Source organism: Talpa occidentalis, unplaced genomic scaffold (genome assembly GCF_014898055.3).
Source record: "Talpa occidentalis isolate TD23 unplaced genomic scaffold, MPIMG_talOcc4v2.1 talOcc4.13, whole genome shotgun sequence".
In the NCBI taxonomy this organism is placed as follows: Eukaryota; Metazoa; Chordata; class Mammalia; order Eulipotyphla; family Talpidae; genus Talpa; species Talpa occidentalis.
The window spans coordinates 88,751,848-88,896,026 of NW_023601322.1; the positions used below are offsets into that span (position 1 = coordinate 88,751,848).

At 38.6% G+C, this 144,179-nt stretch overlaps 1 protein-coding gene and 1 pseudogene across 1 annotated transcript; one reads left to right on the forward strand and one right to left on the reverse strand.

Annotated features, from left to right (window-relative positions):
• Positions 1-20,017: 20,017 nt before the first annotated feature.
• Positions 20,018-75,283, reverse strand: YTHDC2 (YTH N6-methyladenosine RNA binding protein C2). The gene is made up of 29 exons (XM_037509499.2): positions 74,961-75,283; positions 73,584-73,674; positions 67,223-67,419; positions 65,723-65,922; positions 61,251-61,417; positions 60,246-60,348; positions 58,930-59,086; positions 57,928-58,035; positions 56,415-56,563; positions 54,974-55,109; positions 54,635-54,761; positions 54,457-54,522; positions 49,998-50,176; positions 49,692-49,788; positions 49,522-49,609; positions 49,354-49,434; positions 46,358-46,440; positions 42,473-42,578; positions 41,049-41,168; positions 40,494-40,766; positions 38,951-39,077; positions 37,732-37,937; positions 37,203-37,398; positions 35,687-35,796; positions 33,929-34,221; positions 29,852-30,029; positions 23,978-24,181; positions 23,022-23,204; positions 20,018-21,813 (listed from the first exon to the last, which is right to left on the reverse strand). Exons 1-29 carry the CDS (start codon positions 75,145-75,147, stop codon positions 21,733-21,735), a joined length of 4,293 nt encoding a protein of 1,430 aa, XP_037365396.1. The 5' UTR covers positions 75,148-75,283; the 3' UTR covers positions 20,018-21,732.
• Positions 66,135-66,245, forward strand: LOC119243891 (U2 spliceosomal RNA; annotated as a pseudogene).
• Positions 75,284-144,179: the final 68,896 nt, after the last annotated feature.

Here is a 144,179-nt window from a genome sequence, read left to right on the forward strand (position 1 = left end):
GCAGACAAACTGTAGCTATCAGGTAACTTTCAAGGCAAAACACTAAGTTCCCAGAATATAAGTTCCTAACAGCCGATGTCTCACAAGACCCAAAAGGTGGTGACAACCCAAATGCCCATCAACACAGGAGTGGAATACTATTCAGTCTTAAAAAGGAAGGAAATCGTGACACATGCAAATCATTGAGATGAGACAGTTAACAAGTTTGTCTTTCCCCCATTTCTTGCAATCCCCCCTTATCTAGCATGAATACGATTAATAGCTTGTCTTTCCCCATTTGTTGCAGCTTCTCCCTCCCCTTAAGAAGAAAAACAAGCTGGCGCCCACCGGTTTCCAGACACTATCCCCCACCCCTTAATGAAAACCAGCTGGTACCCATCCATCTCCGTGTTGAGCTGGCGCCCACTTGTCTGTGTGTGCACCCCTAGCCATCGCCCCCTTGTATAAACACCCCTGCACTCTGCCAAAGAGCAGGACCGTGGTCTTTCGGGCATGAGTTTTCCACTCTCCTCATTTGTCAACAAATAAAACTGCTTTCCTTTTCCTCAAACCCGGTTTCCTTTTATTGGCTGAGGGGAACTGAGGCCGGCATTCGGTAACAGAGATATCTCGAAGATATGTTAAATGAAATAAAAGTGAGACAGGAAGGACCCAGGGGCTGGAACAAGACAGGAAGTTAAAGACCAAAATTTTGCAAGAATTCTGCTGGTGCTGTTAGGGGCAGAGGATGTCCTGAGCTAATCCCATGCAGGCTTTGTGGACCCCACCCCCACTCCAGGCCAAAGCCATCAGGACATTGGGAAAGACAAATCCTGTCACCACCCAAGGGAAGGTTGCTGGGACCTGAGGGTGGCGTTAAGCAGCCAGGTTGGGTATAAAAACCAGACACGTGGCCTCTAGCTCGCCTCCTGGCTTCACGGCTCCTGGCTCGCGGCCAGCTCTCAGAGCGCCATTTGGGATTCCAGATCGGCAGATAGGGTAGGATGCATTTAAAACTTTGTCTCCCACTTTTCTCCCTGAGCTGTACACTTCCTCATTTCCCCTTCCCTTGTAAATAAACCTTTTATTAACCTTTCGTGTGCGCCAGCAGTAGAGCATTGGTAAGTCCTTTGAAGCGCGCGGGTGAGGACCCACAGTTAGGCACCCCGTTTTGTATCTGGCCTGCCCTATCACAGTTCCATGGGCCGGGAAACAAGAGGCTAAAAACCTCTGAGTCTAGTCACGGACACCTGCTGCCATAAATTTTGCTGGCTTACTGTTTACCTTGCTGGGCTGTCTTTCTGTTGTAGAGCAACCCCGATACAAAACGGTCAGGACATCATTTCCCCCTAATATTTCCATAGTTTATCAAGTAGGATCTCCTGGAAAAAAGGAGTTGCTGACCTAAAAGAAAAAAGCCACATACCTTGAGACCAGACTGGTTCAAACTGGAGCTGAGGACAACCAGCCTCCATGAGATGCTCATGTGGCCACATCACGGGACCTGTGCCACCCCCAGCTGCAGCTCATCAGTGCCCCTAAGTAGCTGCAACAAATGGACATCAGCCACATCCACTCTCCTGGCTTTCTCTGCCAATAAAGTTCAATTCCTTGTTCTTAATCCCCACCCTAAAGCCTACACAGACCCATAGGCCCTACACATTTTGGTGTTTCTTTCATGCCCAGAGGGTCTCCCGGGAGTCCTTTTTTCTTGCTCTTTTGATAATCAGGTAACGCTGACTCCTTGCCTGTCCTCGCCCTCTCTGTGGAGGTCTCGTTCCAATTTTGACCAGAGGGTCTCAAGAGTTTTTCCTGGCTTAGGAAGACCCCCTGGTCCATCCCTTGGATATCCAGCAGTAAGCAGTGGAGAACAGCTGGTTCCCTCCCAGCTTACCCACCTGTGTTGCCGTAGGGTGGGGTTGGAGTGAGGTGCCTGGGCCTGCTCCTTTGTCCAGACACAAAAGGACTATCACTAAAGAACAAATACTGTGTGGCTCCACTAACATGAGGAAACTCCACAGAAGAGTAAAATTCATAGAGACAGAATCAGGGTTTGCCAGGGACTGGAGTGAGGACAGGGAAACATGGGGGTTAAATGTTTAATAGGTAGGAGTTTTGCTTTGGGACGATGAGAAAGTTCTGGGCATGGATAGTAGTGATAACTGTAGAGCACAGCAGGCTAGCACCCGTGAACGATGTGGTTAAAATGGAGATTTTTGTGATACATATTTTACCACAACCTGTGTACCACGGCCCCATGTTCTCATTCTGATTAGGAAAGTTCCTTAGCCGTTCTCCAGCTCTGGCTCAGGGACTGCTAAGGATTTGCACGCACCCTTTGGCCCAAAGGAAGCCCCTTTATCCAGCGTGGGTTCACGATTTCAGGTCCCACATGGGGCAGCAGCTCAGATGGGTCCTGGTGTGGTCTGATGAAGGGAAAGGATCCAGTACCTCACCTGGGTTGCTTAAAATTCCTCCAACAGGGGCCTATGTTCCCCACAGGCCACAGCTTCCACTATGGGGGTGCCTCACTGCAAACTTCCCGCCCTGGATAAACAGCCCCGAGGGGCGAGGTATCACCCAGCCTGGCCTTGGGGAAGGAGAACTAGTTGGGGTTCCTGAGCCGCAGGGAGGGCTCAGAGGGAGCAGCCCCAGGCCCGATCGCTGACTGAGCACAGGGAGGCCCGCGAGCATGCAGTACACAAAGTTGGGGGATTCCTCAAGTACCCCTAGCGCCCTGCCCCTCGTCCTCATCCCTACAGGAGGCGGGGCCCCTTTCATCTGCCCCAGCCTTGGAAGCGATGGAGGGAAAGAATAGAAAAACTGGAAAGGAGACACCACAAGTTCAGGAACCTGTGGCATCAGCCATTAGCCCAGTTATAGAAACCAAGACCTTTAGGGGTCAACGCCCAGATCACGAGGCACAAGACCCAGGCAGGTATCAGGCTGCTGTAGGGGGTGTCAGGAGCACAGGCCTGAAGGGGAAGATATGGAGATTAAGGAATAAACCATCCACCCACAAAGCTGAGCCCCTCCCCACCAAAGAAGATGCTAAAACCGAATGCTGCCCCCACAAAGGGGCCACAGTCCTTCTGCCCACCCTTGACTATGCAGGTGCTTCTTTTCCCTCTTGCTTCTTTGCTTCTTTTCTGTCCCTCCTCAGGGCAGCAGCCTCCTGCCTGCCCGAGACCTGTGCCACGCCGCGGCTTCTCACTGACGTCCCTCAGCCGCAGCCCAGGCAGCTCTCAAGGCCGCCCGCCTGGGACCACGCAGGCCTCTCTCAGCGAACCTGTCCCTTTCGGGGCAGCTCTTCCTGCCCGCTTGTGGCTATGCCAGTGTCTTTCACTCTTCTGTACCTTTCCTAATAACCTGCTCTTTAAATATAACTAATTCCTCTGTCTTGTGGAGAAACTCGCCTGGGGAACTCGCCGCGTGCGGCCAAAGTGGGAGCTCTGCTGACACCTGTAGGGTAAGTGAAAAAGCATCAGGCTTTGCTGCCCTCTCGCCATTAGGATGGATGATGGATCCCTGAGGTCCTGAATGCATGCCTGATGGCGGACACCTGGAGTAGGGTGTGGGCACACGTAAGTGGGTACACCTGTGCTTATAGGGGCGGCTCACGGGGACACCAGCAGAGCCACGAGGAGCAGAGGAGAGACCACCAGAGAACGCCGGAGAGCCCAGGTAGCGTGAAGTCTTGCTGCCAGCCCCCCTAGCACCCCTACCTGCTGTGTACCCAGTAAAATCCCAATAAAAGCCTGAAAAACCCTGAGGGCTCCAGGACTCTGCTCCTTCACCCCATCTGCTCAGATCATAGAAAACCTGCTCCATGTCCTGTCCTGCCACTACACACCTTCCCCGGTGAACCCAAGGACCCCACACTCCAAACCCACAGACTCCAAAAAAAAAAAAAAAAAAAAAAAACCATCAGAAGCATCAAATTACCTCGCTTTCCAGAACTTACAGGAGCTACATGGCAAGTCAGGCCCGAGCGCCCTCCTGGTGGCCTCTGGAAGGGCCTTGCTCGCCAGAGGCTGGGAAGTGTGTGCACCTGTGGCCCGTGCACCCTCGCGTGGCGGGTCTCTTGTGAGTTCTCGGTCACAAGCTTTTTTGCAGCAAAACTCCTCAGCCACAAAGCAGTCTTGCCATAAAACCCAGAATAAGTGCTGGACAGTTGGGTCTTCACAGACACGGTGCTCCCATTTGTATCATCCGAAAACCTCAGGACTCACATTAAGGCGCGCTGAGTGGATGGGCGTGGTGGTCTCGAAATACTGGGTGATAACGAACACCCGCAGCAACTTGATAGAAAATACAACAGGAAAATTTCCTGGAATTGGTGAAACGCACGCGTGTAAAGCCAGACGGCTCGATTATTAGAGGTGGTGATGTATGCGCTTTATAAATCCTCCCGTCTTCCCTCCCTCCCAGCAAAACCAAAAGTTTACCAAGTCATGGTAAATCTTTTTTTTTTTTTTTAAAGATTTATTTATTTATACAAGCACTGGGTACAGTCAGAAGCGCGGGAGGGTGACAGAATTCACTGGAGCCAGAGTGGGGAGCAGAACAGGCAGACCAACAAAATACACTGCTGAGGGGAGCAGCGGGCGGCAGGAGAGGTCTGCGCGCCATGTGGGACCCTCGCAGGCAGCCGGGGTTCGAACCAGCGCTGCAGAGGCTGCGGGCAGCTTCGCAACCCAGCGCTCAACCACCGCGCCACCGGGGAGGCCCAAGTCATGGTAAATCTTAAAGACAGCTAGTAATTCACAGCTATTTTCAAGAGTGTTAATGATCGAATCATTAATTGTTTTAGCCATCACCATCTAATGCTGTTTTTACTGAATTTATCACCGACATTTGAATGTGGGCAAAAGAAACAAGCTTCTAGTCTCCAAAAAGAAATGGTTACATGATTGGTCGTGAGCACAAGTTTCCGGAAAATGGTGAAAAATTCTTGCTATCTGATATTGGAGAACTTGATGTAGATAGAATTTGGGGTTTTGGCATAGAATCTCAGATGGTTTGGTGAGATACACAGCTGGGTATGTGACGGTGCGTATAAAGGTGGTTCCATGTAATGGGAAGAAAGAGCAGCATTCTGCATTTATTCATTTTACATCCAGGGAAGACTTTGGATACAATAGGGAAAACTGAGCATCTATCTATCTATACGGATATAGATAGATACATATACACATGCACATACAGATACACACATACACACATATATAGTAAAGGACTAATGAAAATTTTGTCATTAATTTCTCGCATTTCATTGGGTCCTTTTAAATAATAGGCCCTCTTTTCATGGCTGTTTCCCTTTTCATGGCATAAATGCCTTATGGCCAATTAGTTATGCATGGGGGAGATGTTTGCATGGAAATTGCTTGCAAGGAAAGAGTTGATGACGACCCTGCAGAACACAGTCCAGACAACCTACTGTCCTGATCTTCAGCCTGGCTCCTCTGTCAACATCTCCTCTTAAAGGAGGACTCAGGGATGTGCTTCTCCACCTGTCATGAAATCTCATTGCAAACATGCATATCTGGCTATTCTTTCTTAAGGGTTTTAAAAGCCGCTTATAAACTTCAAAAAGTTACTGAATATAAACTTCTTAGCTGAATCACTGTAATAAATGGACTTTTTGGCAGGGGAGGTCAGTCCGAGTGCCCTTGCAGAGTCTGTACATTCCAAATGCATCTACATTGTTTCAGCACTCAAAATGACAAGGTGTCAGACCTGAGACCTTTGATGGGAGAGTCAAGAGGCCAAAACAATATAATCTGAATTGGAATAAGAAATCACTGGGGATTGGTTCAGTTCAGTCTTGAATTAAACCATTCATTAAAGTTCTGAATTTCCTCTAAGCATTTGGCAGCAATTTCACCCACAAATGACTTACGGGATCACTTAATTTCCCATTGGAACTTTGGGGATATAACGATGCTAAGAGTAAAATGAAATACTCTATGTCCAAGCACCTAGCTCAGTGCCTGGTTCAATGTCAGGGCTAGGATCAATTTGAAAAACAGTAATAACTTCTTTCATTAAACCAGTTATGAAGCATTTTTCTATACTTTACGGTAGAGTTGAATGGACTGTTAATTTGTCTGTTGGTTGCAGCTTCTGCTTCGAGGTGCCCAGACAGTGTGTGTGTGAGTCTCAAAGAGATACAAATTTTGGGTGTGGGAGGGAAGGCACACACAGGGCTTCTGCACGGACCTGCTCTCTCCCTAACTCCAGAAGGTAAGGCTTCCCAATGGGACATGGTGATTTATGGCTGATGACTCCACTGTCTGAACCACATCTTCTTGATCCCCTCTGTCAGTGGACACTCAGGTTGCTTCCATGTCCTAGCTATTGTAAATGGCACTACAATAAATGTTGTAGAACATAAAATTTTTTAAGTTGATGTTTTCATATTCTTCCAAACTGGTGTCCTCTTATTATCCACACTCTTATTACAGAAGCTTCTAAAACTACCTTAGAGGATGTACAGGCAGAGAAGAGAGAAACTAATGAAATCACCACTGATGCAGGATCTGTAGACATATCAGGACATAGATATTGTGACATATTCAGATCTTTTTTCTTGATCACCAAGAGAACACTCATTTTCTAAGGGTAAGTCATCTTTCTTTATCTCACAAGTGCATTTGAGTGACTTGTGGTAGTTGGCTGAGTTAAAACACCCAAGAGGAGGAATGGTTGAGGAATGGTGTGTGTCAGTGGAGGTTTCCAAATGGTGAGCTTGGAGCAGTGTAGACATGGCAGTTCAGTCCTCTGGAGATGTTGAGAAGGCATTGTGGACTTTAGGGCTGTCATAGACATCTGATCACACTTAGGAGTTTAACACAGAAAGTAAGGAAAGTTACTAAAAACAATGTATTTTCATAATTCTTTCTCATTCCTTTTTTCATTTTCCAAGGAAATTATTGAGGCCAGAGGCTTCCAGGATTGTTACTCTTCTCATCAGTCTATGATCATCACGCCATGATCCTTTCTGATAGACACATCCACCCATATTGTCTGAAACAAAGAGATTCCCCAATCCCTGGACATTAAGTTAGGGCAGCAACAACAACAAAACAACAGGAATAGAAACAATTTAAAAATTAGTGGAAAAAATCTCGAGGGGGTTATTTAAAAAGCATTTGTAAAAAGGACCTCCCCGATGGAGCAGTGGTTGAGCGCTGGGTTGCAAAGCTGCCCGCAGCCTCTGCAGCGCCGGTTCAATCCCCGGCGTACATTGTCAGTCTTCCTGTTCTGCCCTCTGCTCTGGCTCTGGTGAATTCTCTCACCCTCCCGCACTTCTGATTGTACCCAGTGCTTGTATAAATGAATAAATAAAATCTTAAAAAAAAAAGCATTTGTAAATGGAAAACTCCTCAGCTATAAAAAAGATGAAAACTTGCCCTTTGCAAGAACATGGAGGGAACTGGAGGGAATAATGCTAAACAAAATCAATTAAAAGAACAAATACCAAATTATTTCACTCAGAAGAAACAAAACAAAGGAACAGATAAAACTAAACCAGTATAACTGTAGTAAAAATGTTACCATAGAGGATGGGTGGAGGGAGGGGGCTTAAGGGAAGAGGTGGCCCAGTGGACTCGGGTGAAGATTGTTGGATACTTTAGTGGTGGGCGTGGTGGGTAACACACATCTGAAGGGGTGTGAGCCCTGTGCCCCTACATCACATAGAGTGTTGTAAACCAATGATACTTCAATAAAAAATAATAAAATTTAAAAATATTGAAAGCTTTGTGTAGATTCTGAACTCTTACTGCATACCTACAACTGTATCTAATATTTGGTAACTTAGAATGATGGACTATCCACAAAGTTTTTCTCCCTATAGGAGAGTGATTATAGAATATGACATCCTACAGCAACAGCTTTTCAAAGACAGTATGTGTATCACTTGTCCTTAAAAGGTTGCAGATGTACTCTATGAATTTTATATTTATGCGCTCATCACTAATAATTCAAGAGTAGGTATTATATCACCATTCTAAAAAAGCTGGGTAACTCCCACAGCATTGGTGATTGGTGTTTAAATGAAGATCAGAAAGTTTGTTTTACCATCACAAAGGGGTGGGGGTAATTAATCTAAAAAGTCAGTAAATCAGTCAAGGTCAAATCACCCTTCAAGACTTCTTTTCATTCTAGTAACAAGTCCCTTAGAGAAATACGTTTTTAGTTGCTGTTTGTTTCTCCTTGCATGATATATTAAATTCTTTTAGCACCAATAATTAATTTATTAATTATCCCCAAGTAAGAATCTGTTAAAAAATATCCACAATATGTGCACTGTAGGTTCACAGCTGTGGCTCCAACAGAGCTTATGAACTTGCTTCCAATGAATGAGGAGACTTCCATCTGCTCAGAGGCCATTATTTGAACCAAAAATAATATTTCTAATTATTTCCATCCATCAGATGTCCAGCAGAATGCCATGCTATGGCTATTTTTAAGAATATAGAGTAATGCACCAGCCATATGGGTGGGCAGCTACTTGGGAGGGGCAAAATTCTGTGCAGGAAGCATTTTTTTTAGTATTATCATATTTCCTTACTGATGAGTCTCATTACTACATAACATATATTGTTTGTTATATTGAAATGCTCTCTCTGTGTCAGCTCTGAACCAAGTGTTTCCCATGACATAGTTTATTGTTCACACAACCTTACACAGTGCGTATTATCTGCATTTTACACAGGCAAAACGTGAACACATTAAGAACTTGCCCCAAGTCACACAGATATATAGCAGAGTCATAAATGAATATCTTTTCTCTCTGCTAGGGAATCACTCTAGGAAGTAACAGTACGGAACAAATGGTGACCTGTGTACATTAGAAGGAGGAAAAGCAGCAGAAAAAGAAAGTAGAAGTGAATGTAGAAAGATAAATCATCCAATGGTAAAGATTTTCAGCATGATCTTCATCACCAGGCAACTGTTGGTCATTTCAGGATACAGGAAACAGAAAGTACCAGAAGTATGGAAATGTTGGGAGAAGCTTCAAATTTGCATCACCAATTCCTTTTCTTATTAGTGCAAAAAAAAAAAAAGTGTTTAGGGGAGCAAAGACTTGATAGAATGTGAACTAATGACTTGAGGATTTTTCCCTTTTTCTCTTTCACATTCAAACAAGAAATTAGATACTTCAAGATACAATAGCATGGAGTACTATCACATTCTCACAATTATTTTATTTCTTGATCATTTTTTTTGTCAAGACTACTTGTTTTCAAATATCTTTGACACAACCTCTATTTTCCTCTCAAGATTTTTTATTTATTTTTCTTTTCCACAGCAACTGAGGCTTCATATAAATTCTTTTCCAACAAAACAAATTAGTCTTTTGTTAGGGCACTCTCTTAGGATGCTGACCATCTGAAAGTTATGCTAGTGGGGAGCAGTTCCTAAATAATAAAGAATGTGGAAGCACAGAGCTCTTTTCAATGTCATCTCCTTGACTGTATTTTGGAATGGAAATGTGCTCCAGTCAAGGTCCTCCCTGTTTCTCCTGGACCTACCCACAGGATTAACCTTATGGCATTAAGTTCAAGGTGACTAATTTACATTTTGAAATCTATTCCTTTCTCATATCACAGGATACAGGAGTCAGCTCTGAGTGTCCCTGTTCAATTTGGTTCAAGTGCTACTGCATCTTAAAGATACTGTTTGTGATGTGGAATTCAGTTGTTTCCTAGTTCCGTTATAGAGTCCCCCATCTATGCCTTGCTCTTTTTGTTCATTTCTGTAGGTTTCAGGAGGAGGAATAAGGCAAACCTACTTCCATTCTATCATCTCTCCAGAAACTTCTCTAACTTGAATATTTAAACACCTGACAGTGAATATTCATAAAAATATTGATTAAATATTGCACTGTTAAATATCAAAAAGAAAATACCAAAAATACAAACATCTAAAACCTATCCTGGTGTTCACTGATGACAGTACTTACCTAAACTTTGTTCAAAATGTGAACCTTTGACAAAGGCTTGAGAAACATATCATTGACTCCCTCACCACCCATTGGTTTAATAGGAGTTTTGGTCTTCCCTGTAAGAACACAGTGATAGGGCCTCCCCGGTGGCGCAGGGGGTTGAGCGCAGCGCTGTGAAGCTGTCCGTGGCCTCTGCAGCACAGATTTGATTCCCAGCCGGCCAGGGAGATACCCACATGGCACGGCAGACCTCTCCTATCTTGCCCGCTGCTCCCCTCAGCAGTGTATTTCAGTCAGTCTGCTTGTTCTGTTTCCTGCTCTATCTCTGGTGAATCCTCTCACCCTCCTGCACCTCTGGCCTGTACCCCTGTTCTTGTATAAAAATAAATCAATCTTAGAAAAAAAGAATGGAAAGAAAATATTAGGTATATACATAAAAAAAGAACACAGTGATAATGGGGGGGGGGGGAGACATGTTATACAGGCAAGTATCAACTAGTTGCCCTGGTGAATAGGTGGTAAGAAGATACATAGTAAGCCTCTAGTAAGAGAGAACGTAAGACTAGCAGCATCAGCTCTTCAGAGTATGAATTTTAAATAGACATTATTTATCAACTAAAGCTAGACAACAGTAAGAACCAGCTCTAAGACCACTTGGCTTGGAGCAAAAGACTTTCCCACAGCTCTTGTCACAATGTACTGCTCACTCTTATAGCTGCCCCATAAATGTACCTTTCCCCACAAACATTCCTCTCCCTGAACTTTTACATCTCTGCCTGCCAACTTTACCTATCCTTCAATGTCCAAATAATTTTTCTTCCACAGACCTTTTATCATTTTCTCCAGTTAAAATCAACCTGTTCCAGGCCTCCCTGGTGGCACAGCAGGTTGAGCACAGCACTGTGAAGCTGTCCGCAGCCTGGCAGCACAGTTCTGATTCCTGACTAGCCAGGGAGAGTCCCACATGGCGGAGCAGACCTCTCCTGTCTCGCCGGCTGCTCCCCACAGCAGTGTGTTTCGTCAGTCTGCCTGTTCTGCTCCCTGCTCTGGCTCTGGTGAATCCTCTCCCCGCCCTGTGCCTCAGGCCTGTACCCTAGCTCTTGTATAAAAATAAATAAAAATCTTAAAAAAAAAAAAAATAAAACCAACCTTTCCCTACTTTTCATCTTTACTTTATAAATCTACTCTGTATCTTCATTATTCAGCACCTGCTATATGCCAGGCACTATTCTAAGGATTATGGATACAGTGCTGAGAAAGGCATAATTCTTGCTCTATGAACTCTTATTCATATGGATGATGCAAAGTAAGTAACAATAATTTCAAGTGCAACCGATGCTATGAAGAAAAATTAAGTTAGGAAAAAAGGTAAATAGTGACATGAAAGGGGTCAGGGAGTACTGAGAAACTGACATTGAGTGCAAACCCAAATTAGGAAGGGATGGTTTAAGTTGAGGGGGATAGGTTTCCTAGGAGAGAAGGCAGGTGCAAATGCCCTAAGGTAGAAATTAATTGCTTGGCATAGTTAAGGAAAGCTAGTTTTGTGTGGTTTAGAATCCTGTGTGTTTAGAGTGGAGGAAGATGATTATTAAAAAGCCAAGCAGTCAGATCAAATCAAGTCTTGTTGGCCACAAAAAGGACTTTAGAAACAAGATTTGCATGTCAAACTGCACTGGACACCTCATCATCCCTGCTGATGAACTGCCACTCTCCCCCATGTGTCTCTGTTCAACTTCCATCATACCACCACAATACCTGCGTGTTCCCAGGGTGCAAAGCACATGAGCCACGGCAGGTCCAGCATTATCCCCTCTCATCCAGTGCATAGTGAGTACATGGCCATGTGATCTAAGCAAGGCCAAAAGTTTTAGCAATTGTGTTTCTGCCTTGTGTCAGGAGCTATTTGCACTCCACTTACCACTGGTGATAAGAGCCCTCATGATTAACTGGTGCTTAATCCAAATCCAAGATCCTATCCAAACATCTGCACCAAATACCCATGTTGTTTCCCACGACATGCAGGAGTGTTCCTATGATAAATACCTGAAAAGCAAGTGAAGCAGAATGGTGCAGGGGCAGAGGAGCAGCCACAGTGCAATCTCAATTGCAGTCTCTCTCTCAGGACAGGAAGTCTTAAATCTGAGCGGATCCTTCAGAGTTCTCTCAAGTTGGGTCATCCTGGGATTGAGTCATGCCAGGCAGTTCTCTTCAGTTGAGGCAATACCCACAAGGGGCTGATATCTGAGTACTTTCTGCTGAAAGCAAACCCAGCATGGTGGGAATAATTTCTTCCTTCTTAAAGGAATATCTGGGTAAAATAGTGTTTATCATAAAACCATGGCTAGAAGCAAACATGGATTTTTATGACAGCACCTAAAAACATACATGGATATATATACACAATAAAAGTGGCAATGTTTAACTATTGTGTAAATACCTAAAGGCTTTCAGCTAGAAGACACTTGAATCAACCTAGAGGGTTCTTATGAGGATCAAATACAAACAGAGACTGAAGTGCCTAATGTCATGTCTATCATTTACAAAAGGTTTTAAAACTAAATCTAATAAAACTTGATCATTAATGTCCCGGTTTGAAAATCTACACATAATTCAATTGTTTCTGGCTGAATGGGTCAGGATTTTGATTGAAAACAAATGTAAAGTATGGAGAGATTTTAATGAAGGCTGTTTACAGAGGAGGCAGGGTGAAGAACCATGGAGAATGAAGCATCCCATGACTAGTGATACCAGGAAGCTACCACCATTCATAGGCCTGATGGAGCAAAAAAAAAAAAAAAAAAAGCAAGACATCAGCTAGAGAACAAGTCCTGGCTGTTTTCTAGGAAAGGACTGTAAATACATTGTAAATTTTCTGGTGACCCCTGGTCTGGCAGGCAAGAGAGCAAAGCAACCTTCATAGACTCCATCCTGTAAGTAAGAATCTGTAGCTGGATGCTAAAATCAGCTTCATCAAATAAAAAAAGATTTAAAAAAAACGAGTACCCGGATTCTTGCCTCTCAGCAGTGCAGTCATTAGCAAAGAAAAAAAAATAATTAAATCCTGTATTGCCTTCCTCTAGCATCAGCCTATCTTTAAGTCAGAACAACTTAGAACTGGAAGCACCTCCTGTCAGAATAATTACATTCTTGATGTCAGTGACTCACTATTCCTGCCTATATAAACTAAATCAAACTAGTGTTTACTGGAAGAGGTCTCACAGAATAAATCTGTTGGACTGCTTCCCAGGTTCAAATCCTCACTTTATGTAATAAAATCTCCATCTAAATTGAAATTTATTTTCAGTTAATAGGACAGGAGCCTTCAGCAGAGGATCAAGGACATGGCCAACCTGTCCAGAGATGGACAGTTAGAGATGTTGGGAAATCAATTCTTGAGTTTGCTCTCCCCTTATCTTCCCATCTCTATCCAGCTGGCTCCTCCCATTGGCTAACCCCAACAGGAAGTCAGAGGATGTAAAGGCCAGCATCCTAGAGAGTGGATTTGTGTGAATAAACTGCCCATCATAGTGACCTTCACAATTGCTTACAAAATATATGACACAAAACTGAGTTTTACATATAGCTGTGTGCTTATCAGTGCAAAGAGAAAGGCTGTTTTCTTTTTTAAGATTTATTTATTTATTTAATCATTTATCTATTTATCTATCTATCTATCTATTTATTTATTTACTTATACAAGAACAGGGGTATAAGCCAGATACATGGGAGGGTGAGAGGAGTCACCAGAGACAGAGTGGGGAACAGAACAGGCAGACTGACGAAATACACTGCTGAGGGGAGCAGTGGGTGTGACAGAAGTCTGCCCCGCCATGTGGGACCCTCGCCAGCCGGCTGGGATCAAACCAGTGCTGCAGAGGCTGTAGACAGCTTCACAGTGCAGTGTTCAACTGCCTGCACCACCAGGGGCTGTTTTCTTAAAGGGCACTTTGTTGCCTCAATATTGGTAGCTTTGGTGGAAAGAGATGTCAAGAATGAGCACTTTGAGTCCTATCTAGGCTAGGGTGGTTGAGGATATCACCAAAATCATAAAGGACTGAGGCACAAAGAGAACAAAGAAGTGGATAGAAAAAAGAAATTGCACATCTTTTAAAAGATGATCTAAGTATGTAAAAATGTGAAGACTTTGGGGGGAGAAATTTGGAAGGATTATCCTCCTAATTGATTGCCACACCTTGGCTCCTCTTCACTCCTTGGTTTAGAGGTCTATAACTAAAAGGGGCACTGTGAATTTTGGCTTCATGGAGACAGAGGCAGTGCTCGTGAGAACCTGTACAGTTAATTTCCCAGTATATGCCCCATTTGATATGGGTCACCTCTTCTAGGTGCAAAGAAGCCAAACACCAATAATTACAGCAAATCCTTTATGCATCGCCAGTAGTCTATATATGTACATCTATAGGGTCACCATGGACTCTAGAAAGAACACAATGCACATAATTCTAAGACATTTCTACAGGCAACCAATGGCAATGGTAGGAGAGGTTTAGTCACAGGGAAGGACTTTCTGGCCAAGTTCCCTCCTTAACTAAACCTCCTCAGCATTAGCATGATCCCTACAGTTTCAGGGAGAAGGACTAAATTTTAAATTGTGATTGTAGCTAAAATATAGAACTGTACCAGAGTCAAAGAATCTTAAGTCCACAAGTAGAGCCACCCCAGCCAGAAGCAAATCCTTAGAATATGCTATGATTGGAAGAGAGACCCAGCAACAGGTTCCTTGTCCGTAGGGCATTCTTTTGACTTTTCAAAAGACCTGGTTCCAATCAAAGCTTTCTTTCTCTTAACCTTTTGGACATCAGATTCTCCACCTGTGAAACAAGGAGATGAACTAACTTATTTCTAAAATGCTGTCCAAACCTAAAGTCATCTTGAGACTTGCCATTTAAACCACTGAAACCACTCTGCTTTTACATTCACACCAATAAAGCTAGTGTTGTTTCACATTCGTACACCACCACCATCTAGTGGTCGAAGGTTAGTAGGACTAAAAACAATACAAATCTCACAAGTTGAAAATCATTATGTACAACTTTGCACTTAGTATTTAATTTTTTTGTAGACTGTGGGCCTCCTGTAGAATCTAAGAAAATGTGCTCTCCTATTCCCCAAGTAAAAAAGGAATGTACACCAAATCTCTGCATACAATTTCAGGAAATATACGGCCCACTTCCACCCTCCCCACTCATGCCTAAGCCAGTTTTTGAGCCTCCTATGTACCCATCATTTCAACCACTGGGAAAATAAGAAATGATCCTATAATATTCAGAAACTGATGCGTGTAAAAGATCTGGTCTTTTTTTTTTTCCTAGTTGTCTAACCATATCCAAAACCACTTTCTATCTGGAGGGATACTTCACTGTATTAGAGGTACAGGGAAGCAGGGTATAACCCTTCCATGGCAGAAGAGAGCAGGTCCTGCTTCCCCATCTTTGGCAGGACGGGCCTCTGCTGGCCAGTCGTTTTGTCCCAATTTGGATCCCTGAGTGTGTAGCAAAGGTACAGAAGAGGCTGTGAAATCAGTAAAGAAGGAAGAATCTGCCATTGGCAGTATCCAGTGGCAGCAAAGTCAAGGTGAGATTTCTGTCTAATGTTTCCTAGGTTCTAACTCCTACTAACATGAACTTCCCTATATTCATTTCTGGCTTTTTAAATCTATCTGTTTCCTGAACTACCTGACATCCTTCAATGAATCCTTTTACTACAGAAGTCACAATGTGTTACTTTAAAATTTCAGAAACCATACCTTTCCTAAGTACTATAAAAGTATTGACAGTATATGGCAGCAGAATAGCTCAATCTCCTTGGTGCCTTCTATCACTTGAAGAGCCTCACACTTGACTGTCTGTACAGCCGTTTACAAAGTCATTTTGTGTTCTGTTATTTTCTCCTGCATTTCACACCAGAATGTGTTTAACACAACTTTCAATCCTTTTTGAAACTAATCAGAGTAATTTCTGTATTTATGTAGTCAGAGGGTTTCTGAAGTTTAGCCAAGATAAATTAATAAAGTATGTATGATTAGGGCCTCCCCTGGTAGTGCAGCGGTTGAGTGCTGGGCTGCGAAGCTGCCCGCAGCCTCTGCAGTGCCAGTTCGATCCCCGGCCGCCGGTGAGAGTCCCACATGGTGTGACAGACCTCTCCTGTCGCTCCCGCTGCTCCCCTCAGCAGTGTATTTCGTCAGTCTGCCTGTTCTGTTCCCCACTCTGTCTCTGGTGAATTTTCTCACCCTCTGGCGCTTCTAACTGTACCCAGTGCTTGTATAAATAAATAAATCTTAAAAAAAAAAAAAAAACAAAATTAAAAAAAAAGGGAAAAAAAAGAAAATACATATGATTAGAAAAAATATATTCTAATTGTAGAATTAAAAAAAAAATCACTACAGTGAAAATCAGCAATGTTGATTTTTTTCTATAACCCAAATAGGTCCAGGTTTTAAAAAGATCTTTCCTTTGACTTAAAAGAAAAAATTACCTGGGAATAGCTAAGATAGTATACATACACAAATCATGCTGTTTAAGAAATTAGTTGATATATTTGTAGCTAAGTACAATTTAATGAAGTGAAATTATTTAAATGTATGCCATGCTATTCACAATATAAAAAAGTAAATGAAATGATGAAAGTTATTATGATAAAGGAAATTTATCAAATATTATATAGCCATTACGAGTGAATCAAGTCTGCAATGGGGAAAAAATTTTAAAATTTTAAATGAAAAATAGAAAATGTAATATTGAATGAGACCAAGGCAGTCAAAATAGTAAAACTTTGTTTTAGTTATCTTTTATTGCTCCTTAAAATAAGTAGTTTAACAGGTATTTATTAAATGACTGCTACGCACTGAGTAAAACACTCAATATGTAAAATTGATATTCCCTACCCCACAACATTTTGTGTATCCTTGTTAATAAAAAATCAGTTATCCATGGATGTTACGTATACTTCTGGATTTCTATAGTATGTCCCACTGACCTATTAATCTATCTTTAGTCCATACCAAGCAGCTGTTTTGTGTATAATAGCTTTATAACTCTTCAAGTCAGGTAGTATGAACCCTATAAATTGTTCTTCAGTGTTGTTTTGGCTAATCTATACTCTTTGCATTACACATTTATTCTGAAATCAGTGTGTCAGTACCTACAAATGCTGTCTTTACCCCTGGTTATACTTTGCTCTAAATTCTACTTTACCTGATATTAACAAAGACATTGCAGCTTTTTTTTTTTGAAAAAAAACAAAAAAACAAAAAAACAAAAAACAAACTAACATAGTATAAAACTACTTTCATTTTTTAAACTCTTAACCTATTTGTGTCTTCAAATTTAAAATAGATTTCTTGTAGGTACTATGTGTAAGTCTTGGGTTTTTATAGTTTGACAAGCTTTCCCTTTTAATTAAGATTTTTAGACATTTAATATGATTACCATTAGGGTTGAGTCTATCATCTCACTGTTTTCTATTTATTTGTTGTTGTTATCTTTATTTCTGCTAATTTCCATTTGCTCATTATCTCTTTTCATCTTTTCTGCCTTCTTTTGGATATTTACAAGTCTGGCTGGTGAGAACAAGTACTATTTCTGGCCTTTGCAACAAGGTACCAACCTTTTTTAATACTTTCAGATGATTCTTTTCCTGACCTCAGGTAGTTTCTGCACATACATGTACTAACCAGTACTCTGCAGAATTCTCCAGTAGGACTGTCACAGATCTGTGGGGTCCTCTCCCTTCTCTGTTACTCTGCTCTCTGAATTCAGGCTGCTTTATATTTCCCACTTTCAACTCTGTCTCAACTCAGGAACGCTATCAAATTCTGCTTCAGTACCTTCTCCCTGTGCCACAAATTTTCTCAAGGCAGTTTTTAATATAAAACTATAAAACTTTTAGGAAGAAACAAGAGAAACACTTCCATTCATTAGGCAACTAGGCAAAGAGTTCTTAGACATGACTCCAGAATCACAATTCAAAATATTTAAAAAAATGATAAATTGTAATTCCTCAAAATTAAAAACTGTAAAATATTGTTGAGAAAGATCATTTACCATTAGATACAAATTAAAATCATAATCAGATATGACTGCACATATAGAAGGGTGAAAATCAAAAATACTAATGATAGTAGGTGCTGCCAAGCATGTAAAGCAACCAGAACTTAGACATTGCTGGTAAGAATGCAAATGGTATATATACTCTGAAAAATGATTTGGCAGTTTCTTATAAAGTGGAACATACACTTTCCATTATGATCCTGCAATCACAGACCTAGATATTTACTCAAGCAAAGGAAATACATTTCCACACTAAAGTTTAGCTGTCCTATTTAATAATCACAAAAAAAATGGAAGCAGCCAAAATATCCGTCAAGTGGTTAATAAACTTGGCACATTCTATACAATGGAATACTACTAATCAATATAAGAAAATGAATTTAGATGGACACAACCTGAATCAATCTCAAAGGAAATATGCTGAAAGAAGCCAGTCCTCTGAAGTTACATATTGTGATTCTAATACTGTGACTTCATCAAAGGAGAAAACTAGAATGGCTGGCAGGGAATAAGAGTAGAAGAGGATATACCTACTAAGGTATAGGAGGAAGGTTTTGGGGTGATTAACTGAATCCTGATTGTGGCAAAAATTAAAGGTTTTTTTTTTTAAATTAACGCAATTCTATGTCAAATTTTAAAGAAAATTTTACCGTAAGCCTAACACTAAAATGGTAACAATAAGTTGGCCAAATATTCTGAGGAAAGCATTCTAGGCAGAGGGAACAGCTACAGAAAGTCTGAGGCTGCAACGTGCCTGGTATATTCAAGGAACAGTGAGAGAGTTCATGTTGCTAAAGTAGAACAAGTAGAGAAGTCAGAGATGTAACAGGGAACCAGATCATTTAAAACAATTAAATTATTACAAAGACTGACTTCTGAGTAAAATGCACTGCTGAGTTTTGAACAGAGTAACAGAAAGGACTAACTGTTTTAAAAGGATCACTAAACTCTGTGTTGAAAATAGGTTAGAGGTGGGGGAGAGAAGAGGAAAGATAGAAGAGGGATGTCATCTTAGGAAACCATTTCAGTAATACAGGTAAGAATGACGGTGGTACTAAATATGGTGACAGAAGTGGAAACAAATGTTTGGATTCTAGATAAATTTTGAAGGTAGACCCAAAAAAATTTTCTGATGGATTAGACTGAGAGAAATAATGGAGCCAAACTCCCAAGTTTTCTAGCCTGAGCAGCCAAAAGAATGAAAGTTGCAAAAATTGAAAAGAGGACAGCATTAGCAGAATAGGTTGTGGGAAAAGAACAGCTCAATTTTGAACATGCCAAGGTTGAAAGTTTAGTAAGCAGTCAAGTACAGACTTCAAGTTTGGCTGGAAAGACTAAGTATATGCAATATACTCAGCAATAGTTTGGGTAAGAGAGGAATCATGAAGCATTCTGGAGCACAGTGAGATTCTGTGCTCTGGAAGCTCACTCACAGGAAGGTGTGATCACTGTGAATAATCCATTCAGCTGTACTATTTTTGCCCTGGAGTTGATTCAGTAGTGAATTCATTTGAACTAACCCTCAATTTTCTCTGTTTCAGGATATAAGATTTTAAACGGTGAGGGATGAGTCTCAGAGGACAACTTCTTAAATGAATTTGTCTTTCCTTGAAGTACTCATTTGAGATTATTCTTTTCTCATTATCTACCTCTGCTGTAATTGGTAGAGCAAGGCTGTGTTGCTTCATGGATACAATGGCATGTTACCATAGCATAATGTCCTGAGAACAGAAGGCAGATGAGTGCATATTTTATTAATACTCAAAAGATTTTATGTAAGACTCATGTCTTGAGGTTTTTTTTCCATCTCTCTATCACAATAAGGCCAACTCTTTCAAGGGGGAAGATATATATTGTATAATGTGTGTCACCTTCTATGCTAATTTATTATATATTTCAAGGTGTTTGAAAACTGATTATTATCTCCATGGATATTTTCTGATCATTGTTTCTTTAGTCTTACTATATACTATCAGAAATAACAAGATGTAAATAATGTAATAGAATTTCATTTAATAAGTATATTTAAAGTTCAACTTTTCCAGAAACAGCATTTTAATTACATTCAAAGTGTGTTCATTTTAAATATCACCAAATTCATCATTTATATACAGCGTTGGCTATTAGAAAACAAATGGAAACTAAAACAAGATTTTTTTTTAAGTCCTTACTTCCAAATTTAGTACACTGTAACTGTTAAATATTTATCTAAATGAAATGTATACATTATCAGAAAAACAAGTTGTATTAATAGGAAAGTAACTCTGATACACATATAGTGGAACATAATTCACATTGGTGTAAATTACAGGTATATTTCAAAGTATAAAACAAAATAAAAAACCCAATAACTACAAATAAAGGCAAAAATTGTAACTAATATTCTGAACTAATGTACCTGTAATACTTCCCCAGAAAAAGTAGAAGCGTTCTCAAGATTTTATAATGACCCAAGATTTTTCATTCTTATCTTCAATACATTGTCCACTGTATGAAAACAGACAACTTAGACTTTCTTTTTGTCTTTCAAATAGATTCAGTGACCAAAAGGTATCATAAGTGCTATTAAATCTGTTCTATTTAGAGCTCAGTAACCAAGGTATTTCTTTGATTTTCCCCTGAACCTCTAGTTTTCTACAAGTCTCTAATTTATACAACGGTGAAAAAAAGAGATCAAATAATTCTGAGATGGCAAAGAATTATTAGAGTTGGCACTAACACAGGATTACAAAAAGTTATCCCTCATTTATTAAATCATAAATACACAAAAAGAAAAATCTTATCTGAAAACATGAATAAAAAGTGCTCGAAAAATCGAAAACATTAAAAATGTGGTGCTTGTGGGCTTCAGTTTTGAAGACATAACTACTAAGCTACTACTTCTGTTGAGTTGTTTTTTAAACTTGCATAACTTGTTTAAATATTTAAATTGTTTAATCAAGTTTCCCTAGCCAAAACAGGTCATAATTATTGTGCTCATGTAAGAGCCATGTGAAGACTGTAATAAGGGGAATAAAAGGATATGATAACCATCAAGTTAAAACTGGAAGAACTAGGAATAAAACTAAGCACTTACCCGATTGATCAAAGACAGGGAGGAACTCTGCCTTTCTTCAGATTTTTCTGCATTTCATAATCACATAATGAACTGTCTTAATCAGCACACACTATGTTTAAAAGGGACATTTCTGGAATTTATCTGCTTGTTTTGCTTGCCTGTTTGTTGATGATAAATCTTAATCATGCTCAGATGTACGGACATATTCAGGTCTTTCTGAAGTGTGAACAATTTACTTTGCATGTAAATAAAATCACCAATAAGAGTATTTAGTGTTTCACACAAATGAACTGCTTAACTTCAAATTAAGCATGTTTAAAATAACTGCTGCTTTGTCAAAAAATGAAATTATTTTATTCAATTATAAACATACAGTAACAAATATTACACAATCATTCCCTATGATTACTATAAAAATTTAAATTATTGTTTTCTCTTCATATGAAGATAATGGTTCTAAAACAACAGTCTAAAACAGAATAGCAAATCTATAAACACAACCCCTTCTCAGTCTGTGGAAGTCAGTGCACTCAGAAGTTATAAATAGGTATGATGTTCTTCCATAAGAAGGGTTCTAGAAAGATTAAAATGAAAAAAGGAAGAAAAGATAATCTGAAAAACAACCTAAGAATCACAAATGCAGGTGTTAGTCATTCAAGTGAGGTACCGGGGAATCAATCAGTTGTGCTTTTTTCTCCCAATGGAAGACGTTCCCATAACTGGAGCAACTGTTCACCAACCTGAGGTTCTAGCTCCTAGATAAATCAAAAATCACAATCAACACAAATAACTGGATTGAATTTTTATCACCAAAACCTAAACCAACAAAAATACGTAAAAATCATCTTAAATTTCATTTCTTTATCACAGTATACTAAAATAATATGGTATGCATCGTTCTAATTCTTGTGTTAAGGTTTATGGAACTGACTTCCAGAAATCAAGAATGTAGTTAGGCTGTAAATTCTGCAATTATTTGTGATAAAATGGTGAGAAATTTCCAAGGACTTCTGGAATTTCTATCTGGAAAGAATGAACTTTGCCTTTGTTTTTATTTAAATTTAGATATGACAACATTAGCATTTGTACAACATAATGATTTGATATTTAAGAAAAGCACTCTCAAATTTTAACGGTTTATTGGAAAATCTAACATATTCAATTTATGGTATTTTTTTCAAGAAACTATCTTAGGTGACTGACCATATGTTCTTATCTTAAAGACTAGATTTATTTAAAAATAATCAGAGAATAAAACTTAAATTATTCTTATATAATTAAAAAGAATGCCATTTAGTTTCCTTATGACATTGTATCTCTGATGTGCATGAAAACAGAACCCTGACACTTTTCATATGGTAATGTAAAGTGAGTCAAACTGGTTTAAATAAATTATTAGTCATGTTACTTCAGGCAAGTCTAATTTCTTTTTACTTTCCTACAAATATTGGACTAGTAACTCATTTTATGCATAAGAATTATTTCAGATAAGCAGCTAGCACAGTACTCAATCTATGTGTTAATTCCATCACCTTAGCGAGTTTAAAATGCACATGAACAGCATCACAAGGGCAAAGTAAAACATAATAGAAATAAGACAAGTCACAAAAAATGGTACTATTTATGCTACGTAATTAAAGTCATAAAGAAATTAGATACTGTTATTATCTGTAGACTTTAATCAGATTACTTCAGAAACCATCTTTAGTTACGAGACAACACAGCTTATGAAAGATTTTACACACATACAAATATACATTTACAAGATATTAAAAGGTACAGTGAGCTCTAGCATACCCATTTGGCAGGCAGGTTTCAACTAGGACTTTTACAAAACTTAACCACTATTTCCCATGTGCATATGCAATAAATACTTTTTATTTTTATATTTGTCCCTCAAACAAATCACTGATAACAGCAACACTGAGAAAAAAGAAAAGAACTATAATATGTTATTGTATACCTGCCCATCTCTGCTAATCTGGACTTTCTTGTTGTCATTCCAGGGATTGAGTAGATGGTGTGCAAATTGAAAGGGAAGACTTTCTTTTCGTATCCACTCCACCTTAAATACTCCTCCTAATCCAGCTGAACCCCAATCCTGGCTCTTCTCCCTTCCTATCTCAGAAGACATCCTAGAAAATCCCTGTGGGTACAAAGAGGGAAAACGGTAAGCATAAGGATGATACTCAGATATGTGAATTCAATCTATTTGAGAAAGCAGGGAGGTTTTTTGTTTGTTTGTTCTAGGTAAAAGTGAAATATAAAAATAATAAATATACAACAAAACCAAAAATAAGATATTTATTCAATTTTTTATGAAAAATTCTTAACAAATTTTAGAGGAAAACCAATACTAGCCTTCCAACATAATTTCAAATATGAAGACATTTCCCAAATACTGTATGAACAATTTCAAATTCACATTTATTGCATGAAAAACGGACACACCTAACCTCTATGTTTTTACTTCTAAAAATTAAAATTGTACCAAATAATAAATTCATGATTTTGTAAATTCAGATAATATATCAAGTCAAGATGGGTTAAGAAATATAAGAAAAGCACTGTTTCGTGATGTCAGCACTAACTTCTCTATTTAAATAAACATTTTACCAAAAAATCAATCTTCTCATTACTTTTGTAATCCACCTGAGAGAGAGTAAATCTAAAGTTGCCTTCAGAAGGAGAAACTTTTATTTGGAGAGGATCTGGTAAGATAAGGCAGAACCAAAGACAACCCTATTCATTGTTCCTTGAGGAGGTGCAAATTATTCCTCATTCTCAGTCAAGCAAAACATATTTTTCCCATTCCATGCAACAAAAAGCCAGGTTTGATTTTCTTTTTTTTTTTTTTTACTCTATATGATCTAAGCTGCCAACAGAACAATCTCATTTTACTATTTCAGGATGGCTCACCTGGAAATGTCCAGATCCTTGAACAGAAAATACCAAGTAAACCATGCTGCTTTCCCAAAAGGCTCGATTTAGTTTCCGCTCATTACTAGGGGTTGTAGACCAGATACCCTTCTGCTGAGAAATTTCAAGGTTTCTCAAATTGCTACTCTTCATTATGAAGTATCGAATAGGCATGTTTGGTCTTGGTGAAGGAGATTTTGAGCCCTATAAAAGAATGCATAAATTCTTGAAAGGCAATCTGACCTTCCACAATCAATAGGCCCCATTAAATAACATCTTCATAAACATAAGCCAAAATATTTTATAAATATTCAACAAATGCAAATAATTCTCTATCATGCCTGAAAACCTATACAAGGTTCAATCAAAATGAGGTCAAAGTCAAATCCAAGTACTCATTTTCATAGCATTCAATCCCCACTTAAGAAAGGATTCTAGATTACTAACTCTGATTTATACTCCAAATGTACTTTCAGAAAATAGTTTAATAAACTTTCAAAATTTGAAAACAAACAAAAAAATTATTCTAGCTTACTGCCTGGGCACAGTTTCCAGGCAACAGTGCAAGGAAGGGAACGCAAAAAGACTTGAGTGTTGGGCCTCCCCGGTGGCGCAGTGGTTGAGTGCTGGGTTGCGAAGCTGCCTGCAGCCTCTGCAGCACCGGTTTGATCCCCAGCCACCAGAGGAGGGTCCCACATGGTGCGCAGACCTCTCCTGCCGCCCATTGCTCCCCTCAGCAGTGTACTTCTGTCCTTCTGCCTGCTCTGCTCCCCGCTCTGGCTCTGGTGAATTCTCTCACCCTCCCGCGCTTCTGACTATATCCAGTGCTTGTATAAATAAATAAATAAATAAATAAATTAATTAATTAATTAATTAAAAAAAAAAAAAAAAAAAGACTTGAGTGTCCTCACTAAACTGCATAGCTAAAGCATAGAATTTAGAGACCAAATTTGCTTGGCAGGGTACTTGACAGAAGAGATTTGCACAGAAAGAAGGTCTTGGGAACTACAGAGGGGTTTCCATAGGTATTTGGCTAAGAACTGACCTACACATGAGTTAAGGAAAAAGTAACCTGAAGTCAGGGAAGACCCAAAAGACAGCAATAGGCCAAACAGTTCCCAGAGCTCACACATAGCTGAGAATTTTTACTTTATCCCTAGTCAAAACATAGGCATTAGCTCACTGAAATATCAGCATTGGAACTAAATTAGTATGAGAATAAAAATTGTTGTGGACCTGCCCTAACAATTCTTGAAAGGCAAATCCTGAAAACAGTAAACTGACTGAAACTACCTTAATTGTGTACCAAAAATATGTCTAACACTACTTAAAGATATAAAACAAAAATCTAGCATTCAAACCAAACTACACAGAATATGAACAAACATCACCCACAAGCAGGGGGAAAAATTAATCCAATAGAAAAAGACTAGAACCTGACAAATGATAAAACTGGGAGACAAGAATATTAAAGGAATTATAATAAATATGCTTACTATGTTCAAGACGGTAGAAGAAACATGAACATGATAAGAGGAGAAATGGAACATACTTGTATTTATTTATTTATTTACTTATTTATTTATTAAAGATTTACTTATTTATGCATACAAGAGCAGGGGTACAGGCCAGAGATGCGGGGAGTGAGAGGATTCACTAGACCGAGTGGGGAGCAGAACAGGCAGACTGACTGAAATACACTGCTGAGGGGAGCAGCGGGACAGTCAGGAGAGGTTTGCTGCACCATGTGGGTAGCTCCCTGGCCAACCAGGGATTGCGCACTCCTGCTGCAGAGGCTGTGGATAGCTGCATAGTGTGGTGCTTAACCCCTTGCGCCACCAGGGTGGCCCCTTATTTTTTTAAAAGCACAACCTTTGCTTTTTTTTTTTTAAAGATTCTTTTTAAAAGACTCAAAAGGAAGCTCTAAAAAAAGGTACATATTTGAAATGAAAACACAATAGAAAGAATGAACAGCAGATTAGATATTACAACTAAAAATGTCAATGTAAAAAATAAAGACATAGCAACTGAAACTATGTGAAGTGAAACACAGAAACAAAAAATGAGACAAAGGAAGAGAGCAGCAGTGACCTGTAGAATGGTATCAGGTTGTCTGACATTTGTGTATCCAGACCCCCAGAAATGAAGAGGGAGATGGGCAATATTAAAGAAATAATGGTCCTACATTTCCCACAATTAATGAAAAACTATAAACAAACAGATTGGAGAAAAATTTGGAAGGAAAAATATATAAAGAGAAAAACATGTAAAAAGAATTTAAAATCAAATTTCTGAAAATGAGTGATAGAAACAAAGATAAGAATGATAGTAAATTTCTCATCAGAAACTATGTAAACCAGAAGATAATGTAGTGAGATCTTAACAAGCATAAAAGAAAACCACTGTCAACTTCTACTACATACACATTAAAATAACTTCCAAAAATAAAAGCAAAAAGAACTTTTCAGACAAAAATCTTAAAAGAATTCATTTCCAGAAGATCTATACTAGAAGGGAAGAGTATATGATACAATGTAGAAATTCATACATATGAAAAAAACACAGGAAATGATATTGAGTGAATGTAAGACATTTTTTCAGACTTAACCACTGTTCCAAGGTTTTCAAACTATAGCTGAATTAGAACGATACTGACTCAAAGTACACTAGTATAATGCAATACGTAATGGATAGCAGACATTTAAAGAAAAAAATGACACCAAATCTACACATCTTTTGCAAAAAACTGAAGTGTTAGATACTTATCAATTAATTTTATGAGGTCAACATTACCCTAATGCCAAAAACATACTAAGAAAATACAAGGGAAGAGAACTATAGAATATTATCCCATGTGAACAAAGAGCCTTCATTTAATAAACAGTTTAACTGAACAAAACCAAATCCAGCAATATTGAAAAGGAATAATACATCATAATTAAGTAAGGTATACATATTAGAAAATCAAGCAATGAAATCTACCATATTAACATTTCATTAGATGTTAAGAATATCTTAATATGATCATGTCAATACATCTTAAGAAAAACACTAAATACAGTTCAATGCTTATTCATAATAAACAGCAAACTTGATCCAAAAGAGAATGTCCCACGGTTACATCATGCTAAATGGTGAAACCCTTAAAGCTTTCTTTCCTTCTAAGGTCAAGGCAAAGGTGTCTTCTCTCAGTACCTTCACTAAACTGGAGGTTAACATTTAACTGCAGATAAGGCAAGAAAAAAAACAAAAGACCGTGCACAGACTGCAAAGAAAAATAAAATGACTTCATTAATTAACAGGCTGCATGATTATCCTAAATATAGAAAATCTGAGAAATCTACACAAAAAGCTACTAGAATTAATGTAAAGTATGGTCAAGCAATATAGGACAAATATGCAAAATTCAAATGTTTTTCTATGTGCTAAGATGAGTAAGTAAAAACTGAAATCTTAAAAATACAAAATATTCAGGAATAAACTTACAAAAAACGTGAAATACCTGAACTCTGAAATTTATAAAACACTCTTCTGAGATATGAAAAAATAGCTAAATAACTGCAAGTATATACTACTATGCTTATGGTTTGGAAGATTAAAAATTGTTGTCAATTTTCCTCAGATTAATCTACAGTGCAATTCCACTCAAAAAGAATTCCGTAGAAATTGGCAAGCTGATTCTAAAGTTATATGAAAGCACACAAGACCTAGGATAGTCAAAACAATTTTGAAAAAGAACAAAGTTAGAGAACAAACATTAACTGATTTCAAGACTTGTTATAAAGCTACTACAATATCAAGTTATTTTAGCATTGACAAAAAAGACAAATGTACAAATCAACGAAACAGAACAGAGCCCGATAAATAAAACACATTTTATTAATTACATTTTGACAAAGGTGCCAAAGTAATTCAATGAAAAAAGGATGATCTTTCAACAAATGGTACTGGAAGAATTACATAGACAAAAAATAATCCTTCACCCACCCATACTCGAAACAAAAATTAACTCAAAATAGAATATATATCAAAATGTAAGATTTTCAACTTAAAAATTTTAGAAGAAATTAGGAGGAAATCTCTGTAATATTAGGTTAGGCAAAGATCTCATGACATAAACTTACAACAAAATAAAAACAACCAATAAACAAGAACAAAATGTTCAAAAAAAATTTGAACAAATACTTCACAGAAGATGATGCCAACAGCCAGAGAAGATGGCTAATAAGCACATGACAAGATGATCAACACTGTTAGTCACTGAGGAAAGGCAAATTATGATTATATAGGATATCGGGCCTCCCCGGTGGCGCAGCGGTTGAGCGCTGGGTTGCGAAGCTGCCCGCGGCCTCTGCGGCGCCGGTTCGATCCCCGGCTGCTCCCCGGCCACCGGAGGAGGGTCCCACATGGCACGCAGACCTCTCCTGCCGCCCGCTGCTCCCCTCAGCAGTGTACTTCGGTCCTTCTGCCTGCTCTGCTCCCTGCTCTGGCTCTGGTGAATTCTCTCACCCTCCCGCGCTTCTGACTGTACCCAGTGCTCGTATAAATAAAAACAAAACAAACAAACCAGCAAACAAATAAATAAATAAAGCATGCATCTATTAAAAAAAAAAAGATTATACAGGATATCGCTATATACTCACTAGAATGGTTGAAATTAAAAAGACTAATAATGTTAAGTATTGTCAGAATATGGAGCAAATGGAACTCTCAAGATTACCGCAAAGAATGAAAAATAGTAAAGTCACTTTAAAAAACAGTGGAAAAGTTTCTTGTAAAGTTCTACATATACTTACTACACAATCCAACAATCAATTACTTGGTATTTAACCAAGAATAGAAAACATTTATACATCAAAGACTTGTTCTTGAATGTTATAGCAACTTTCTTCATAATAGCCAAAATAGGGACTATACCAGAACACCGCTCAGCATTAAAGAATAAATGAGTAATACATTCAATAACATAGATGCATTTCAAAAATGAAATATGCCCGTCAAAAAAGCTATACATGTGATTCCCTTTAAAGGAAATGATAGAAAATGCAAAACTCTGGGGACAGAGAGCAGTTCAATGATTACCAGGACCCAGAGGTGATGGAAAATGTAATGTTCTGTACATGAATATGGTACAGTTACCCAATTGTACACAACTGTCAAATTTCATCAAATTATACAATTTTACTAAGTGTAAATTATACCTTACTAAAGGTATTTAACATAAAACAAAATATAACAAAACCAAAAAAACTAACACCACAAAAACATTCCCTGTCCTCTTACTGAACGTGTTTCGGCAGGCACTTTCATCAAAACACAACACATTACGAAATACTAGCCATATACTTAGTTAGGTACCAAGAATGCAGGAAAGTAAAAATAAACATATTCTGAAATTCTGAAATTATTCATAATACACATTTTTAAGAAGAGACATACTTCTTAATTCCTTAACACTTCCTATCTTCCTAACCCTTTCTTGTCTTGAGTTTTTAATATTACCACTGATTTGGAGAAATGAATTAATGATTGAAAAAAAATTGAAATCATAAACCAAAATAATTTCAAATCTTGTTATATGTTTTAACAAAAAAAGATTTTAAAATATAGAGAGCAAATAATGAATTGCCCAGCTATATGCTATCAGTTTTAAAATACCCCAGCACGGTTAGAAACTAGAAATATTTGGCAAGTAGGAAAAACTGGGGGAAAAATTTTACTCAAAGTATTTGAAGTTTTCCTGCTTCAGTGTATTTCCAGGACAGAGGTCAGAACTAGTAACAGAAAAATATGACTGTTCTACAATTTTGTTTCAACATGTAACAGAAGGGGTACTACACTGTTCCTTGCAACACTGACTCTGAGGTACTCTACCTTTCCTGAGGAAGGAGGAGAAGGACTAGCACAAGGACTTGGGTAACTACTACTGTCTGTAGATTTCACAGAAGATTGATCTGACCGATCATCAGTGCTTCGTTTAGGATGCAGTATTCCTCTATCTTTGAACTTCTGAGGTGGATGTAGTGCTGGAGATGGGGATTTCATCAATACTCTTGGGTGAGAAAAAGGAAGCAAAGGTCAGTTATACAAAAGTTTGTAACACAAAATGGTATTTCAAACACATTCCAATGATATTATGATTTATGAAATAGTTTTTAAATAGGGATTCTATTATATTTAGGCATTCAGAAACAATATTAGGATTAGAAAAACAACAGTTAAAAATATTTAAAATAATCTACAGAAATCTTTAACTTAACATTAACAAATACCAAGGAGTTACTTCCCTTACAAAAGTATTAACCTCTTTTATGATGGTATATAGGAGAGCTCTTTAACAATTATATTTCATATTGATATTTAATGTCTTTTTATGTCATAAAACTTACTTAAATACATCTATTCTAATGACCCTTACAAGAATATCACCTACTCCACTTTTCTTTCACTTTCATATATCTGACAACCAAGTATACTAAAAATTACAGTATGGTAAACTACAAGTGGACTAGTACTCAAGAGTAGGTTTCCCGACAGTATTAAAATTATCGCTAATTACATATGTGATACTGGGCAACTCTCTTATCTGAGCTATAATTTCTTTATCTACTAAAGGGATTATATAGGTAACAAGGTTCTTCTATTTTAAAATTCTATGACTAAATGTAATGAAGATAACAGTCAGATACCTTTATATTTTTTAAAGAAGTCTTTGTGGAGCAAACTCAAATTTAAAAAAACAATAATAAAACACTAAGTACTTTTTGAAATAGTACAATATAAAGACCACCTATAAAATATTTTTGTCAAAAAACTGGATCTAATCAAGCCCTGAAAGCTAACTGCCAAGCTACATAAAACACATAGGGTATAGCAATAAATCATGCCATCAGGAAACAAAGCGACAAATCCAGCACTGTGGGACACCTCACAGTACCACTGACCTAGGATTCTCCAGAAAGTCATCAGAGGAACTGCTCTAGATCACAAGAGACTCAACAAACATGACAACCTAATACAACGCATGAATCCTCGCCAGGTGCTTATTCAAATAAATCTTTAGTTTGAGAATTAGAGAATTGATCATTTTCCTGGGACTCTGAATGATTTTGATGATATAGGAAAAAAAAAACCTATTTTTAAGACATGCATATTTAAATATATAAGGATAAAATGACATGATATATGGGACTTAGTTTGAAATTCAGAAACAAAAAAAAAAGGATGCAAAAATGAAAAAGTGGGTAGAGGAAACAAGTAGGTGAAAATTTTGATAACTATATGGAACTCATTATGGTATATCATTTACACTGCTATGTTTAACAGTAGTTATACAAATTGGAAACAAAAGCAGTAATGTTAATAACATATTTACAGCAAAATTAGTAATGTACAAAGCTTCCAGAGTCTTACAATTATAATTAACTGTGCCTTCAAGACAAGTTAAAATAGCTACTACTTCTCTTTAACATCTTAGATCTAGGGTTCTTTCACAAATGAAATAAACCAGCAAAAACCTAATGATACGATCAAAAAAGATAATAAATGTACATCTGAATCATTAATGACAACTTTCAACTTTCATTCTGAAGTTTCCTCCAAGATTTCTTTCAAATAGAAATAAAATGTTCCCCAACCATTCCATTCAATTTTTCACTTAATAGGAACAAAGAGTTATGATAGAAAGGTAACAACGTTATCTCACTTTGTTATAGAAAAGGTATGTTTGCCCTCTGCCATCAGGTAGTATTATTTAGAAAAATGACAAGAATAAAACATTTTCAGTTTAGGGTAGGACATTAGCAATTTCCATTTCTGTAATAGTTTCTACAGTTAAGTAATAATGTTTTATTAAAAGAAATTATTATTTAATCTCTATCTTGCCACCCTGGAGTGAAAACTCTAACTACAAAACCTTTTTCTCAAAGAAGTAATCCTACAAAGATTATAACTTGTCCCTTCAAAAATAAATCTTCCTAAGAGTCCTCACTCTACTTGTCTTCAAGCCACATGAATCTAAGGTCTTAGTTATCAATATATCCAACAGTGTGAATGTGGATAAAATTCTATACCCCACTGTTCAACAGGTAACAGACTGAAGAGGGCAAGGCTGCAACTTGTAAGGAAACTTACAAGGGGAACAGAACAGGTGGATCTACTGAAATACACTGCTGAGGGGAGCAGTGGGTGAGACAGGACAGGTCTGCTGCACCATGTGGGTATCTCCCTGGCAGGGGATTGAACTTGTGCAGCAGTGGCTGTGGATAGCTTCAGAGTGCTGTGCTTAACCCCTTGCGCCACCAGGGAGGCCCTGACTGGTAGTTTTAAAGAGTCTAAAAGCCCAAAGACATCCGGTTAATTATAATTGGTGGGTTAGTTTACCAGGGTGTATTCAACAACTGAAATTTATTTCCTCACAATTCAGGGCCAGAAGTCCAAGATCAAGGTGCTAACAGTGATGGTTTATTGTACCAGTAAACTTTTAGAACAAATTTTTCCAAAAAAGAGCATTCTAAGAAGAAAATACGCTTTTTACTATTCTTTCATTCAGCAGAGTCTACATTAGGGAGAAAGTTCAGGCACACAAACTATGAGAACATTTTCTTAGCAACTGGCTGAATTATTGCCAAAATGCATTAATCAAGGACTTTGGAAACCATTAATACATTATTCTGCTTTAACTGAAGACTTTACTTTGTTTAAATAAGAAAAATCTGATCAAAAGAATTACTAAAAACAACTTCATCTGATCCTTAAAAAAGTAGTAAGCATCACATTTTTCATGTATCTATTTTCAGTTTTTTAACTATGAAATTATATTCTATGTCTCTATAGTCTTATAGAGACTTTTCTACCAATAGTACCATAACAAGCAACACAGGCAAAAATGTTTTTTATGTTATAAATTCCAATGGGTAAAGAAAAATTGCTTGAGAGAGAGAACCTTAAATTTAATTCTAATAAATGTTTCACAATCAAAAATACGTCTCCAAGTCAATGATTCACTATAACCACCAGAAAGTAAGAGCTCCCATTATTAATAATCACATAATAAGCAAAAATATAACTAATTGCTAAATACTAGAAAGAATTTAAAAAATGGCTAATTATAACAAAAACTTCATCACGACTGTTAGTTAATTTATATGCCTCCCCTCAATATAATGTAAATTCTCTGAAAAGACAGTGTCTTTTTTGTTTATTGTTACAGTCCTCATACCAAGAGCAACAAGCATTCATACTAATATCTAGGTAAGAGAGGCTAACCATTTAAACATACATAGCCAACAATTCTTTTGACATAGGGCATCTAGGAAAATGTCCCTTGGCATATATTAACTAAAATACATAACAAAAAAATACCACTATCCTTTTAACAGACACTAAATTTGTAAATTCTGGAAAGTAACCATTGAAATTTTCCTGATAAAACATTTCGTTATTAAATAACTCAGAGTTACCAGTTTAAATTCCTCCATATTAACTTAATACTTTCAATAATTATATCTTAAGAGTAAAAAACTCATCCCATTGTAGCATAACCTCTTCATGTACCTTAGAATATAAAAAACTAATTTTTAAATATTACAAAAGAATATGATATGATATGAAACTCATTTTTGGGCCTCCCTGGTGGCACAAAGGATTAAGCACAACACTGTGAAGCTGTCCACAGACTCTGCAGCACAAGTTCAATCCCCCAGCTGGCTAGGGAGCTACCCACATGGTGTAGCAGACCTCTCCTGTCTCACCCGCTGTTCCCCTCAGCAGTGTATTTCAGTCAGTCTGCCTGTTCTGCTCCCCACTCTGTCTCTGGTGAATCCTCTCACCCCCTGCACCCCTGACCCGTACCCCAGTTTTTGTATGCATAAACAAATAAATCTTAAAAAAAAAACAACTAATTTTAATGGAGAAAATGTTTCCCATTTTAACAAAATATTATAAACCTACCTTTCTGCAGTAGCAGACTCCTCAGAAAATTCGATATCTGCTGAAGTTTTCCTACTATTATTTGACCTCCAAGATGATGCCAAAGGAAGTTCTTCTGAAGACATAGGCCTTGGTCTTTGACCAATCCCAGAGGGTTGTTGTAAACCTGCAGACTGTTCTTCAGTGCTTAAAACAGCTATAATTGCTCTTATGGTAGCTTCATCAACTTGAGACCAAGGTTTGGATGGAGCTCTCATTCGGCGTAAAAATAAGCTGTGCCACTTTTGTCTAAGCTGCAGCAATAAACTGGCTGCCTATAAAAAAAATATGTTGCCCAGTTCAAATAGATAAAAGCAAAATGGGTATCACATTTGCAAGACAACTTATTTACAAAGAAACTATTTTACACTTCATATTATTTACTAATAATTCCATTATTGTATGAAATAAAATTTCTTATTTACCACATTTGAGACACTAGAGACACAAAATCAAAAGAAACAGAACAATGAGAAAGATAGTAAACAATGGGTGGTAGAATGTGATCAATTCTGGAAAAGTAACAGCAAAGTAAATGAAGAAAAATGCACCGATTCCATTCATACCTAAGTGTCTACTGAACATCCATACAATGTTGTCCAGAGAACAGCTGGATTCAGAGATCCAAAACTATGTCTAAGCTAGAGATAAAATGAACTTGGGAATAATCAATCATCAATCAGGAGCAGCGGGTGAGACAAGAGGTTTGCTATGCCATGTGGGTCACCTCCCTGGCCGGGGATCGAACTTGTGCTGCATTGGCTGCGGAGAGCTTCACAGTGCTGAGACTCAACCCCTCCCACCACCAGGGAGGCCCCTGGGTTACTATATCTAAAAGTGAGGTCCCTGGAGGTTATGCAAGGACAGTAAAAAAAGCAGAATAACAGAGTGTGGAGAACATCTAAGATTTAAGGCACCAACACATACATAAGAGCCAGTCAAAGAACCTAAGACCTCTCCAGGACAAAGAAGAACAACAAAAGATTAATGTCACAGTACTAGTGACAATGAAGTTGGGGCAAGGACGAGGGTGAAAAATACGGAAGGGTAGAATTACCAAAAAAGGATACATAGGATAGAGCCCAATACTAAAGAGAAGTCAAATTTATCAAGGACAGCAGGCTGACTTTAATAGCATGGAGGACAATGCTGACCTTGACAAGGACAATTTCAAGGAAGTGAAAGGCTGAGTGGGAATGGAAGTGAGGATGCAGTGGACTGAAGAGAGGAATGGCGCAAGAGCAAACCAGCAGCTAGTGTCAACCACTGACAACATGGCTGCCACCCACCCAAATACATCCATATAGAATAACCTTAAAAGTAAAGAGAATTAAGGAACAGCTTTATAAAAAAATTTCTTTATTTGAAAACAAAAATTCATCTCTCACAATTCATAAATATGTAAAAAGAGAAAAGTGAATGAATTCCTACCTATTAGAAACAGTTATACAAGATAAAGTGAGGGCTTGTGTATACAATATTCAGTATTTTCATATACACAGAAACACACAAATTATATCATGCTTAAACACTAAGCCACCCCTGGATTTTTTAAATCTGGTACTGGAATAAATCCCAATACAGAAGAGAATGTATGAGGACCCCATGAAAACCAAAAACTAAGCTGTATTTTCTAATAGTAAAGGTTCAACATTAAAGACAAAATTTTCATAATGGTGTACATATCAATTCAAATAACAGAATGAAAGACATGTATTATAATACTAAAAAGCAACTTACCTCTGGTTCTAGTTTGAAATTGAACCACTCATCAAGTTTCAAAGCTGCCAAATTAGCAGTAGTTCTATCTTCCATTTCACTGTCACTACTGTCATTAGGAATACCATCGGCTGCTCAAACGCAAATTGAAAACAAAAACTTATCACTTTTAACTTCTTACATCGTAGCAAAACATTAAATCAATATAGAAAATCTACTTTTACACAAATCCCCCTAATACAATTTGTTGAGCGTTCTCCAAACCCAACAGATCACAAACTAAATCTCAATACTTAGGAGGTAAAAAGATACTGTAAACACTACAATCTCTAAAACAAAATGCAATAAAAAAGACAAAAACTTAAAATCAAAGCAATCTTCAATAGTAACTGGATAAAGAATATTAAGAACTCAAAAGAAAGGAATGAGAATATAAAAGATTAAGCTATGCTCAATACTCATGTAATTCCACAAGTTTTAATTTAAATAAAAGAGAAACGGGCTTCCCTGGTGGTACAAGGGGTTAAGAACCACACTATGAAGCAATACGCAGCCTCTGTAGCACGAGTTCAATCCCTGGCCTGCCAGGGAGCAACCCACATGGCACAGCAGACCTCTCCTGTCTCGCCTGCTGCTCCCCTCAGCAGTGTATTTCAGTCAGTCTGCCTGTTCTGTTCCCCACTCTGTCTCTGGTGAATCTTCTCACCCCCCGCATCTCTGGCCTGTGCCCCAGCTCTTGTATGCATAAATAAATCTTTAAAAAATAAAGAAATAAAAGAGAAACTACCCTAAATACATCTTGAAAAAAGTATAAAACCCAATGATTTCATTAATATGAAATACTAAGTTATTTTTTTTGTATTTTATACAATGAAAATAGCACAACACATACAGCACAATGGATAAAAGAAAAATATGGAAACACAGAAAAATACATAGTATTAAAAAGCAGTCACATAAGAATAATGGGTATACACGTGACTATACAATATTTCTTTTTTTTTAAAACATTTATTTATTCATTTTATTTGTTTACACAGCATTGGGTACAGTCAGAAGCGTGAGAGAATTCACCAGAGCCAGAGCGGGGTGCAGAACAGGCAGAAGGACCGAAGTACACTGCTGAGGGGAGCAGCGGGCGCAGCAGGAGAGGTCTGTGCGCCATGTGGGACTCTCACCGGCGGCCGGGGATCAAACTGGCGCTGCAGGGGCTGTGGGCAGCTTTGCAGCCCAGCGCTCAACCGCTGCACCACCTGGGAGGCCCTACAATATTTCTTTACTTACATTCACCTATCATTTAAATCCAAGTGGAAAAGAAAAGCAAACTTCCTATTAGCTAGATTAACTAAAAAGACACAATCACCATGCATGATTGACTTAGAAATCAATTTTAAGAACAGTGGTACGCTGTAGTGTTTCCTCAATCTTTACGTACCAAAAGGGCACTACTACATGAATTTTAATGATTTCACACTTTGGTTTAGTGCAAAAAAGAAAAAAAATCTCATCTCGGATTATTTCCTTTTAATCCATTTACCTCTGAATGATGAAGGTTCTTGAAGAGCATTACTTGCCAACCTCGCTGGTCCACAGAACACCAATACAGTGACAGGTGTCACTGCTGAACAACATCTAATATTAGCTATTCTATGTGCTCTGGTCATTTCATCATAAATAAGCCAATCTGTGGGAAGCGCCTGAATTGCTGCAGCTTGACCATTGGCTGGAGGAATCTATTAGGAAAATAAATCAAGAAATTGTTAACTGTATTTATCACTAAATTTACTAACACTTTTAAAATGTATAAAGTCCTTCAATGAAATAGATGTATATTAGAATCAAGCAAAAAAGAATGCAAGTTATTGTTCACATAGTTTGTATGAAAGTCCTCGTGAATTAACGCATTATTCCTTCCAACTCTACAATTCTATTAAAATTTTGCTTCAGTGTTGAGTTACACACCCATAACTAATTTCTTAAAGCATGTGGGTATTTGGAGCATTTTTCATTGATCTTGGATCTAAATTAGTTTCACCTCAAGACCTATGAGCATTAAAAATGTTTACCTTTTTATATTGAGGCTGACTGAGAACTGATGTGGGATGAAACCGCACTTTTTTCTCCTTTGGCCCTGTCAATACTACATTTTCTCTGTCCACATGGACTAAATTAGGATACATGCCTGCCACCAATGCAGCTTTAACGACAGCCCAGTTCTCGGAATTTGTGTTAACATCTCGAATATCACCACCACCTCGTGCTCTAACAAAACCTAGAAAACAGGGAAAAAAACCACACCAACTTTTCCTATTGTACAAAATACACTTATAAATTTGTGGTTTTTACAAAGTATTGCATAACCTATTTTAGTGATATTCGAATTTTACAATAAAATTCCCTCTGGAAATTTAAGGTCCAACAAAGCTCTGATTTACTCAGGCTAATGTTAGCAGTAGAGTCACTGGGGACACAGGGACTTATGAAAATTACATTGTCTTCATAAGGTTCTTCATAAGCTGCTACCAAGACATGCACAACAGCTGAAAACTAAATCACTGTTTTGACTTCTATAAATGACATTTTGATTATGACAGACACTAATATTGGGAGTGAAGTCAAATAAATAAAGACTATTTTTGCTGTAATTCTACAGGACCTTCATATTCCCCACATCTGAGACAACCTTATATATACTTTGGTTCATTTCTTACATTACTTTTGAACTTCGGGTAATTTATGAATCCAGGCTTTGTAACTTTTCTTGTGACTATTTCAATGTAGTACATACACTGCTCAGAAAAGAAATTCAAAGAAGCAATTCTAAAAGGAAATAGCAATACTGGCATAGTCTTAAAAAAAGAAAATTAAATGCCTTCAAGCAGTTGTTTGATATTCCAAAAATATGAAGACCAGAATTCATGTCAATTTACTTAACATTCTTTTATTGTTAGTTTAATAGAACTAAATAACTGTATATTAATACATGAAAAATTGAACTACAATATCTAAACTGACCTTTGCCAACAATTATAAGTTGCTCACTGCCAATAGTTTAAAGAGATATTAATATATTTCTAGATTAAAGTTTCTGCAGAAACTGTCGTATTTTCTTTTAATCAACAGTCGATGTCACATATTAATCTACAAAGCAGTTTATAAATAGAAGCTATACAACAATGTGATATCACAAAAATTAGATGACATCAGTTAACACTAGAAAACAATGAGGTATGGGGGCAGGGCACTCTCAGTTGTTTAAATAGGTTCTTTGGAGGAAAGCTTTACCTGATGCTCTTAGTTGACCAAGCAACTGAGTTCTCATGCCTATGATTATTTCCATGGTAGCTTGTGAAAGGAAATTCTTTTCACAAAAGGCTCGCTCCCAACCATCACTTCGTGCTTTCTGCCATGCCTATAAAAATATAATTAAATACAAGATACACTGACCAATCATTTCTTAGTGAGGCAGTAACTGAAAAGGCATTACATTAACCATTCAAGGTCACTTCTTCTCTATAATTTTATAATCAAATAAAACTTAACATTAGTTGATTTATACTCAAATGCTATAAAAGTCACAGAGTTTATAAAAGCCCAGTGAGAACTAAATATCAAGTAACCTAAATGACCAGCTATCTAAAAATATTTAGCTTTTCAAAAGTGTTTATTTTTCTACAAAGTGTGAGAGGTTTTCAACTAAGCCATCACACACACCACCGTTTATATCAAAGAAGCCTGCCACTCCAGTTCTCTAAAAATAACATCTATGTCAGCTTCCTAATGTGTATTAAAAAGGAAAGTGAAATTTTTGGAGGTCATCTACATGCAATACAAGAAAGCTCCTCTTTGAAAATGAGTGTTTTGCTAAGCAAAACTTAACTTCTATGTTATTGAAGGAGCTAGGAAAAAAACAAAGGCTAGGAATTCTATTCCATGTCTACCTCTAATTATCAATTTATCAATCAACTGATCTACTATCATATACAGTATTTACCAGATCCATTTAATAGTAATCCATTATTCAATAAGCTCACAAAAGAGCTTGTGATTATTTTTAAATATATATACTGAAAAAAAATCCCTTATGCCTGGAAAAAGAGTACTCTCTCAATAACAAAATGAAATTTTTTTAAAATGTATACAGCCTGCATTTAAGAGAATTAAATGATAAATAAACATGTCTACTTTTCAAGATATACAATATTCTTTCCCACACATCTGAATGTCTAAATTGTGTACCATTTTCTTTCCTCAAGAATTCTATTTTTCCTTTCTTATTTTTAACTTTCCTCAATCTCTCATTACTATTATCTAAATAGGTTTTAGGTGATTTTTTAATTTGTTTTATAAAATTAAGTTATTAGCATAGTGCCTCAAGCATACAAGAAAAGATGCACACTTAGAAAAGAAAATCAATAACCATGTTAAATTTAATTTTCTTCCATGTTTGTTCTACATATTTTGAATAATACATAATGTCTCTTAACAAAGACAAGTTTCTTACCCAAAATCTGACTGAAAGGAATGAGGTAATAAATAAATATGAGTACAAATAAAGATATATAGCATATATAAAAAATACATACATACACATACACACACATACATACAAGTATATTCCCACAAGGATAAAACAGAAAATTTTTTTTAAAAAGTAGAGAAAAGCTGATAAAATTTTAGCACATTAGCAGAAGGAAGACATTTTTCTGGGTCATTAATAAAATGCAACGTTATAACGAAACAAAATTAATCATATCTACTTTTTTGTGACTTTGGTCTCAGAAATGCTTAACAAGCAACATTTTCAGGAATAAAATAACAATAGTACCTGGAACGCTCTCAGAAGAGCCATATGGTCACTGAAAGTTCCTGCAGTGAAACGTTTCCTACAAAGCATAGCTGCACGTTTTTGAGAGGCCTGGGTAGGTAAGACAAAAGGATCGCGATAGGCTAGGGTGCAGGCGATCGTAAGAATGGGGTCCAGACACTTTAAAACAACAGCACACAGGACCATTTTGCCAAGATGTGGCTCTACTGGCAAATCAGCCAAATGATATCCGAGTTCAGTGAGATCTTCCCATGTATCCATTGCATCTATTGTCTAAACAGGACACAAAACAGAATTTGACATGACCAAAAACAATGTTTAATCAAACCACATACTTAAAAATCTGTAAGAAATAAGAATCTAAATTTTCTTTTGCTACATCCTATAAAAATGTTTTGCTTCAAATATACAAAAAGGAACTATAATTAACCATGAACATATCACTCAAAATAAATGACCATTTTATTTAAATACAAAATTAGTTATAATTATTCTCACTTGGTTTAAAATTTCAACTAGAATAGTCATATTAAACAAAACTATAAAGATACAAACCTTAAGCATTTGTACAGCATTTCTTACAATTAAAGTTGGTGGAGGTTCAGGAGCTTTCATAAGGAAATCAGCAATAGGACAATTAACTGGGGCTAACAGCTTGGTATGTAAACAAAGTTCCTGTAAATAAGAACAGCAAATGTTTTACAACTAATTTTTATTTATACGTTGTCCCCTGTGTCAGAATCTTAAGAAGCACCCTCCCATCAACTCTTAGTTAAGTTACCACTGCTCCCACTGCAATGACTCCTTATACTATATGTAACAATTAGAACCACAGTTAAAGACAACTTTCCCACCTTAGTTTCATATTTCACAATCTTTTATACATTCGAGATATAGTAAAGTGAACGGCATTATGCAGCGAGGTGGGAAAAAGAAAGGACAAAAGGATAGATGTCAGTCCTTGTGGCATTTTCATTGTGTATGAAAAGCAGACCAGTTATATAATTAACTGCTTAATTCAACTGTGCTAAGTGCTAAGAAGGAAACAGGGAGCTAAAGAAATGGAACAAAAGATTTACATTCGGAAAAGAGCAAGGAAAGAAAGCAGAAGTCAAAAGGCAATTTCTCTAAGGAAATGACTCATAAACTAAGAAGTAAAGACTGAGTAGAAATTAGTTATAATGAAAATAAAGGGAAAGATTCCTGGGAGAGAAGATATGTGAAGGTCCTAAAATAGAAAGAAGATGTGCTTGAGAACCTGAAACTACTGATATGAGCAGAGAGCAGAGGAAAACCAAGAATTAAAAAAATTAAAATGGGAGACACACACAGGAGAGACGATTAGGTTTCTGTTGAGAATTTTGCATTTCATCCTAAGAACAGAACATGGCACATAGATGTTGGTAGGTGGGAAGTGATCTAGGTGCATGAATGACAAAACCATCATCAAGTATTTCTTCAAAGGGCTGAAGTCAACATCTTGCTCAGTATGCCAAAGAATCAAATTAATATAGTTTCTTCCCACAAACTATACAGTATCTAGCTGTTCCATAAAGTTAGGAAAACAATTTAAAAAGGCCAGGAAACCAAGCTCCAAAAGATCAGGTTATTATCTTGTGTTCAAGCTCCAAAAGATTAGGTTATTATCTTGTGTTCTTAGTTAATTTATTCTCTAATTTTCACTGAGAACATAAAAAATGAACATTGTGTGACTGACACACTCCTAGAATATTACATGACAACAACAATATATTTATAAACTGTACTATAATTTAAATGTACCCATGTAATTCTTTAAAATTTTGGAGGTTAATGAATTAAATTTTCCTGAATAGAAAAAATATTGCTTATATACATAGCCACATACATACTTATGTGAAAATAAACTTATTTTTATAAATCCATTTAGTATATGCTGAAATGGTCCTCCTTCTTCTTCACCTGCAAAAATAGCCTCTTAGAGTTAAATAAATTTCTACCTGTAATGGCATTCTCAAGAGTTCTGGAGTCTGAAATTCCAACATATTCTGGAATCGGAGTCTACTAAATAGCCGGAAACAAATTCCAGGTCTGCATCGTCCAGCCCTTAGAAGTAAAATATATTATTAGGCTAAAATAAGGAATAAAAACTGTAATAAGAAAACCACAAAAGCAATGTGACTTAGGAAACAGAACAATGAGCTAGGATCTAGTCATTTATATTTGAATCCTTAAACTGATACTTATCCCTGATGAGTAAGTCCTTTCATAAGGCGCGTAATTTACAAATGGCACAGATCTGATATATGTTTTAAGACAGTGACAAATTTTCTTTTTTAATAGAGGCATGCTATTTATTTATTTATTTATTTATTTGCTTGTTTGTTTTCTTTATACATGCACTGGGTACAGTCAGAAGCGCAGGAGGGTGAGAGAATTCACCAGAGCCAGAGCAGGGAGCAGAGCAGGCAGAAAGACCGAAGTACACTGCTGAGGGGAGCAGCGGGCGGCAGGAGAGATCTGCGCGCCATGTGGGACCCTCCTCTGGTGGCCTGGGAGCAGCTGGGAATCGAACCGGCGCCGCAGAGGTCGCGGGCAGCTTCGCAACCCAGCACTCAACCGCTGCACCACCGGGGAGGCCCGACAAATTTTTTTTTTTAAATGACATAAGTATTGGGCCTCCCCGGTGGCGCAGCGGTTAAGTGCTGGGTTGCGAAGCTGCCCACGGCCTCTGCGGCACTGGTTCGATCCCCGGCTGCTCCCCGGCCACCAGAGGAAGGTCCCACATGGCGCGCAGACCTCTCCTGCCACCTGCTGCTCCCCGCAGCAGTGTATTTCGGTCCTTCTGCCTGCTCTGCTCCCCGCTCTGGCTCTGGTGAATTCTCTCGCCCTCCCGTGCTTCTGACTGTACCCAGTGCATGTATAAACAAAACAAACAAACAAACAAATAAATAAATAAAACATACCTCTATTTAAAAAAAAAAAGTATGAACCTGAGTAAAAAAAGAATGAACAAATACACAAGGAACAATGAAAAAAATGGATATATGATGATGTAAATTTAATCAAGTTTACTAACTTGATAGCAAACAGTATGTTGCGGTCCATATTTTAGAGTTGTGCAAATTATGCCCTACATTAACTACCGATGAGGGAGTGCCGTTTACTTCATCAGTGTAGAGACTTACGTATAATTTTATGGCTAGTAGAAAAATATCTTGAGGAAAAGCAGTTTCTTAATTTCACATAAAATCAACAGATTTGCTAATGCTAAGTGACAGAGATACAGAAATATACTCTCCTCACAAAGCTCACAGTCAGGAAGCAAACATTAACTGCAATACAACGTAATATATGTTACAAAATCTAACATTGTTAAATATTATCAAATACTTCCCTCCCTAAACACCCTTTAGCTTTCCCACTTCAGCCTTCCCTGAGAGTTCTATCTTTTCCCAGTCCTTCATTGTTGATGTTCCGCTCAAATTAATCTTCAGCGTTTGCTCTCCATTTCTTTCTTTATTTTTTTGCGTAGAAGAACTGGGGTGTAGGTGGTGAGAGGACTCACTAGAGACACAGTGGGGAGCAGAACAGGCGGATTTAATGAAATACAATGCTAAAAGGAGCAGAAAGCGAGATAGGAAAGGTCTACTGTGCCATATGTAAGTTAGTTCCCTGGCCGGGGATCGAACTCAGATCAGAGTGGTGATAGCACTGAGACTTAACCCCTAGCCACCAGAGAGGCCCCTCTCCATACTTTCAATTACCCTACATATTTCAATTTCTAATCATCTAGATCTCTCTTATCTAGACCCTATTTCATAAGTCTCATAGCTTCACTTATATTTTTTATAGTCAATTCCAACTCCATACAAACAAAACTTAATTCTCCTCCCAACGTAACCACTCTTTCCATTTTTTCTATCTAACAATGATACCATCATACATAAAATTTTCTATGACAGATATCTAGATGACAACCTCGTCTACACTCTATTTCTTAACCTACACCCCATGGACATACACAATCACCAATAGCTCCTTAATATCTCAAAGTAATTATCTAACTTCTTTTTTTTTCTACCACCACTAAAACAATCAGGGTTCTCTCATTTTCCATAATGGTAAATAGATAGAAGAATTCATGAAATCCTGATACCATCATTTTTGTCTCTACCAATTCATTCATTAAAAAACAGAATATAATAATCAAGACCCCACCTGGTTTATTGAAAAGAGAAAAAACAAAGTAGTCTTTAAGGACATATCCATGACCACTACTACTTTCTGTTTGTTCCTCAATACTCTCCTTTAAATTAAACTCTACCCACAATAACTTTTTTGCTTCTAGGCCTTTGTGTAGCATTATCTACTTGCAGAACAGACCACACAATATAGTATTAAAATCACTAATTTATTGGACTCCATTTCCTCAGCTCATTGACTGTAATTTATTACCCAATGACTGTAATTTATTGATTATAACATATCAAACAATTGCACAGTGAAGGCTGTCAAAAATATGTTGAAAAAGATAACTGAACATTCTACAATTTCTGATCTTTATCCCTGATAATATACTATAATCATTGTGTATTATATTGTATATAATAGTGTGTGTGTGTATATATATTATTGTATATATAACATTGTAAATGTATCAGGCCAAACTTTCTCATAAGAAGTTAACTGACACACTAAGAACTAGGCTTTTAAGAGCATTCCATGAAGTTAAAGAGTAAAGGTACAATGCATTCAGTTTTCAGCATATGATGCTGTTTTTTAAAGTCAGCATCAATATTTTCCTATTAGTTAAAATGTATTCGTCAGATAATTCTGGAAAATGACATTTTAATCTTGCCATTTTAAAAAATGAAAAATTAATGCAAGCATGTATTAAAAAAGTAAAAAAAAAGGTATAAAATGAAAACTAAGTCTACTTCTTCCAAGATCCCCACCAGTCCTCCTCCACAGAATTAACAACCATTTTTTCTTAATGCTCTTCTCAGACCTGACCATGCCTATGTGTCTAAATACAAGTTCAAACATATACATCTCTTCTAGCACTGGAGTGTAGATATGAGTTCTATGCTTTTTTCAAATTATTAATATATTCTGAAAACTCATTCCCCATAAAACATACATCTGCACCTTTAACTGCACCTAGACTATCATGAGGCTGTAAGAAAACCACTTTGCTACCAATGAGTACTACAGTGTCCCCAGACTTTACACTATTAGAAATGATGCTACAAAGATATTTTTAAATACACAAAACTTTGCACACATGTAAAAGTACATTCACAATAAATGATGAGACTCCACCATCAAAGGGCAGATAAATATTTTAACAGTGTCAAACTGCCCTCCAAAGAAGTCATGCCAATTTACACTCCCATCAGCACACTATGAAAATCTATCAGCCCATGCTTTTGGCAATTGTTTTGTGTACTATTAAACATTTTCACTGATGGCAGTCTGATAAGTAAAAAATAGCACTTCATTAATTTACATTTCTTTTGATACATGAGATGCTGTATGTGAGGCTAATGAAATGGTCTTTAACTTATTTTAATGGTGTTCTTATATAATAAGGAAATTAGTCTTATTCTAGAATGCAGATATTTAGAACTTCTGCTTTACTTTTTAAATTTCTTACATCTTTTGAGTGTACCTTATACTAGGTAAAAATTTTGAATTTTAACGTAACCAAAATTCATCACAACAAAGTATTAAAGTGGTTTGCAAAAGTAACATAAAAATTAAAACACTAAAATGTTAACATTTCACAGAAAGTAAAATTTATGTTAAATATTTAATATATATATATTAAGATTTCTTCATTTTACAGGCAACTGAATAAATGTACATTAAATATACATTACCTGCCTTTCCGCTGTATGGCACTAGCTTTGGAAATCCATACCATTTTTAACATTGTAACAAAATTCAATGCATCAAAGGATTTCTGTAAAATTGGAATCATCTTCATGTTAAAATTGAGATGTACTTAACAAGAAATAGCAAGAAACATTATGATCTATTTAACATACCATGTTTAATTCAAAGCCCCCCTCGATTACATAATCAGAACAGGATACTGATTTTTAATAATCCAAATACTGGGCCTCCCTGGTGGCGCAGCAGGTTGAGCGCAGTACTGTGAAGCTGTCCGCAACCTCTGCAGCATGAGTTTGATTCCTGGCCAGCCGGGGAGATTCCCACATGGCGCAGCTGACCTCTCTTGTCGCGCCCACTGCTCCCCTCAGCAGTGCTTTTGGTCTGTCTGCCTGTTCTGCTCCCCACTCTGTCTCTGTCTCTGGTGAATCCTCTCACCCTCCCGCACCTCTGGCCTGTACCCCAGCTATTGTATAAATAAAAATAAATCTTAAAAAACAAATAAATAAAAATCCAAATATTTGATTATAAATACCCTTAGGAAATGAATAGAAACTAAAGCAAAAAGTTGTAAAACTTTCACATTCTGTGTGTTGCTGTTTCTCTCTGCTACGGTTGGATAGTAGCTATCAATTCTCATCAAGACTGTAAAGAACTGATCTATTCTCTTGAGGTTATTTTTTACCAAATTTATTTCATTGTAGAGAATAGGAGAGATCAGGGAAAGACAATTTCTGAGATACTTTCCATGGAGCTGAACCGAATGAGTAAGAATAACAATGATTGTTCAGTTAATCCATTGTACAGTGAAAAATTTCTAACTCATTTCTTTTTACCTTCTGCAGACCTGCTAATGCAGTTAGCCTATCCACAGCATTACAAAAGAGAAAATAAAAAGGAATATACTACCCTCATACTTCCCCTTTTATAAAATAATTATATAGAGTATATACAACTGGGTTGGTTGGTTTGTTTTTTTAAAAGATTTATTTATTTATTTATACAAACACTGGGTACAGTCAGAAGCGCGGGAGGGTGAGAGAATTCACCAGAGCCAGAGTGGAAAGCAGAGCAGGCAGATGGGCGAAATACACTGCTGAGGGGAGCAGCGGGCTGCAGGAGAGGTCTGCGCGCCATGTCGGACCCTCGCAGGTGGCCGGGGATTGAACCAGCGCTGCAGAGGCTGCGGGGAGCTTCACAGCCCAGCGCTCAACTGCTGCGCCACCAAGGGAGGCCCCTACAACTGGGTTTTTATACAGCATTTAGGAAAGATGATTACTTTTGAATAAAATGTTACATTTGTAAATTTTTTATGTAAAGTAACTTTTGACACAATGGTTAGGTTGTAAACCATGGTTTACTTAGTAACACCTGAAATAAATTATATCTAAAATATTCAAAATCCACTTCATTGGTTTTAGATCATTATAGAACAGTAAACCTAAGTTTTCACTGACTCGCCATTCATACTTTAGTGATAATATTTACTATTACCCTTAAAAAAAAAATCCCTCCTGTACAGTATCCAGCTATAATGACATGTTCAAATTTTATAACAAATTTCATTTTCTATAAGATATACCTAAAAATTATATAGTAAAATTAACAGAACAAAATTTCTCACATTAAACATTATTATTTATTTAGATCATGAGGGCAGAGTTCTGATGAGTGGAATTAGTATACCTACAAAATAGATTCCTGAGACACCATCCCCTACGCCCCTACCTTTCACCATGTGAGATACAGCAAAAGGTAGCATATGTGAACCAGGAAGTTGGTTCTTACCAGACACCAAGTATGTCAATGCATTGGCCTCAGATTTCCCAAACTCCACAACAGGGAGAAATAAATTCCTAGAGTTTACAAGTCAAAACTAAAAATTCTCAAAAAATTTAAATAATCATTTATATCCACTAAGACATATTTTGCTTTCCACAACATGCGTTGTTTTTCTTACCCTAATATATCTACCTCTATCACTTTCAATTCCTTCATAAAAGGATCTAACAAAGTTAAGGGTACTGGGCAATCTAATACTAAGAGGGAAAAAACTCTGTAGTTGACAAACTGTTTCTGTAAAGAGCCAAAGAAGAAATATTTTAGCCTCTCAGAGGTCTCCATTACCACTACTCAAATCACCCCCTGCAGTGCAAAAGTAGTCATAGTTAATAGGAAAGAGTGGGCATGGCAGCATTCCAATGAAAATTACTCTTTTTTTTTAAGATTTATATTAAAAAAAAATACAGGGAATAGGCCAGATGTGCGGGAGGGTGAGAGGATTCACCAGAGACAAAGCAGGGAACAGAACAGGCAGACTGACGAAAAACACTGCTGAGGGGAGCAGCAGGCACGACAGGAGAGGTCTGCTGCACCATGTGGGACCCTCCCCAGCCAGCCAGGACCACAACAGCGCTGCAGAGGCTGCGGACAGCTTCACAGCGCTGCATTCAACCACCCGCACCACCAGGGGAGACCCTCCAATGAAATTTACTCTTACAAAAGTGGTGATAGGCCTAATTTGGCTGCTGGAGATCACATATTGACCCCTGATGTTATGTTTGTTTAATTTCTATCAGCATCATCAGTTAGAACTAAGTATCTTTTAAATATCATTACATGTAAAGCACTGGAGATATAACAATGAACAATAGAAGAACAGAATCCCCATAAGGAGGAAAACATACAAAATAATGTAATCAAATTCCCACACTGACACAATTTTCACTGTAACTGGACAAACCCTTTACTTTCTTCCTAGTATTGAGTAAAAGCTAAACTTCTTGTATAATTTGTAAAAAATAACAAGATAAATCCTATGTAATAAGTTGTTTAACGTAGAATATTCACTTCAGTGAAATCAATATGTTAGAATCATCTACAACCAGAAAATTTCTCATTTAAGTGAATTCTACTTATAAAAGCATTTATTAAAATGAAACTTAACTGTGCATTAAGTAAACTACATCTTATTCATACATACCTCTTTCACCTTGCCAGAATCAATAACAAAGACCACATCATTGACTGTGATGCTGGTTTCAGCAATATTGGTGGAAAGAATCTGCAGTAGGATATTAAGTTATAGTTAATATGAACACAGAAACAATGACTAGTAGAAATGGTAAAGAGAAAACTTTATAAACCTTACTATTTTTCGAACACCTGCAGGTGGGTTTTTTAAAACCTTCTTTTGATCAGATGTTTGCATATTTGAATGAAGCATAAAGACTTGGTATCTGTTGACAATTGAAAGAGAAAATACATTATGGTACCAATCTGCTATTTAAAGCAACAAAAATAAAATTCTGTCTTTTTTACCTATGTGTATTGTCAGCAAAACGCTTATCATCAAATAGTATTCGATCTCTCAGTCCAACAATTTCATCATACCCAGGTAGGAAAATTAATATTGCACCTTAGAGAAAAACAATATTAAATCTCACTGTAAAGTCAGAATCAATCAACAGAACAAGCTACAATAAACCACATGATGTAGTTCACACATGAAATAGTATTTATAATTATTACCAATGTAATTATATAAAACTTGATACACAAAGTATTTATTTTTAAATCAAAGTATGCATTTTTGTTCTACAGTTCTTTTAGAAAGTATTTACTTACCAGCATCACAACTATGGCAGATATTGTACAGAAGGTGCATGATCAAATCCAAGTCCACTTTTTCATCATCAAAACTATGATGATAAGCTTTCAGGAGCTCTCTGTCTTCAGCACTGAGGTCACTTCCACTTGTTTGAACCAAAGAACTTTCATCTAGATTTCCGAATTCCAATGAAGCACTTAAAAAAGAAAAAAAGACCAAGGACACTGTCATTAAAAAGAATAACCCTTAAAAGGCCAATTATTTCCACTAAGTTCTTCTTTGAATTTTCAGTACACCCTAAGAATGGTAACTGATATTTAAAGTTATAGCTAAAATTTATGTTTTAGTTTCATGTACATTATTCAGAGTGAAATTTGGCAATAAGTGCTCCGAAAAAATCCATTCTGGAGACATTTCTCCAAAGAAAATATATAAATAGCCAATAAGCATATGAAAAGATGTTCAACATCACTAGACATCAGAGCAAAGAAAATCAAGACCTCACTAAAATATAACTTCACATCCACTAGGAGAACTATAATCAAAAAGACAGTTAACACTAGGTATTAGAGTATGTGTGGAGAAACTGGAATGCTGTTCATACACACTTCTGTGGAAAACGCAAAATGGAAAACCATGCACCAGTTCTTCAAAATGTTAGACATTGTGTTACCAAATGCCCCAGCAGTTTAACTTACAATTAACTTACAAAAAAAATAAAAACATATGGCCCCACTGTCTACAAATGTTCATATTTCAATTTCACTCAAATGATAATCAGTTGATGGATGGATAAACAAATTGCACTCTATCCACAGAATGAAGTATTCCTAAATTATAAGAAAGGTGCTATCCCCCTATGTTTATAGCAGCACTATTTACAATAGCTAAGCTTTGGAAACAGCCCAAATGCCCAAAAATAGATGACTGGATCAAGAAGATGTGGTACATATATACCATGGAATATTACTCAGCATTCAAAAAAGATAAACACATGCAATTTGCAGCAACATGGATGGCGCTGGAAGGGATCATGCTCAGCGAAATAAGCCAAAAAGAAAAAGAAAAATACCGGATGGTCTCACTCATAGCAGGAATCTAGAAAACTTAAATAAGGGATCAGGAAAATGAATAACTATAAGAAAGTGAAAATCAGGGCCTCCCCTGGTGGCACAGCAGTTGAGCGCTGGGTTGCAAAGCTGCCTGCAGCCTCTGCAGCGCTGGTTCGATCCCCGGCTGCTCCCCGGCCACTGAGGAGGGTCCCACATGGCGCGCAGACCTCTCCTGCCACCCGCTGCTCCCCTCAGCAGTGTACTTTGGTCCTTCTGCCTGCTCTGCTCCCCGCTCTGGCTCTGGTGAATCCTCTCACCCTCCCGCGCTTCTGACTGTACCCAGTGCTTGTATAAATAAAAATAAATCTTAAAAAAAAAAAAAAAAAGTGAAAATCAAAATCAACAAAAAACTATGAACCAGAGACACTTTTTGGGGGGTGGGGGCCGGGAGGGGAGGGATTGGGGTCAGAATGGGGCATGTGCAGTTGTATGGGGGAATATAAAAATAAAATTTATTATTTAAAAAAAAAAAAAAGAAAAAAGAAAGGTGCTATCACATGGATAAACCTTGTAACTATCATCCTAAGTAAAAGAAGTCAATCACAAGACTACATATGATTCTATTTATATGACCTATGCAGAACAGACCAAGCCACAGAAAATGGAAGTATCAATCAATATATTAGTGGCTGCTAGGGTCGGTAGAGCAGGGGAAATGAGGAGTGACTACCAATGGCACAGGTTTCTTGTGGGGTTATGATGTTTTCTAAAAATTGACTGTGGCATGTAACTATGAACATGCAAAATCCCATTGAATAGCCCTCATTAAAAAATATTCTATAGCTACCAGCTTATTAAGATCAATGTTAATTTCGTCATTTTATACAAAAAGCAGGCTGACTTATTTTCCAAAGGCCAAAATCAGGATACATTACTGAAATAAATACCATTCTGTATGTAAAAAATATAAACTACTGTCATTACAAGTAATTATCAGTAAGATTTCTAGGAAGCTAATTCAGCCAATTTTGAAGAGCATATAAGGAAAATAACATAAAACTATTTTCAATAAAGAAAATATTAAACTTATGCAACTTTACAATAGCACTATTTTAAATTTCAAGATCTATTTTAAAGCATCCAAAGTTTTTTCTTCTTTTTACTTGTTAATAAGTGAAATGTTCTCTTTTTAAAGCTATAAGCCTTAGATGTCAATTACCAGTAAGTCAACAAACCTAATAAACTTGATTTTAAATATTCGAAATTTCTGATTGATGTCATGATCTGCAGAATCAACAGCAAGCTCAATTAGCCAGGATAATTCAAGTATTATTCAGGTAATGGCTTTACCTGAATATAATGTCTAGTGTGTTATACCTAATATCTTAAGAAAGGCTAAGCAGGGCCTCCCCTGGTGGCGCAGTGGTTGAGCACTGGGCTCCGAGGCTGCCCGCAGCCTCTGCAGCGCTGGTTCGTTCCCCGGCCACCAGCGAGGGTCCCGCAGGGAAAAAAAAAAAAGAAAGGCTAGGCATTAGTACTAAAAGGAATGTAGATTTGGGGCACTATTTTTCAAAAAAACAAGAAAACCCATCATGCCAGAATTAGCATTATAATCTGCCGAGAACTTTGAGACTATATTTACTGAAAATAAAATGACATAATTTACAGCATACGTCAAACATTTATTTTATCTAATGTCTGAGACTACATCTATAAAATTTATTATCAATACACAAGTCGGATAAAACATTTTCTATGTTCTTGAATAATGGCGGTTTTATCTTGACTTCAGACTCCACTTTTTTGAGACTCGAAACAGAATCAATATGCTATAAAAAACATTTCCCTTAAATTTCTAATAAATCTTTTTAAATTTTTTACTTTAAATATTTAATCTAAAATCTACATAATTCTAGTATCTAATCAAAATCCATATAAAACCTTTAAACATCTAATTGATTAGTTTCATAGAACAGTATTGTCCTGATGTTTTTCCAAACCAAAGTAAAACAAGTATATGGTGTTAACATATTGTTTCATAAAATTTTAACAAAACCCTTTTTCATTCCTAATCACACTGCCTAAGATCTTTTCCTCTGTTCTTCTAGCTACTTCTTTTGAGATCTACTGCCACATTTCTAAGTAACATGCATCGTTTTCATTTACTGATTTAATAATTTAAGTCATTGTCTGTGAATCACCAAGAAATATGAGGTCATCACCAACTATTCCGCTATATCGCTATATACTTTCTACCCAAACCAATCCATACAATTTTTACTACATATTCATTCAGTCTTTACTGTAACAATATAAACATTATTTACTACTGAAGCAAACTGAACTATGATTCCACTTCCTATCGTCTACAAATTTTTGGTTTCCTCAAGTAATTATTGTCTAATTTTTACTTACTTCGTTTTCTGTGTACCAAATCTCCAACAAAGTAACAAAGGCTTTCTATCCTGTCAGAAACATCAGGTAAGCTTTGAACCCCCCGTCAGATTCCCTACTGGGACTCTCCATCTTCAATTTCTGTGAAATAAGCCTGCCAGGGCAGCTGTCTTGGGAACTCTCCTCTGCACCAGCATACTGGCATTTCCGCACCTATCCCCTGACTCAGATTTATTAGGTTTTTCTCTCTTTGACTTCTTCATTTTTATGACAGTATTCTTTAACAGCTGCCTGACAAAGGATACTTAGAAAATACATTTTCTTATCTTTTTTCTGCAATTTGCCATCTCATCTTTTTTTCCTCCACTTTCTTTAACTACTCTCTCAATTTCACCTTGCAGCCCTTTGGCATTTTTTTCTATAACATGTTTAATTTTAAAGAACTATATCTTGTTTATTCTTTTAGCAAATATTCACTGAACATCTACTATACCTAGGGACTGTCATTGTGAAAAGGTGACAAGGAGCAAGAAGTTTACTGAATGCCACTGGAGAGAAAAGACATGCAATAAAGAAATGAAAACAGTAATTAAGTCAATTATACAGTTTATCAGAAGGTAAACTGTTGGTTCTACAGATGAAAAGTAAAAGTAGAGTAGGTTAAGGAAAATTAACAGTACAGTGAGGCAGCTGACTATAATGGGGTCAATTTCAGTATCCAAGTGAACATGAAATTTAAAGGAAGATTTGTGTTCTCTCCCTTTTTTACTAGATATGATCTTTGTTTCATAAATGAAATTATCTTTTATTATTTTTTTTCTGATCACTGAGATAATAACTAGCCTACATTTGTCACATTTGATGGTTAACATGGCTAGGCTTTTTAAAAAGGAATTAAGTTTTGGGCCTCCCCTGGTGGCGCAACGGTTAAGCGCTGGGTTGCAAGGCTGCCTGCAGCCTCTGCAGAGCTGGTTCAATCCCTGGCCACTGGCGAGGGTCCCACCAAAAAAAAAAAAAAAATGAGTTTTACCTGTAAGATTCTAGAAGATCCACAATTTCAGTCTGCCCAAAGTGTTTAGCCCAATCTAATGCCATCCTGCCAAAATTCAAAGATATTAAGATAAAAAAAAGTTTACTATGCACTCAAAATTAGATATCAAAAAAAGATACACACAACTATACAAAGAAAAGATGCAATTTAACATTACCAGCCATTTGATGCTTTACTATGGACATTGGCTCCCATGCTAATTAATTGCTCTACTTGACTTGAAAAACCCCGTCCTGCAGCAACCATCAGAGCTGTGGCACTGGTTTCACTATGCCTATAATCAACTAAAAGAAGGAAAAGATAACAGACAAATTTGCAAAGTATTTAAAATCAGTTTATATGTTTAATTTAAAACAGAAGAATTCAACTTCAAGAGAATTACTACACAAAAGAACAAATTATTGGTTGTAACAAAAAATATAGAACATATACTTTGAATTTACTACATTTCTTCTATAAATAACTGTAAAGTAATTAAAAACTTAATTGTACTTACCACTAACATTTTCAGTTAAAATAAGATGAAAGACCTGAGCAAAGGCATCAACGTCTTTATGCAGCCATATGTCAGAAAGACAAGCATCCATTTCCTTTACTAACCATGGTTCAAGGCAATTCACATCTTTTTCTGTCTTTAACAACAAAAGAAGCAAATACTATAAATTACCTGAGAGCTTAACTTTCCCTTGCAAAGAACAAGTGTAATATAGCATGTAATATAGCAACTGTTTAGACATAAAGGTTTCTCATCTCATCATCAACACTATCACAATACTATCTGCATCTGTTGTTCTTGGATTTATCTTTTATTTAAAAATGAGTTTGTCTGAAAAAAACAAAAAATGATCCATTGTTCTTCTGATAGGAAGTTGCTAAAATGTACATGTGGCTTCTCTCCCAAGCACACATCAGATGGAGTATTACTTGGATCTTTTCAACAGTGATGCTGGGCCCCAGCCCAGAGCAAGTACTGTAGAAACTCCAGTGATAGAGGCGTGAATGCAGAGAACTTTAAAACAATTTTGTAGGTGAAAGTGCCTCCAGGCTTAAGTGCTAATAATTTACATGGTGAAATGCTCTTCATAGAACCATATGGGTGTTTCCCATGTTAATTAATAATTTTTAATGTTCATAAAAATATTTTTGAAAAGCACATGCCTTTTACTTGGAAGCATTAGAACTTTAAAAGCTAGTCATATTCTTGCATTACTAGAATAATGCAAGCATATGTACCTTGTCATGCTGAAAAAAATTAAATTCTTCTAAAAAATGCATACTCTTCACCATAACTTGCATCACAGTAATCACCAATGCATGTTTAATAATTTAAAACAGAAAGACAGTAAGAACCAGAAGACTAGAAAAGCAGGTACTTCCAGTTTTCAATGGAACTGAATAGAGCACAGGTATCACCTGGAGATGTGAGTTAAGGGGAAAAAAAAAAAGTGAATGATCAGCGGAATGGGTTTCTATGAAATATTTCATTTGTATAAGATTTTGCGACGTAACAGAACAAAAAGGAGAAGAGAAGAAATTCCTCAATAGTAGGTAATGATTTTAGAAAGTCACATAGCTAGCTGGTTGCGGAAACAACTAGTATTGTCTATTTGCTATAGGACAAGAGTCTTTTCCTTAACTTTCTCCTAACTCAGCTATCTTACATTGTTTAGTTGATAGGTTCTAAATTTTTGAAATGATAAAATATCAAGCATATGCATAATATCCATAACTATTTTCTTTAAAAAGTTTAGAAAAATATTGACTATAAACTGAATGAAACAATGTAAGATGTTGCATTATTTTCAAAAAGCATGTAAAACGTTGTGTGAAAAATGTACTCTAAAGAATTACACTTCAAAAATTATAATCTCATAAAATACCCTTTAAAAGAGACAATTTTCATTCAAATTACCAGTGTAAAATCAGGAATGTCTTACCAACTGACTGAAGACAGCATCACCACCGTCATCCAATAAATCATACTCTTCAGTCACATTCGGAACAGTTCTCTGCCTTTGGGATTCAGGCTTGAAAGCATTTTCTTGAGCTGTGTACCATTCAGTAAGTGTGCTCTGTTGTTTCTCTTCTAAATTATTACCGAAAAAAAGACTAGGTAGATAAAATTCTTTGCTTTTTGAAATATATCCCCTTGTTTAAAAAATTAAATGACTCTGAAAATACTTAAAGGTTGGCCTTACTTTGAAAGGTAAGCTACTTTTAAAATTAGGAACATTCAATAAAATGTAGTATGATGAACCATAAGTACCCACAAAACTGCTTTTAAAAATTCATCTCTTAGTCCTCCCCGGTGGCGCAGTGGTTGAGCGCTGGGTTGCGAAGCCGCCCGCAGCCTCTGTAGCGCCGGTACGATCCCCAGCTGCTCCCCGGCCACCGGAGGAGGGTCCCGCATGGCGCGCAGACCTCTCCTGCCGCCCGCTGCTCCCCTCAGCAGTGTACTTTGGTCCTTCTGCCTGCTCTGCTCCCCACTCTGGCTCTGGTGAATTCTCTCGCCCTCCCACGCTTCTGCCTGTGCCCAGTGCTTGTATAAATCAATCAATCAATCAATCAATCTTGCATAAATAAATAAATAATCTTAAAAAAATATTCATCTCCTAGTTTACCCCTTAGTAAGTCCATAATTTAAAAATTAGTACTTGAGCAATAAAATATTACTTAAATTAACAACTAATATTCATACAGTGCTTTGTAGAAAACCACTTATTAAATGCTATCACCGCACTAGTTGTTTCAAATAAAAATTATATACAAAAAGTTATAAACAACATTCATCTCCAAAACTTTTAGTTTTATAATTTACATAGCATGATTCAATGCTGCACTATGACAGATATGGCTAAATATTTTTTTCAAGGGGAGACTCCAAAGAATTAAAGTATTTATGTAAACAAAAAAATCAAGTTTGAAGCCAAATCTTTTGTCACAAATAATGCAGTTTTAGAAGCAAAAGGACTGTAGCCCTAATTCAAAAGCTGAGATAGTCATAAAAGATAATGCTAACTTCAAAATACAGATGCAATTTATAACAATGTTAATATTTGAAAATCTTGACCCTTGTATTAAAAGGAGTCTGCTATTACTCACGTGCTACTCTTCATTCCCTCTCATGCACTCTACTTCCACCCTGTAAAATATGCTGTGGGTAGAAAATAACCTACCCTCCTGTACCATCTTAAAACTGTGGCTGAATTTCTGAATATAGATACACTCTACCTTCTCAGTGGCCTCCACTTTCAATTCCTCTCTCTAGATAACAACTTTTGGACATAAACCAGGATGTAGAAGGTATACTGGGGACAGTATTCTAATACAGTATTACACAATTATACACAAAAGAAATGCATTCAAGTGTTTCTGGAACTGTCATAAAACCGGAATACTATAAAAAGTATCAATAGTAATTTTCTTGTATATGTTTGATAAAGAGATTACCTCGCTGTTTTTCCTTTTTGTATTTTAACATTTCTTTGTTTGTATATCCAGTAGTTCTTAAAATGTCTTCCAGAAACATTTCTTTCACTTCAAATGGTCTTCCCTGTACTAAAGAACACAATTTTATTATTAAATAGTAAATTTATATCTTAGTGGGGAAAGAGAAGAAATATAACCAATGCGAGTATCCAAAAATAAAGAAATGGAAAAATAAATAATGGTGCATTCATACTATGAAATATTAAAGCTGTTTCTTAAAGAATGATACCTAGAGCCACTGAAGTGGAGGACTATTCATTATGTACTAGCACATGAATAAAGCAAGTTAAAATATTACATATAAGACATTTGCTCATTTTTTTAAGCCCATTTCTACTGAACCCTACACACACACACACACACACACACACATACTTGCATAGGTGTGGGAAAGCAAGAACAAGATGAGAAAGGACATATATCAGATTTTAACATCCAGTAATCTCAGGAAAGTAAGACATGAAATTTAAGGAAAGAGGGCAACTGTGAACTTTTCTCCTATTTATGTAATATTTCATCAAGGTGAACAGATACAACTTTATCAAATTTTGATGAGGAATTCATCAATTTTTTAAAGATAGGTAACACAATCTATTTTGATTAAAGGAAATGGGCAAATGATTAGTGTCAGTACATTTAGAAGTAAATGGGCAGTTAACATGGGAGCAAAAGAACTACTCTTTCAAGGAATCTAGAAATAAAGGGGAAGCTACAGGACAAAATTTCGAAGGGAGTGCAGATTAAAATAAAACATTTTCTTTTAAGACTAGAGAACTGGTCTCATTACGTAATACCAAAGGAGGAGAAGGAAAGTACAAAAATATAGATACCTACACATACTTCAGAGGAAACAAAACGAAAGCCCTCTAGAATCTGCCCCAGTTGCTAGTATAGCAAATATAACCATGCCAAAAAAGTATGCTTTCATAAAAATCCTGGAAGACATTTGGTAATTTAACTTACTATATATCACTGGACAACTTCCAAAGTATCTTATAAAAAGATTTACATCCAAGGCAGCACTAGAAAGAATTAGTTTCAAAGTTGGGTGCTTCTGCAACAAGTCTCTTAACTTTGTAAGTAAAAAGTCACTGAATCGATCCCTTTCGTGTACCTCATCCTGCAGTAAACAAAAATAAAACCACAGAGTAATTAAAACATGACTAATTCTTCAAAACATGACCAATTCTTTAAAATTATGTGGCTGCTAGCTATTACACTAACTTAAACAGTGGACAAAGCCAATCAGTATTTATAGAAATTTTAAATTATGAGCAATTCAGAAATAATAAGACATTAAGAACTGCAACAAGCAACAAAGCAATGTCTCCTCCACCCTTTCTCCTGCAAGATCAGAAATCCACAAACTATAACAAAGTTCTGAATAATAAAGTCAAGTTTAACACATTTCTAACAGATACAAAATCAATATAAATATGCTTCTGTTAGTATCAGGACTCAGGTATAACTTTGACTTGAATTCACAAGCTATATTTCCCAAAGCTGCTTACACCAAACATAAAAACTTTAATATTTTCTGAAACAGACTGGATAAGGGCTTAAAATTCTTTAATGAGGCAGTCATTCATCTACTCATTTCGTTAGCAACCAGGTTATTTAGCAGCGTAACTATGAAGTTAAACGACTATAAAATGGAAAATAAATATTAGTTAAAAGAGCTAACAGATGACTAAGTGAAGAAGAAAAAAAAAACTTTTATCATTTTCATCAAATATCAAAACCACTTTTCTTTTTAGTCAGAGCAACTTTATTTTTACCTTTGATCTTAGATTAACATGAACTATGTTAGAGAAGCTCTTTATAAACTTCAACAAAACTCCCTATTTATTAACACCGAAGTTTTCATAGCATGCACATTCAGATTTGTGCATATAATAGTCACAAAGGTCCACTGCCTATAAAACCATGCTAGTACTAGCTAGATACATTAGCAAAAAGATAAAGAAAAATTTCAGTAGAAGGTTTTCTCTAAATTCAGGTGAGAATTAAGATAGTAGAAATTATAAAGACATTTTTCTTGAGAATGTTATAACCACAAATAAAAGGCACTTTTTGAAAAATTACTTTGTTTTTTCTCATTCTGATAAGAATACCTTTATTTAATACAAAACATTTATTTCCAATAATTGCAGACAATGAAAAATAATTTATTATAGCTTGTTTAAAAAAACTGCTTCTTACACCCTATTCTAAAAACGTATTTACATATTTCAATTTTAAGCAATCCTGAGTTATGGTGAATTTAGCAAAATTCTTACCACAATAACATGTGTCACAGTTGACAATGTACTATCTCCTGCCATCAATGTACGAAGCAATACCCCATTAGTACAAAATGTCAGAAGTGTCTTTGGAGAAACCCTTTGTAAAAAATATAAAAATAAAAGGTTCCCAATTACAAATCTTTATGTAATTGAAATAAAATCACATTAAACACTAGTCTCAGAAGTACTTTATTAAATGTTACTAAAATAATAATCTACTGGTATGTATGCTTTATAAAGTTATATGAAATAAAACCTTAAACACTGTTTGTTTGATAAAAAACATATCATAAACGAGAGTTTAACACTACATTCAAAATCCTGAAAGCAAAGAAATAACACTAGAAGTACTACCAGTACTACCAATAATAAATTTATTCACTAACATTTATCAAGTACTTACTATAAATTTCATCATCAAACTTGTGCTCTAGATGTTTTTATTAGTCCCATTTTACAGAGGAGGAAAATGAGGCTCAATGAGGTAAAATAACTGCACTTAATCATGAAACTATGAAATGAGATTTGTTATTTATGGCTAGAACTCCTTTTTTTTCTTTTTTGTTAATTTATACAATAGCTGGGGTACAGGACAGAGGCGCGGTAGGGTGAGAGGATTCACCAGAGACAGAGCGGGGAGGAGAACAGACAGAAAGATCAAAAGCTCTGCTGAGGGGAGCAGCGGGCTCGACAGGAGAGTTCTGCTGTGCCATGTGGGAATCTCCCTGGCTGGCCGGGAATCAAACCCGTGCTGCAGAGGCTGTGGACAGCTTCACAGTGCTGCAATCAACCTGTTGTGCCACCGGGGAGGCCCTGGAACTCCTATTTACTCAAAATCTCAGTAACTTCATAATGATCTCAATTTCCTACCATAAACTTACTTGAAACAAAATGGTCATCTAACTTTTTAATTAATACATTCTCTATATTTAGTAGAATATAAATATTTAGTTTGTTCTAAGAATGACAGAAGATCAGCTATAGAAGAAATATCTTTACCTGCTTTCTAAACGGATCTGATATCCAATGGTTTGACCAATTCTTTCTCTTCTTTCCGCAGCAACTCTTTCAGCCACAGCAATAGCTGCTAATCGTCTTGGTTGAGTACAAAATATACGGCAAGGAATACCATTCTTAAAACAATCATCTAAAAGGAACTGAGGAATCTGAAGGGAAAATTTTAAAATATTATAAAATGACATGACCGCATAACCAAAAAATATAAACAAAGCAAATGAAAAACCATTAGAACTAAAGAAGTTCTGTAACATGTCTAGGAAGAATCATAAAATCAACAAACTTCACCTAACTGCTAATAGTCAGCTACAAAACATAATTTTGAACAGTCTTCATGACAAAAACTAAAACTAAAATATCAAAAAATATAAAGAAATAGCTGAGGCTTACATTAAAAAATTTAAAATGCTACAAAAAAAAACTATGAATACATAAAAATGATATTTTTAGATGAGAATAATCAATACTGTGAAAATTTTAATTCTCCCCAAATCATTCTATAAAGTTAATGAAACAACAATCAAAATTCCATTGAGACTTTTTACATAGTGAATAAAGAAAACAACAAAAAAAATTAATACCAGGATCACAGACACTTTTTTATAATTAAACCTGTCATTAAGATCTAAAATAAAAAGTAAACATGTTTCCCATCCCTATCAATAGTCCTCTTCAAAAAAGTAACTATTGTTAAGTTTCTTATGAACTTTTTCAGGGAAAAAAAATGTTTACGCAATTCAGAATATTTCTGCATAGAAAGAGGTTTTTAATTCAGACAAAAGGATTACTATTCTTAATGCTCATAATGTGCAGATTTCACTTAAAAAGTATCCCATCTACAGTAAATAACCCATTTCAATAGCTGCATATCCCATCTTTTGAACGTGCTGTGATTTAACAAAGATGATGAAGCATTAGAAAATTTCCAGTTTTATAGGTTTGGTATTGATGTTCTTATGAACACTGCTATAGTGACTACCTTCACCTACTTTTACAAAGATAAATAAGGGTCAAAGTCAATACAAATTTAATTTGGATAGAAAACTTATCAAATTACCCTCAAAAACAACCTATACACCTATCAACAGAAGATGTTGTTTTCCCCCATAAGTACCACCATAAATTTTTAATTCATAGTCAAAAATGTAATAGTTGAAAACATAACTTATTTAACTATGAGCTAGAGGATCTTTTCATGCATATCTTAGCCTCTGATTTTTTTTCTTACTTGACTACTGACAGTAGCACAAATGCACATAAACTGCTAAGAAATACGGAAAAAGAGAAGACAACGAGAAGAACTATTGTACTACATATTATAAAATTACAAAAACAGGATCCTGGTGGAGGAACAGATCATTAAAGATACAGAGCAAAAACTTCATAAACAGACCTCGATACTACTCAGTGCTATAGAAACTTAGTATTTGATTAAAAGTGGTACCTTTTATAGGGGGGAAAGATAATTAAAGTTACATTGGGACTATATATTATAAAGAAGAATAAAGATTTCTGGGCCTCCCCAGTGGCACAGAGGGTTGAGTGCAGCGCTGTGGCTGTGAAGCTGTGTGCACCCTCTGCAGCGCAGGTTCGATTCCTAGTCGGCCAGGGAGATTCCCACATGGTGCAGCAGACCTCTCCTGTCTCACCCACTGCTCCCCTCAGCAGCGTATTTCGGTCATCTGCCTGTTCTGCTCTCCACTCTGTCTCTGGTGAATCCTCTTACCTTCCCGCGCCTCTGGCCTGTATCCCAGCTCTTGTATAAAAATAAATAAATCTTAAAAAAAAAAAAAAAGAATAAAGACTTCTACCTGATATAACAATAAAATGAATTCCAGATGAATTTTTCAAACTATAAATATAATAGTATTAGAATACAGAATTTACTGGAAAACATTTTTTTAATCTTGGGGCAGGAATTGACTTTTTTGCATATCTCAAAATCTTAGATTTGATTAAATAAAATGTAAAAACTACTAAGCAAGATCCCATAAGCAAAATTAAAAAGCAAACAAAGAATGGGATAGATTACTTTTAAGATTATCTAGCAAGAGGCAAGTATTATTCATAATAAATAAAAAACTATTAAATTTAAATCTAAGATGATTATGAGAAAAGAAAAGTCAGAGAGGCCGCCTTGATAGTGCAAAGGGTTAAGTCTCAGCACTATCAAGTTATTGGCAGCCACTGCAGCAGGAGTTTGATCCCTGGCCAGGGAGCTGACCAACATGGCACAACAGACCTCTCCTGTCTAGTCTGCTGCTCCCCGCAGCACTGTATTTCAGTAAATTTGCCTGTTCTGCTCCCCAGTCTGTCTCTGGTGTATCCTCTCAGCGCCCCACTCCCTGGCTCTGGCCTACACCCCAGTTCTTGTATGCATAAATCAATCTTAAAAAAAGGTCAGATATAAATAAGAAATTTATAAAACATAATAGGTAATAAGCAAAAGAACAGATAAGTCACTCTTTTAGGACTCAAGGAAATGCAAAAGATAGTTATGCTTATCAGACTGATAAAGGTGGAAATAAATATATATTTTCCTTGTTGCCCATAGAAACTTTCAAAACTATTTATATACAGTTACTCTTTTTTTCAGTTAATAGACAATAACTAGTTAACCCAGCCACTAAAATTCTAACTGCCACAGTCTTGATCCAGCAATTCCACAAATTATCAAAGAAATACTAGCATATAATATGAAAAATTAAGTACAATACAAGAACAAGTTTCCCGTTCTGGCCACTTCCTCACTGTAAACATGAGGAGATGAAGGTTTAAGTTTCAGTTTTTATTCTTCATCTGTAAAAAGAGATAATAAAAAATCTGTGTTTCTTGGGGTTATTGAGAGGTTTAAATAGCCCAATACACAGTAAATTGTTATTTTTAAAAACTATTTCTAGGGCCTCCCTGGTGGCGCAGGCGGTTGAGTGCCTCACTGTGAAGCTGTCCACAGCCCCCACAGCGCAGGTTCGATCCCGGCCGGCCAGGAAGAATCCCACATGCAAAGCAGACTTCTGTCTCGCCCGCTGCTCCCCTCAGCAGTGTTTTTCGGTCATCTGCCTGTTCTGCTCCCCGCTCTGTCTCTGGTGAACCCTCTCACCCTCCTGCGCCTCTAACCTGTACCCCAGTTCTTGTATAAATAAAACAAAATCTTAACCCCCCCCCCCAAAAAAAAACAAAACTATTTCGGTCCTCCCCGGTGGCACAGCGGTTGAGTGTTGGATTGCGAAGCTGCCCACAGCCTCTGCAGCGCCAGTTCGATCCCCGGCTACTCCCCGGCCACCGGAGAAGAGTCCCACATGGTGAGCAGACCTCTCCCGCCACCTGCTGCTCCCCTCAGCAGTGTACTTCGGTCCTTCTGCCTGCTCTGCTCCCTGCTCTGGCTCTGGTGAATTCTCTCACCCTCCCGCGCTTCTGACTGTACCCAGTGCTTGTATAAATACATAAATAAATCTTTAAAAAAATAAAATAAAATAAAACCTTCTATTAAACATAAGTTATATCTTTAGGTACTGACATGGAAAATATATTTAGTTAAGTAAAATATATTCAGATAAAGATTTACACTTCTGTGACAATGGTTAAGTCCTACAAGCATATAATTGGTGAATGTTACACCATTCTCTACTACCTTGCATTAACTAGTGACCAAGTTTAAACCAATAAATCTAACCACAGGAAGCTGTAAGTACAAGTCCAAAGTATATTTATATGTTCAAAAAAGAACAAAATGTAAAATTACACTATTATATATGATCCACTATCAAAAGCAAATAATGCTACCATTTTAACATACTAATATGTTAAACATAAAGAAAAGCTCATATCATCATGCTATCTTTATTTCTAACCTGTCACCCTCTGAGTAAAATTTCATAATAATGAAGTAATTTGATTCTAAACATCCAAATCAAGCCTGTCATATTAATTCCACCTACTAGTCAACTTTCTATCACCATTGTTAGTTACTAATACTGCTTTTAATTCAGTTGCTATGTATGAAACTCTATGCTAGGCACTTTACAGATATTATCTCTAAACTTCAACAGCTGCACAATTATTCTACTTTATAAATGAACACGAGCTCAGAGAGATTGTAAAACTAAACTAAACTAAAAATTCCTATCAAATAAATGAGCAAAGCAGAATCTGAAACAAAGGTCAAAGTCCATATTCCAAGACGTAAATTACCCAAAACTCTCACTCAAAGCAAGCTCAATGTACTAGTTTAAAAGTAAGTATGTTAAAACACTGCGGGTCTATATATTTTCAAAACTAATTCCCACTAATAATATTTTCTGAAGTAGTCATTAATAATTAATCAATAATCATTAATAACCAATAATCATTTTTTTGTTTTTTGTTAAAATACATGCAGTGTTAATTTAATAAAAAACAACTATTTCATGGGACAAAATATTCTTTTCTTCTATAAACAAAAAGATGAAACATACCTGTGTAGTCTTCCCAGACCCAGTTTCTCCTACAATCAGAACTACTTTATTTTCCTTAATTATTTTAACAATTTCTTCTTGTTTCTCATACACTGGCAGAGACTGCCTGAAAGAATCAAATTCGGATTCTCCTCTTTTCACTGGAATCTGAGGTATGCCATTGTTGAGTCGTCCACTTGTCTTGCTCATTTCCCGGTTTTCTTGGAAAATGAACAAAAGAAAAAAAGAATTTATAGTCAATGTTTTTTAAAAAGTTTTGAAAGATGAGTAATTTCTAATGAAATTCCTTTCAAGTGTTTCTTTTGTACTCAGTCTACATGAAGTGAGCAATGTCTCAACCTTTGTATTTCTATATACTTAAAAGTCTTCCAGCATGTTATGAATTTCACTATCAATTAGAAATCAAATTTCTATCACTTCTTGGCCTTTTGGCTAAGATCAAGTGTAGAAATCAAATTTCTCAAAAGTACTTCTGGTGCATAATGTTTAAAAATGAACATATATCAATCATTTAATAACTACTAAAAGCAAAACACAATTCTGTTATCGCAAAATAATATTCAGACACAAAAATCAAGATTTTATAGTAGGGAACAGTGTGCCTTATATATAACTACATGTAAGATTATATAAACACACAGAATAATTGTAAATATAATGTCCTAAATGCTCAACAAATTTTTGAATTGAACTTTTTAGTCAACATCTGCATTTAGTTAAGCAGACAGGAATAAAGAAAAGATATGATATAGTTTATATTCTTCATAAAAATATTCTGTGCGTGTATTTAAAACTTAAATTCCTTGGCATGTAAACCAAGTGTTTTCTACATTCTGCAAACCTACTCCAGCAGAAAATGGAAAATATATACAAACTCTGTCACTATAATTAACAAAATAATGTTTTCCCTAGAGTAGTCACTTCTCCAAAATAAAACAACTTCATTTTAAAACCTTAACATTTTATTTATCTACCTTTGAACAAGTTAATGTATGAAGACTGTGTCTTGTTTTTACTAGAAGCTAAGCACCAGCTCTAAATCTCACTAATATGTCTTGGCAAAGTAACACATTAGATGTGAAGTACAGATCCTGGAGTCAAATCCCAGCCCTGCAGTTTAATGGCTGGATGAGTGGTCTTGAACAAATAGTTTATCTTCTCTTAGCCCCAGTTTCTTTACCTGTGAAATAGGTAAATTCTTACCTTGCATAGATGGCTATATGGCTCTATACAGAGAGGGCAACACACTGTCTAGTATATTGTAAGTGTTCAACATGATAGTTATTACTATAACCCTTAAAAAAACTTGTCTAACTTCACAAAATGTCTTACTACTGCATTTCATTCCAAACTTCTCACAACTCTTAATCATTTCTAACACACTATTCATACTGAGCAATTGTATTTCATCTTAGCTTTTAAAAAGAAATTTCAAATGGAATAAAATAAATTTAAAATGGTAAATAGGGTAAACAAGGAAGCACCCCAGAAAATACATACCAGCTTCAACTGCAAACACATTTCCTCTTTCTGTTTTAGGCAGAAGTTCAGTACGCTCTTTATTGGTGACAGGAAATCTTTGAATTAGGCTCCTAACAGCATGTTTTGTATTATGAGTCAAATTACAGGTCATCATTGCATGAGCTGTTTCTGATCCATCTTTCTTCTTCACAGTTAGGTATCTATTTGCTCCCTTTCTGAATATTAATAAAAATCATTTATTTACTATATATAGTCATTTTTTTTCCACATATGATGTATGCCTACTTAGAAAACAGGTCTCAAGCAAAACATCGAAAAAAATCAAAGTATTTTGGGATAAGATGCTGAGAAATCCCAAAAAATTCAGAGAAGAGGTCTGTTTGGTGCTAGGTGGCCACAAGCCCCTTTTCAATTAAAATTCTAAAATGCTGCAAATCCATTTCAAAAACAGCAAAAAAGGCTTACTTACCATTAGTGTTAGTTTCTCTTAGCATACTTCATGGTGGATGAAACATCACCAGTTAATACACGCTGGGAAGCAAATAGGGGGAGAAAAGCAATCTGAACAGAATCTAAAATTAATAGTGGAAAAATAATGGCTCACTGTTCAGAATAATACATCCCACTAAATGTTTCCACAGTATGCTGGTAATATTACACTCCCATGAAAACCTGTTTAAGAGAGTCAAGTATAGTGGTTGGACCAGAAAAGCATAAATTGGCATTATTAGTATTTCAGTTACATATTCAGGGAGGAAAAAAGAAAGTTTTCAAAGTTTCTTGTTCTTGCTTTCAATTTTACAGTGATGAGTTATAACAGCTCTGATGTTAACTGATACAGGTTTGTATCTTTCACTGGTCTAGGACTTACTATGTCTTTTATGGCTCCAAAAGTATGAAATAAAATGTAATATACATAGGAAGACCTCAAATATGTTTTGAATGATTTAATGACATATGTCTATAATCTAGTACAATGTTAACCTGTGAAGAGTCAGGCTCTGAAAGTTTACTAACCTGGATTTGGATCCCTGCTCTAACACTGACTAGCAATGGGACCATAAGTGAATCATTTAATAGTTCTGAGCCTACAATAATGTAATGCCTGTCTTATAGAACTTTATATGATTAAATAAGATAATACATATTAAAAAACATTATCAGAGAAAACACTAAAAAAAATGAACGTTATGATTGTAATTATAGTCAGGAACAAATGCCACGTGTTTTTTTTTAATTACCCAAATATTTCATAAAATGTTTTACCATTTGTTAATGTCACTATCATAAAAATGAGCAACAAAGCCACAAATACAATGAAAATTATTGTAAATTTCCTAAGATTTGAATTTTTCAAATTTCAAATGCAATTTTCCTAAGACTTGAATTTTTCAAGTCTCTTCACTGTATGAATGACATAAAACTGGGGATTAACTTATATAGTCTTAGTTATCTAAGTCTTCTAAGTGAGGCTTTCAATTTACCAAGATTTTTCCTTTCTGGAAACTCCAGATTGAATGAATGCTTTAATTAACCATAAGCTCAAAATTGTCACCTCCACTTAACAAGTACTTAGTGATGAAATAATGAAAATTCAACCTGACTGAATTTTAGTTTTTCCCCTGGTAAATCAGAATTATTGGATAGGGATGATCTCTATACCAGGTTCCTTTCCTATGAACCTTCCTGAAGCTTCAGTACATTTTAGCCCCAATCATTTTTCCCTCCTCCAACACCAGAAAGCAGGAAAATAGGCTGAAATGAGCCCCAAAGGGAGAGTCAAGAGACTTATGTTCAGCTGGCATTAATCTTTCAATCAACTAGCTACATGACCAAAAATAAATCATGTTAATTCTATGATATTTATTAGTTACTTTAAAGCTCTCTAATATTTCTACCAGCTCCAAGATTTGATTTCTTTAAAATCATCTCAGTCAAGATTTGCTTTATTTCACCCACAACTAATTTTCTTCATTCATTCCTTTATTACTTATTTACATTCATTCACATATTCATTGAGCACCTAGTATATGCCAGATGCTATGCTAAGAAGCAGGGTTTACAACTTGAAGAAAAATATACTCCCAAATGAATAAGCCCACAACTCAAATAGTGGGTCAGACTGCAACCTTCCTAACATTTCAAATCCTAATAATAATGTAGCATTTATGAATAAAGTAACTCACAGAAAGTAGAAGTGAGTACTTAACTTAGCCATTGCTATTTATAACAGTGAATTTAGTTCGAACACAAATGTTGGAGCAGAAAGGTAACATCGACCTGATGTTACACAGCCTGCTACTGAACTATTTAATGCAAATACACAACCATGTGTCACTGTTCCCTACTTTCCAAACAGAACGGTTTAAAATTTCACCTCAAGAGCCCAAATTCAAAATGACTACTTAAAAAGATCACAACCACCAAGGAGCAAATGTCTCTAGAAAAAATAACATATTCATTTGATGCCTGGTAAACAGTTAATTTCCTATCACCCTAATTTATATTTCTGTTAAGCAGATATGCAAAAACCTAACTCCAAATCATCTTCTCCGTGAAACTGTAACACAGAATTACAAATGTATTACTTTGCATGATACTAATTTATACTTTCAAAAATGATTATCTAGAAATTAGTAAACCAACTAGTTAACTTTGTAACTCAACAGTCACTATCTTGTCAAGGTTACAATGTTTATGGTAATTTAAACTTTTTGTGACTTAATGAACTAAAAGCAAGTCAGAAATGACACCTATCTCAAATTTCTGTTTTTTCTCAAGCCCCCAGGCATTGTTATGAACTCACTGTGAACATCAAAAATCATCAGCTAAACACTATTTTCAAATCTGGCTCTCCCACCAGCTACCTGTACCTTGGAAAAATTATTTAACCTCTTTAAGCTTGAGTTACCTTATTTGTTTTATAGAAAGCAAATGTTAATAAGAAGATACATCATATAAGACTACTAGGAAGATTAAATGATAATCTAATTAAAGCACCTATACAATGTCTGTCACACAAGAGCATTTAACAAATGTTAGCTGCTGTTATTATTACTATTGGGTACCATAGGGTGTTTATTTTCAAAGACTATCTAAAAACTCACTAAGAGTTTATAATTTTTTATTCACTTTTCCAATTTTAGCTAGGAGAAGAGAAGAGGACTACAGTATGCAGCCTTCTAGGGAAGAAGTTAGGGTGGCAGTAACCCAAATCTGAAAATGGGGGCTTTCTTAAAAGAGTAGAGCCCCCTGGGTAGGGTAAGTGGAGTTCTCGGAGCCCTATTAAGCAGTGACATCAGCAATCACAGGAGAAGAGACCTGTACCAGAAAACCTTCTTTTAGATATTTTATACTTTCTCACAACTTTTAAACAAACTTTATTTTGTACATTTATTCTGACTGATGTAGAAAAAGGATAGGAAAGTGGCCTTGTTCTGTTCATGGATAAGTCAAGGACTTAGAAAAGTACACTCTTAGGACTCAAAATGCACTCAGTTGAGGAGAAAAGGAAACACATTATAAGAAGGTGAAATTTCTGTATGGGAAAATGGCTATAATTTGAAAGAAAACTTTCGGTTATACTGAAGAACACAAAATGGGCGCTTTACGCCGACATGAGTATTTTCACCAAAAGATAAGCAATGATAATAAATAATTGCAAAGTAAATTCAAATCCCTGAGAGGAGTTGAAATATCAAATCCAACACACATGGCTTCATTTTGAAAGAAAGAAATGGAGAAAGTCATCAGCAAAAAACTTCATCATACAGTAAGCCTGGAATCTCATTCTTAAAAACCTTGTACAAAGCTCAAAATAAAATTCCAGAATCACCGAGTCTTAAGTAAAACAACCAGATCACATTTTACATTTAAGAAATTAGGCCTTTAAAATTAATGGAAATGATTAAAGCTAGAGAATAAGGCTATAAGATACCTGGAATTGAATCTAGGTTTCCTCTCAACCATGTATTAAAGAACCATAATGAAAAAAAGAAAAAAGAAAGAAATGCAGAAAAATTAACTTGTTAAGCTAATGAAGTTAATGCTAGGTGGTAAAAAAAAAATCTTCACTCAAGGATAAATAGGGGAAAAAAAAACATGAAATATAAATCAGGTATGAAGTCTCATATAAAGGAAAAGAACGAACTTGAGAAGCATATTCAAAGTGACTTAGTTCTTTATCTATGTGCAAACAAGGAAAGGCATTTGAAAATGACAAGTACCAGTAGATAAACATTGTAGTAAGTCTGTTCGAAGATAAAAAGGGGGAGGGAAAGAACTAGCATGTTTCATAAGCAGAGGGTTTATGGATGATTAGAGGTCTTAGAAACTGGAGTAGAAGGCAGATTACCTTGCATTTCTTTCCTTTTTCCTTTCTCTGTCTCCTCAATGTTTCTCCATTGAGAAACATTTTCCTTATTAGCTTTTTTTTTTTTCCTTCTTATTAGCCTTTTTCTTCCTAATTAGCCTTTTTCCTTCTTATTAGCTCTGCACTTCCACGGATGTTTCTCCATTCTGAACCATCCCCTAAGTGATCATGCTACTGAACTGAAGAGCATAGGGGTACTCTATTCTAGTTGACTGCTTGGCTTAAGAGTAATTTACAATGGTCACTTCTAAAGTCGCTGTTAGGGTTCAAAATCCATTCAAGCATAGAAATGATGTAAGTACAGAATTGTACATTCCTAACACCTTTTCAGTGGAGGTCCTGCAACTCTAAAACTCAAACAGTTCTGAAAATTGGACGATTCTATAACTTTGCAGTAAGTTTCTTTGGCAGCAAAGTCTGATTAAACTGATATGAGGCTATCTGCTGTCTGCATTTATTTGAATGTGAATATTCAGACATTTTCCAGCAGAAATATTAATGCAATCAAGGGTGATAACTATACCATATTAGGGATATTATACAATCTATAGCAAATATAACCTTTCTAAAATACGGAAATTCTGAATCTCAAAAATAGCTACCCCAGCTGTTTTTAGATAAAGGATTGTGACCCTGTACACCACTTTTATTTTCAAGTGCAATATTCTATTTTTCCAGTGGACTCCAATAGCATGCATGCCCAGAAATTTACTGTTTAAAATGCACATTCACCTAGGCCAAATCCCCTGTCCCAATAAGCAATGGAATCACTGTGGTGGGCATTTTGATGTAAGAGATTTCTCTAGTAACCACTTTCGTCTCAGGACTTTAATACTATTTATTCATTAATATTTTTACTTACTAAAATTTTGTTTTCCCTCTTAACCTAAAAACTGGTAAGCATAAATGATGATTTCCCCACCTTCTGTGGTTCTCACCAAGGACAATTTTGCTTCCCTGGAACATTTTGGCAATGTCTAGAGTGATTTTTGACTATTATAACTGGAGGTACAAGTGTCACCGGCATCCAGTGGGGGGAGAAGCTAGTTACACTGCTAAACATCCTATAATGCACACAACCAGCCCAAAATGTCAGCAGCACCAATACTGAAAAACATTGCATCAATTCCACCATCCTTACGTGCCAAATGAAATAGCCCTACTTTTAACAATTCAACATGGAAGTCTCAAGTGACCTTTTCCCCCAATTGGATCCGTGACCCTCAAATAGATCTACTATTTTCTCCTTTTTGTTTTATTGAATCATTTCTACTGATCAGATTTTGACTTGGTAGAACAGAAAACAATTAATAGGTTACAGTACAATAACATAAAGGAGGTAAGTTGTATAAATAATTGTAGCTAATTGATCCTAAAAAATATTCACCATCTGAAAATACAGTTTTCTAAAGCAATCAATTTCAATTTTAAACTATTTTTTTTCACATCTTAAAAATTACTGTCTTTTCTTTTTGCTCCTAGAGAACACAATAAAAGGGAGCTGGGGGCAGTAAACAGCTGAGTTTAGTAATGACTTATAGTGTGTACATAAACTATAATATGCATGTCAACCTAAAACAATAACAACTATCTAAATGTAGTCAGAAACATTTCTCCTTTTTTTGGTAAATGCATTTTTTTTTTTTAAAAAATAAGAAAAGCTATGGGCCTCCCCGGTGGCGCAGCGGTTGAGCGCTGGGTTGCGAAGCTGCCCGCGGCCTCTGCAGCGCTGGTTCGATCCCCGGCTGCTCCCCGGCCACCGGAGGAGGGTCCCACATGGCGCGCAGACCTCTCCTGCCGCCCGCTGCTCCCCTCAGCAGTGTACTTCGGTCCTTCTGCCTGCTCTGCTCCCCGCTCTGGCTCTGGTGAATTCTACCACCCTCCCGTGCTTCTGACTGTACCCAGTGCATGTATAAACAAAACAAACAAACAAATAAATAAATAAAAGCATGCCTCTATTAAAAAAAAAAAAAAAAATTAAAAAAAATTAAAAAGCTATGAGCTTACCCTTTACTTTTAGAGACCAAACCAAGAGATTGACTCAATCGATGAATAAAGGCTCTTTCAGTACTGGTCAAAGAAGAAGGAAATTCCATTTCTACATGGGAAAAAACACACAAAGTTTTTTGGGAATAGGCGATTTTCTTTCAAGATACTTCAGTATACATACAAAGATGTAAAATACTAAAAAAATCAGATGCATATAATCAAATTTATTATTGTATTTTGTGAAAAAGAGATATTAACTACTGAAAGTCTACTAAAGGACACTGATAAAACTAAACGAAAATGTGATAAAGACTTTAATGTTCACCAAAGATTACTGCACTTATCTGTGCTGGAATCTTGAGTTGGTTGCAGACTGAGGAACACATTTTACTGTCTGAAACAGAGCTTGCTTACTTGCTGAAAACAATTTTTTCTTCCAATGATAAGAAATGCACAAGCATTAGGAATGAGCAACATGAAACACCCTAGTCTTTGCCGTCAAAGCTGCATCTAATTCTTATTTCACTGTCTGGGACTAGATGTGCTAGTGCATGTTGCTCAAATTTTGCCTTTAACGTAAGTTCAGAGTCCCTGGGACCAGGTCACTCCGTTAGAGCCTGTGAGCTGCTGCAGCGAGGGCGCCTCTATTCAACAGGGCCAGCGAGTCAGAAGGCGCCCTGAACACACTCTCCAGGCGGATCCCCACCTGGGGCGGCTGCTGGTTCTGCATTTTTAAATTTTTTTTTAAATTTTTATATTCCCCATACAATTGCACCCCCTTATTTTGACCCCATCCCTCCTTTCCCCGCCCCGCCTCCCCATAGTGTGTCTCTGGTTCATAGCTGTTTGCTGATTGTGATTTTTTTTGGGTTCTGCACTATTATCCTGGAGAAGTTTTCTAATGGCAAGCGTCATGGAAAACGTTTCAAACACTTCACGAGGTTTCATGTTTTTTAATGATTTCTTGTTTCAAGCGGGAGGCTACCAAGCATCAAAGCACGACGTGTTGCCAGGGCCACTTACCACATTCCCTTCTACTTCTGCAGCTTAAACATGACTAGGTCGAGGCCATCACAACCCCTTCCAAAAAAAAAAAAAAAAACCAAAAAACCGAGGCTCACCAATACCTGAAAGCTGCGGCTTTGCCGCCCAAAGGAAGGCGACCGGCCCCCTGCGCGGGAGCAACCCAACTCTCTCACCTGTGCCGCCCGCCAGGTGTGCTGCACCTGCCGACCCGCGGCGTGCCCGGCGCTCCTCCACAGCCCAGGTTGGCCAGAGAAGCCGGCGCGAGCGGACCCCGGGGGGCCGCCCAGCCCGCGCCCCCCTTCTCTGAGGCAGCCCCTCCCTCGGCGGGCGCGGGTCTGAGGGGAGCCGGGGCGCCGGCGGGCACCTCACCTCGCTGGTCCCCGTAGCGGAAGCGCTCCAGGGCGATGTTGACGGCGATCTTCACCTCCTCGTCGATGCGGATGTCCTTCAGCCCCTTGGCCCGGCCGCCGCCCCCGCGGACACTCGCCGCGCCCCCGCCCCCGGCCCCGGCCCCGGGCGCCGGCGGCCGCGGGGAGACGCTGCTCGGCCGCGACATAGCCCTGAGGAGAAGCTCGCCCCGCGGCGGGGCGGCCAGGCCTGCGGCTGGCGGCCTCGGACCGGGCAGAGGACCTCGGGGCGCTGGCGGGACCCCGCGCGCTCCGCAGGCGGCCTGCGCCGGGCCGCGCCGACCAGAAGCCGCCCGTCCCCTCAACAGCGAACGCGAGCCGGCCGCCCCGAAGCCCCGCGACGCCGCCGGCGCGGCGTGATGACGTCGCGAGGCGCCGCCCGTGACCTCACGCGGCGCCGCCCCTGGCCTCGCGCCTCGGCGCGCCCCTGTGTAGTCCCCGCGAAGCTAAGGCGCCCACGTGCTGGGGCGCCCCACTGGGGGATGCGCCCCGCCTGGCCCAGTCTTCTTCCGGCCCCGCACCGGGGTTCGCCCCCGTGCTAGTCTAAGGCTCATTGTTTTCTTTAATCTTTCCTTCTTTCCTTCTTTTTGTTTTTATTATTTTTTTAATTTTTTACGTCATTGTTCATTTTTATTTTTTTAATTTTATTACTTTTTTTCTTTTTTTAAGGATTTATTTATTTATTTATACAAGCACTGGGTACAGTCAGAAGCGTTGGGGGGAGGGTGAGAGAATTCACCAGAGCCAGAGCGGGGAGCAGAGCAGGCAGAAGGACCGAAGTACACTGCTGAGGGGAGCAGCGGGCGGCAGGAGAGGTCAGCGCCCCATGTGGGACCCTCGCCGGGGGATCGAACTGGCGCTGTAGAGGCTGCAGGCAGCTTTGCAGGCCAGCGCTCAACTGCTATGCCACCAGGGGAGGCCCCATTGTTCATTTTTAAACAAGGTGGGGAGGGTGGTGCACAGGGGACTGAGGTGATGGTGCACGGGTGCTTGCGTGAAGGGAACTCTGTGGGGACTACACCTGAGGGGCTGGGGGAAGGATATATTGTTTCCTTCTTTCATTCGTAAGCTTTTGTGAGCTCCCCTCGGGTACTGGCACTGTGCTGTTACACCTCAGCACAGCTATCATTAGGCGTACCAGACAGACTGCCCACCTGGAGTTTGCAAATAATCGATAAAAGCTAGCACATAAAAACTGAGGGTGGGATACCAGGTTGGTTTTCAATGTTCAAGGAATTTTTTTTAAGTGTATGTGCTTCCCATGCAATATTTGGAAACATACCGAGTAATAAGTTGCTATCCGAATGTAACTCATGGGCCTGTTGTCACTGGGAGCGAGTCCAGGGCCCCTCAGACTGATCCCACCCATGGACAACCCAGGCTGGGAGCCAACCAGGTGCTGGGCAGTGCTCCCCCAGCTGGAAAGCTGAGGGGTGGACTGAGAGGCCCTGCTCCCAGACCCCAGAAAGAAGTCTTGAGACAGCCCCCAGCACACACCTCCACCCCCTGCAAGATTGAAAAGAGGCCTCCAGAATGGGGCAGGCAAGGAGTGACTGGAGTTTAAGAATAAAAGAACAAAGAAATTGAACTTTAGAGAAAGTAGAGATGCATTTGTTGGGGAATAGCAAAGAAATGTAATGAAGGCTACCAGTGTCATGGATATAGGGATTGTTGTGAGACATGGAGGAGGAAAATCAAAAGGACTGAAAGAAATATTCTGTTGGTGCTGACAAGCTTAGGTAACTCTTGGCTATACATACATAATTGGCTATACTGATTCTTTCTTTAAAGAAAAGTTCATAATCATTAAACCTTGTGATCAGGATATCTGTTCTGCTGATTTCTCAAACAATTGTCAAATAACTGCTATTTGTCCCAGTCAGAGGAGGAATTTTGGCCCAGCTTTAGGGTTCAAAATGAACAAGCAATACCTCTGAGGGGGCTACTCTAGCTCCTATTTTAAAACAGCTTCACTTATGGAGCCACTTGTTCCACTAATGTCATTCTTTTACATTACTCTAAAAAACCCTCACCTCCTTACTGTGATGTTGTGATTTACAATAAGATAGATTTTATACACACACACACACATATATTTGGTCTGTATTCTATTTTTGGCACAGACCTCCTAAAGTTTGGAGTTTCTTAAATTGAGAGTGATAAAGCTGTCTTTTCTCACATTAATGAGGTAGCTTTTGGAATGTCTCTAGTTCTCTGGTGGGAACTGGTCACCAGAGGAAGCCGCTTTGGAATTAAAGGGTTGGAACTTTCTGTCACAGCTCCCCTGTCATCCAGGAAGAGTGAATAAATCACCAATGAGCAATGACTTAATCAATCATGCCTTTGGGATATGACCTCCATAAAAACCCAAAGGACCGAGCTGGATAACATAGGAAATTCAAGGGAGGGTGGGGTATCTTGCCCCATCCATGTCTTGCATCTGGTTGTTCCTTTCTAATAAAATACAATGGTGACTTAGTAACTAAAATGTTTCTGAGTCCTGTGAGCTGCTCCAGCAAATTAATCAATGCCAAGAGGGAGAGTGTAGGAACTTCTGATTTATAACCAGTTGATCAGAATTATAGGTAACAACCTGGGTTTGTGACTATCATCTGAATTGGGATGAGGTAGGGTGGAGAAGTCTGTGAGACTCGGCCCTCTGCTGTTGGGGGCTGTCTTCAAAGATGGACCCCTTAGCCTGTGGGATCTGATACTATCTCTGAGTATAGAGAATCAGAATTGAGTCACAATTAGGAACAGTGATATTTATGTATATGTGTATAACTATTTCCACATCCCTAGATACAATGGAATATTATTTATCCTTAAAAAGAAAAAAAGAGAGCCTCCCCTGGTGGCGCAGCAGTTGAGTGCTGGGCTGCAAAGCTGCCCGCAGCCTCTGCAGCGGCTGTTCGATCCCTGGCCGCCGGCAAGGGTCCCACATGGCGCCCAGACCTCTCCTGCTGCTTGCTGCTCCCCTCGGCAGTGTATTTCGTCAAGTCTGCCTGTTCTGTTCCCCGCTCTGTCTCTGGTGAATTCTCTCACCCTCCCGCGCTTCTGGCTGTACCCAGAGCTTGTATAAATAAATAAATAAATCTTAAAAAAAAAAGAGGAAATCTTGTCATTTGGGACAACATGGATGAAACTGGAGAGTGTAACGCCAAGTGAAAAAGCAGACACAGACAAAAATGGCATGTTCTCACTTATATGTGTCATTAAAACAAAAGAAAAAAGAAGGTCAAAGTTACTGAAGCACAGTAGTACAGTGGTGGCCAGGGCCCTGGGGCCGGGGGATGAGAGAAGTAGGGAGACTTGGTGGGGAGGAAGAAGTCATGCACTAACATGCCGGGGAGTCACTAAAAAGGATCCTGAGGCCTGCTCTCCTAGAGAACAAAACAACCGCCACATGGTCTGGAGACCTTGGACAGATGCCATGTGCTGCTTTTCCAGGTGAGCGCAGTGGCAGCTTGGGAGAGAATGGAGGTGCCCTGCGCTTAGGCAGTTGGTGTAGAGTAGTGGAGGATTTGGCGTCCAAGGAGAGAAAGGAATGCAGAATTGGCAGAGATCAAACACCAGACTTGTCCTGCAGCTGGGAAAATACAATGGAGAGGGTTCAGAAGTGACCTATATGGTGTGATGACCAAGAAGCTCCACCTCCTGGTACCTTGACACCCCTTAAGTCCTCCAGAATTTAGGAGCAGCCTAAGGTTAGATGTGAGAGTCCTTGAATTAACTAAGATTAAGTTAATTACAGAGAACCATGTCCTTCACATCTCATGATGTGCAATAAAATTTGTCCCAGCTACCTGAGTATAATTTCAGTATGATTTCTTCAGCTCTATCATTTGTTAAATAATTATATATAAATATATATAAATTCATCTTTCACTAATTCTGTATATATTTAACTATAACACCTATCTACATCAATTTAACATGTATATCAAAAGCACACCATAAGGTGGCACTAGAAAGCTACCTTTTGCTTTTGGTCCTAAAATTCCAGTGCTGTGCCAGGGTTGTCTGTCGCCTAGCAGTTGTGCATAAGGTGCAGGAATCTAGTGGTTCCAGAAAAGGAAAATAGAAAAATAAGGATGAAATCATTAACAAAATAATGCAAGAAGAAGCCAACTAGAACTGAAATAGGAAAACTGTAAGTGAAAGTTCCCCTGAAAGTCCAGAAAAGTGGGTGAAAACACATCCACACCAAGTCTTTTCAATCCCTTTCGTCAGGCCTCCTATATCAGACCCCAAACCTGTGTCTGGATTCAGGGGAACCTGGTCTTACCAGCGTCCATTTTGAATGGAGGTGCCTTTTGAAGATTCTACATGTACCTTGGACTTGTTTTCAGTTACCCACACAGTTAGTAGAGTTTGGGTTTTCGGCGGGGGTGGGGGTTGGGGGACCGCAAAATCACTTAGTATTTGTATACTTGAATTTTTTCATCCCCAGATGAAGCAACTGAACATTGAACTTATCCCAATGGGATAAGAAGATTAGAGGGTTGGGATTAGAGGGCTGGAACTTTCTGTCACAGCCCCCCTGACCTCCAGGAAAAGGTGAGGGACTAAAGAGTGAATAAATTAACAATGAGAAATGACTTATAAGCAATTGACTTATAAGTCAAATAAACAATTGAGTGTAGTAGTTAAGAGGCCAGACCCTGAAGTCATTCTTTCACCCAACATATTGAGCACCTGTGATGTGTTTGCTGGGAACATGGGAGCAAAAGTAGGCCCCTCACAGAGTTTCTAGTCGGCAAGATTTCTAACTGGTGCCTGTGTTCTGTGTCTAACTGGAGCAGGGTTCTGGTCTGGTTTTTGTGGCAGCTGTTTCATTTAATTTGGAATGTCCAGGTTATGTTTGTCCTTCAGGTTTGCCAAAAAGTGACTGCCAGTGACTGTTCTCAAAAACAAAATCATTTGACTAGCGAGGTGCATCTTTGTCCCAAAACCCTGGGGGCCTTCACTGTGACTCCTCTTTCATGGAATGTCCAGACCCAGAAAGTACTACACCTACCACAAATGAGCCAAGACCACGGGATCTGCTGAATTGTCAAGGTCAAACATCAGGGCTGCTCCCACAGCAAGCGGTGCGGGTAACCTTATCAACATTCCCTTTCTAAGTGAGCTTCAAAGCCTGAGACTTTAGTGTGGCTGTCAGAGCTTGTGGCGCGGTGCACTCAAATGTGGTAGACACTGTTAAAAAAAGCCCAAAGAAACCACAATTCTTTGCATGCATCATTTCTTTCACTGGGAAAAAGCTATCACTTGCTCCAGACTCTTGAGAGCCAAAAAGTTTCCTAATTGGAAGGCTGCCTACATTTTTAAGAGCTTATTCTCACTCTGGCAAGTGTCTGGCAAGGGCAGAGAGACTTGCTGCTTCCCAGCCTCCATGTCTAATCAGCATGATGCCCTCGATACAGGGATGGGCATTTTGTTTGGTGGGACACTGAGGTCTCAAGAGTCTTGCCCAGCAAATAGTGACTGGCATTTGGGAGTCGATAGCCACAAGGAAGACTGTGGAGATAAGCTTCCTCTCTTGCCAAAACCAAAGCCATAATGCTTCCTATGGTTTCTACTTACTAGAAAAGACAAGAATATTTCTGCCAGATTAATAGCTGTCTAGATGTCACGAGTCCTAATGATAGGTTATGGTAAGAGAATGCAACTGAAACAACAGCTGCCCATCTACTCCCCACGTGATTAAGTTTATAATAATTCATTATCATTTGCCATGATCCACATGCATTCTGAACAAGACAACAAAGAAAACCAAATGTATATTATGGGAATCACCACTTCTATAGCCTCTAGCTGCCACCCCCTCCCCTTTTTATATTGGCACTAATTTTCTCTGACTCCCCCTGGGTTGGGAAATTGTTTCAGTTCACTATTTTGCTAAGTAAGGGTAATTCCAGAGGCTTTCTCTGGGCTCTCGCGGTCAATGTCAACAGACTCTTTCTCCATGTGTAGGGAAGCACCTTGGAGGAACTCTGCGGCTGTGACATCTGCAGAATTCAGGTCTACATCCCGGAATCTGGGAAACCGTGTTCCCCTCACAGGTCTGCTCTGCCACTTACGGCAAAGTTGACCACTGCAAAACGTTCCAGCCACGTGATTCACACAGTTTTCACCCCAGAGGAAGCACTGCTGTGGTTTCATCATTTCCCTCTCCTCAGGGTGCAGTGACCTCAGTCCATGCCCTCAGGTTACATTATGTACCTGAGGCATCTTCACAGGACCCAGTGACCCACAGGACCCAATGATATGTTGGGATACTGTGGCTTCCCCAGGGTACAGTTTGAAACCTCTGGACCTGGCTGAGCTCCCCAAGGCTCCTCCACATATATGATTTCAAGAGTGGAGAACAATCCCTCACATTCCAAACTTACAAGTTTTGTTACATATTGAATATTCATTCTAATGATACTTTCAGGAAAGAATGCAGATCGAATCTCACGTGACAAGTGCTGCTGAAATGCTGTATGTTCCTGGGTGTGCAACTCACACAACTGGACTTCTGTTCATTGTAGTAGGGCTAGTGCTTTAGAATATATTCTCACACATAACCTCCAGAATATATTCTCACACATAACCTCCAAGTCATCTCCTAAAACTGCTTTCTTTTTGAGTCTAAGCCTTCTTCAGGAGCAGATGTACCTGTCCCCTGAGGCATGATGCTGGAGTCAGATGCAGTTTCAGGCTGCATGTCATTTTGAAGCAGCTAGCTCGTGTGGGATCCTCCCAGTTCTTTTGGAAATAGAACAATTTAGCAGACAGGCAGCTGGATTTGCCTTGGCTTATAAGGGACATCGATGCCAATCAGATTTATCTGAAATTTCAAAATGTTCATTTTCCAACTCTCGGGATCTCTCTTTCCTAACTGATGTCTTAACTTTCAATATAAGAAACCTGGCAAATTCTGAATTCAAACTACCCATTAATTCAGCACACTACAAATTAGATTACCGCTCTTGCTTATGAATGTGTTGGCTCTGGAGCAAAAGAGATAAGAGACCCTTTCAGTGCAACAATGGAGTCTCTTGAACACTCGGGATCATGCCTGGAATTTAAAACTTTAAAACTTAGCCTCATCATGTTTTCTAACATGTTCTCTAGTATAGTCAGAGATGTGCAGTTCTCTTAGAGCCCTTGTCAAGTGTGGAGAGCAATCCCTCACATTCCAAACTTACAAGTTTCATTACATATTGAATATTCATGCTCATGAAACTTTCAAAAAAGTATGCAGATCGAATCTCAGTGACAAGTGCTGCTGAAATACTGTATGTCATTTAGGGAAAAATTCTCTGCAGGTCTTGCCTTATCGCTCTCACAGCACAGCATGGTGGTTCTGTGAAGGACCATGACACATCAGGTTGTAATTCTGCACCTCAGTTAGAGTCACACAGGCCCAGGAATTTCTTTTTTTTTTTAAATAATAAATTTTATTTTTATATTCCCCCATACAATTGCAACCCCCCCATTCTGACCCCAATCCCTCCCCTCCTGCCCCTCACCCCCCAAAAAGTTTCTCTGGTTCATAGATTTTTGTTGATTTTGATTTTCACTTTCTTATAGTTATTCATTTTCCTGGTCCCTTATTTAAGTTTTCTAGATTGCTGCTATGAGTGAGACCATCCGGTATTTTTCTTTTTCTTTTTGGCTAATTTCTCTGAGCATGATCCCTTCCAGCGCCATCCATGTTGCTGCAAATTGCATGTGTTTATCTTTTTTGAATGCTGAGTAATATTCCATGGTATATATGTACCACATCTTCTTGATCCAGTCATCTATTTTTGGGCATTTGGGCTGTTTCCAAAGCTTAGCTATTGTAAACAGTGCTGCTATAAACATAGGGGTGCAGGTGTTCTTTGGAATTGATGTTTCTGTGTCCTTTGGGTAAATACCCAGGAGTGGAATTGCTGGATCATATGGAAGCTCTATGTTTACCAACAGCCAGTATCATTCTCAATGGTGAAAAGCTGAAAGCATTTCCATTAAGATCTGGAACAAGACAAGGATGTCCACTCTCACCACTGCTTTTCAATATAATACTGGAAGTCCTAGCCAGAGCAATAAGACAAGAGAAAGACATACAAGGAATCCAAATAGGAAAAGAAGACGTCAAACTATCACTATTTGCAGATGACATGATGATATACATAGAGAACCCCAAAAACTCCACAGAAAAACTAATTCAACTCATCAATCAGTTCAGTAAAGTGTCAGGATACAAAATCAACACGCAAAAGTCAGTAGCCTTCCTATACACAAACAATAAATCTGAAGAAGAAGAAATCAAAAAAAACATCCCTTTTATTATTGAAACAAAGAAAATCAAATATTTGGGAATAAATCTAACAAAAGAGGTAAAGGACCTATACAAAGAAAACTATAAAACACTCTTAAAAGAAATAGAAGAAGACACAAAGAAATGGAAAGACATCCCCTGCTCATGGATTAGAAGAATAAACATTATTAAAATGGCCATCCTACCAAAAGCAATATACAGATTCAATGTTATTCCAATCAAAATTTCAATGTCATTCTTCAAAGAAATAGAACAATTATTGATGAAATTCATATGGAATCACAAAAAACCCTGAATAGCCAAAGCTCTCCTGAAAAAACAAGAAGGAAATGGAGGCATCACACTCCCAGACTTCAAACTATACTACAAAGCCATAATCATCAAAACTGCATGGTATTGGAACAAGAACAGACATACAGGCCCAGGAATTTCTTTAGACAAGATGCTCTTCAGCAGCCAGAGACCAACCAATGTAATATCCTCCACTTAGTTCTGGGGCTGTTGGTGACCCTATATTTTTAAAACTGCATCTAGTTCCACAGAGGATTCTCAATGACTATTATCATTCATCACTGAAAATCAACTATAGCTTCTCATTCCCACTCACAAAATTTGCACCCAGGTCACAGATCAGAGGGAAAAGTCACAAAGAATCCTGTAAACGTTATGCAGTTCTGCTAGACTCTAGCAGCCAGCCCAAAGCACCAGCACTATTGAATGTCCTCAGAACAATTCACAAAGACTTCGAGTCTAAGACCTTTTATAACTTCATATGTGTCAACAACTACCACCTGGATGTCTACCAGCACCTCGTTTTCATCACTATCAGAACTGACCCATCATTTTCTCACCGAAATCCCTACTTTATCAATCTCTGTCATGGACAACTTCAGGAACTTTAGTTTGCTTACAAACTAAAAAATTCAGCAAATCACTCCTTCCTCACTTCTTCCATCTCTTTCTCCCATCCTCTTTCTTCCATCCTCTTTCTTCCATCTCCAATGCCTCCCTGGTTTCTGTCCTCTTCCTCATCCATGTTCTTAGCCTGTACCACCTCTAACTGCACTGTTAAAATCACCATGAGATCAAGTCATCTCCTAAAACTGCTTTCTGCCTCCTGCCATCCACCCGCACAGGGCAGAGGCGACTTTACAAAATACAAATGTGATCGTACACATCCTCTGCATCAATCTTGGTTTGTTTCCATTTTCTTCAGCAGTGAAACGATTCCTGAGCATGCCCACTGAGTCCTCTACAAGCCAGTGAAACAGACACTGCACGCCTTCTTCTTTGCCACACAGACCTTATTTGTCCCCACGGTGCCACACTCCAGCACATGTTGTGGCATTCAAAATGATCTTCTCTTGTCTTCAGGTGCCAAATACTTACTGAATTTTCTAGCCCTGGCCCCTACAGCACTTTCCCTGAAAAGTCCTCACTCCTCTCCGAGGTGACTAGTTACTCCTTTCTCCACATGCCATCACATCCTCTACCTACCTCTATTGGACTGACCTGTGTCACAGAGGTGTATGTTTAAGTCCAAGCCTGCAGTGACCAAGTTGGAATAAGAGGGGAACTTGGACATGGACAGACACATTCAGGGGTGTGTGTGTGAAGATGGTGACAGAGATTGGATGGTGTGTCTCCATCAAGACACACCAAGAAGTCAAGACTGGAGACTCTGCCTAAGACTGGGTGACAGGCAGATGCCAGGAAAGTCTGACACAGCCTCTCTATCAAACGCTCCAGAAGGAAATAACCCAGCCATGCCTGATTTTGAAATTCTGGCCTCCAGAACTCTGCGACAATTTCTGTTTCAGACACCAGTTTGTGCTACTTGGTTTCAGCCACCACAAGAAAGCCCCACTAGCCTGAGCTTCTTGCACTGCCTCACAGGTCTTTGCTCCACACCTGTCTCTCCCACTGGACAGCGAAGTCCTGCTCAGCAAGGACTTATTTGTCTCATTCCCTTTCCTGTTTTCAAACCTCGTCCTTACAATAAAAAGCACATGAGCACGTCAACTGGCAGACACTAAAAGTCACAGAGTTAAAGAAAAGAGAGGGAGGTGTGAGGAAGGCTGAGGGTCAGCACTGTCTTCACGGCTTCTCATGTCATCATTAAACATATGTCTTTAGGAGATGTCCTGATTTTAAGACTCTGCTTACAGAGGACAAGGATGCTCTGTCTACATGGATAAAAAAAAATTCATAGTAGCATGTGGGATTCAGCCTGCAGATAAGAATTCTTAGCGCCCAGAGTACTTGATTCATCTAATGTGTGATGGTTTTTGTTTGTTCGCTTGTTTAGTTTTCATTAATTACTAACTTAAAAATCATACCTCAAGTCCAATGTTGGAGTTTGTCTAACAAAGGTCATTGGCAAACAAAGGGCCCTTGTCCCCTGTGGCACCTTCTGCACATACTACAGGCCACACATTGTCACCTCTTTTTCTAGACCACTTGTTTCTATGACCTGCCTGGCACCTGTGTCCCACAAACTGCTACAAGAATGTGTCCTGGGCCTCCCCAGTGGTGCGGTGGGTTGAGCACAGTGCTGTGAAGCTGTCCACAGTCTCTGTAGCACCAGTTCGATTCCCAGCCGGCCAGGGAGCAACCCACATAGCGTAGCAGACCTCTCCTGTTGCGCCCGCTGGTCCCCTCAGCAGTGCATTTCGGTCATCTGCCTGTTCTGTTCCTTGCCCTGTCTCTGGTGAATCCTCTCATCCTTGCGCACATCTGGCCTATACCCCAGCTCTCATGTTAACTAACTAACTAACTAACTAACTAACTAAATAACTAACTAACTAAATAACTAAATAAATAAATCTTAAAAAAAGAATGTGTCCTAAATCATTCTAAAGAATATTTAGAGCTTATTCCAAAATATCGCTATATTTTCAAATAACAATTGCAAAGGGAATACAAATATGACTGTGTGCATCAGAATAAGTGAACTCTGAGTTTTGGCGTCCAGGAGATTCAGCCCTTGGGATTCTTATTAATGAAAACATCTACAGGCCTAGAGAATGTGACCCTTGCACGCTAGTCCCTCACTCTTCCTAAGTGCCACCCAGCCCTGGAGACAAAGGAAGGACACAGACAGGATCATTCTATTTTGGCCATAAATTGAGATTGGCAATAGATGTCCTTGTTGTTTCCTTTAATCATTTTGAAAATAAGTTGAAGGAAATAAACCGATAACTCCGCAAGGCCCTTTCCATCACACTGCCGCTCACAGACACTCACAGAACAAATCTGTCACCATTTAGATGCACTTTGCTTGACACCTACTTCTCAACTTTTCAGTTTCCCCTGGAGAAAAAGAAGTAGAGACATAGGCCAGAAATTAAGGGAGAAAGAAATCTTCAAATAGAAAAAAAGGTAACACCTTCAATTTCAGTTGTTAAGGTTTTTCTGGAACTGAAGAGCTTTGGTTTTTCCAACTGAAGGTTCGCGCTCCATGTTGAGATGCTGCTCTCAACATGCATAAATGGGGTTTCCTCTTCCATCATCCAGTCTTAAATGAGCTTCTGTGGTAGGGAAGGTTGTCTGCAAAGGCATCCAGTGACTAATTGGCTCCTGAGGGAACAATCTTTGGACTTGGGATCTCAAGTCCCTTCAGAAGACATGTGGCTGCCAATGAGCATGTCCCTTGAGCTCATCAGAGCTGACTTTCACTGGAACGTGAGCCCAGGAAACCCCGTGCATTTGCATTGAGTTGCTGTTGTTACTGGGTGAGCCTCTCTGAGATTGCCATGATTTCAGAGAAAAACAGCGTGGTAAGGAAACGACTGGCTCACAAGAAGGAGTGAATGCAGATCACTGATATGTTCCATTTTAACCAATATCCTTTCTAAGTGTTCCTTTGACATATCTGCCTGTGGACTAATTAAAGGTTAGGAAGCAACATCCTTATAAGATGTACTTGCTTGTTGGTTTTACTGCAGTAACATTGGTTGGCAACACTGTATAAGGAGGGTGACCCTGCTTTATGGACCACCACACCCCACCTACCACCAAAGCCCCCACAGTCCTTCACCCAAGACTCCTGGGCCCCCTCCCCACTCAGTTTCCACGCATAGCCTTCCCTTGTAGTAGCCTCAGTTCTACAGTCCTATTTTGAGGCTTTGTTTCGGTTTAGTTTTGTCAGTTCCTTTGTGTCATTTCTCTATATTCCTCATGAAGCAGAGCATCAGTATTTGTTTACAAACCACTCTCCCATTAGTGTGATTCTGTACCAAAAACAAGCCCTGCATCAAGTTCCCAAACAGAATCACTTGAAAAAGGTCAAATCAATAATTTCCTTTCAGTTGAATGAAGAAAAATGAAACAGAAAAACAAAAGAAAAGGTCAACCCAAATTATGTCAAAGCTTCCTATGGCAAAAGAATACTGCATTTCACGCCATGGAACAGTTAGGTGAATAGGGAATAATTAAAACATGTCCACAAAGGCTGCCGGAGTTACTGGGACACACAGAATGAGGGAAGAATGTAGAGAAGCATGTTTCTCATTCTCTTCAGTTTGCATAAACACTAAAGTATTTTTCACTAGGTATATGACAATTCTTAGCAGGTCGACTGATTTGCCAGGAGGAGGAGGTGGAAGTTGGGTAGAGTCATTTCCCATTCTCAAAGTGCAAACTCCACAGATGAGTTCAAATCATGTTTCCTTCTCAACAGAGCTGTAAAGAACTGGATTCGAGGGTGGGATGAGCAGCAGAAGAATTCCAGAGTGGGGCAGTTACGTATAAGGAGGCTGCGAGATTTTTCTTTTGAGGTAAGTCAGGTGGATTAGGCATAGCCATGCTCCCAGCTCTTCTTAAAGGCTTGGGCTGCTGAAGGAAGAGTGTGTAAGACACAGCTAAGATTGGGCAGGAAAGCTAGCTAGGGGCAGATGGGAATGTAAAGACTGGATAAAACTGGATAAAACCAAGTAAGGGCCTGTGGGCTGAAGATCAGGAAAACTCTGAAAATAGCTCTGATTTCTAAAAACAGACTTCCCTGATAATTTGTGGAATCTGTGATGCTGAGAAACCAGTGGCCTTGACTGAGAACATTCAGATTTCCTTGATGAGATATCTGTGCTCAAGAAATTCAATATCAGGGCCTCCCTGGTGGCTCAAGGGGTTAAGACACAGCACTATGCTGCTATCCACAGCCACTGTAGCTATCCACAGCCATTACAGCAGAAGTTTGATCACTGGCCAGGGAGCTAACCCACATGGCACAGCAGACCTCTCCTTTCTCACCCGCTGCTCCCCTCAGCAGTGTATGTCAGTAGCTCTGCCTGTTCTGCTTCCCACTCTGTCTCTGGTGAATCCTCTCTCACACACACACCCATGTGCCCTGCATCTCTGGCCTGTATCCCAGCTCTTGTATGCATAAATAAATCTTAAAAAAAAGAAAGAAAGAAATTCAATATCCAGAAGAATTTTATAAAAATATATTGATTCATCTGTCAGTACTAACACCAGCACCAAACTATTATGGCATTTTATCAATAGAATGATTTTAATAGTCTCCCCTACTACTCTTCCAGGTCTTAGATATTCTCATTTATATTTTCAGTGATGTTTAGACCCAGTGAAAGAGGATAATTCACCCTTTTCTAAGACTTTGAAAGATTACTCTCCCATTAGAAATGGGAATTTGGATCAAGGTCACCCAAAAACTTTTCCTGGGATTTTACTGGAATAGCATTAAATCTACCAATTAAATTGGGAGAAACTGATTTGTTCTTGATAGCCTTTCCTTTAATTCAAATGTTATTTTATGTCTTTCATTGAAGTGTTGCTGCTTTTTTGCAGTACTTACTAGTTATTTTAACATTTACATTTCTTGTTGCTTTTTGAGCATGATCATTTTTTAAATTTTGCTTTCTAATTGGTTTTAGCAAGTTTAGGTGAAAACTTCTATGTGTGATCATTTTAGGGTTTACCGATGCCGCTACCGGATTTTCACACACGCTATTTTGCTATCCATGGTCATGAAAATTCCCTTGTCTTCAACAACTGTAACTTTTACAACAGTCCCAATTCAATGAAATTCTCCCTCTCCATGTAATTTATTTGGCCTATTTCCTTTTCTCTGTTGCTCATCTGTCCTCTATTCTTTACCTGAGTAACCTTAAGCTGCTTCTAGCCTCACTGCTGTGAAGTCCTCCAGCCCATGGTGATTTTCTTCCTAAGTTTTTGTATCTAGTCCTAATCTCTCAAATACAATAGACCCATACTTATATTTTTAATTTGTAATTTAATTTCAATTTAAAATTTAATTTGTAAAAAGCAAGTATCCTCCCATTTTCTCAAGCCAACACATTCAATACAGACTTTCTTTGCCAATTGCTACTGCCAATTCATTAACTTTCCCACTGGATTCGGACCAGGGCACAAAAATGTTCCCTCTAAACTATGGAGCAAGACATTCCAGAGGTATGCTAACAACTTTCTTTGAAGAGATTGTGCTAGAAAGAAGTGGAGAGAGGAAACCTAGTCTTCTCTCCCATCCCACCCTGCTTTCTTTTTTTTTAAAGATTTATTTATTTTTATACAAGAACCGGGGTACAGGCCAGATGCGTGGGAGGGTGAAAAGATTCACCAGAGACAGAGCGGGAAACAGAACAGGCAGACTGATGAAATACACTGCTGAGGGGAGCAGCAGGCAAGACAGGAGAGGTCTGCCGTGCCATGTGGGATTCTTGCCGGCCAGCAGGGATCAAACCCGCGCTGCAGAGGCTGTGGATAGCTTCACAGTGCTGCGCTCACCCCGCTGCGCCACCAGGGAGTCCTCCACCCTGCTTTCTTAATATGTCTTCATCTTCCACTGCTTATTTATTTTGGCTGGATCTCAGCTCTATGTGTCAGTCTTTTTAATACCCTCATCCACTCCCACCACCAAGCTTAGAACAAGGGATCTCAGGAGGAAAGTGGATGTGCCTCCTACACATGCCCACAGTGTTCCAGAGAATTTGCTGATGTCCTACAGGCCAACCAAAACACTAAAGCCATCTGGAAATGTTGGTTACATAAAATCAGCTATAGAAACTATTAAACATGAGGAGGGCCATGTCTATTCTAGGATTGTGTCAACACATCAATGTTTTAAAAGATAGAGAATAAAACAAAGAATATATAGACTCTGGCAGATGGATAGATAGAATTAAATGTTTTTTTTTTTCCAGAATGACTTTGCAACAATGGTTACCTAACCTGACCAACACTCACCTTTACAAAAGGAACTTGAATATAAAGATTCAGCTCAATGCTTCTTGGCTGCTGACTGTGAATTATTGAACAGCTGATATGGGAACCACTGTCTAATAGGGATGGCATAGTCTTGTGTAAATTAAATGATGTCGCATGAGGGGAAGCCCAGAGACCAGAGCAGGGCATTTCCCAGAGACTGATGAAGAGAGAGTTGATGGGGAAGAAAGAACCGCAACCACATACATCCTGGTTACTGGTGAGCAGTCCAACTTAAAATGAAACTTTGTTCCTCAGATCTCCTAGTCTCTAATTTCTGCACTGGGGCCCAAACCAGCTGTCAGACGTCTCAGCGGGAGATCTGGGCCAGTGCAGGCCTACCACATGGTTTAGTTTCAACCATAGCAGTTTCTTGAACACTTGCCTGAGCCATCTCTAAGGAGGACTGAAAGGACACACTTTCCTCCCTCCAGCCCTATGTCCGATTTCAAGGGCTGGCCAAATAAAATATGTCCCAGCAGCTGTCTGCACTGTGAAGGGGCAGTCATCCTGTACTCAATATACATCAAAATGACTGAAATGTAAGGACATCCATAGATGAGGTGATGGTTTAATAGTGTTATGAACTGGTATTCCATTGATATTTAAGACAATTATAGCATATATAGTGATGGCTTCAGAGTACTGGGACAGCAGCTTTCATGTTGACGTGACCTTGACTGGAACCATGGAGCACACTGAAACACAGCAGGAGACATAAAAAGGTGGCTTAACCAAACCCAAGGGACTTGGGGCTTCTGACAAGCTCTGTCGGCAAAGCAACATGTCCTCCTTTGATGGCTTTTACTTGAATGTGGAGCTGAAGCGATGACAGAGGCACTTAGTTTGAGTGTTGTTTTAATAAAATGCACTTGAAGTAGCTGCATCCCAAGACTGAAGACAAAGTATACTCCATCTATTTATCAGTAAGAGCTCTTTCTTAACCTCTTCTAGAATCAACTCCTACAATCTTTTACTACTTCAAGGATACTTCAATGGTTTGAATTGTTTTATTTCTTTGGAAGAACAAAAATTGTCCTCTCAGAAATTTTCTCTCAGTAAACAATGAATCTTTTTTGCTGACAATTTAACCAAAGTCATATAAAAGAGGACCCATTTCAATGCCGAGGTCATTGAAACATATTAAGTAGAATACAATGAAAGGTAAGGCAGAATATTCCTAGGACTACCTTCCAATCCAACCAATTCCTGGAAGCAAGTCTATTCAGACTCTAACTAAAAGTTCATGTGGCCATGTTTCCCAAGTTCAATCATTCATTCACTTATTCATCCAACAGACATTTCTTTGGTTTCTGTTGTGTGCAAAGCACTAATCCATGAAGATAGTGGAAGGAGGATATGGTAGTGACTGAAATGGCTATTTCCTCCCAGCAGAAATGTTATTTCCATTTCCAGCTGACCCTGCAGTTAAGTAAGGTCACTAAATCATATTCTCGTCTTCATTAACCACTTTCAAGATTCTCCAAACTCTCTTTATTTCTCTGTCCATCAATTGAACAGAAAAGAAGCTAAAGATCTGGGATTGTAGGGGTAAGAGAGTAAGGAATTAGAGGGACGGGCCTCCCTGGTGGTGCAAGGGGTTAAGACGTAACCTGTGGAGCTGTCCTCAGCCTCTGCAACGCAAGTTGGATCCTGGCCACCTGCATGGTGCAGCAGACCTCTCCTGACTCACCCGCTGCTCCCCTTAGCAGTGTATTTCAGTCGATTTGCCTGTTCTGCTCCCCACTCTGTCTCTGATGAATCCTCTCACCCCCCTCACCTCTGGCCTGTGCCCCAGTTCTTCATGTATGAATAAATCTTAAAAAAAAAAAAAAGAAAATAGAGGGACATCTGCACCAAATGACAGTATAGAACCTTTCAGTAGTTCCTGCTTCCACCATCAGCAAGCCAAGTCACATGAGTGGCATGAGCAATAGATGCCCATTGTGTTTAAATGCTACCCACATTGACATTTGAAACTGCTTGTTAATAACTCTTTTGATCCAGACTTTGACACAGCAGATACTTGCTATATTCACAAGACAGACCATCAATTATCAAACAGGAAAATGGCAGGAGATGACAGAAAGGCTCTCAGAAGCCGATATGGAAGACTCTTTAGAAGCCAATAAGGCCTTTGATTTTATTCTAATTGATTGAGGAAGTCACTGATGGTTTTCAGGAGAGTGACATGATGTGTCACCTGGTGTATCATTTTGAAGTAATTTGTGTCACATGGTGTTGTATCATTTTGAAAACAGACCGCCAGAGGCAAGGGTGAAAATAGCTAAAAGGTTATTGCAATGAAAATGCTGGCTTGAACTAATGTGGTATCAATAAAATATTGTTTTTTTTTTTTTTTTTAGAAAAAAAATCCTATTTTGGATGTGTTTGGATACATTTTGAAGACAGACTCAAGTTTGCTAATAGAGCACTACCAGTATTTTTAAAATTGTATTATTTTTTGAGGTAACACTGATTTACAACACTGTATGATATAGGTCCATACCTCTTTAGATGAGTGTTACTACACCACAATCCTCCACCATCGGGTGCCCACCCCATCCTGCTATTTTTCCCCCTCTGCTAGCATCAATTCTACAGTCAGATTTCTAAGGTTTGTGTGGTTCAGTTTTGTTTTTCCCTTTGTTTAGTTTCTCTAGTTTTCCACATGAGCAAAATCACCAGTATATTTTCTATCCCCAATGTTTGACTGGAGATATAGACTGGATAATTAGGTTATAAGTCTTTTTTTCCTGAGAGAAGTGAACTATATTCTGGAACTATAAATTGTGAAGTTATCTGCAGGTAGATGATACTGAAAGCTATGAGATTAGATGAGATCACCAAGGAAATAAAAATAAAGACAGAAATAAATCAAAGGATTGAGTCTTGAGACACACCAACCTTCTGTAGACAGGAAATCAAAATTAACCGGTAGTAGAAGCTGAGGATCACCAATGAGCCAACAAGGTAAAAAGATAACCAAGAGAGACTGGGGCCACTGAAGTCAAGTAAAGAATACATTTCATGGAGGAAGATAGGATCACCAATATCAAGTTCACCTTAAAGAGCAGGCGAATTGAAGATGGGAAAGTATGATGGTCACTGGATTTTAGAAGAGCTTCAGTGGTGGGGACAAAAGCCTAGATGGAAGAGTAGGAGTAGTAAAGACAGGGGTCAAGAACATAGAGTTTGCTTCTGAGGAACTGTGCTATGAAGTTGACCTGCCCCCTACAATGCCTTACAATAGTGGCAATGGGCATTTGACCTACATTCCTCTTTTTCTCACTCCTTTCCACACTATTCATATGCCTGTGGACACCCCAGGCAGCTCACTCAAGTTTCTCCCACCTCACTTGCCCAGAGGAGCCTTCTGCCCCCACCTCGAGTCCACTCCATAGCCACTGATTGACTCTCCCATGCTTCTCAGGCCTCAGGGTATGCAAGCTAGCTGTGTCAAGAGGACAGAGCAGGGACAAAGCTTACCAAAGCAGGATTAGAGTCATTGGGGACAAGGAATTCCAGGGTCACACCTACCCAGTGCACGGGCCAGAGGAGGGCATGAAATGGGCATATTGGAGCAAGACCACAAAGGGCTGTCTAAGGCTCAGGCTGTCAAAGGACAGCTCGGGCAGTTTCCACATTGCCCAGTAGAATAGGTTGTGAGCTGAATCTGTGCAGAGTGAGCTTAATAATTGGGGGAGATCATGATTGTCCCATGACTTTCAAAATCTTTTCAAAACATTAAAATCTCTCCTCCTGATGTTCATTGATGTATACTGCAATGTTACATCAATAAAAATATCAAGGGAAAGACAAGTAAAATAATACTTATTAATAATATGGTTTTTAAAACATTAGAAACACTGAGTGGCAAAGTACTCTATTCTTTGTAAAATGGGTTATCGAGAGTAGACTGATGAAATAGGGCTTGCCTTCTAGTCCTAGGCAGAGTGAGTGCTTTCTATGAAACTGCCATCTTTCTACATTTGGGTCATCTTCCAATATTTTGCCTCTTATGCTTTCGATGTCATAACTTATCTCCCAGAGTTCCTCTAATGTGCAATGTTTGCAGCATCGTTTCCTTTGTGACAGCTTCACACACAACCACTTTTCCTCATTTATGCTGATAAGTTCATCTTCACTGATTTCCCATAATTGCACTTCTCAATCCTCCCAGACCTCGAGTGTCATCATGTCACTGTCAATTATTTCCTCTATAACTCTAAATGTGCAATTTGAATTACACTTCCAGCTTCACCACTTTAATTTTCTTTGATGTCATTTCATCATCACTGGCCAATTTCCACTTTAGATCACCCATTTTGTGAAATGCCCACATGGGTTTATTACTGACAGGCACTTTGTTCTCTGCGTGTAAACTGAATAACAGATTCACAGCAACCAACCGATCACCAGCAGACTCTCAAAAAGGCATCAGGACTGGTCACTGATCACAACGTGATCTGCAACTCACTCAGTGATTTGTAAGCAGAAGGGCTAACCGCCAAGTTCCCATTTTATGTGGTTACTCAGTTAATATGCCATACTAGCTAAAACTTTCTTGAAGGGCAACTATTATTTAACTCAACTATGGAATCAGAAATCTGAGCCAACTGGAACCATGCAGAGTGAAGACTACCCTGCTGACTTGAAAAATTGCAAAGAACATGGTTTGTCGTCAGAAGACATTGATGGTCAAGGGAGGAATTTTCAAAAGAAGGGAACAGCCTGGTTGTATGGTGATGAGTGGCGTGACTGGGCAGTAGGGAATGGAGAGATGTTTATGGGAGCAACACACTTTCTTACACAAACAGGGTAGAATCCAGTGCATAAGCAGAGGGTTTATTTTAGACAAAAGCACAGACAGTTTGTCCAATTTTACTGCCTATTAGAACACAGGGGCATAATTTGCTGGTATCAAAACAAGTTCTCTTTTGATTGCTACTGTTTTCTTGGAGTAATAAAGTGTCAACTTTAAATGGGAATAAAGAGGGGATAGGAAACAGTAAACCTTGAAGTTAGAAGAAATTCTTTGAAATATTTTTTTTGGAGAACAGGGAAGTGAATTGGTGAGGAAAATGTGGTAAGATTTCTACGAGCCACTGGAGATTAGTTATTAATAAGAGACCTGTCGGCTGAGCTATGAGATTTTCTCTAGCTATTTTCATTCTGTGTGAATCCTACACAACTTCAAGAAGCAAGCCTATTCTCCTGCTTGCATTTCTAATGAAATCCTCTCTACCCAAGAGTTCCATCACCTGCCAGGTTCTGTGCGCAGAGAAGACAACTGGACATCTGGTCTGCATGCTATCTCCGGCACAGGAGGCTCCTTAGAGGACAGAGGCTCCTCTGTTAGCCCAAGTACATACAGGAAGGCACAGCCCAAGAGAGATAAGTTAGTTGTATCAATAAGTAGTAAGGTGTGTTGTTGATTCACCCTGTTCTAGTTCTTGAATCAGATTGAATCAAAAATAAACATATTTTAGAGAATTTTGAAGCCAATGCCCACAAATCAAATAATAACTTCTTTGTTCCTTCATCTTTTAAATTTCTATGATTTTCTGCCTTACTTTCCATACTATACTGTGACTTTCAAGTAGATTGAAAGTTCATAGCAATTGAACAGAATTTGAGTTGAAGGCAAATGAAATAAAATAAATCTATTAAAAGAAAATCAAAACTTCAGACTCATCCAAAGCATAGATCTCCCTTTCAAGTAACAATCACTACAGAAAAGTCAAGAACACAGGAAAGCCTTTGATGTCCTAATGAAGTTACCTTGTATCTTTCTGAGAACAAAGTGTGGTTTAAAGAAAAGAATAAAACTAGCCAAAGAAATCAAATTGGCAAATGGGTCATGTCTAAACATCACAAGAGAATAACCCACCCTTCCAAATTCTACTCTCAGCTTTTATCTCACACGAAACTTTTCTTAGCTGCACCACATGAAGCCAAGGACAAGGCCCATCGACCATTTTTCCACTCTCCAAGCCCTTCCCTAGCTCATTAGCACCCCTTCTCTCTCTAATACTCCTTCCTACCTGCATTTTTTCTTTAAGCTGTTACCTAAACAATGTTCCAATCTCACCTTAAATGCTATTTCTTCAAAGAGCTTTCTTTCATTCCCAAACAAATTATGTTTCTTATTCTTTCTCTCAAAACACCTTTTACTTTTACTTCACAGAATACACCAAATTTTGTAAACACACATTTATTCATTCATTCATTTATTTTGAAGATGGCAAACACCCTGTGATTTTACTTCTCTGTGGTACATAATGAAACAAACAATTGAATGACCTAAATAAAACAAAAATAAAATTTGAAGCTATAAGATCAAATTAGTGGTTACCAAGAGAAGGAAGAAAGGGTGGGAAATTAAGCTACAAGGTGTCATTTGCTTGGTGAAAGATGGAGTTAGACCTTCAGCAGAGAATATAATAGTATATACAGATTTATAATCATCCACATGGGAAGCTTACATGATGCTATACTGCAATGTTACACCAGTAAAAATATTTATAAAATTAATATAAGTAATATCTTTTTTCTTAACAAATATATAACCACGTTTGAGAAAACACTGGAATGTTCCAAATAAGCATTTGTCTCATATCAGGCCACTAACAATATCATACATTTATTTTTTAAACACCAAAGGCCCCCGCTGGATTATAAACCTCCTGAGAAGAAACTCACCATGATGGGGAGAGTAGCTAGTTCAGTGCCTAGGACATGGTAATCAGACACAATTATTCATAGAGTAAGCACAGTACTTTTCATCTGAAGTAGGGGGGTAGTTTTATATATTTGAAGGATTTGAAAAGCAAACATCAAGGAGAAAAACTGGAAGTCAGTTGGTTACTGCATGAGGACAGAAAGTTAGCATGGGGCTCTGCGAAATGGCCAAAAGCAATGGCTGGGATTGAGCCATAGCTGAATCATTCAGCTTTACTCCAAAAGCTATGGCTCAGATTCACAGCTCATAGCCCTGCCAGTTAACAGTCATGACTTGAAGAGAGGAAATACTCTCTGGACCACAAGTCTTTTCATCTGAAAGATGAGAGTGGGGTACAAGATGGCACCATTGGCATCTCCTTGCTCACTTCTCCACATGCAAATTTTCACAGTATAATTTAGTATCTCTTATTATGCATTGAGGGCCAGAAAAAAGCAACTTACACAAATATACAGAAAATAAGTTTTAAAAGAATCTCAGGAGTGGGCCTCCTTGGTGGCACAAGGGGTTAAGCACCACACTATGAAGGTGTCCTCAGCCTCTGCAGCACGAGTTCCATCCCCGGCCAGGGAGCTGCCCACATGGCGCAGCAGACCTCTCCTGTCTTACCCGCTGCTTCCCTCAGCAGTGTATTTCATTAGATCTGCCTTGGAAGCTGACTAAAGAACTGAGATATTCAGAAGACAAGGGGAGAAGTGAGCGCCAAGTACAGAGGGAAGACAATAGCTATGGTGGAGGACTGCGGACGCTTTGGTGGTGGGAGTGCTATGGTGGGGAGATCCTATACTTCCAAAATATAAGCAACAATGAAAACCAGGGCATCCCTGGTGGCATGAGGAGTTGGGATGCAGCACTGTGAAGCTATCCACAGCCACTGCAACATGAGTTTAATCCCTGGCCAGGGAGCTACCCACATGGCGCGGCAGACCTCTCCTGTCTCGCCCGCTGCTCCCCTCAGCAGTGTACTTTGGTCAGTCTGCCTGTTCTGTTCCCCACTGTGTCTCTGGTGAATCCTCTCACCCTCCACACCTCTGGCCTACACCCCAGCTCTAGCATGCCTAAATAAATAAATAAATCTTCAAAAAAATATAAACAAATGTAATCTCGATTTTTTTTAAAAAATGCCAGAAGAAAAAGGGCACTTAGGAGATGATCACAGCAAATTTCCCTCCAAGTGGTCTAAACTAGCTCCACTCTTTTCTGACAAAACAGAGTGAATTGGCTGTCACTGCCAGGATACGGCCATCTCCACCATTGTCCCTCCTCCTCCTGGACAGGCTAGCGTTTAAAACACCCACAGAGTGGCTGTGTCTATTCTTAGAGGTCACTGCGGGAAAGAGTGCATCAGTTTCTCAGGCACCCATCCCACGCACTGGACCCCTCCTACTCAGATAGTGCTATTTTTTTTTCCAAGTTAATGTCTACGTTCATGTAAAGAAAAAAGACCTGTATGTTGCTAAGTGTGAGGTTGTGATGATTTTAGAAAGCGATTTTGCAGTAGGGGTGCAGAACATGCCCAGAGTCAGCCTGGTATATCACTCCTGCGTTTATTTAGGACTATTTCAAGACAAGTGATAGAAAGTCAATGCAAATTACCACAAGAAAAATAAAACTAGGGAAATGCTGGCTTACGTAATGGAAAGTCTCCATTCTGATGAGTCTCCATTCAGTTGGCCTACACTCAGGTACAACAGGAGCAGGTACTCAAGACTACACTTTTTTTTTAAAAAGATTTATTTATTGAGGGGGCGGAGCAACATGGTGGCGAGGAGACGCTGCGAGTAAGATCTCCCATTAAAAAAAGTGAATAGGGAGGAAAAGCGGCAGGTCCCAGTGAGAACCGGGACACGGAAGATAAACGGGTGACGCCAGCAAACTGCCCGAAGAAGAAAGTGGCCATAAAAGAGGACGAGAAGGGAGGGAAGCGCAGAACCCTGCTCCCCTCCCCCGCCCACAGAGGCGGCACTCTCCCACCTGCAGAGAGGAGGAAACAACAAACCAAAACGGCCCACAAGAACAAACGACGCAGCAAGCGGGACTGGGAGTGGAAAGGAACTATTGCAGCCACCACACCCCGTGAACAGGAGCTGAGGCGAACCCTGCAGGATTCTCCGCGGCGGTGAGCGAACGGCTCCGGGCGCCATTAGAGAACAAAGACCCCGGGAGACAAGCAAGTGCAGACCGGAATCGCGGCTGCCCAGGTCCCCGCGCCTGCCTGCAACGACCTAGGCTTGCAGGGAGACGCACGGAGGTCCTCACTGAGGTGAAGGTCCCTCCCTGAGTGAGCAGGAACCAGGCACCCGGGCACGGGAGCAGTGCAAAAGGCGCCATTCCCGCGCCACTGAACTGGGCTACAGCCCGCGTCCTGGAACTGAGGGCTTTGAACTGAGACCCGGGGCACGAAAATTCGGGGCGTGGGTTCTCCACGACGGTGGGGCACAAGGCAGACACAGCACCCCAAAGCTGTTGAGGTGTACCCTACCATTCCCGCTCTGTTCCCTGTCCCACGGGGTGGGGGGGGGGCGAAAAACAGCCCCCCAAGGACAATAGGAGAGATCTCTGGCGCCACCTAGTGACCAGGAAAAAAAAAGTCACTAACACCCCATAGAACAGGAAATTTCTTCAGACTGCTTGAAAAGGGCAGAAGGCTTCTGCAGTGGCCAGCCGGGAAGTTATTCCACGCCAGGCCCCTTCCGACCAGCAGTCTGAGCCCACAGAGGGAGCAGGCACCCACGTCCGGGGCAGACCGGGGGCGCAGAAGAGTGTGCCTGAAACCGGAGGCGCAGGGACTGCATCCCGCTTCGCCATTTGAGAACAGGGACATTTCTTCAGTAAAAACTGCCTAAAACCAGCAGAAAGCTCCCCTAGAAGGCAGAGATGGCTCCTGGAAGAGCCAGAGGGGAGCGGAGAAGTTCACCCAAGATGCCAGTCAGTCCGAACATCACAGTGTCCCAACGCATACGACAAATTAGAAAACAGACAGTAGGGAGTAGAAGAACCACAGGCAACCTAACAACTCCTCAGGAAAGAAGCACACCACAAAAAGAAAACCACTCCCCAAATTGCAACGACAGCAACTTGGAAGAACTTCTGAGCCTTCCAGAAAGAGAATTTAAAATTGCCATGATTAAAAAAGTGATAGATCAAAAGAAGGAAATTGAGTCCCTAAAGAGGGAAAACAATGGTCAGAAGAATGAAATTGAGTCCCTAAAGAGGGAAGTAAAAGAAATGCAGGAGATCAAAGAATTAATGGAGGAACTAAAGAACTCCGGGAAAAGCAAGGAAAGCAGAATAGATGAAATGGAAGAACGAATAAGTTCTCTTGAAGACACAGAAATAAAAAGAACCAAAACAGAAAAGGAAAGAGAAGTACGAAGGAAAAAGAATGAAGAAAGACTTCGAGAACTATCTGACTCCATGAGGAAAGGAAATATAAGAGTTATAGGAATTCCAGAAGGAGAGGAGAGAGATGTAGGAACAGAGAAAATATTCATGGATATAATTGAAGAGAACTTCCCAAATGCGAAGAAGGAGCTGAAAATTGATATACAAGAAGCAAGAAGAACACCAAACTTCCACGACGAAAGGAAAAACACAGCAAGACACATAATAGTAAAGCTCCCAAGAATCCAGGACAAGGAAAAAATAATGAAGCTGACAAGAGGGAAGAAACAGATAACATTCAAAGGAAAACCAATCAGGCTGACATCAGACTTCTCTGAAGAAACACTACGGGCAAGGAGAGAGTGGAGGGACATAGTCAACAGACTCCAAGAAAACAGATGCCAACCAAGAATACTCTATCCCGCAAAGCTCTCTTTCCTCCATGAAGAAAGAATATGGACCTTCCCAGACAAAGAGAAACTCCGGAATTTCATTACGAATAAACCCCCACTCCAAAAAATACTACAAGGAATCCTAAAGCCAGAACCTCAGAGGGACGAATAACAACGAAAGAAGACCAAAAAAAAAAAAAAAAAGTTATTAAAAGAATAAATAAAATCAAAGGAAAGACAAACATAATGGCAAATACAGATGCTAACATATCAATATTAACTCTAAATGTAAATGGACTAAACTCTTCAATAAAAAGACACAGAGTTGCAGCCTGGATTAAGAAACAAAACCCAACCTTTTGCTGTCTCCAGGAAACACATTTAGCTACAAAAGATAAAAATAGGCTCAAAGTCAAAGGATGGAAAACAATCCTACAAGCAAATGGGCCAAAAAAGAAAGCAGGAACAGCTATACTTATATCAGATAAAACAGACTTCAAACTCAAAAAAATAAAAAGAGACCCCAATGGTCACTACATTATGATTAAGGGGACAATACTTCAAGAAGAAATAACACTCATTAACATATACTCACCAAACGAAAGAGCACCAAAATATATCAGACAACTGTTGTCCTCTCTGAAAACAGACATCAGAGAAAACACATACGTAGTGGGAGACTTCAACACACCACTATCAACAATGGATAGATCAACAAGACAAAAAATAAGTAAAGAAACTAAAGCTCTAAATAAGGACCTAGAGCATTTGGGCTTAACAGACATCTATAGAACACTAAACCCAAAAAAAAAGGAGTACACATTTTTCTCAAGCGCACACGGATCATTCTCCAGGATCGATCACATACTGGGGCACAAGACAAACATCAACAGATACACCAAGATTGAAATCATACCAACCATCTTTTCTGACCACGAAGGCATCAAACTAGAAATAAATCATAAAAAGAAGGCAAGGAACTATCCTACCTCATGGAGATTAAAAGCCACACTACTGGAAGACCACTGGACTAACGAGGAGATCAAAGAAGAAATTAAAAAATTCTTTGAATTGAATGACAAGGAGGACACCAATATCCTAAATGTATGGGATGCAGCAAAAGCAGTAATAAGAGGAAAATATATAGCAATAGAAGCTCACATCAAAAAACAAGAAAGAACTCAAAGAAACAACCTAATCTCGAAGCTCAAAGATCTAGAAAAAGAACAACAAAAAAACCCCAAATCCAGTAGAAGAAAAGAAATAATAAAAACCAAAGCAGAAATAAATGAAATTGAAACTAAAAAAAACAATCCAAAAGATCAATGAAACCAAGAGCTGGTTCTTTGAAAAAATAAATAAAATAGACAAACCCCTAGCCAGGCTCACAAAGGAAAAAAGGGAGAAAGCACAAATACACAGGATCATAAATGAAAGAGGAGAAATCACAACGGACACAGCAGAAATCAAAAGAATAATCAGTAACTACTATGAACAGTTATATGGAAACAAGTTCAACAATCTAGAGGAGATGGACAAATTCCTACAACTCTACAATCACCCAAAGCTAGATAAAGAAGAAATAGAACACCTAAACAGACCAATTACAAGCAGCGAAATTGAAATGGTAATCAAAAACCTCCCCAAAAACAAAAGCCCAGGACCTGATGGATTTACAAATGAATTCTACCAAACATTCAGAGACGAATTAGTGCCTATCCTTCACAAACTCTTCCAAAAAATTGAGAAGGAAGGGACAATACCAAACACGTTCTATGAAGCCAATATTACACTAATACCAAAACCGAATAAGGACAACACAAAAAAGGAAAACTATAGGCCAATCTCCCTAATGAACACTGATGCAAAAATCCTCAATAAAATTTTAGCTATCAGAATCCAACAATGTATCCATAAGATAATTCACCACGACCAAGTTGGATTCATTCCAGGGGCACAAGGATGGTTTAATATCCGAAAATCAATCAACGTTATCCAACACATCAACAAAAAGAAATATAAAAACCATATGATAATATCAATAGATGCTGAGAAAGCTTTCGACAAAGTGCAACACCCATTCATGATAAAAGCCCTTGAAATTCTTGGGATACAAGGAACATACCTCAACATCATAAAGGCCATCTATGAGAAGCCAACAGCCAGTATCATTCTCAATGGTGAAAAGCTGAAAGCAATTCCATTAAGATCTGGAACAAGACAAGGATGTCCACTCTCACCACTGCTTTTCAATATAATACTGGAAGTCCTAGCCAGAGCAATAAGACAAGAGAAAGACATCCAAGGAATCCAAATAGGAAAAGAAGAAGTCAAACTATCACTATTTGCAGATGATATGATAATATACATAGAGAACCCCAAAATCTCCACAGAAAAACTAATTCAACTCATCAGTCAGTTCAGTAAAGTGGCAGGATACAAAATCAACACACAAAAGTCAGTAGCCTTCCTATACACAAACAATAAATCTGAAGAAGAAGAAATCAAAAAAACCACCCCTTTTATTATTGAAACAAAAAAAATCAAATATTTGGGAATAAATCTAACAAAAGAGGTAAAGGACCTATACAAAGAAAACTATAAAACACTGTTAAAAGAAATAGAAGAAGACACAAAGAAATGGAAAGACATCCCCTGCTCATGGATTGGAAGAATAAACATTATTAAAATGGCCATCCTACCAAAAGCAATATACAGATTCAATGCTATTCCAATCAAAATCTCAATGGCATTCTTCAAAGAAATAGAACAATTATTGATGAAATTCATATGGAATCACCAAAAACCCCGAATAGCCAAAGCTCTACTGAAAAAAAAAGAAGGAAATGGAGGCATCACACTCCCAGACTTCAAACTATACTACAAAGCCATAATCATCAAAACTGCATGGTATTGGAACAAGAACAGACATACAGACCAATGGAATCGAATAGAAAATCCAGAAATAAACCCACAGATTTATGGTCAACTAATCTTTGACAAAGGAGCAAAGACTATGCATTGGAGCAAAGAAAGTTTGTTCAATAAATGGTGCTGGGAAAACTGGGTCGCTACATGCAAAAGAATGAAGCTTGACCACTACCTCACACCATACACAAAAATCAACTCAAAATGGATTAAAGAACTAGACATAAGACCTGAAACCATAAAATACATAGAAGGAAATATAGGCGAAACACTACGGGATTTGCACATCAAAGACATCTTTACAGACACATCACCCAAAGCAGTGATAGTGAAGACAAAGATAAACAGCTGGGACTACATCAAATTAAAGAGCTTCTGCACAGCAAAAGAGACAATAACAAAAACAAAGAGAAACCCCACCAACTGGGAGAACATTTTTGCACCCAACACTAATGATAAAGGACTGATCACAAAAATCTGCAAAGAGCTGATGAGACTCAGCAACAACAAAGAAAATAATCCAGTCAAAAAATGGGCAGAAGAGCTAAAAAGAAACTTCTCTGAAGAGGAAATGCAAATGGCCAACAGACATATGAAAAAATGTTCAACATCACTTGCAATCAGGGAAATGCAAATCAAAACTACCATGAGATACCATCTCACACCAGTGAGAATGGCACATATTAAAAAAACTAGCAACAACAAATGTTGGCGAGGATGTGGAGAAAAAGGAACTCTTGTGCACTGTTGGTGGGAGTGCAAACTGGTCCAACCACTATGGAGAGCTGTGTGGAGATTTCTGGACCTACTAAACATAGAGCTTCCATATGATCCAGCAATTCCACTCCTAGGTATTTACCCAAAGGACACAGAAACATCAATTCCAAAGAGCACCTGCACCCCTATGTTTATAGCAGCACTGTTTACAATAGCTAAGCTTTGGAAACAACCCAAATGCCCAAAAGTAGATGACTGGATCAAGAAGATGTGGTACATATATACCATGGAATATTACTCAGCATTCAAAAAAGATAAACACATGCAATTTGCAGCAACATGGATGGCGCTGGAAGGGATCATGCTCAGCGAAATAAGCCAAAAAGAAAAAGAAAAATACCGGATGGTCTCACTCATAGCAGGAATCTAGAAAACTTAAATAAGGGACCAGGAAAATGAATATAAGAAAGTGAAAATCAAAATCAACAAAAAACTATGAACCAGAGACACTTTTTGGGGGGTGGGGGGCGGGAGGGGAAGGATTGGGGTCAGAATGGGGCGTTTGCAATTGTATGGGGGGAATATAAAAATAAAATTTAAGATTAAAAAAAAAAAAGATTTATTTATTTATTCATTCATTCATTCATTCATTCATTCATTTATACAAGCACTGGGTACAATCAGAAGCATGGGAGGGTGAGAGAATTCACCAGAGACAGAGAGGGGAACAGAACAGGCAGACTGACGAAGTACACTGCTGAGGGGAGCAGCAGGCGGCAGGAGAGGTCTGTCGCGCCCTGTGCGACCCTCACTGGTGGCTGGGGATCGAACCAGCGCTGTAGAGGCTGAGGGCAGCTTCGCAACCCAGCGCTCAACCACTGCACCACCAGGGGAGGCCTTCAAGACTACGCTTTTAAGGCACTATTTGTTTCTCTATTCCTTGCCCTGACCTCAGCATGACAGGGCCTTCAGTCTGTCCTTTATATTCTCATAAGACCAAACAAGCATCTCCTACTCCTCTTCTTTCCACACAATTCCCAACTAGGGAGGTAGAGACAGGTGACAACAGCCAACTGGGAAACAAATGCTAGCATCCCTTTGCCCCACGAGCAACCACATTCTCGATAGATGACACAGGTGGGACCTGAGAACTTAGGAAGGTTTTCTGCTTTCTCCCCTTCCAACTGAGCAAGATGCAATCTTCAAGATGAACCATGACTTACCGACCTAGTTATTTCCAGGAACAGAAAAGAAGATACAACCTATGTTTACCTCAAAGAGTCACCAAATGTGGCCCAAGTATCTGTCCTGTCAATCCCTTGGGGTGGGGAAGGAGGTGGGCTGAACAGGGCAGGTCTTGGAGGAAGGCATGGCCATTGCCCCCTCAACACATATGCACCTCTTTCCAGGCTCAACATGATTTTGACACAGAAATAAGATATCCAACTTTGAACTGCTCGAGGCTACACAGTAAGAGAAGCAGAGGGAATTCCGTTCCGGTAAAGCAGGGCTGTGATGTGTCCATACTAGAAAGACTCCCCAGCTGGTGCAGCCAGTTTGTCCCAGGCCTACATTCTGATCCTGTTCCAGTTTACTTCCCGCATCGTTATAACCCAGCCTTCAAAATAAGCAATTTGTCTCCTGAAGCCAACACTCTGTGGTCACTTGTGTTCATATCCCATCATCTAATCTTGTTTTGATTTTGTTCCTTACCTTGGGAATTGAAAGCACAAGCACATAAACTAAATACAACCTAAGTAAGATGACCTCTGCCCTGTGACACTCACAAAAAAGGAATGGAATGAATAAAATACAAGGGGGGATTTTGTTACTGTGGAGTGGAATATTGGCACCAACCTGTGCCTTATCTCAGGAAGGCGAGATAGGAGTAGCCACAAAACTGGACTGCCTGGTTATTTCCAAGATGGCGACTGAACGCCATGGGGGAGAAGGATGGATGTGTGCAAGGGCGCCAGGTCCGTGAGGGGAATATTTGCAAATGACCATCCAGATTCCACCCTAAACTGGTGACGTGCCAGCCCCCCAATGAAAGGGAACCCCTCCCTGAAGCTCAGATAGAATTGCTTATTCTTTTAAGACAAGTTCTCTCTTTTCCATTGATTGTAATGTAATAAAATTCTTGGTCTGTTAAACCAGCTAGGGTTCTGAATTTTGACTTTCGGTCACCACGCAAATGTACCCTCACCTTAAGCGGGTTTGGTAGCAGAATGGCATTTTCATTTCCAGAAGTACACCAGTAGGTCTGCATTTTCTCACTGTTTGGAATCTATAATAAAGGATTCTATCTTAAGTGTCTCTGTGAAATGCCTCTTTGTTCATATACCTTTTGCTTCGTACCCTCTTATAAAAAGCCTTCAAACTATCATTTAGATGGCTCTCGGGACCCACTTGGTCAACTTCATGGTGTGACCCTCCCCACCTCAGTGATGCCCAGTGGCCAGCCCCAGTGAGAGTCTCAACTGAAGGTCAGTATTCCAAAGATTGTCAATTCCCCCTGAACCCACCACAGCAGACAACCCAGTGCCTGCTTTTCACAGAAGTCAGAGACCAACCCATATGAACTTTCTCAATGTTTCTTTCCTTTGTTTCAACATCCGGTTCACATTCTGTCTTTTTGCCTTTCTGCCCCTGAAGGACCTCCCTGGTTTAAGACTGGAGACTCCTGTGTCTGATTTCATCCTTTCTGTATTGTCTCTCTCTTCTCTGACTTAGCCCAGGCTGTTTTCCTCAGCCTAGAAATATTCTCACGCCTTTCAATCAAACAAACAAATATTTCAGTAAATACAAAGCAAAATCCTTCCTCACATATATATTTTTTTTCATGTCATCATTTCTCTTTCCTGTAATTACCAGAATGTTTATAAAATACAGCAGTCTTCTTTTGCTCTTGACTATTTCTAACCTTCAGCTTGCTCTTTATTATTGTAACCCAGCTTCCACAAATCCACATTGTGTCTTCATTCTCCCTTACCGTGTGACAATTTTATGCCAGCATGTCATACATACTTAACACAGGGTCCCCTTGGTGGTGCAAGGGGTTAAGACACAACCTTTGAAGCAATCTGCAGCCATTGCAGCACCAGTTCGATCCTGGGCTAGCCAGGGAGAAACCCACATGGCTCAGCAGACCTCTCCTAACTCACCTGCTGCTCCTCTCAGCAGTGTACTTCGGTCAGTCTGCCTGTTCTGTTCCCCACTCTGTCTCTGGTGACTCCTCTCACCCCCCACATCTCTGGTCTGTACCCCAGTCCCTGTATGCATAAATAAATAAATCTTAAAAAAATATTTAACACAGACTTGATGGTCAATTAATGTTTTGTTTTAATTAATAAATAATTGGATTGTTTTGTCCATCCCTTTGATTCTATTACCCTCCTGACTTCTGGGACATCACCTTAGCTCTACCCTCTTTACCATTCAATTTCTTATTCTCATGACCTGATTTCTACCCACTGAATGTAGACGTTTCCTGTGATTCTGGCCTTAGGTTTGTTTTGTTTTTTTACCTCATGCATATTCTCCAACTCCATGATCATCCCCAAAATTTCAAATCTCACCTATATTTGGATGACTCTCAAATTTTACCTCTCTCTGAGTAACTTCTCCTAATTCCAATGATTATTTTCTACAATGGGTGTTTTATAGAAGATTTCATTTGAACTTGCCTTCACCTAAACTCACTGTCCTCACCCAAGCCTACAGGTTCTCCTGTACTCTGAGTTCCACTCATGTGTCACCATTTACCCACCAGCGGGTTGGTTCTCTTTTGCCTATATTTTACACCTGTACAGAATATCAATTTGTTGCTGCAAGAGACATAAAAGTTGCAAATGCAAAAATGACAGGGTGTCTACCTGCCTTCCAAGACAGCATGGTCTTTTCCGGTAGGCCAACATGTCCCTCCAATGTAAGATGAAGGTGGCAAAGGTGAAGGTGTGCCCTTGAGGCTATCAGAGCTCATGGGAGAAACTCATGGATTACTATCATGGTGGGGATGGTAGAGGTAGGGAGTATTCTTGAAAAGGACCTCATGAAAGTTTTCCTAGAGGTCTGGTCTCTGATCTGTGTCTTGAAAGAGAGGTACTGGTTATGTAGGTAAATGGTTGGTGTACAGAGACGATAAGGCAGCATGAGTGTGATGAGGATTTCCATCAGATCAGGAAAGATATACTAGAATCCTGTCTCGGAGGCCAGAACGTGGAATCAGACCTGCTGTGCCTAAAATGTCTTGCTTGTTGTTCTCTGATGTAAAACCTTTGTAGTCCTCTATGATCACTCATGTCTTTGTCAACTATACAAGGCTATCCACAGATGATCTATAGTAATGACAGCTAATACATATGGAGTACATACTACAAGCACAAATTTAAATGCTTTTCTCTTTTTAATTCTCAGGACAATCTTGTGGTGTAGGAATTATTATTCTCACTTTGTAAGTGAGGAGAGTGAGGCACAGAGAGGTTTAGTAACTTATCTAAGACAAAAAACAGAGCTAAGATATGAACCCACTCACTACAGCCATGAGTTACTGTGACTCAATCTATAGTTACACTTCCCTTTTGCCTTAAAATACTTTGCCTTGACCTTCACTCCTGCAGGCTTTATATAATTTTGATATTTATTCATCAGATGATATGAATATGTAAAAAGACCCAAGAGATATTCTGCATGTCAATCCAGCAACAAATTCTGGCACTAATTGGAAATTTTAAGTGTTCATGTGAAGTTTTCATATACAACACATGCCAAGTATTCTAAATACAAATGATCTAAATAATGAATAAAAATATAAAATATATGCAAGGACTGACAGGTTTGCCCTCCTCTCTTTCCTGGTAATGACCTGATAAATGCCTTGGGTTGTGTGTTGTCATGGTGATAAAAGAAGGCTGAATTTTGAGGGAACTGACAAATGATAAAAGGGCTGTTTATTAAAAATACTATCCAAAATTCATTCAAATGTACCTACTCCAGTGGTGTTAGAGAATGTCTTTACCAAAAAAGTACTCTAAAATTCTCTGTGTGAAATCTATTGATCTCATTGTATGCCGAAGAACGCAAGTGGCCACAGCTGATACAGATGCAGAAACCATCTTTAAAATTAGATTTCATGGAAATGTAAAACAGAAAATGATGAAACAAAAAAAGAGCACTTTTAAAGGTGTACAAAGGAGCTCAGATGCTAACTTACAAAATTAAAATCAGTGAAGGGGCTTCTCTAAGATCACATTCGTTAAAGCCAGGCCACAATCCAGGCCTTTTATATGAAGTCTGGCGTTCATGTCAGAGCTGAGAAGCTGAGAACTCAAATCATTTTTGAAATCCCCAGGTCCAACCCTCCTTATTGTCTCTTTTAAAAAAACATACATATATGGAAAAAGCACGGCAGGTGGCATGGCTTCCCGGAGGCTAATAACAGAAGCAAGTTTCTCAGAGTTGCTGTCTCCCACGCCAGGGCTTTCTTCTGCAAAACTCCATGGTATGAAAACCTATGCTCACCTTCACCTTGTTTTCTCTTGTGTTCCCAGTAACTTTAAGCTGTTCCTTCAAACACTAAAAAGGGAACAGTGACATGAGGGTGGGTGTGGAGGAAAGAGGGGGCTTGGTGAGAGAGGAGTGACTGGGGGAAGAACAGTGTTGACCACGAATATTGCTTGGAAATGTCACCATATGTTGGTCAATTTTATTATTGCTTTTTCAGTTGAAGTTTAAGTGCCCTTTTATTGCCTGCATCTGTGTGGGAGCCACCCTAGTGTCAGTGGTTGAGGACTGCTCTCTGAAGGGATTCTGAAATGCAAAAAAAAGGGATGACAGAAACAAATACGCCCAACCTGAAAATTAGGCCCAAAATAAATGATCACCATTGCCCCAGTGAGCAGATCCGCCCAATAAAAGGGCCACCTTGACTATATAATCTTTTAAAGATGTACTCCATAAGCACAGAATTTGTTCATTTTATTAAACAAATGTTTGAAATATGTATTTGAAATCACATATTATGTAAAAATCACATATAATTAAAATTAACAGGACACTAAAACACTGCTTTTTTTCTCTGTTACATTGCAGATGGCACATTTTTTGGACCCTATAGGCTTTTACCTGCAGAAACTTTATACAAAACTGTAATTTTTGGATTGTTTCTGCATTTTTTTAAATTTGTAGTGTATTTGAGTATTTTTATGGAAAAAGTTTACTCTATTTCCTTTTAAAGTAATCTTCAAAAGGCTTATTTTAGGCAATATCCAGTGTTGAAATTGTGAGATGTCTCCTACCCCAAGGAATAATTAATGAATCTGTGAATCATTTCCTTTTTAAGTCAATGTGTTAGGAACCTCACCTTGTCTTGGGGCACAGTTTTTTTTTTAATATTATTTTTTTATTTTTTACATCACTGTTCATTTCTGAACAATATTTACTTCTCCCCACCCCTCAGGTGTAGTCCCCATACAGTTTCCTTTGCCAATGCACCCGTGCACGATCACCTCAGTCCCCTGTGCTCCTCCCTCCCTCCTTCTGATCCCTCTCCCTCCTGCAGGATGTCTCTGATTTATAATTATCTGTTTTTGCTTTGTTGTGTTTTGTACTGTTATTATTTTTTTTACACTGATGTCTTACTGGGTTCCCCTATATTCCTGCTATAAGTGAAACCATCCGATATTTTTATTTTTCCTTCTGGCTTATTTCACTGAGCATAATTCCTTCTAGTTCCATCCATGTTGCTAGATTGGAAGAATTAACATTATTAAAATGGCTATCCTACCAAAAGCAACACAGAGATTCAACGCTATTCTAATAAATATCTCAATGACATTCTTCAAAGAAATAGAACAAATACTGATGAAATTCGCATGGAACCACAAAAAACCATGACTAGCCAAAGCCCTACTGATGAAAATAAAGGAAAAGGAAATATCACACTTCAGAAATTCAAGCTATACTACAAAGCCACAAAAATTAAAACAGTTTGGTATTGGAAGAAAACAGACACACAGATCAATGGAACCAAACAGAGAGCCCAGAAATAAAACCACACTTAAATGGACAACTGATCTTTGAAAAGGATCAAAGACTATGCAATGAAACATGGACAGTTTGCTCAATAAAAAGTGCTGGGAAAACTGGACCTCCACATGCAAAAAATATGAAACTAGACCACTACCTTTCACAGGGGCACAGATGTTAACAATGCAGTTAGGAGCCGAGCACCTAGGGCGCATGATGTCAAGGCAAGATACAGATGCTGACTCTCGGGGAGCCCTGTTAAGTGCTGCTGGTGGGCAGCCTCTGGAAGGAAATTAACCCCCCTGCAGAGGTGGTTTTGCAGAAGTGATGACATCTGAATGAGTCAAACCACTGCCACCATCATCAGCCATCAACAACCAGGGGACCTGCTGCCCGTCCACTCATAGGACATCCCTGTGACCATGCTGCAGACTCATCAGCCTGTGCCTAGGCCTGGCGCCTGTGGATATGGAACATGTGGTCAGATGCTTCTCAGGCAGTCTGTGCACATGGCCTGGATACACATGCAGGATGCAGCCAGCAGATTACCTTTGGCCCTTTCTGAATGTGTTTCTCTCCAGTGAGGTCATCTTCATCAACAATTCTTTCTCTGGGTTTTTACCTGCATTTCCTGATGAGTCCTACTAATGATTCAACTGCACAAACATATGTGAGCCCATAGTAACAGAAGATGAGCTGCAATCCTTTTGCCTTTTTTTTTTTTTGACCTGAAACATTTAGTTGCAAGGATTTGCCAAAGTATGGGTCTCCTTTCCTAACCACTTCTCTCCTCAAAGTTTCTGTTTATATAGAAAGCACCGCCAAGGACAAGCAGAGATTACAATGCTACTGCTAAAAACAAATATTCCCATATGAGAACACCTTTATGTCATGCAGTTTATCAAGTAAATAAGATTCAAGAACTGCTGCTTGGATTATATTTTTCTTTCTTGGGAAAAGGTGAGATCTCTCTGCTTTTGTGTTGAGGGGATTAAACATGAGTTTGATGAGAATCTCAGGATGAGGACTAATGGATGAAAACAGATCCAAATACTTGCAGACTTAATACTGTGCTGTACTGTGAAAACTTTATATGTTGGTTAATCATTTACTTTCAATTGTTTAGGATAGGCAGAATGTTATAATAAAAAAAAAAAAGAGCATGAGATAACATAATTCTACCTCTTACTGCTAACCCACTATGGTACCTTGGGAAAACCATTTAAAGTTGCTAAAGTTGTTATAATTAATTTCTTTAATTGTCAGATGAGATAGTTAACTTTAATGCTTTTGAATTCTGAGGGGACATTTAAAAAGTTATATGCAAAAGACATTTGAATTGACCTCACTGTCACAAAACTTGTGTTCAGAATACATAAATCACCTAAAATGCTATCAAGAGGAGGAAAATATGCACTTTTTAGCAACAGGCAAAATACTTAAGGTACTTCATAAAAACAAGATATGCAAATAGCCAAAGATGGCTCACCATTTTAAATTAAAAATGGAAATTGAAACTGCAATGCAGTAACACTACAATCCACTAATACTACTTTTTAAAAATTTTTCTAAGTGTTAGCGAAGGTATAGAGCAATCAGAACTACTGCAAATAAGCCTGTAAAGTGGTGCAGTCACTTTGAGAAACTATTTGGCAGTATCTGCTAAAGCTTAATATACCTAGCAATTCCACTTATGTACAGTCCAACAAAAAAGACCAGCTTTTAATGAAACAACATAAAATGTTACTATAAAGCTTCACTCACAGCAGGCAGAACCTGGAAACAACTTTGATGTCCATCAGCAGAATAAGTTAATTGTAGTCTATTATACAACATATGTACAGTGTTGAAAACAGATTGAAATGTTGCCACTTCAACAGTATGGAAGAATCACAGGGACATTAACAGCATGCAGAAGAAGCCAGACACAAAAGAAAATGAAGTGTATAATTTCATTTATGGGAAGTTCAGAAAGAAACAAAGATTATCTTTGGAGAGCCAATTCAGAAGAGCAGTTACTTTTGGCAGAATACTGACCAGGAGACTTAGACGGTCCTAATTTTGATCTGCTTGGCAGTCCTGGGTGCTTTCATTTAAAAACGTATCAAATTTCAAGAGATGTGATATATACATATACACAATGGAATACTACTCTGCAATCAAAACAGATAAACTCATGCCACTTGTGACAACATGGAAGGAGCTGGAAGGGATTACAATAAACAAAATAAGTCAGAAGGAAAAAGATAAAGGACGGTGTCCTTTATATGGGGAATATAGAGGAAACAAACAAAGGGTCAGACAAAGACCAATTTTAAAACCAACTCTTGAAAGCTGATCATAGAACTGAGGCACCCCAAGGGGGAGGAGGAGGGGCAGGACTAAGAAGAGGGTGGGAGAGAGCGCAATAGACTCTGGTGGACTATGGGTGCTTTGGTGGTAGGTGTGCTATGCTGACTACACTTGAGGGGGGAGATCCTATACTTCCAAAATACTTACAGTGATGTAAATCAATGGTACTTCAATAAAAAAAAGTAAAGCAAAAATGTATCAAATTTTATTAAACTTACCATCATTAAAATGTAGATTTATTTGTAAAAATTCATTCCTATTAAGTGATATGCCAGAATGGGGGGCCTCCTGGTTGGCATAGGAGCTAAGTCTCAACACTATCATGGTATCATTGCTGTGGCCTGAGTTTGATCCCCGGCCAGGGAGCTGACCCACATACGGTGCAGCAGACCTCTCCTGTCTCACCTGATGCTACCCTCAGCGAGGATATTTCAGTCAATCCTCCTGTTCTGCTCCCCATTCTGTATCTTCCCACACCCACCCCCCGCACTTCTGGCCTACACCCCCATTCTTGTCTGTAAAAATAAATACATCTTTAAAAATAAAGTGATATATATGCCAGAAAAAGTATAGCCCCCAAATGTTTATGAGTGAAGAAAGATATATCTGAACTTAAACAATTATTTTAATTATTATTTCTTTGATTTTCTTCAAGTGAAATTAAATTTAATTTTTTAATTTTCAAATCACATACTAACACCTGAGGGGGGAAATGCTATGGTCTCAAAACACTAAGAAGGATATAAAACTATGGCATGTTAATAAGTAAATAAATAAAAACAATAAAATGTAACAAAAAATTTAAAAATATGAACGGAAAAAATAAATTATATATTAAGAAGGATCCTATTTTCCCCAAACTATTTCTACTTGTATAGATACTATTGTATATGTATATACATACATGTACATGCACACACACACATACACACAATACACACAGACATATACACCTAGGTATTAGATACCAAATCAGGCAGCCCCAAGATATGCCGAAGAAATACCTGGATTATTTTGAATTAAAGAAACAGTCAATGAATGAATGATAACCTAAATCTCCTTTCTCCTAAAAGCAGGAATTTTCTCTGTTCCCCTTCCTCCCTGTTAATTTGAACCAAATCTCTATTTAAAAAATCCCTTTTCTGAGCAGGGATGGAGAGGCACCCTGAACTCCGGACAGGGACAGGAAGCCGTGCAAACAAGCTCTGCTTAGCTCACTAAATTAGTCATGCAAATCACAACCTTCAAGGATTTCTTTGTCCTGTTTTAGTTATGGCCTTAGGTTCCACAGCTTCCAAACATCTGTGAATAACAAATTAAATTTCTCTTTTCTTTGGCTAGTTGCTTTTATTTATTTGTTTGTTTATTTATTTATTTTTAAAAGGTTAACAAAAGGTTTATTTACAAGGGAAGGGGAATGAGGAAATGTACAACTCAGGAAGATAAATTCTTAAATGTGTCCTACCCGTTCTGCTGACCTGGAATCCCAAATGACCCACCAAGACCAAACCTGCCTGGCCAAGCGCACAAGCCAAGTGTGCCCAACCCCACTAACATGGCTGGTTTTTATTTACAAACAGAGAAAATGTCTGCTTAACTCCACCCTTAGGTCCTCACAACTTCCCTTTGGGGATCCTGGGATTTGTAGTTCCCGGTGTCTTCATGGAGTGGGGGTGGCATCCACAAAGCCTGTATGGAATTAGCTTCACTTTTTGCCATCATTTCCATGGTGTTGAAGATCCAATGGATGGATGCTGGGGTACAGTCTCAGATGAAAATTTTTCTCAGGGTTCCCTCTGGAAAGCAAACCAGTGTCTCCAGGCAAGATTTCTCCCTTTTCTCTTGGGAAAGGCATTAGATGAATTTGTCCTATTTGTCTTACCTAGTAGAATAAAACTAGAAGGGCAGCATTGTCACTTGGGAAAACAGGTAACACTTTGACATGTACAGAAATGTTCACATTGGTTTTCTAAGACGTGTATACAACCTCTCAACGGCTGATATGTATGTAAATTGTCAATGATGATTGTTGCCTTGCAATATTATATAGGACAGAAATTGTTTCTGGAGAAAATAGGGAGGAAATGCCTCAACAGATTCCTACTGAAGGAACTGTTGAGAGTAAAAATTTCCTACAAGGAACTGAATAGACGTGGAAATACATCTGATTTTTACTAAGTTTTCTTTGACATCATACCATAATACTGGTATTTTTTTTCCCACTTTGTACTGAATCCATAAAGTTTTCTTGCTTTGAGTGACCAGGATCTGCAGCAATGTTGTCATTTTTTTCCAGCAAAACTAACTTGTGTTCTCATTTTCTGTCCCCTTGATGCCAACACAGCTAGTTGCTTTTATGTCATTTTATTACTGGGAACCAAAGGTGGTGAGGACATTCCCCCATGTTTCCCCCTAAAGTACATGTATATACTCACACATACTATTACTGAGATATCCGTTTACACTTACCTCTTAATACACACATACACCTTTTACATTCATTGTAGGTGGCAGGGACTCTAGCCACCCTGTATAGCTGGGGCCACATGTCACATATGGCCCTAGTGGATCACAACACCCCTAAAGACCTCTGATGATGAAGCTGAGGCTTTTTTGACAATATGTTTGAACTTTCAGATTTTCAAATCAGAGGATGGTTCATGTTGGACTCTTCCTACCTTGTGTCTTACTGTCATCTCTCTGCGTTCAATGTGGCTGGGTCACTAACACTTGAACAGAACCTGCTCTTCCCCTCGGGATATTCTCACCTTGGATAATCTCAGAGTCACATTTCTCTCCAAATACATACTAGCATAGGCTACTCTCTCCACTTGGGGAGGCTTCTATAATTTGAAGAGTCAAGATCTTTTCCGTGCAGAAGAAACTGGTATCTGGGGGGACAGACTGAATAAACCATGGCACAGTCCCATAATAGGTTCCTTTGAAAAACGCTCTGTCACTCACCTGAGGAAAGAATCTGCACCATGAGCCCCTGACCGCCATCCACATCCCATGGCTACACTTCCCCTACTCCTGCCACTGTAACCCCTCGCCTGTCACCTCCCCAGCAGCTGATTCAAGTGTCCAATTCAGGCTCTGTGAACATCTACATTTCTCTGGCCAAGATGCCACTTCATGCCTATAGGCAAACCCCTATTACAGAGGCCCCTTCTCTACTCTAGATGAAATCCAACCCATGAAGATTATGGACAACCTGAGTATGTGGCGTCTTTCCCACAACAGAGAGCCGATGACACCCAAGCGGTAGATACTTGTCAAAGCTGAAGCTATGCTTTTTATTTATTTATTTATTTTTATTTTTTTAAAGAGGCATGTATTTTATTCATTTATTTATTTGTTTGTTTGTTTGTTTATACAAGCACTGGGTACAGTCAGAAGCGTGGGAGGATGAGAGAATTCACCAGAGCCAGAGCGGGGAGCAGAGCAGGCAGAAGGACCGAATTACACTGCTGAGGGGAGCAGCGGGCGGCAGGAGAGGTCTGCGCGCCATGTGGGACCCTCGTCCGGTGGCCGGGGAGCAGCCGGGGATGGAACCGGCGCCGCAGAGGCTGTGGGCAGCTTCGCAACCCAGCGCTCAACCGCTGCTGCGCCACCGGGGAGGCCCAGCTATGCTTTTTAATAATGTGGTTTCTGGTTATCCTTCCTGTCTGGAGTAAGGAGTCTCCCTTTATAGATCTTCATAGGGGACACAGTCTTGACTTCCCACAGTGAAAGCCCAGGCACACCGTGCAGTCTCTACTGTGCCATAAAGACTCAGAATGTTGGGCCTCCTCGGTGGCTCAGCCGTTGGGCGCTGGGCTGTGAAGCTGCCTGCGGCCTCCGCGGCGCCAGTTCGATTCCTGGCCTCTGGCGAGGGTCCCACATGGCACGCAGACCTCTCCTGCCGCGCCTGCTGCTCCCCTCAGCAGTGTATTTCATCAGTCTGCCTGTTCTGTTCCCCGCTCTGGCTCTGGTGAGTTCTCTCACCCTCCAGCGCTTCTGACTGTACCCAGTGCTTGTATAAATAAATAAATAAATCTAAAAAAAAAAAAAGACTCGGAATGTTGAAGGGGTGATGGAAGATGCAGGGACATCCCAGTATCCTGTCATTAGGGTGACAACAGAGCTGAATGTCCATGATGGTGACAAGTGCCACACAGTGCGGCACCAGTGGGATTCTCCTGGCCTATACCGAGGTGTGAATTTGGCCATTTTCTCAGATACACAGACTTCCTACACTTGGGACTATTTCCCATGCCTGATCCATCTGTCAGCTCCCCAACATGTTTCCAATAATTATCTTCTCTCACAAAGTTATGCAGATTTGGTTTGCATGGTTTGCAACTAGGAACCCTAATCTCCCCATCCTGTTTCCTCTTTTTTTATTCCTCCAGGTGAAAACTGACTAAGACTGACATCACCTCTCCTTGAACCCTTATCACTGAAGGAAGTAAATGCCAATCATTCCAATCTCCCCACATCACCCACCATTTCTCTGGGGTAATTGATTTCCATCACTCCCAGGCAGACTCCACAGGGGTCTGCTTAGTTGCTTTCCCTTGAGGTCCCTCATGCTCTTTATGAAAGCCAGTTAAAGAACGAAAGTGAATCCATAATTTCTAGACTGCTTTGGGGTTTTGTAGAAGGGTGAAATTATAAACATATTAGAACCAGGTAATAATTTTTTGTATAAAATATCTGTGTATTTTTTTTTAATTTTAATTTTGGAGTTACATTTTGGGAGATAATTTTTTAAGATCTTCCTTCCACATTCCATTGCTTTATCAGATATTTCATAGAGTGACTATTTTGTATTAAGCACATTTATACTTGACATACAAATTCATAATCTTGAAGGTGAAATCAATTGATAGCACAGCATCCAAGGGCTATTTCCACTATTGTATTATATTCTCATTCGTGAGCAGCTTTAATAAATGCTTTAGGAAGGAGATGATCAAACAAAATAGATGGAGAGTCAGAGGGAATTCTATTCCCTTGTCTGTTACTGGCTGAATTTCCTAACAGAAAAGGACCCTCCCCCAGTAAAATTCAGCAAATTTCCCCAGATGCCTGGCAACCAGGACTCAGAAGATGAGGAGGGTCGGGCAGATCATGTGCTCAGGTCAAGACTGACAGGCAGAGGGGGATGCTGGGTGAAATACAGTTAGTCAAGACAAATAGTATGTGACAGACATTCATCTGCTTTGAGAGGGCCTAAAGGAGCATCAGAAGCCGGGGTGGGTGACCTGAGCTGCTATGTCTGGCACATCACCTTGCTCTAGCCTTCCATCTGCAGCGAGTCCCATGAGACATAACTCCTGATTAGGAGACAGCACAGAAACTGCATGTACAGGGCCTCCCCGGTGGCGCAGCAGTTGAGCGCTGGGTTGCAAATCTGCCCGCAGCCTCTGCAGCGCCAGTTCGATTCCCGGCTGCTCCCCGGCCACCAGAGGAGGGTCTCCCCTGGCGTGCAGACCTCTCCTGCCGCCCACTGCTCCCCTCAACAGTGTACTTCGGTCCTTCTGCCCGCTCTGCTCCCCGCTCTGGCTCTGGTGAATCCTCTCACCCTCCTGCGCTTCTGACTGTACCCAGTGCATGTATAAATAAATAAATAAATCTAAAAAAAAACAAAAAACCTGCATGTACAATGAAATGCTCTATGGCCTTCCTATAAAATGAAGAAATCTACCATGATTTAAGAGAAAGACCTATTCTCAAAAATACTGTGACATGGGCCTCCCCTTGTGGCTCAGGCAGTTGAGCGCAGTGCTGTGAAGCTGTACATAGCCTCTGCAGCGCTGGTTTGATCCTGGCCAGCCTGCGAGGGTCCCACATGGCGCGGAAGACCTCTCCTGTCTCACCCGCTGCTCCCCTCAGCAGTGTAGTTCATCAGTCTGCCTGTTCTGATCCCTTGTTCTGCCTCTGGTGAATCCTCTCACCCTCCTGTGCATCTGGCCAGTACCCCAGTTCTTGTATAAAATAAATAAATCTTAAAAAAAAAAATACTGAGACGTGTACCTATATAAGTAGTCCTTTTAAAGAAAATATCTCCAAAACTTCCACACAAGTAATATTCATCATAGTGAGACACCTCTCTCAGGCAGCAAGAAGATTTTTTTCAAAAATCAAAACTTCAATTGCATTGAATACTGCTCATATTCATCTCCAAGACAGGACCATTGTTTAGTCTGAACCAAACCATACAGATGTGATCACGTGTTGTGTGTGATACACTGTTTGAGTGGTTACTGCTCAATAAATCATTATAATGTCATGTAGAAGAAATGAAATGGAAAGAATGTTCATTTATTCTCTACATAGCCCATGTTTTGAAGCCAAGACAAAAGACTCATTAGTGATCCTTTCTTCTGTGACAATTTGATTTACCATAAAAGGGACTTACCCAAGCATTGTGACACAAAATGTAACCTCATGTAAATAATACATGATAATCTCATAAAATGCTTCATATTTTTACCTACCTGTCAAATCCCATTGTCACTGTCCTAACATACCCTCCCATCAAGTGGGTTAGTGTTCACAGGTCCTGACAACAGAATCTTTTTATCAGGCTGAAACAGAGAGGAATCACTAGGTGATACAGACAGCTCACAGAATTGTTGAGATTGCCAAGCAAACACTCTCAGCAGTAACTTCATGAACAACATAGAACTCTTACGGAGTTTTTAGCTCTATTCTGCCTCAGTTCTACAGATTTATGTTGGCTCAGCATGCTGGCACCAGGGCTGTTCTTACACTGGAACTGTCATCTCTGCCACTGTTCTACTCCAGCAAATTGGATCTCTGTGACATGTTTCTCTCCCAGGACATGCATTTTCTTATTGGTTTAATGAAACTGCATCTTTAAGGGGGGATGGACACTCATTCATATATTGGTTTTGGTTTTCCAGCCTCTGCATTACAAAATGCTAGCATAGAAGGGAGATGAAATGAGAGGTGATCCAGTCTAACCCATTGTATATCTTATTAAAACGTTGCCAGGTGTTCACTGAAGCCAGAATCTTTAAAACAACACCCTAAATAACTCCCCTATGTAAAACTGTCCGGCCAGGGAGGTGACCCACAGGGTGCAGCAGACCTCTCCTGTCTCACCCGCTGCTCCCCTCAGCAGTGTACTTCAGTCAATCTGCCTGTTCTGCTCCCCGCTCTGTCTCTAGTGAATCATCTCAACCCCTGCACCTCTGGCCTGTACCCCAGTTCTTGTATGCATAAATAAATAAATCTTTGAAAAAAATTGATCTGGAATTCTGAAGGTATCCAACATGAGAATTCTTCAACAGGGTTGATAGGCATTTTATGAGGTGACATAAAGCTTTACAATTTAAGAAAAATTCGGTCTCTAGCCTCAGTTCTCCCCCTCATATAAACCCTTTACTCTCATCATATCAGAGTCATTATGTGGTTCCATTCATCTTAATCTTTGCATATTCTGTCTCTTTTCTGGAATATATTACTGTCTTTTTACTCTATCTGATTCCTACCAGCCCTTCAAATTAGCTTTTGTATTTTTAGTTCCCAAAGATTCCCAGTTGACATAATCTGACAAGGAAGTCTACCATCTCCTTTCTGGCCACCCACATGCATGCTGATTTACAACACTTATTCACAGAATCTTCCTTGCCCTGATTTACTTTTAAGTCTTCCATGTTAGAGCATAATCGAAGCAAAAATTTAAAACTATCTACACTTAAAGCCCTAGTTCTTTCCCTAATGGCTAACATATAACATTTTAAGAATTAAATGGAAAGTGAATAGATGAGTATATTATAAAAAAAGCATTAAAGGTTCAGCATTAAGGGAGGGGGTTTCCAAATATGGGTTTCAGAACACAGAGTCAGAAGCAACAGAACATCCATAAAAACAAATGGAAGAAGCCTTAAAAATCGGTGACACAATCTAATCTTCTTAGATTTTATAGAAAAGAAAATAGAGAAACAGAGTTATTTTCTAAGCTCACAAAAATAAAATCTGAGCAGGCACACAAATCTTTCCTTTATAACCTGCTTTATTTCCCCCATTAAATTGTGTTTATATTTGCTGAGCTAGGGTTGATCACCACCTACCTTCTTAAATGACCCTGGAACACTGACACAGTCAAGCGCCACTGTCCTTGACATAGCCACTTCAGATCATAAACAACTGGACTTTAAAAGTCAGGCAGGCAGGGACTTAGGAGTTGGATTCTATTAAGAATGAACTCACGCATTTTTAAGCAAAGTATTCTCAGGGGAGTCTCTAGAGCCCTTTCTCAAAATGACTTCAGATTTCACAAGTACCCTTGGTGAATTTTAAGCAGAACAAAATAAAGCTGCTGAAAGATCACCTGGGATAATGTGTGAGCAAGGAAATAGAAGGTATTATCATGATTAAATGTGTTTCTTGGTACACAGTATCTGCACTATGTTAGAAAACAAATAAGTAATTAAAGAAAACTAAATAATACATTTGTAATATATCATTTTATGAAGCTCCAACGTAGTATTAATTCTTCAGAAGAAAGTAATGAGAAAGAATTGTCTATCTTGGTAAAGACTAATTATTTCTTTTCCTGACAAATAAAATGGCAGACCTCCAAATGGAAAAGAAAAATAATTTTTAATTTTTTATGCATTGTCTTTAATTTGATTTTAGTAAATAGTTGGACTTTAAATTAGGGTTTTAGAGAAATTTAGTCTATTTAGCATCAACACTCACTATACAACTCAGGATTTTGACTCTTAAGGTCCTCCCTGGTGGCCTAGGGGTTAAGTCTCAGTGCTATCACTGCTATGGCCTGAGATTGATCCCTGGCCAGGGAGCTAACCCACATAAGGCGCAGCAGTGTATTGCTCTCCTCAGCAGTGTATTTCAGCAAATCCACCTGTTCTGTTTCCCACTCGTCTTGGTGAGTCCTCTCAACCCCCCACACCTCTGTCTGTCCTATATCCCCAGTTCTTCTATGCCATATATATATAATATATATTATATATATAATATATATGAAAGTTTTAAGCATCATCACTAAATCTGAAAACGTAGATGAAATTTAACAATTGCTAGAAAAATATAATATACCAAAATGGACTCAAAAATAAATAAAAACATGAATAGATATAGAACTATTAAAGAAATTGAATCAGTAATTTCAAATTTCACACCAATAAAATAATAGACCAGACGATTTTACAGGCAGTCAATGCACAGATAGTTCTAATGTGACACAAACTCTACATTTCTATCAAGTTGCTATAAAACTCATACCAAGATGAAGACAAGGACAATGGACAAAAATGAAAAGTCATCAACTTCATGAACATTGTAAAAAGCCCAAACTTCAGAAAACCAAATCTAATCAATAGCCTATAAAACATGAAAAAGTCAGACTTACCACAGACCTTTTAAACACTAGAAAATCTGTTCATGTTATTCACTACATTACTAAATCTAAGCAGGTAAATTATACAATCATCTCCATAGACCCCCGAAAAAGCACTCAGCGAAATTCAACAAGATTTATTCAGTAAGTTTCCTGTACTAAGCATCATTTCAGGCTTTGTATATGTAAAATATATGTATATATACATGTGTTTAAATATGTACATATAAGCACATGAAGTATAAACACAAAGTAAAGAATAATAATTCATGGACACACTGCCTAACACAAGAAATAAGACATTCTAAGTATCAGAAACCTCTCATTTACCCTTCCCAGTTCTGTCCCCGCCCTTCCTTGTCAGAGATAACAGCTCTGTGCTAATAATATCCTAGCTTTACTTTACACACCACATATACAGCTGTTGATAAAATATTATGTAATGGTTTTGCCACTTCAATCAAAATGTCTCCGATATTCATTTTCACCACTTTCTCCAATATTCATTTCACAGTGTGTGATATGCCCCAACTTATGTATCTATCCTATTTTAGGTGCTCTGGTTGAGTCCAATGTTTCATTGTTCTACAATGTTACTACAGCACTCTTGTGTCTGTTGCTGCATACACCCACACTGAGTATATATAACTAGAAGTTAAAGACTGCATCATACAGCATGCTGGCTCCACTTTAATCACCCAATGTCCACTTTCCCTAAAGCACCAGTTTATAGCGCTATCAGCAGAGTGTGTGTCTATTGCTTCCAATATGTACCCACACTTACAATTGTTAGACTCTAGCCAATCTAATAAGGATGAAAAGGATGGCCTATCATTTTTGTTAATCTGTGTACATCTTTTGTCATTAATAAAATGAATCACCTTTTCATACAATCATTATTCATTTGTGCTTTCTCCTCTATTAAATGTCTATAATGTCTCTCGCAAGTTTTGAATTTTGCAGATATAAATTCTTTTTGTTTTAGTTTTTAAAGATTTATTTATTTATACAACAACCGAGGTAAAGGCCAGAGGCATGGGAAGGTGAGAGGATTCACCAGAGACAGAGCAGGGAACAGAACAGGCAGACTGACGAAATACACTGCTGAGGGGAGCAGCAGGCAAGACAGGAGAGGTCTCCCACACCATGTGGGTATCTCCTTGGCCGGCCAGGATCGAACCCACACTGCAGAAGCTGTGGACAGCTTCACAGCGCTGCACTCAACCCACTGTGCCACCGGGGAGGCCCAGATATATATTCTGAATACCATTTAGTGAGTTTATATGTTGTCTATCTGCCTTCCCAATGTAGGAATTGTTTCTTACTTAGTTTGTGGTCTATATGAATAAACAGATATTTATAACTTAAGAGTAGTTAACTTTCCCAGTTGTTTCAAAGCATACTTTTGTATGCTTTCTTAAGAAATCCCTGTACCCTGAACCTTTAAAGATATTGTCTTTCTGTTTCCTTCTTAAAGTTGTACTGTTTTTGTCTTTCACATTTTAATTTTGCTGCACCTGTTAGTCATTACTGTGTATCACGAAAGGAAGAGACTCAATCAAAAACTTCCATAGAGATAACCCATTTTCCAAAAATTACAGGAGATACTGCCAGTGTTATGCGTCTATCAAATTTCCTTACGTGCAGAGGCATGTCTGACCTCTCTGCTTCCCCTGCCATCCACTACCCTGTCCTACCCACCCTGAACACAGCATTCACTGGTCTATTGCTCTCTGTCCTGTGTCTCTCTCACACCATCTTAACAGCCGTGCTGTTATATTAGACACAAACCTCATAGTGTCCCTGCATGATTTTCACTCTTCTGGGGCCATTGATATTCCACATAAAATTTTGCAATTCCTATTGGACTGGAATTGTACTGACTTTAACTATCATGCTGACCTTGGTGTCTCTCTTTATTATCACCAGAACATTTTCAAATCATCATGAGAGAGTTTTTGTGTGTATTTCAGTTTTTACTTTATTTCCTTCTAGTTTACTTAATATACATCATTTTGTTTTCTTTATCTTAATGGGAACAACTCCAAAAACCATGCACAACCCGGAGCTATTCATGTAACTTTGGGATTGCACAGGTGTTTTGTTTTGAAGTATAGTTGAAAGCAAAGATTGCAAGAAATATGGAGAACAACAGGTCTTGGGCCATGTTCTAAATCACAGCCTGTATACAGTCATCTATTTTCTCTTCTACAAAAGCTGTCTTGTTACAGAATAATAAACCAATGGAAGCCAGATGGAAGTAACAGAGACTCTTTTTAGCATAGTATTTCAGGGTGTACCAATGATAGGATTTTAAAAGTATTATAACAGCACCATGTTACGCTGAAAATTGAGCAATCAAGGAGATGCTGGTAAATCAAAGGAAAACAAGGACTGCCATAAGGCACAGGATGTGTGCTGAGAGGCAGTTTGACTTAGCAGGGGGACAGCTCAGTTCCTTTGAATGTCACCTTGAAGATGGACCAGGAAGCAGTTGCTTTGTCCTTCCCTCCTACCTGCCACATCTCAGGTCCCCTCATCCCTGGCACTTCCTGGGGAAGGCTATAATGAAATGGATAACTGACAGTTCAAACCAAAAGAGCCTGAGATGATGAAGATGCAGGCCTAGAAACATGTGGCAGGGCCAGACATGTGAGTGAAAACACCCAGGGCTAGTGTTGCAGGCAGGGAGAGAGCCCAGCACCCTCTGGGGTTAGCATGGTGGGGGTGGCTGTACAACTGTAGAAACAAAGAGCTGTTTTAACTCATTCCCTGTTTCTCTTGGATGTGCCCTGATTATTTAACAGTGACATTTTTTGATAATGGAGTATATTTTTAGCCCTTCTGAACTTCAGAGACATAACTAAAGGGTTACTTAAATCAACATTTCTTTTGTCAATTACATAAGCATTTACAATGGTGAGAGGTTTCATCTCACCATTTTGCCTTTATCACAGAAGGCTTGCTATGGTTCTTATTTTTGTTCCTTGATTTTTTTTTTTTAAAGATTTATTTATTTATTTATACAAGCACTGGAGTACAGTCAGAAGCACAGGAGGGTGAGAGAATTCACCAGAGCCAGAGCAGAGAGCAAAACAGGCAGACTGACGAAGTACACTGCTGAGGGGAGCAGCGGGTGGCAGGAGAGGTCTGCACGCCATGTGGGACTCTCGCTGGTAGCCGGGGATCAAACTCGCACTGCAGAGGCTGCGGGCAGCTTTGCAACCCAACGCTCAACCGCTGCACCACCGGGGAGGCCCATGCTCCTTGACATTTTCTATCATTTTTTGGATCAATAATAGGATGGTGGCTCATGATGTCACCATAGTGATATCTTAGGAAGAACTCTTTCAACAAGAGAGCCTTCACCTTTGTGCCTGCTCTTTGCATTCAGACTTGTTTATTCAGTCATCCATTCAATCCATTCTGGTACGTCCCATGTTCTGTGCTAGCAGTGAGTCCTAAATCTCCATTTCTTCAATGCTGAGAAAATGGACGTGGCCTGAGGTTTACTAAAATGAACTGTATAAAAATAACACAAGCCTAGTTCTGGCTGCTATTACTGCTTCTGTGTAAGAATAGTCTCATGCTCTAAACTAAATTTAGCAAAATGAATTGGTAAAATGAATTTTAATTTTGAAATTTAATTTTGTGATATTTACTCTTTCTTTCATCTTTTCCTATCCCTAGTTCTCTCTTTTTTAAAAAAGGTATCTATTGTAACTGAAGAGAAAAATTCATTATCCCTATACTTATAAAGAAGTCATTTTACCAAAACCTTTCATCTTGGAAACATTTACATATTCATATGTGATAAGATAGCTCAAGGGCTTCTCATCAAACTTAATGATAACAACTCAGTATAACTCTCATTTTGAATTTTGAGGGTTGAACTAAGAATAACAATAAACAGTTATTCAGGAAAACAAGGAAAAAACAATATTTCTAAGTAACTATATACAATTCCTTGGATTGCAAAAAAAAAAAAAAAAAAAAAAACAAGCAAAACAAAACTAAAGAGCCTGAAAAGAGTTTACCTACATAACTAATTTAAAAAGTATCGATACACTCACTGAATTATAACCACAGACTCCAATCTCCAACTCTATGTTCATAGCACCATTTTTTCATCTCTGAGTTTCCCTCTGCCACCCTCTTCTAAGGAGGTATATGTGACTGCATTTAGGATTAAAGTAACTTAATCCTATCTGCAAAGCCCTTTTTTTTTTTTTTTTTTGCCATCCAAGGTAATATCCCCAGGATACAGGGCTATGACCAGGATATCTTTGGGGCAACAAATTTTAGCCTACCACAGATAGAGAGTCTGGGTGCTGGTATCAAAAGAATCATCAAATGAATAGCCCCAAATTAGAAGCAATCAAGATGTCCTTCAGTAGGTAAACAAACTGCAGAACATCCTTACGGGGAAATATTACTGAGCAATAAAACAAATGAGCTACCAGCCACAAAAAACCTGGCAGAAACTTAAATGCGTAATGCTAAGTGAAAGGAGCCAATATGAAAACAGTACATACTGTATGATGCCAACCAGAACACATTCTGAAAAGGCAAAACTACACAGACAGTGAAAAGATCTGAGGTTGCCAGGGGCCTGGTATGAGGAGGGTGTGTGCTGGAGAGATGAATTAAGTGAAGCACAGGTGTGGTTAGAGCAGTCAAACTATTCTGTATGGCACAGTGATGGTGGATAGAAGATATTATGCATCATCAGTAGGGCTGTACAATACAAAGAGTGAATCCTGCTGTGAATCCTGGATGTTAGTTAATAATAAGGTATTAATACTGACTTATCAATTGTAAGCAATGCACTAGACCAATGCAAGATGTTAATAACAAGAAGCAATGAGAGTGGGGGAAGTAGATGGGAATTCTCCATACATTCTGCTCAATTTTTCTCTAGAAATTCTTCTAAGAAATAGTCTATTGATTAAAAAAATATGCTGAGCAATAATAATAGTAGTAGCAGTAGTAATAGTAGTAGTAGTAATAGTAGTAGTAGCAGTAGTAGTAGTAAATACAGAGTCTTAAGTCAAATCATTATAGCATCAAACCCAGATCTTTCCCTGACTTTCTGAGACACTGGACAAATCAGGGAATTTCTTGTATAACATCACAAGTACGAAGGTGCTATAAATTACCAAACATTATAAGGAATCAAAACATACTATCATTTTATCATCTAAATTTAAAATCTTTTTTTTTTAAGATTTATTTATTTATTTATTTATACAAGCACTGGGTACAGTCAGAAGCACGGGAGGGTGAGAGAATTCACCAGAGCCAGAGTGAGGAGCAGAACAGGCAGACTGACGAAATACACTGCTGAGGGGAGCAGCGGGAGGCAGGAGAGGTCTGCGCACCATGTGGGACCCTCCTCCGGTGGCCAGAGAGCAGCCGGGGATTGAACCGGTGCCGCAGAGGCCGCGGGCAGCTTCGCAACCCAGCGCTCAACCGCTGAGCCACTGGGGAGGCCACTAAATATAAAATCTTTTAAAAAGCAAACTGTCTTCCTTTGACCCTGATCTCATTGCCAAATACTCAATTTGTTCAGGTAGCAAAATGGATGGAATCCTCACATCCTTCCTCTTCCCCAGTCTGCCTCATGGTGAAGTGTTAAAAACAAGAGGACTAAGGGCCTAAAGAGAGACCAAAACAATGGATGAAAAGAAACGAGCTTGAGAAATTCACAAATTGTACCCGCCTTCCCAAAATAACCTCCCCTGGCCTCAATCCATTGTCAGAGGCCTGATGGGGGGAAAAAAATCAACCTTTCAGCTTGTAGGTGAGTCTCTATCCCGAAAGAACACAAATAGCAGTAGAACTGTAGGATATAATTAGCTCACTCCCACGCCAGGTCACTCTGACAACGGTGCCTCATCAGAAACCAAAGAAGATGTGGGGGGAAAAAAAGAGTAACATAAAGATACTGGAAAACAGATTCTTGAAGTTAGAATCATTTGTTCCAGTAAAAGTGGATTAAGCAAATCATTTCTAATGATCTATTTTCCCTGGTACATTTCTGCAACTGAAATTTCAGCAGATATTTACTCTAAACCTCCTACTGCTCACTTCCTCTGAATGATACCATGGTTGAACAGATATCAGAACACTGTTTTATCAATCATTTTTTTGTGGCTTCTGAATTATTTTTCTCCAGTCAGAAAACACCATTAACCACTACAGAGTGTTTTTGAAGGGATATTAATTCCTAAAGGCCATTCCAAAGAAAGACATTCATTTTCAGCCTTCTGTCTGCAAAGTGTTTTGCATACAAGTGAGATATAGCCTGTTCTCTATAGGATCCAGGTCAGGGACAAACCAGAGTGGTCACACTACTATTTCATCAAAATCTTGCCAATCCGGTGAAGTAGCACTTTCCCAATGGAAAAAAAAGCAAGTTCAAGATTCCTGCTGTGGATTATGCTGACTTTCTATTTCCTGTACCTGCAGTGGGTTATCAGCATTACAGCTGTGAATGACAACTCAGGAAATACTATTTGCAATTCCCTCCATTAACTCTTTGGAGTTACCATGTGCATCTCATAAAGTCTGGCACCCCCATTCTGCCTCCCTCACAGACAAATGCAGGAGTCAGGGGTCCTACACTCCATCATTGACTCCAGAAATACATAACAAACCCTCTCGACAGCCAATGAACTAACCTCTTGCTTATGTGACCTTACCTGCTGTGCCAATTTACAGAGTCAATTTTTTAAATTCTGATCATTTCCTTTTGTCCTTGTTTCAGCACTCCTGAGAGTATCTGAAATACCACTTTTCCTCCGTGGTTTAATAATTGGAAAATACCAGATTGACATTCCAAAGGTTGTGTGTCACTTGTTTACAAACACAGATTTTTCCTGCCATCACAGACTTTGAGAGCCTGGTCAGCTCAAGTACAAACAAAAATGTAAGATGTGCACCATTTTTCCCAATGGAAAAAAGCAAGTTCAAGAATCCTGCTGCGGATTATGCTGACTTTCTATTGCCTGTACCTGCAGTGGGTTATCAGCATTACAGCTGCAAATGACGACTCAAGAAATACTATTTGCAATTCCCTCCATTAACTCTTTGGCGTTACCATGTGCATCTCATAAAGCCTGGCACCCCCATTCTGCTTCCCTCACAGACAGATGCAGGAGTCTACTGGATGAGAGGAGAGGCAGTGAGGACAGACCAGTAAACAAACAGACAGAATGTTCTAGACTATATACCCTTTCTGCTTCCCTCATGAATTGTGTTTTCAGAATCTTCCCTAAATCTGTCCTTACAGCTGCACTCTTCTACACTGTTAAATTCTGTCCATATAAGTCCCGTCACACTGTGACAGTGACTGTTTCAACCTCTTCTTAGCAGGGGTTTGAAGGTTTGTAATCTATGCTCAAAATGGATTCTCTGGTTGAGAAAATCATGCCACCACACTTGGTATTCACACTTCACAGGGCTCTCCTGTCCCAGCATCCATGTGTCTCAGGAGAAACTTCTGTCTCACAATAGTAAACGAACTTTGCTGAAGGCCACCCTGCTACTTCGTGATGGCTATCAGGGAGCCCTGAGTGGAGATTCCAGGTTTAGATGATGATGAAATTTCACCACACAGCTAAGACAATCGGTCTTTCCTGAATTTACAGAATAAAAGTAACGCCATGATTTGGCCATTTTTCCATCTTCATGGAGTTAGGTTTGGTGGTACTCAAATTAGGATATAAAGAGGAGTGAAGAAAGAGAGAAATCAATGTGATATCTAAGGATACCATTAGGTAGTAGAAACCCACAATGCCTGACATTTATTTTCACCCAGATCATTGTGAGTCACAGTCACACTGAAAGGCACATCCTTGAAGCTGAACTCCTGTTAAAATCAAACTACCAAGAATTAGGCACTGCTATTAATTGACAAAACAATGAAATAATGCAACTTTCTGAACATAGTAGAATGCAAGAATGAATTGTGGAGTTATCAGTGGAAATCTATACAGCAAGAACAACTATAAGTATATTCCACAGCCTTGATGAATGAATTTCAAGAACAAAATGTTGAGCAAAATAAGATAAACTCAAAAGAATATATATAGTAATAATTTCACTTAGATAGAGTTTAAATATAAAATGAGCTCAGAATAGTGGCTACCACTGGGGTGGTGGCCAGAGACTGGATAGTTATGAGGGAAGTTTCATGGGTGCTGAGTATGTCCTGTTTCTCGATAAGGTAGATGATTATAAAAATGTATTCTTTCCCCAAATAGTCACTGATTTGCAAACTTAAAGCATATCTATTTTCCTGTATGTATTTCACATTTCAATAAAATTTAAAAGAATGTCATTAAAGATCCTAAACAAATATTTTTTAATCTAAGGTAATAAAAATGATCACTTACAGATGTAAAACAATAGATGCTACCGTAAATATTCCTCCTGTAACTACCCAAAAAACCTGGAACACCTGCACCAGTGAAATTAACTGTAGCCAAGGATGGGAAAATCAGTGACTGTGTCATCTACCAAAAGCCTATATAATGATAGTCAAGAAAACAGAAAAGTTGGATGCTGTGAGAACTAATGTAAAAGCAGGGCAATTTTCACTGCATATTTATATTTGACATCTAATTCGAAAGTTCATAGATCAATGACTTAAGTATCTGTACATATTATAAGGGCATTGACTATCAGACTCATTAACTCTAACATTAAAAACAATTTTGAGGAATGGCAGTTTTCCTATGCAATCAGGTTGGAATATCTTTGGAGTACATGCAATAGTATGAAAGAATTTAAAGAACTTCTACAGCTAAAATTAAAAAAAAGCTTTCAGGGCATTTTTGGTACAAGGAGGAGGGACTAAAGGAGTGATGTGAGATAGAAGATACTGGAACAGGTACCAGGGCTCTAGAATCACGAGACCCTGTGTTCCCCAGTATCACCCCTTACCACATGTCTCCCTCCACCAAGTACACTTTATGTTCCCATTTCATCTCCCCGAAGTTATGCTGTTTCAAGTCAAGTGTCCCTGCCCCCAAATATATGTGTCCCCCATCCTAGTGACCTGATCGGCATTTGATTTAATTTCAGACTCCACTCACCTATCACTGGTTTTTTGAAGTTTTTCTCTATCCTGCACATCCCTCCCTGGACTCAAAGCACAATTTCTCCATGGCCACATTCTCCCCTGTACACATTATTGTCACAGCCATTTGAATAGTTCTTGTCTTGTCCTCAGAGCAGTAATTGACACCCATTCAGCACATCTAATCCACCCTGTGCATCCCTATCACTCAGCATAGGGCCCCTGCCACCCTGTGCATCCCACGTACGATAGGGCTCAGCAAATTTTATTCAACTGGTGAACCTGTTGTCAGAATGCGAGTCAACTGAAAAAAATCTAGATTTCTCCTCAAATTAAATCTACTCAACCTGAACACATGGATTGAATAGGATTTAGAGCAAAGTAGATTCACATTTAAAAACATTTTAAGCCCTCACTCCAGAGTTAGATGTGTTGATGAGTTCTTTCTGACACACACCCACCAATTAAGGATGATGAATAGGAAAGGGAGGTTGAATCCCCATAAGAAAATTATTTAATGTGACTTGTCACAATCAGAACACATGCTGAAGAGATAACAAACACATCACTGAATAGAAAAAAGCTCTGTGTTCCCACAACAATCCTGGGGTATGGATCAGAACCCCAGACATTTCTTTCTTTTTAAAGTCTATTTTCCAATCCAATCCTTCACCCCACACCAGAGACAATTATAATTTTAAGTTTAAAGTATAACTGTGTGTTCTTACCAAATAGATAAGGTTTGCACACCTGTATTTTTAATTTATGTAAAATATAATTCGATATATATGTATATACATCCATGTCAGCTATAAATACGGATATACACACCCACACATTTCTTTATTCACTCTACATGACATGTTATGCTTCATCTAGGTTTATCTGCACCTCACCATTACCCCTCACTGGTGCTTAACTTCACATTCTATCCATCCATTCGCCCTATTGCTACTCAGTTTCCAAGAGCTTCCCCAAACCACAAAGCATTCTGTGAACATGAACATCCTCATACATGTCCCCAATCCATCCTCATTTATTCTTTGTGGAATAAATCCAGGAACAGAATTACTGTGTCACAGGGTTTATTTATAGTTGAAATGTCTAAGAGTGGCTACTTTGCTTTGCCAAAAGCAAACCTGTCTATACTGCCATTCTCGGTGCCTCCAACATCGCCACCAACACTTGGCACTACCTGGATTAAAATTTTTTAACAGCTTTACTGAGGTATAAGTCACATACAATAAACAGTGTATTTGACATGTACAATTCAACAAGTTTTAAAATGTGTATGCAGGCCTGATACTACCATCACAACCAAAACAATGACTCACTCTCAAAAGTACCCTCATGGCCTCTGTTGCCTTTCTGTTTTCTATTTAACTTCACATCTGATTTTTATTTTTTCCTTATTATTCTGGGTTTCATTTGTTCTTTTTATAGTTTCTTAGTTGGAAACTGAGATTTTTGCTTTGTGAAATATCTCTAAAGCAGACATTTAGATCATCAAAATTCACTCTAACTGCTTCCTGAGATACAGCCCACAATTGATGATATTTTAGGCTTTTATTATTGAATGTGCATTTCTTAGTTTCAAAATATTTAAGGATTTTTCAGATATCTTTCCATGATTGATAACTAATTTAATTCTATTGTGGTAGTGAATATACTTTGTATGACTTGGATCTCTTAAAATGTATAGATATCTGTATTTATGGCCCAGTATGTGATCTATTTTGATAAATGCTTGTGTGCACTTGAAAACAATGTATGTTTACTATTGCGAGTTGGAGTGTTCTATAAGTGTCAAACAGGTCAAGTTGGTTGATGGAGCAGTTTAAGTGGTTTACTTTCTTACTGTTTTTCTCTTCTACCGAACAGATGGATGTCAAAATCTGCAACTGAAATGACTCTCTTTTTTTTTAAGATTTATTTATTTTTTTTTTATTTTTTTTTTATAAATTTTATTGTTATATTCCCCATACAATTGCAGCCCCCCATTCTGACCCCAATCCCTCCCCTCCCGCCCCCGCCCCCCTAAAAGTGTCTCTGGTTCATAGTTTTTTGTTGATTTTGATTTTCACTTTCTTATAGTTATTCATTTTCCTGGTCCCTTATTTAAGTTTTCTAGATTCCTGCTATGAGTGAGACCATCCGGTATTTTTCTTTTTCTTTTTGGCTTATTTCGCTGAGCATGATCCCTTCCAGCGCCATCCATGTTGCTGCAAATTGCATGTGTTTATCTTTTTTGAATGCTGAGTAATATTCCATGGTATATATGTACCACATCTTCTTGATCCAGTCATCTATTTTTGGGCATTTGGGTTGTTTCCAAAGCTTAGCTATTGTAAACAGTGCTGCTATAAACATAGGGGTGCAGGTGTTCTTTGGAATGGATGTTTCTGTGTCCTTTGGGTAAATACCTAGGAGTGGAATTGCTGGATCATATGGAAGCTCTATGTTTAGTAGGTCCAGAAATCTCCACACAGCTCTCCACAGTGGTTGGACCAGTTTGCACTCCCACCAACAGTGCAGAAGAGTTCCTTTTTCTCCACACCCTCGCCAGCATTTGTTGTTGCTAGTTTTTTTAATATGTGCCATTCTCACTGGTGTAAGATGGTATCTCATGGTAGTTTTGATTTGCATTTCCCTGATGGCAAGTGATGTTGAACATTTTTTCATATGCCTGTTGGCCATTTGCATTTCCTCTTCAGAGAAGTTTCTTTTTAGCTCTTCTGCCCATTTTTTGACTGGATTATTTTCTTTGTTGTTGCTGAGTCTCATCAGCTCTTTGCAGATTTTTGTGATCAGTCCTTTATCATTAGTGTTGGGTGCAAAAATGTTCTCCCAGTTGGTGGGGTTTCTCTTTGTTTTTGTTATTGTCTCTTTTGCTGTGCAGAAGCTCTTTAATTTGATGTAGTCCCAGCTGTTTATCTTTGCCTTCACTATCACTGCTTTGGGTGATGTGTCTGTAAAGATGTCTTCGATGTGCAGATCACGTAGTGTTTCGCCTATATTTCCTTCTATATATTTTATGGTTTCAGGTCTTATGTCTAGTTCTTTAATCCATTTTGAGTTGATTTTTGTGTATGGTGTGAGGTAGTGGTCAAGCTTCATTCTTTTGCATGTAGCGACCCAGTTTTCCCAGCACCATTTATTGAACAAACTTTCTTTGCTCCAATGCATAGTCTTTGCTCCTTTGTCAAAGATTAGTTGACCATAAATCTGTGGATTTATTTCTGGATTTTCTATTCGATTCCATTGGTCTGTATGTCTGTTCTTGTTCCAATACCATGCAGTTTTGATGATTATGGCTTTGTAGTATAGTTTGAAGTCTGGGAGTGTAATGCCTCCATTCCCTTCTTTTTTTTTCAGGAGAGCTTTGGCTATTCGGGGTTTTTTGTGATTCCATATGAAAGGATTTATTTATTTATGCATACAAGAGCTGGGATGTAGGCCAGACGTGTGGGGGGGGGCAGTGAGAGGATTCACCAGAGACAGAGTGGGGGACAGTACAGGCAGATCTACTGAAATACACTGCTGAGGGGAGCAGCAAGTGAGACAGGAGAGGTCTGCTAAGCCATGTGGGTCACCTCCCTGGTCAGGGATTGAACTCATGATGCAGTTGTTGCGGATAGCTTTGTGGTGTTGATGCTTAACCCCTTGTACCACCAGGGAGGCCACTGAAATGATTCTCTTCTCATATTTGTCAGCTTTTTGCTTCAGATATTTTGCAGATGTTATTAGAGACATCAACATTTAGGATTGTTACATCCTGTGGATAAATTGATCCCTAAAAAAGGGCCTCATCATCTCTGATGTTAGTTTAGTTTGAGATCTATCTTGTCTGAGATTAATATACCAAGTCCTGCTTTCTTTGGATTAGTGTTAGCATTGGCTCATCTGCCTCATGTTTAACCTGGATCTCTTTTTTTTAAAGATTTATTTATTTATGCATACAAGAACTGGGGTACAGGCCAGAGGTGTAGGGGTAGAGGATTCACCAGAGAACAGACAGATTGACTGAAATGCACTGCTGAGGGGAGCAGTGGGCAAGATAGGAGAGGTCTGCTGCGCCATGTGAGTAGCTCCCTGGCCGTCCACGTATCAAACTCATGCTGCACAGGCTGCAGATAGCTTCATAGTTTGCTTCTTAACCCGTTGAGCCACCAGGGAGGCCCAACCTGGGTCTATTTTGATGGTATATTTTATGTAGGTTTCCTGTAAGTGGCATATATTTGGGTCTTGCATTTTTTTTTTCCAATTTGACAATTGCTGTCTTTTACTGGAGTGTACAGACCACTTATATTTAAAGTGATTATCAATACAGTTGGATTAAAATCTATTGTTTTGAATTTTGTTTTCTGCTTGTCCCATCTATTCCTTGGTTTCCTCTTTTTCTGCCTTCTTTTGAATAAATTGATATTTCCTTATAATTTACCTTTATGTTGCTATTGCTATTAACCTGTAAGCCAGAACTCTTTCCTTTGCTATTTTAGTTATTGCCATAGAGCTTAAAATACATATCTTTAAGCTACCACATCTAACTGCAAGAGAAATTATCCCATTACATGCATGCTTCGTTTGAACCCTATAATAATATACTGCAATCTCTCAGCTCTTCGGCTTTTTGATTTGTTGTCATACCTTTCACTTCAACACATGTTGTAAACTCAAAAATATATATATACATATATATATTTTACTTCAATGGTCAATTATATTTTAAAGAGATGCAAATAATAGTGTTTTTAATTATTTTATCTACATGGTTACTCTTTCTAGTGCTCTTCATTTATTTGTGTAATTCCAAATTTCCTTCTGATATTTTCCTTCTGCAGCAAAGATTTTCTTTAATATTTTAAATACCACAGGCATAAATTACAGGTAAATTTGTTTGGTTTTTGTATGTCTGAAAAGATCTTTATTCTCATCTTAAAACTATATCTCTATTTTGAGAGTTTGTTATATATTCAGCTTGTCCTAGCTTTTCCTATGTAGCATTCATCTGAAAGATAGAGTTTTAGCTGTACCAATGTTTATAGACCTCAGGGATTTTTCCCCTTTTGTCAGTCAGCACTTCTCACTCTATATTAAATTCTTATAACAAGAACAGACAGCTTTATCTTATGCCTGGGCCTACAGTGATAGCACCAAAGTGTCTCCATTAAGTATAGTATTTGCTATAATGTTTTGATAAATAACTTTCACCACATTCAGAAGCTTCCTTCTATTCCCAATGTCTCTGGAGATTTTTAATTTCTATAACATTGTGCCATATCAACTGTGTTCTCTGTACCAACTGAGATCATTATTTTTCTCCATTAGTATCTTAATGTGGTGAATTAAGTTGATAGATTTCCTGATGTAAAATCACTCCTGCCTAACTAAAACAGAGTCTGTATGATCGTGTATCCTGAGCCATACGATCGTACTCAGTTAGCTAATAATTTAGGATCTTTGCACTCCATTTACCATAGGCGGAAAGGGTATATAATTTTCTTGTATTACTCTTAACCAGTTTTGAATAATTTCCCTAACAAAACAAAGTGAACAATTTCATTCCTCTTTTATTTCCTAGAATAAATTAAAAAGAAAGAAATTACTTTTCCTTGAAAATTCAGTAGAACACATCTATAAAAAATACAGGGATGAGGCATTTTTACTATAATTTCAATTCACTTAGGACTTACTGGTCAACTCAAGTCTCTTTTTTATTTATTTGCCAATTTTGGTGACACATTTCTGCAGCATTCAGTGTGATGTTCAATATGGTACAGCCATGAGAAAGTCAACCCTTCAAGGTCTCCATGGGAATCACAGAGTGTATGCTAAACATTTGCTCTTGACTCTTTGCTTCCACATGCTGGCTTCACAGGCAGGGCCATTTTGCAGGGTTTTGTGGGTCCCTGATTGTTGAAGCCTATAGTTAGTTGGCTATATAACAATTGCTTTTATTCTGTTGTTCTAGTGTATCATACTCATTATTTTATTTCCTTAGAGTTCCAAATCTCTTTTTTATGTTCTATAACTTTCTTGCCCTGACTAACATAATATTTATCTTTACCTATTTTACTTTTTGTAGATGATTCATTGCCAGCAGTCAGTGACTACACTCCAAACACTAAAATACCTTCTGCTTCTAATTATATCTACACAGTGCTTATTTAAAAAGGTTATTTAACAAGATTTCCCATTGGAAAAGGTATAAAATGTAGCTGTGGTTGCCTCAGATGTTAACCTGTCTGCCCTGATCATTACCTAGCTGTTGCGTCATGCAACATCACATTGATAAAGAGACTGGAGTCGTGGAGCAGGCTGCACAAGGCAGGATGCTGCTGAGAGCAAGACATTTTTATTGGACATTTTTATTGATAGAATAATCATAGAGCATCAGCTATGTGCGTTAGGAGGACAAGGAGAAAAGGATGGTGAAACTCAGGAATGTCATCCAGGGCTTGGGGGACACGAGTCTACTGACCATGCTATCAGCTTGATGACCAAGTGTTGTAATTAAAACTAGACCCTCCACCCCAGGATGTGGTCCTAATCTTATCCACAAGGCATTCCACTGATCAGCTTCTGGGGTCCCTTGTCATACATCGGTCCTCGGCCCCCTGCACGTTCCTGGTCATACCTCATTACGTATGAGTCGGAAGTAAGTTTATGCATCCATCCTCAGCCCCCCAGGCGTTCCCGGTCATACCTCTTGATGCATACCCTTCCCAGAGTGATCAAGCTCTCTGCTCTTGATTGATATGAAAGGCACCATGTAAGGTTTGGCTCATGTGACTGTGACTGGATAGTGCTGACCTCTGTATAGGAACGTGGAACTGCAGGTTACCATAATGGTGGTAAGTCCAGCAGCCACTTAAGTCTAGCAGACCCACACCTAGCCTCCAACTACACTATTTATCTAAAACAAAATTATTTGAAGTAACAGTTTCATTCAAAACAGATTGCCTCTCTTCAAATTCTCATTTTTTTTTTCCTGTTAAGATAATTAAATGCCTTAGCAATTTGCTGACATAGTGGCTTGTCTTTACTTTAGTACTTACTATCTGAAATCAGGTTAACTGCAACACATTTCTCTCTGGGATTCCATCAGAAAAAAATGCTATGTATAATTCAAAAGGAATGTATGGGTTATATACATTTACTTGGTCTTTTCAATAGCAGAGGAACGACAATTTTAATAGTGCTATTTAAATAGCACCTTTAAGTAAATTTCAGTGCACTAAGCATTATCAGATTGCAGCTGATTCTAACCACATGGTAAAATTCTCCTAAATGCAAATAGCAATGCACTGGGTTATTCATAAAACAAAGAGATGGTAATAAAACAGAAAGGATCTGCAGCTAAGTAGAGAGGGCCATAAACTGGAATCTTGTGACATTCTAAATAAAGTTTCCCTGTATACACATTAAGGAACTGATTTGGATCAGATATCATTGTTCATTGATTCAAAATTTTTAAATAATTTATTCACAATCAATAAAATACACTATAGAATGTTCAATCTTACTGTTAATCATTGGTTCATAATTTTATGAAATATCTATGACTGGCAAGCACTGTGCTCACTTCTAGAAATTCAAAGATCACCATATCATTGTTCCTGCCTCCAGTGACTTTTCAGGTCAATTAAGGAACGAGGCTAAAAATTAAGTTCTTTTGATAGTGTGCTGGGCGTCAACTATAGAATGGCATGGCAAAGCACCTAAAAACTTCATTTCCTTATGGAATGATGATTCAAGATGATCAGAACTGAGTAGCTAAGGATCTTAGCAATTTAGCCAAAAAAGAAAAGAATACAAGTGCATAGAGTTTCTGTCCTTTCAGCAAAGGCAAAAAGCAAAAGTTTGGACCATCTACAGGTATACATCACTGCCTATCTAGTTGATGGAGCCTGGTTTTCTGTGGTTACCAAGGACTAAGCAGGTAAACAGAATAACAACAAGAACTCCTTCTGAAAGCACTGAAAAGCAAAACCACAGATGGTCATTCAGGTAAATCCCTGGGCTGATGGTGCATGTGAGGAGCGATAGCATTTCTTAAATACAGTAAGATGAAAATCTAAATTGGCATTCAGAAATGGAAGGAAGGCGAGGTACAAAGGCTCTGGGAGAATCCTCCGCTGAGAACTAAGGACCTCTGCTGCCACCTGCTCACGTTCTGTCTTTCGAGAATATCCTGAGAATAGCTTAACAACAACCACAGTGACTGATTCTCTCCAGAGAAACACGACTGTGGGATAGAGAGAGAGAAAAAAAAGAGGAAAGTGAGATTTTCTTTTAAAAAGTTACCTCATGCAATTGTGGCAGCAGACAGACCCAAAAATCTGCAGGCCGGAAATTCAGGTAAGAGTTGAAGGGGCTATCTTGAGTCCGATACCCACAGAGCAGCAGCTTCCTGCCTTTCAGCCATGGTTTCCCTGTTACAATCTTCAGGTGAATTATTACTTTGGGAAACCTCAGTCTTTGTCCTATGAAGACCTTCAACTCATTCAATGAGGTCCATCCCCATTATAGAAGATAATCTGGTTTCTTCAAAGTCTACTGATTTTAATGTAATCATATCCAAAAGGTACCCTCATCATAATGTTTAGACTGGTGTTTGGCCAGTCAACTGGACACAGCAGCCTAGCCAAGTGGACACATAAAATTAGCCTTCACGCTAACTCATATGCTTCATGCACACATTTGGGTTTGGGATGCCCTGGCTCAATCTCTATGGCAGGGAAAACTTTCACAGTATTTTCTAAGTGCCCTAAACTTCTTTTATCTCCAAAGAAGGAATTAGATTTTTCTTTAAATGCGGATATGCAAAACCAGGGGTTAAGCACCGCACTATGAAGCAATCCACAGCCTCTGCAGCATGAGTTTGATACCCAGCCAGGGAGAAACCCACATGGCACAGGAGACCTCTCCTGTCTCACCCGCTGCTCCCCTCAGCAGTGTATTTCAGTCAGTCTGCCTGTTCTGTTCCCCACTCTGTCTCTGGTGAATCCTCTCACTCCCCTGCATCTCTGGCCTATATCCCAGCTCTTGTATGCATAAATAAATAAACCTTTAAAAAAATAAATGCAGATATGATATTGAGCCGGTGACTACTCTCCCATCCATTAATGCTGTCAGCTGTTGTTAACAAGTGCTAACTATTTTCAACATCAACACTGTCTTATCAGACATTTGTACAATGTGTTAACATTTAGATTTTTCTTTTAAAAATATCCATAGTTTAAATGATCATTAAAGTTTCAAGTTTTAGATCTTCCCCTAATGTGAAAGTTTTGATGTATGCAAATGAATCACAATTGTATTAAACTTGCAATTACAAGAATGGAATTTTTGGGTTATTTTTATTTTTCTGACTTTTTGGGTAAATTCCTTTTAACTAGAGTTTATTACATTTTTACCCAGAAAAATAGTCCACTTCCATGTCAGGAGGAAATGAGATAAAAGCATTGAAGGGGATAAAGAAGGTGTAGAAGTAAATGAGTTGAAAAACAGTTGCAAATGTAAGAAACTGGATGATAAAACAGAGCCAATAAAAGAGATCTCAAGATAAATGAAGCAACTCCTCATTCCTTGGAAATTCTATTAGCATTCTGACACATTCTAACAATCATTATGAAGTACCACAATTTCTATAAATGGAAATTTTTTGAGACTCCTAAGATTGGATAATATTTCTAAACCAGATTAGAGGATTCTCCAACTGCACAGAATTGTAAAATGATTATAGTTTCTTGTTGACATTCAGAAGCAGGATGTGTTGCTCTTTTTACATATTATTCCTAGCCTTATATCCTCATTCCATGAATAATGATGCTGGCAGAGTAACTATAAAATCATTTCAGTGACCTTTAAATACTCAGTCTATTGGCTTATAAACATTCTATCATTTATTCTCTTTGTGCAAGAAATGTTGCCAAATCACTGGTATGTTAGGTTGCTCTGAATAGCAAGATATCACATAGAGAAAAAATTATGGCAAATGCTGAATAGTGACAGACTATGAGTTCTGAAAGACCTCAGGCCAGAGTCCAGTCCAGGTGATCAGAACATATTTGGACCTTCCAACGGCTGATAAGCAAGGACTCAGGCATAAGGCTAGAACTTCCAATCTGTCTTCATGGAGAAACTCCTCAACCAAGATGAAAAGAAAGTCCTTCGCTAAACTACTTTAGAGAGTTCTCACTCAGACCCACTTGTACTGGAGCAGAACCAACCCAACACAATTGCTGCAGTGCAGAGCTTCCCCAAGGATAGCCCTGAGGCAATGATTAAATGCCCAGTACAGACTTGCCTATCAAGAAGTTCCTTACAGTCTTGTGTTTGTTTAAAAAAAAAAAAAATCCTACAAACAGGAGATTCATTGTGCTTTTACCCAGGTAGTGGTTCACTGAGGCAATTGAAGTTAAATTAACTCATCTCCCTCCAAGCCACAGATCTGAGTTGTCCAACCACCCACGGGCAACTGTCCAGGAAATGTCCCCATGAAGAAGGGGAGGGGATGGTCGGTGAAGTACAAAGGTGAATGTGTATTTCAATAAATTAGCCACAAGGAAAGAAGACTGATCTAGGGGGAACCTGACCATGATGTAACATTGAAAAACAATCCATGATTCAGCAAATTCAGATTGACTGCATTGATTAATTCTGCAACACAGCAAAACACAAGGAAACTGATCTCTTGATATAATTAAATAGTGGGATGAGGTCTTGCACTTTCTGATTACACTATTTAACTTGTAGTACATTTCCCACTTAGAGAAATACACTCAGGGGACCAGCTTCCTTCATCTACTAAAGAAGAGAGAGTAGCAGGAAGACCCACAGCTGTGAGTCCTCTGCAGCAGCAGCAGCAGCAGGAAAATATGACAGTATCTGCAGAGGAAACACCTGTCACTGAGGCACTGAGAGCTCAAGGTGGGAGATATTCCAACTGCATCCCTAAAACATCCTCTGTCAGACTTTCTTAGCTTCACCACTTTTGACGTTTTAAGTCAAATCACTGTGGGTGTGAAGGGACCATGCACTGTAGGTGTTTAGCAGCAACATTTCCCTCTACCTGCTCGCAGTCAGTACCGGATGCTCCACTCCAATGGCTTTCAAGAACTGAGGACCTCTTAAGTTGGAAATATTTATTAAGGTTCCAATTTTTTCCCATCTTTTCAAGGCAAAGTCTAAGTATGGTTTCAGAAAGTCCTGTTTCCCACTTCCTCATCATTCTCTTTAGTCTACTGTGCCTACTTGCTTGCAAGTAGACTCCTGAACAGATGTTTCTCCAAAAAAAACATAGAAATGGCCCACAGTAAATGAACAGAGGCTCCATGTCACTTTCAGAGAAATGAAGTTTCAGAGAAACTTCATACATTTTGAGATGGTTATTATTTTTTTAAAAGGATAATTATTGGTGTGAGTGTGTAGAAATCTAAACTCATATACTCTCATAGGGAACATAAAATTTGGCAGCCACTATGGACATTCCTCAAAAAATTTAAAATAGAGCTACCATATGCTCCAGCAATTTCACTTATGGATATTTATCAAAAAGAAACCAGGGTCTTGAAATGACCCTTGAAGAGAGAGCAGCACTCGTGTGTTCACT

What these genes read in the sequence shown, in the direction of transcription:
- YTHDC2 (XM_037509499.2), bottom strand. Translation starts at nt 75,147, where the DNA reads ATGTCGCGGCCGAGCAGCGTCTCCCCGCGGCCGCCGGCGCCCGGGGCC. An exon ending in GATCTTCTAGAATCTTACAG is followed by an intron (nt 50,177 to 54,456) that starts GTAAAACTCATT and finishes TTCTTTTTTAAG; the next exon opens with TGCTTCATTGGAATTCGGAA. An exon ending in ATGCTGTACAAATGCTTAAG is followed by an intron (nt 40,767 to 41,048) that starts GTTTGTATCTTT and finishes TGTCCTGTTTAG; the next exon opens with ACAATAGATGCAATGGATAC.